The sequence below is a fragment of the Cyprinodon tularosa genome, unplaced genomic scaffold (genome assembly GCF_016077235.1).
Source record: "Cyprinodon tularosa strain WSP-4 unplaced genomic scaffold, ASM1607723v1 ctg1072, whole genome shotgun sequence".
In the NCBI taxonomy this organism is placed as follows: domain Eukaryota; kingdom Metazoa; phylum Chordata; class Actinopteri; order Cyprinodontiformes; family Cyprinodontidae; genus Cyprinodon; species Cyprinodon tularosa.
In genome coordinates, this window is record NW_024037863.1 from 63,806 (window position 1) to 186,065 (window position 122,260).

Here is a 122,260-nt window from a genome sequence, read left to right on the forward strand (position 1 = left end):
GCAGACCTCAGGAGTCAGTCAGGGTGGAACAGCGGAGAGCATCCAGGACTGACAGCTGCATGGAGAGCACACATCGGACCTATGGGGGCTTCAAAGATGTACTTTTAACACTTTATAGGTCACTGTGAAATACTTTAAAATAAATCAACATTTCCTGCTAATAGTGTTATTGGAATCCAAGACAAGACCTTATTACCTTTGAACATTAAAAAAATATGGATATATCGATGTAATAACTAGAAACGCCAACTAGCCAGAATATATTAAGAAAAATAACAAAAGTGCTTCTATAAGAATGTTATGAAAAACACTCTGAGAGTGAAAAAAACAATTTTTTTTTGGTCCAACATAAACTTAGAGGCATTAATGCTGATACTGGCACTTACATTATTTAGTTTATAAACCTAAATATCATCTTATTTTCATCTTAATTTCCAGTAGGTAATATATCATTCAAGGGCTCGTCTAATTGGTCAAATGTCAAAATAAGATGTACAGCCATGTAGGAGGATCTTCGTTGAATGGCTGGATATAGATCTTGTGCTTCTAGACCTCACTGAGGACTGACGCCTGCACGGAGAGCCCACATAAACCTTATGGGGGCTTTAAAGAAGTACCTGGGACAAGTTCTGCAGAGTGGGAGAATAGAGATAGAATGAAGCAGAATGATGAAAAAGGGGTCCCTATGTCCTCCAGCAGTCTAAGCCTATAGCAGCAGAACTATAGACACAAGTTACTTAATTTATAATATGACAACAACAAAACAGCTGGATTTTTTCTCATTCTCCAACTTCTTTGCTCTGACGGAAATGAACTATGACAGATTGTCTGAGTCGTTCTTGTTCAATGATCTAATCAATTCTCTTTATGTCTCCACAGGAATTTACTTTACAGCCTCCCAGGAAAGACGGCTCAGTTCTCCATTCTGAAGTTCTCACAGGAAGTGGCCCTGCATTGCAGCGTGGCCAGCAAGGCAGCGAGGCACTACTCTCTCAACAAGGAAGCACTTTGCCACAGTGCCAGGAACCAATCCCTGTCCCTGATCCTCAGGGCCCTGCACTCATCCGACAGGCTCATCACCTTTGGGCTAGACTTGTTTGAAAATTACCCAAGTGGCACAAAATGATTCCAATGCAGGGACACGAAGACATAAACCTTTACCAAAATCATTCTGCTGTTCAGGAAAAAATTAATGATTCTTGTTAATTTTTAAAAATCAAATCTTGCAAAAAAAAAAATTTTTTTAAAGCATGAATGTAGCAAAGCCAACTTTTCGCACACATGCTGTAAGATATGCAAATGATAGGGAAATGTGGGTCTGCTTTAATTGCACTTATCTGTCTTCCAATAGGTTTTAAGCTAAACTTAAACATTCATTTTCTCATTTTACTTTCCATGAATTTAGTCCCAATGCCCTCTACCGCTCTGCCTTTTTCTTTCTATCAAGTTCTGCCGGTTAAAACTCTGAAGCAGTAATTCATGTGCAGCTTGAATTAGATTTAGGTTTTTAACAAAAAAATGTGAGTACAAGTATCTGTTTTCAAATATGTAGTTTTGGTAAATATACCTAATACTTCATCTCTTTTTGGCGCTATTAGGATCCACTAACGCCATCATAAAGCTTTTGCTATTGTGCACCTAAAAAGGAAATAATCCAGGAATTCATTTGGTTACTGAGATGCTGTTTTTGAATGGCTGCTACTGTAGTATTCGGTAGTATGAGGGATTGCTGAAGAGTCAATGAGTCGATGCAATCAGCTGGTTCTCCTTAGAAAACTTTGAACCAGTTTGACTGGATGATCTGGTGAACTGGAAAGTGCCTTGAGGTGACGTGTTGTGAATAAGCGCTATAGAAATAAACTGAAATGAATTATTCACCCAGATCCTGGTTTAAGAAAGTTTAAAGTCTAAGCTCAGTCAGACTGGAAAAAATGTGAACATACTTTTAAAAGTTTTGCCCAGACTCTGGTCTCAGATGAAGCACCTGGCCCAATAGGAAATATACCTGATTGCAACCTTAGCTTATTTAAATCAGTCAGTTATACATTCATTACAGTTAATCTGCTGATTATTTCTCATATAGATTTAGACCAAGCCTAACATTTTTAAGCTTAAACTTCAAATCGATAGTTCTTAAGGTGAAATAACAAGTGTGCAAACACATAGCAAATTATCATTTTCATAAACTCCATTTATTTCATTGTATTAGCTGTGGTGTTGCAGTGATATGATCAATTTATTCAAAGCAAACATTTATATTTGGTTTGGAAAACTGTAGAGAACAGTTCTAGATAGTTACATATTCATCATGTACCAACAAATGATAAACATGTGTTTTTACTCTGAAATGTTAAACAACCAAGCTGTTCAGTGTGCGCACTGAGAGCAGCAAACCATCAGAGACGGGAGATAATTGCTGCCATGGGAACAATGTCAGTTGTGCTGCAAGAATTGTAATTTCTTAACAAAACTGCTGTAGTTATTAAGAAGGAGGATAAAGTATTATTATCATAAAAAGAAACACCAGTTTAAAGATCATGGACTTCTACTTCTTTTACACAGCTATAAATATTGTGTTAGCTAGATTAGATTTTTTGGTGCTAGAGTCAATAAGAGGCTAAAAGAGGTCCATGTTTAGAGTTCTAATTAATGTCCCAAAGCCTCTAAAGTCGTAGGGAAATCATATTTAAATGTAAAATCATTCTGGCTTAAACATGTATATAAATGTACTCTTTATCAGACCATATTGTCCCAGAATTTAGAAAATTTATATTTCCTGTCTTAAAATCTGTGGGGGTTTTTTTTTGCTATCTTATACTGGTCAGTTAGTTATACATCAGCCTGAACAATTAAATACGCATATACGCAACGGTTGAAATCAGAATCCTTTCCTTTCCCATTGAGTTGCGTCCCAGTGTTCACGGGGATGGACGTCTGTGTCTTCGGCAGGCGTAGAGCTAACAGAACTGGCAGCGTTGCGAGGCAAGGGCTCAAACATGTACGGCTGGAAGCCTTCTACACCAAACCAAGCTTCTGCCGCCCTGGCGTCCTCTTCCACAACATCTTCGTCCCCGCTTTCCTCCTCTAAATAAAAAATGGATGACGGAGGAGACTCATCCACGACCTCCGACACTAAACTCTCCTCCTCTTGCATGTTTCCGCTGTCCATAGCGTTCCTTGACAGCGTCGTTTCTAAGTCACCAATTTAGTGCTACTTGGTCCCAATGGAATTTCCCATTGGGAACCTGCTAGCACTAAGTTGCTAACTGGTTAGCAAGATGCTTCCCACAAACCGGCTACAATCAAACTTGCCTGCAAACCTTCTGCCATAACAATCCCGCCCTCTTGATAAACGACCAATCACATTCACTTTATTCACTCGTGTAAAGTCGTGCACCACTCGGGAGAATTCAGAAATGCAACGTTTGGAACAGCCGCTTCCCTACGACTTTAAGTGTACGGATGACAGTGGAAATTCTCAGTCATCCTGGTCATAGCAGCCATAAAAAAAGGGTTAAATCAGAAGCTGCCGAACTTTCATTAAGGAAAAAACATTGTAATTCCATCCAAGTACAGATTGCTCTAGTGGCAACTGACAAAGATTCCTAGGTTTTTAAAGGTTATCAAAAAAAACTGGGTGAAATTCCAGTTGCCTCAGATTTAAGCCTGTTTTGTGGTCATAAGATTAATATGTTGATCCTAGTCCCACTTTGAACTTCTACCAATGTTTCTCTATAATTTGTATGCTGGGTTCTTTGGTCTTTACAATGCTGTTTGTTCTCTAAATTAAACTCTTAGGCTTTAACTGCAGTTTGCTTTTGCATCAAATCTGCAAGGAATCCAGATCTATAAAATCAGTCTGTACATGACATAGGCCACGGTTTGGTTACTGAGGCTGTGCAGATCAAAGATAGCTTTCCACAAGAAGGAAGTTAGGCTGGACACCACCAAGGTCCCTGCATAAGCTGCTGAATTTCACACATCAAAACGGGAACATTGGACTCAAGACGGTTCAATTCAGTTCATTTTATTTTCAACAGCACCAATTCACAACATATGTCATCTCAATGCACATTACAGAGGCAATTCAATCAGTTCATCCAGTCAGATCAGTAAAAAAGCTTCAATCCTAAGGAAAAGCAGTTTATTGCATCAAGTGTTTGACTTTACAGGGTTTGCTCCTGAGCAACAGTATGAGCAGTATGAGCATGAGCAACAGTAGATGTTTGTTTGTATTTTGATTGGCCTTCTGCCGAGGCTCACTAGGGCTTCAAGGAGAGAGAAGCAGACATATAAGAGGACTAGAGAAGCACTGATCTATGAATGCTTTCTATGTTAGAAAAGGTCATGGTAAACCAGCTCCACAGGTGGCTACGCTAAGCCAAGAAACTGGTAACCAGATGAGCTATGAGCCAATTGTCATGTCAAAAGGATAAAGGAGAGCACATAGAGTCAGAGAAAGTAAAGCTGAGCCCATAGCTGTGTCTAGGATGGTGTCACTGCCAAACAGAACCAGAATAGATGAAGCTTCTATTATATGTAATATATATATTATAATTTAAGGGTTGAACTAACAACAACTGCAGAATAGGATATAGAAATGGAGATAAGCCAAACGAGGAAAATTGTTCTCTATGTCCTCCATCAGTCTAAGCTTATAGCTGTTAGGTTTCTGTTTCTGTTTTTCTTTTGCTCCTTGATTTCTAGTGTTTAGTTTTCTTTTCACCATGTTTCTTTATCCTAGTTATTTGATTATTATTTTGTTGTTTTCTTATTAGTTCCTGTCTTCCTGGTTCTCCATTTGTTGTCCTCTGCTGCCCTCTTGTGTCCTCTTTCTCTTGCTCTGTTTTCTGTTCAGCCCTCTCCTGTTTTCAATTTCCTCATTAGCCCTCTCTTTGTCTCTGTCCCCTTTAAAAGCCTCCCTCTTCAGTTCCTGTTTGCTGGATCCTCGTCTAACATCTGCCTGTCTTCCTCGTCTCTCCCTGGCTCCTAGAGTTTTGGTTTACCCCTGATGTTTCCTTGATTCTGGTTCGTTTTGTTTGTGATTTTTGGATTTTTTTGGTTTTTTGTTTCCTGCCTCAGCTCCTGTTAACTTTATTAAACCCTCTTAAATTCACCTCAGCCAACTTGTTTCTGCATTTGGGTCCTCGACCAACACCACACCCTGACAATAGCAGCATAACTAAAAAGATAGCTCTAGATAACCTCAGGAACTCCATCTCTAGGGTTTATCTAAAATGAAAACTTTATCAAAATGTCTCAATGAATTTCAGAATAAATGAAACCCCCCAACCTAGAATCATTTGACTAGTGAAAACAAGAAAGCAATAAATACTAAGGAATCGTACAGCTTCATATTTTTTCACAGAATACATCAAATCTGATTCATTTAAAGAGTGATGTGCTTTGGGGGTTGGGATGTTCATCAGTGTGTTCAGCCTCTATGGTCCGACTGACAATCACAAGTTACTCCAGAGGGCAAATGAATGCATTAGAATAAAAAATAAGAACTTTTTTCTCTGATAAAGAATCTGAAGATGGCGTCAGATTTGTTGTAGTTAGGTTTGATCTTTGCTAGAGCTTTGTTTCAAGCTATTTAGTAAAATAGTTTTATGCTCTAAAAAACAATGTATATTTTAAAATATTTGTAGCGGTCACACTTTCTAGGCATGGTGATAGATTAGTGTCATATTTTATAACACTTTTCTAGACACGTATTTGTTGATTATGTGTAAATATATTTCAGGAAACCACTTAGAAAAACAGGCAAAAAACCGCTCTCTAAGCACAGTTTCCATGCTTGCTTTATTCACTAGGTTTTCTAGCCGCTGTTAGTATTTCTAAAGCCATGGTGATGTATTAAAAAATGTCAACTTTTAGTCTTTGAATAGTTTGTCTTTCTAAAATAGATGTGCATCGTTTTTCCTGGGGTTTGATAGGGAGCATTTTGTACGTTAAATCGATTATTTGTACCAAGCTTTTAAATGCACAGATTTACGATACTGATATAAGAAAATAGTCTGGGATAAAATATTTGTTCGTGTGCCTTTAATGAGCACCTTGTTTTAGTTTGTTTTGTTAAAGTTTTCAAAGAAAAAAAAATGTAATACTACTAAACGGATTTTGATTATTACGCTGTTTGGCACTGTGGTTTTTACATAAACATGTACACTCGCCGGCCACTTTATTAGGTACACCTGTCCAACTGCTCGTTAACGCTCAATTTCTAAGCAGCCAATCACATGCCAGCAACTCAGTGCATTTAGGCATGTAGACATGGTCAAGACAATCTCCTGCAGTTCAAAGCGAGCATCAGTATGGGGAAGAAAGGTGATTTGAGTGACTTTGAACGTGGCATGATTGTTGATGCCAGAAGGGCTGGTCTGAGTATTTCAGAAACTGCTGATCTACTGGGATTTTCACGCACAACCATCTCTAGGGTTTACAGAGAATGGTCCGAAAAAGAAAAAACATCCAGTGAGCGGCAGTTCTGTGGGCGGAAATGCCTTGTTGATGCCAGAGGTCAGAGGAGAATGGCCAGACTGGTTGGAGCTGATAGAAGGGCAACAGTGACTCAAATAACCACCCGTTACAACAAAGGTGGGCAGAAGAGCATCTCTGAACGCACAGTACGTGGAACTTTGAGGCAGATGGGCTACAGCAGCAGAAGACCACACCGGGTGCCACTCCTTTCAGCTAAGAACAGGAAACTGAGGCTACAATTTGCACAACCTCATGGAAATTGGACAATAGAAGATTGGAAAAACGTTGCCTGGTCTGATGAGTCTCGATTTCTGCTGCGACATTCGGATGGTAGGGTCAGAATTTGGCGTCTACAACATGAAAGCATGGATCCATCCTGCCTTGTATCAACGGTTCATGCTGGTGGTGGTGGTGTCATGGTGTGGGGAATATTTTCTTGGCACTCTTTGGGCCCCTTGGTACCAATTGAGCATCGTTGCAACGCCACAGCCTACCTGAGTATTGTTGCTGACCATGTCCATCCCTTTATGACCACAATGTACCCAACTTCTGATGGCTACTTTCAGCAGGATAATGCGCCATGTCATAAAGCTGGAATCATCTCAGACTGGTTTCTTGAACATGACAATGAGTTCACTGTACTCAAATGGCCTCCACAGTCACCAGATCTCAATCCAATAGAGCATCTTTGGGATGTGGTGGAACGGGAGATTCGCATCATGGATGTGCAGCCGACAAATCTGCGGCAACTGTGTGATGCCATCATGTCAATATGGACCAAACTCCCTGAGGAATGCTTCCAGCACCTTGTTGAATCTATGCCACCAAGAATTGAGGCAGTTCTGAAGGCAAAAGGGGGTCCAACCCGTTACTAGCATGGGGTACCTAATAAAGTGACCGGTGAGTGTATTTGACCCCTGTTTGGGTGCATTTAGTTTTATCCAACCCTGGGTTTGAAAAGTGAATATTTTCTTTCTTGTAAAACTGATTTGAAAAAAATACACATTCGAGGGATTTTTAGAGTGCGACTTTTATTACAGATTGTTTTGCTTCATTATTATTGCAAAAGGGACAAACAAGCAATGGAAAGGTAAGGTTAGCAACTGCAAATTCTAATCTAAGCCAAACTTGACCTTTAAAAAGGTGAGCAAGGACTGGTTGGCTGTAATTTTGAAAACAGATAAAATGGGGGGGGGAGTATTACTATTTATTTATCAGGCCATTTCCAAGGCTGGAAGTATTGTTGCAGAAAATGTTTGCCTATCGGCCTGAAAGCACAGGCCTCAGCCTCTAATGTGTTCTAGACATGTCGTTTTTTGCTTGCTTGTCTTTTTATTATCACTTTTGTCTTTTTTAGCTTTGTGGTATTGAGTTGTTTTTCTTCGTTAGTTTGTATGAATGAAATCAAAGTGAAGGTTGTCTTAGTAAATGGCACCAAATATCTCTGATGGACCGGTCCGTGATCTGAAGCAGCTTATTAAACATCAATTATCCTGCTATTTTATGCCTTCCAAAGACTGTTTAGATCAGCTGTTAAAGAACCGCTTGGTCTCGACTTTTCTGCAGAAATTATCATAATCCTCCTTACATCAACGTTTAGAGAATGCAGGCATGTTGTTTACAGGGCAGACGCAACGCGGTCAAGCCAGGAGGCTCCTGGAGGGGGCGGGCAATCACTGTTTGATGTTTTCCCAAAACGAGGGGCCGCTGCTCAGAGAGCAGAATATTAACGATTATTCTGACGTACATGAAATGCATGAATTTGATCAGCCATCGTGACATCAGAGGTCATTTAAATCTTAGGAAAATAGACAAACTAGGCTTTTTTACGTTTAAGTGAATCATTATAGCATTTTGTACATTTTCTCAGGTCTTTTTAGTCTGATTTTAAACTGTTTAATAATGAAAATAAAAAATGCAATAAAAAAATCAATGCAAATACTGTTTGCACAGCATTTTTAAAAAATCAAGAAGATCAATGACATATATGGAAATGGTGAGTTTTGCACATTTAGGCTCATACCAGATGGAATGAGACATGGAATCAGTATAACAGGCAGACGACTTTTGACAGTCAGTCAGGAAAGAGATTGCTGAAAAAAACAACCAGCTTTTTTGAAGTCTGTTTCGTCTCTATTACTGATCTGTGTTTGATTTAGATGGATCCTTTTTCATCCAGATGCTTCACCTTATATTTAAACTGTCTTCTGGTTTTAAGGTATGACATTACTGTGTTGCTGGCATGTTGTTGTTTTTCTTCTCTAATATTTGCACTCTTGAAGTTATTTTGAAATGTCTTACAATAAAATGTAAAATGTGTTTTTACCCGAGTCTTAGTGTTCTCCATGTAGTGAGGCCAACCAGTATTTAGTCAGCCACTGATTGTGCAAGTTCCCTGACTTAGAATGTCTGGGAACTATGAGAGAGGTCTGTAATTTTCATCATAGGTACCCTTCAACTATGAGAGATGAAAAAAAAAATCCAGGACATCAAACAGTAGGATTTTTAAAGAATTTATTTCTAAATTATGGTGTAAACTAAATATTTGGTCAATAACTAAAGTTAAAATCAATAACTTTGTAACATAACCTTAGTTTGCAACGACAGGTCAAATTTTCACTGGAAGTGTTCACCAGGTTTGCACACACACTGTAGCTGGTATTTTGGCCCATTCCTCCATGAAGAGCTCCTCTAGAGCAGTGATGTTTTGGTGCCGTCGCTGGGCAACACAGACTTTCAACTACCGCCACAAAGTTTCTTGGGGGTTGAGATCTGGAGACTGGCTAGGCCAGTCCGGGACCTTGAAATGCTTCTTACAGAGCAACCCCTTCGTTGCCTGGGCGATGTGTTTGAGATCATTGTCATGCTGGAAGATCCAGCCATGTTTCATCTGCAAGGCTCTCACTGATTGAAAGAGGTTTTGGCTTAAAATCTCATGATACATGGCCCCGTTTATTCTTCCTTCAACCTTCCGTTCCAAAGCATCAGTTTAACCACGACTCCTTTAACTTCCCTTAACTTAGTCCAACCTCCAGTATTTTCTTAATTACCTAACGGAAGTTGCCATATGTTGATGTATGACCCTTATCAAGTCAACACAGTTTAATTGAGGAGCATCTTAATGGACAAAGATCTCAATCCCGGAGGCTCGTCAACACCTGACCAATCATGAGGAGAAATGCCCGTTACCTGCAGAAGATCTAGCCTGTTTATTTACAGCAATTAGGAACATAGAGCAGATATTTGGGATTTCAAGTTGCAGCAAAAGGTCCCGCAGGGTCTACAGCTGCAAGAGCAGCGCCTCATGAACTTCAGAGCATCTGAGGCGATCAATGAGCTTTAGAAGCAGCAGCTGCTGGAGTTGGTAAAATTGAACTTTAGCTGCTGGACGCGCCGCATCAACCATGTAAATAATTTCTATGCACCTGCTTTTTTAACTGCAAAAAATGTTGGAGACTATTTCTTCCCTTAAAGCCAACATGATTTTGTGTCTTATTATATTTTCTTAATCGGTGGAAAGAAATAACCTCAGTTTGTCCATTTCTGCCTTAAAATAACTTTACTGACTTGCCTCTATTCTTTGCTAATCAGGCAAAATGCCTCAGGAGCCAACGCCGTGCTTCACTATGCTGCAGGTCAAACTGTGCTGTGTTTGGAACGGCTTTTCTTCAAACTGGCTTGCATTTCTGCGTGAACAAATACATATATATATATATATATATATATATGTATATATATATATATATATATATATATATATTTGCCATCACAACCGTTCTAAATCATCCAGTTTGCACCAATGTAATTTGCAGGGAGACAAACACAACAATCTATCTTGCTGTTATCAGACTCGGTAAAAAAAGGAAAACCAGAAAAGGCTGTTGGCAGATGGATTAAACATCCGTACTATATGAGGAAGACAGAAAAGCCATGCAGTATCAAACTGAAGGATTAGCTAGAGTGCATGTGAGAGTATGCTAACACTACCTAAAGCTAGGTTGCTTTAATAGTGGTAAGACACGATAAGCACAGTATAAAATGATATACATATTAAAAGATATTAATAGTTAAAATGTGCTGTGAATGTTGTCACCGCCCCCTAAGCAATCAGGACTGACTGTCCTCCTGTGTTTTCATTGTAACCTGAAACGGTTGGAACTGCAAGCAAGCGTGTGCTAAAATAACAACTGTAAGGGTTGGAGAACGGGTTAGACAGAAAATAAGAAAAATACTGTTTAAGAGGAAGAATGCATTAAGCTGTTACCACAACAATTCAGTGGGTGTAGTGTTGAAACTATGGACCTGTTAATATTTAATGCAAACAAAACAAAGTGACCAGAGCAGAGTAGCTGACCACTTTATCACAAGCTGTAGACTGAAGATTAAACAATGTTTACTGCTGGATGAAGCTACATCCTCTGGCTGACAACGTTCCTCAGCCTCCTGGATGAATTAAACATAGATAAGAGCTCATTTTTGATCCATTGGATCTTGTCTCATTCCTTGATCTAAGAGTTTATGGTGTGGCATCCTGCAGCATACTGCCTTTTCCTACAGGAGGTTGCAAGTTTAGAAGAGCTTATTTTATAGAATGTGCATTGAGAGGCAGAGAGAAATGACTCTAGATTTAATTCATCTCCAAACAACGCAGACAAATTGCTGTTGTTGGCTAGAATCTCTGCTAAAACTGTGAATTTATAAGAAATTTAAAAGAAAATATCCTGCTTCTAAATTTGAATTGGTGGTCTCTAGGTGAAGTCAAAGGCTCTTAGAGAATGTATTTGGTTTTATAGATTTATGAGAAAGCTTTATAAAAATGGTAAATGTTGTGTCTTGAGATGAGATGCAAAATAACTGTCATGAAATGGTTTCTTTATTTAAATATATTAGTTCATATCCTTAATCCAGCGTGCCAATGACTTCTGATTTATTATTCTTATAATTGTTTTATTTATATGATTTTCTTGATTATTTAAAAAGCTGTGGAGTGCCAAGGACAGATTCCAACAAAGCAGAAGGCTCACAGAACAGGCCACGCCGAAGAGAGGTCCAGAAGCAGCGGTGTGCTAGGCGACATAAGAGGGGCCGCAGAGGAGGGCTAACGGCGAAGCTTAGAAGGAATTACTACAGAACACCGACGCCATCAATCCTGCTCTCCAACGCCCGCTCACTGGATAACAAATTGGACAATCTCCGACTCAAACTCTCTTCAAAAAAGTTTAGTTACTGCTGTACTATCATCCTGACTGAATTATGGTGCATGTTTACATCAACAACAGCTGGTGTAAAAATGCTAGATCAGTAGATAGCTTCTGCTCTCCAGACATGGAGTTTCTGACTGTTAACTGCAGGCCGTTCTATCTGCCCAGAGTTCAGTGTGGTTAGCATCACTGCTATTTATGTCTCCCTCAGCGCTAATACAAAAGAGGTCATGAAGACTCCATTCCAGATTATCCTTAATCTGCACACAGAGGGTGTTTTCATCATTGCTGGGGATTTTAACCAGGCTAACTTGAAGACTGTTCTCCCTCATTTCTACCAACATCTGGACTTTGCAACTCTGGGTCAAAACATTTTAGATTTAGCCTTTTCTAACATCAAATATGCATTTAGAGCAGCTCCCCGCCCCCACCTCAGGTAATCAGATTACTTTTCTGTCATCCTAATTCCTGCAAACAGGCCCCAGCTAATCAGGGCTGAATCAACACTAAAAGAAGTCAGAGTGTGGTCTTAGGGGGTCATAGAGAAACAAAGCTGCAGCAACCTTTAAAAACAAACATAGATGAGTACGCCATGACTGTGTCAGCCTATATCCACAAATGCATTGAAGACGTCAACATCAAAAGGAACATCACCACCCTAGCCAACCAGTGACCCTGGATGAATGAGGAGATTCAGAAATCGCTAAAAGCACCGAACTCAGCTTTCAAGTCTGGTGAGGCTCTGAGGAGCGAGAGCCAACTGAAACCGTGCCATCAGATCAGCGAAGCAAAACCACAGCAAGAAGATGCAGGAACCTATCCATGATGCCAGCAACACCAGGAGGTACAAAACCAAAATTTGTAACTGGACTAACTTCTATAAAACTGCTATTTTTGTCTACAATGAATTTACTCTGGTGACAGTGAGAGAAAAGGGAAGGTACTTTAATCTGTGACATATTTACGCCATTTATGGCACCTAACTAGAGCACCTCTCTTGGTTTAGCCCTGTAGAGAGGGCAGCTCATATTGCCTTCTGTCATCGAGGAGAACAGAAGAAAAGGAAGAGAAAATGAAAGCAAATGGCACGGACAAGAGAAGAGCTTAAACAAGCCCCACAGATATTATCAGACACACTACCTTCCCAACATCACAAACAACATTGCTAAATCCTGCAGCTGTCAAAGAATGCTTAACATCCGACCTTCCATTGCTCTCCTTCAGAAGTTCAAGAATTTTTCCACAGAGAGGACAAACTAGAGGTAAAGGTTGGGTTGTATATGAAAAGGGAATAATTGCTGATTTCCCTTTAGCAACAATGGAAAAGAAAATAAACTGAAAATAACCACAATAAAAGGACTTAAAAACATTAAGTTTGGCATTTGGGTTATAACCTCATCTTCTCCTTTCTTTGAAACTTTTCTAAGAGAAGACATTGCTGAAGTGACGATGTTCAACCCTATATGGAAACCTGGAACTAACGCCAGGACACCCTGTTTGAACCTTATGAATCCAAAATGGGGACCCGGACCATTCAATCCGGCTCTTTGCCTTCGGGGTACATGTTCCTGTGGAGACGGGAAGAAATCAGCGGTCACCACAAAAACTCACACTTTACGGCAATGACATCACGGAATGCAGCTAATTTAGAGCAACAGTCAACCTTCTTTCCTTTTACTTCTTTTATTGTTTCACAGTCCATGGAGAAGTTCAGAACTTATTGAAGATAAAGTTTTGCTGCGAGGGAACAGCGGAGGCCAGGGGCCATTCTACCGTAGGCTAGATGAAGATTAAATTTGTCTCACATGGTTATATCAGAAACAGAATATTATCAATGCAGCCTACCTGAAGCATGTCTGAAGGTGGAAAGAAAAGTTTATCATAAAGTTACCACTTTTATTATGAACCTAACAAAGAGGGCAAAGGTAACTCTGGACTACAAAGTTCCAGATTATCTGACTGCCTGAATAAGTTAAATCCTAAACCTTCATTTGGCAAAAATAAAAGTGATTTGCTTTTACAATCAAACCATAGAATGATTTTAAACAAATTATAAAATGATTGGAAAGTTAGTTTATTTCTGTAACTGTGCTCTTTCCCATGGTGACACTTGGCCTCACCATTTATCCCTCCGGTTTGTTGGACCATTGCTGCTTATTCATTACAGCCACTGGCCTTTTTTTTGGCCTTTCCCATCTCTGATAGTATCTATTCCTCAGTAGGTATTAAAAACAAGTACCAGGCTTCAGTGCTCGACATTAACTTTTAAGCCTTCATTAATATTTTAACTAAACCAAAACTACATAAACAAATCTTATGCTATCGAAATTAGCTTAAAATAACAGATATATACAGTGGATGAGGCTGTGCATGAAAAACAATGCAGTAGGGACTTTTATTAAGTATGTGTGTAACTCATTTTCTGTAAGAGAACCGCTTTTTTCTCAGCCTGCAAACATTGGCTGCAGAGCTGCATTTGACTCCCTGTCAGGCTTTTGGGAGGGAAGGGGCTCGCTTTGGTTTACATTAGCACGCATTCAAAATGGCCCTCCCAGTCAAAATCCAGCCGAACGGCGGCTCACTTCCCTCCAACTCCCAGCCACTGGAGTGACCCCCTCTTGCATATTTTTTACTCTGACTCCACCCTTTCACTGAATTACAGGGTCTGACCGGTAGATAAAGCTTCTCTTTAGATCTTAATGTCCACAAATCACGACAGAAAGAATGATTTAGTACAAATATTGACGTTTAAAAAGGAATTGTTGGGGACCAGCCAAGGAAAGTGGGACGGGAGGAAAGAAGTTAAAAAATAATACAAAACATGCAGCATGGTCCCACACAAAGCCAGACATCTGGCCACCCTAGTTTCAATAGAAATCCTTTACCTTAATAGGAGCCATTGCATTTTGAGCTAAAGTGGAGCTGCTGTTGGTCTTTTGCTGTTATCCAGTGGCGGACTTACTGCCATTGTGGCCCCCAACCTGCAGCCCTGCACTGGTGCTCCAGGCTTGCCTTGAAATGATGAAATGTAACTGTTATACTAACTTTCTAATAGCTTTTTATACAGTGTGTCGGCCATGCTTCATTTCAGCCCTGCTGTTTGCCTCCAACGAATCCCTAAATCCTGCTGCATGGATTAAAGCACATGTTACACTTATGGATTGTGAATAATTTATTTGATTTACTTGTTATAAGGTAACTTAATGGTGTATTTGTGATGGTTTCATTATGTTTCTCTAATTTATTTTGTATTTGTCACAGGAAAATGTTGGTGGTGGACTTTCATGGTGCTGTCCTTCTTCTTGGTTTGTGTTGCAACATTTCTATAGTTTGCTGTGTTTTCGGTTTGTTGTTGTTGTTTTTTATTGTAGGCTGTGATTCCTTTTTCCTACATCTGAGCCTGGAAACTGTGTATCTACAAGTGTGTATTTTGAAAAAGAAGTAAAGTAAATTCTATTGGTAAATAAACCAATTGCTACCCAGAGGAAAAAGGCCTCAGTCTCATTTGGCCTCTAAGCAGATTCAATGGGATTAATTCTATTTATAATTATATTTTTGCTTTGAAATCTCAGTCCCACGTTTCCAATTAGATTGGTCTGACCAAATAAGGTAGAAAGCTTCCTCTGTAAAGTTTAGTTCCACATGGAAAGTTAACAACTTTACAAATCTTTGAGAACTTTTTGTTCACAATCAAAGTTTAAAACTGTGTAGATAGAAAAAACATTTTGGAAGGTGAAAATGATGTCAATCTTTGTAGAGTTTAAACAGGCCACTCATCCTGGGAAGGACGCATGAGCTCTAGGTTGTTTTATTTCTATGTAGAGATGCGAGTTTTTTCACACATAACAGAGTGGAACCGCAGCCTCAGGAGGGTCAAACCCCATCTGGAAAGGAGAAGCAGCCGCCTCACTATAACATCCCTGCTTCTTTAGTTAAATTTGAGAAATGATATAAAACACAACTTCTCTCACTTTGGGTCTAAAGGGTTCAAATGAGTCAAAGTCTGCAGAAACATAAATGATCAAAGTGTTTCACTGTCATTAAATAATCCAGCATGAATAACAGGGAAAAACAGAACATTTGAACATTTTTGAAAAGCCTAAAAAATTTGCTTTTATCTACCAAGGGCAGGTTTTTCATGGAACCAGAAATTCACTGTTCTTGGAAGTAAGATGTTTCTGAAACATATTGATCGGATGTCTGATGTGAGCAAAGCCTTTAAAACGTTCCTCAGAAAAAGAAGAAATTTTTCATCTTTTTCTCGGGGGGTGACTCTTTAGACCTTTTGGTTGAGATAAATGTTAGTATACTTATCTAAGGTCACTCTTCACTACGTATCTGTACCAACTAACTGAACCCTTCACACACAAAAGGCATGACGGCGTGTCAGCTTTTACTTTCTCTGTAGCGTTGAAATCATGAAAAAGACGAAGAGGATGGGGAAAAAGGAGGGTGACGAGGTGCAAAGGGACGACAGAAACGATGAATAAAACGGTGAGAGATCACGCAGAAAAATGAGGGATAAGTTTTGTCTTTAAAGACTTCAGAGGCGTCTGGGTTCAGATAACTGCTATGCGATACATTGAGTGATTGCATCATAGCTGCACCCGGAAATGTTCATCGGATCAGTTTTTCTCTGCAACTTCCAACTATTGGAGAATCTGTCAACAACCTGTTGAGGTTAGATGTCTATTAAGAAGAAGAGCTTCCTGATCTGAAACCAGATGTTCCCCGTGTGGAAATTGTTGGGTTCAAAAATGTAGGTTTTGTAAAAGAAGAACTGAAATCCACAGTAAGGGAATTTCATACAGCTCCTGCAGGAGGAGAGACAGTCGAACCCCAGACTCAAACAAACCGTCTCCCGCTGGACCTCCTCTGCAGAGCGTTTATTAACAGAACATGACACCTGGTTACAAACAGAGTATTGTTCTGACAGGACAGTTGATCTGGTCATAAGACCGGACGCTCCACGACTGAATCACACCGCAGTTTGGTCTCCTGATTGAATCATAAGACAGGAGTGGAGCATCTCATTTCTACAATGTTTTGTAGTAGCAGTTTTATTGTCTTATATCAGAAATCAGAATCAGAATATCATGGCCCTATACTTACTTAGCAACAAAACAGTACATCTTGAAGTTCAAGTATGAGTCTTAGTAATAATAAAGTCTCTAATGCTGGCTGGCTTGCCAAACAAGGAAGCAGTTGTACTGCGTTATGTAGTCCTGTTTCTGACCTTATGCTCACTTCTTCAGAGCGTCCAGTCGTGCGCGTGCATCCACACAGTGCGTTGTGGAGCCTATAAAAGGCCGCCCTCAATGGATTGAAGGTGGGGGAAAAACTACAGATGTGAGGACATAGCGCTGAATGTATGAAGTGTTTAAGACAGCTGTATGAATTCGGTTTTGTAAATAAATATTTCCCCCCTCCGGAGACAATGCAGTGAATCGTCAGCCTTCTTTCTGTCATTAGAGAATTCTACCGATGAGCTTCCACAATTGGTGCATTTTGGCCGGATTGAATTGAATCAGGACCTCCCGGGTGAAAACAAGGAAAAACTAAGGAAAAGGAGAGGTGAGTTAAATTTACCCTCCTACTTATTAATTAGTATAGGCAGAAAGCTCTAACTGGCCACTGAATTAATTTAAGCGATTCACCTTTCTGTCACCGGATGTGCTGCAGCATAAATTGGCATCTTGAGATAAATTGAGCTGTCCAGACCTGGCTCAGATTATGGAATCATTAACAGTAATCTGCTGAAGCGAGATTGCACCATAACTTTAGAATTTGGTGGAAACTAGCGGTCACGGATTATAAGTGATGTATCATTATGAATGATGCAACTATTAATGAATAGCTAACCCTAGTGACGAATTAAGTTTCGTAGAATATGTCTCTGAGTTGCAGGTCGCCTGAGCCTGAAGGGCTGTTGTTGTTGAAAAATAGGCCTGAGTCCAGAGGGACTGTATTGAGATCTCGTATGTTGCTGTTGTTTATCTCTGGAGAAAGAAGCAACAGAGAGCAGTTTGGCTCTGTGTTGATGATGTTAGACCAAAAGTTGTTAAAAAGAGTTAAAAGTGCATGCAAATCAGTTTATATTGGCTGCTTGGGTCTTTGAAGTTAAAGAATTATGTGCACAAATAATTAATTGCCATGGCATTTAATGGTATGAATGTCTAAAGAACTCTGTGTGATTCTGTCTGACCTGTGCCGTTTGAAATGTGTGTGTTTGAAATCTTAGTGTACACTAAAAACATCTGTTTAAATTCAAACCTCCTTCCAGAATCTGTAATCAGATCTGCTTAATCACTGTAATTTAATCAGAATGAAAACAGTGTAAAGTAAGATCTAGTCCCTACAAAATGTAGAGATGTTTAATAACCTCTCCTAAGTGTCCCAGAGGACATAAGAGGTCAAAATAAAAGCAGGTGATAAAAGTCATTAAATAAGGAAACAAAACATAAAAAGTGAAAATAATTGCATAAATAAGTCTAAAAACATAAAAGACTAAACAAAAGAAAGAAAGTGATCACTTTATATCTGCAAAAGACGTCTGCTTTCACTTCAATTGTAACTGCGTCACATTTTCTAATGGCTGACCTGCATGAAAAAATAGGTGTCCAGTTGTTTGTTCTAACAGAAAAGGCTTAACTGTGCCCAATGTTTAAACATACTTGGCCGAAAAGTCGTTAGTTATTACAAAACAATTTGTTACGTAAACAGTGGATATAAGAGAAGTTTCAAAATTTGTAAGACAACATCTAAAAGTTTCAAAACAAGTTTTTCTTAGCAAATGCCCCCTCCCTTCTTTTCTTCTCTCCTTGTCCTATGAGCCTGTCTGTGTGTGCGCTGACACACACACACGCTGGAAGCTCAAAAAAATGCCACGACGTTCTGTATCTGTTAAATAGGACTATATTATTATAAACAAAACTATGTTAGAAGCCGGCATGTGTCTGTCTGTCTTTATGTTCTTTGTCTGTCTGTCTGTTCTATGTTGTTTGTTCAATGTCATCATGTCTGTCTGGGGTATAAAATATTAGTTCTATTATGTTTCAGTATAAACAGATCAATAGGAGAATTAAAAAGCAGATAATTAGATTACAGTTATGTTAAACCACAGATTAATATGGCAATAAGCATAAAATCCCATGAAGAACTGGATTCTCTCTATGCATCCACGTCCGGACATATGATAAGAAAGGTATGCAGGAAACCTGTTGCTGAAAAAGTCGAATTTCTGCACGTTCTATTTGGATGCATTTTGAGTAATTCAGTAATGAGTGGGACCAAAGTCATCAGAAAATACTACAATACAAACAATGACAAAACTTTCTAAAAAGAAAATACAAATAATGAGCACAAGAAATAGGATCTGGTCTAGACATTTTCTATTATAAAGTGTTTGGGTTTAGTTATATTTTGTTTATTTTGGTTTGCAAATGCTATCGATGTTGCTGTGATTTTTGGAGTTGAACCTTTAGAGGAGCTGAAATTTATGCAAAGTGTTGATCCTCTTTTTCAAATGTTTATAAAAAGTGAAAAACTATGGTTGATTTTATAAGAAATATATTGATTAATACATTTACATCCTATTATGTTTTGAAATTAACATGTTAAAGGTAGAAAATCAATTTGTACTAAAAGTTCTGTAAACCCCCCCTCCCACCTCCCGCCCAACAGTAAGGTCCAAAGATGGTTCTGAATTCTGTCCCGAGGCAAACGGAAACTCAAATGACACACATTTTCTACACACACACACATTATGCCTGACACACACACAGCTGCTTGGTTTCGCTGAGAGGCAGAAGGAGAAGCACAGTTTCCAGAGTGCACACAGGGGCGATCATCATAGAAATGGGGCCCAAGGATTTAGAAGCATTTTTAACTGAAAACAGTGTACAGATTGTTACACTAGAATGATATTGTGTACGGCATGTAAAGTGACTGATTCTGCAACTTATATTTGATTATGATAACCCCACATGATTAGACGAATCCTTTCTTTGCACATAGATGACAGAATTAGATTACTCCTTAGTTAAGTTGGTCTTACTGTAGCAAAGTGAATAAGTGAAACACTAATTATTAAGAATACTTAAAGGTGAATTTTCAAAAAGAGCAAGTTACATTTATGCTAAGGATTTCTTAATGTAATTAACTTTTGATGAAACTTGATAGAACAAATAAAACTCAACAATTATTAGAGGTAAGAGATAAATAAAATGAAGTCCTATGAACATCTTGAAGCAAAAGCTGGAAAGTGGTTTTGCTTTTGGAAAATTATGATTTATAAATAATTTTTTCATAAAACAATTAAAAAAGGCAAATTATTTTCCATGAATATAATTAATTCTAAAACAGTATTGTGGTTGTCTTAAACATGGGGTGTTGTGGAGGACGTGCATTGTTGTTTGCAGGGTGGTGAAATAATCTGAATAATGGTATGTAGACACAGGAGTTGGATGAGTTTGGCTGAAAGGTTAGGATACGGTGCCCTGTACCCAGGGGGGCTCGGAGTTGCACTAGAGTCGTCCAGACTTGTGACCAGCTGATTACTAAATGCCGAGGTGAGCCTGGTGAACTGAAGCCGTGCAGCCGAGACCGAATGAGGCGGAGACTGGAGGAATCACGGTCATCTAGCCGAAGCGGCTCGAGCAAAGAACACTGGCAGAACTAGAAAGTGCTGCAGCTAACATGAAAAGCTTGGAGGGAAGTGCTGGCCTAGTGGTTGGGGCATAGAGCTTGGAATCCTGCGGTTGCGAGTTCGAAACCCTTGTCCACAGACTGCCACTCTGGGTCTCTGAGCAAGACCCTTAACCCTGATTGCTCTCTGGTGCCCAACGATGGCAGCCACTGCTGAGGTCAATAAAACTTCAATTAATTATTAAGCTCGGCCAAAATAGGAGATGTTTCTGTCGCTGGTTGCTGGACGTGAAGAAGCTGCAAAAAGCCAAACACATCAGATACTCAAATTAACACAGCTTTATGGTCAGAGTAAGTGAATTATGGTTTATTTTTGTACAACAGCAGAGATCAGCAAAACATTTACATTTACATGGTGTCTAAAATAATTTCTATTCTGTCTTACAAAACAACCTATAGGTTTAACTGTACTTCTAATTCTAAAGCATCTATTGCAAACTAAATACAATCAAAATTTGTAATCAACGTCTTAGAGCAGTTGTGATTATCTTAATATAAAATTACATTCCAAACCTTGTCATGATTTTCTTTATAGCAAAACTATTTTGTAACATCATAATGCATTACGTTCTGGTTTAGATACTTTCTAAAACAAACGCTTAACAAAATATGTTCAGCATTTAATATAGAGTGATGTGAAGTTTGCTGAGCACATTATGAGACTTAGAACCAGCATGAGGAAGAATATCTCATATCACACTTAGAGACATTTTAGGACTTAGAGAAAACATGCTGATCAGTTCATGCAATTAGAATTAAGTAACACTGAGATTTAGATAAGTTAATAACATTAGAGTAAGATTTTGTCTTTTCTTTTCTTTTTTCTGTTCATCTTAGAACAACTTGTTTCCAGCTTTGGGGGACAGAACTCACACTGACATTCTGTGTAAACCTGCTGATGTTTACTTCACAAAGACTGAATTAGTATTAGGAAAACTATAAGCAGTAATTGATAAGCCTCAAAATGTTCAGAATATGTTACTAATTGCCACTATGTGAATCATTACAACGGTTACATCCTGAATCCTATGGGATGCTGTTTGAACCTTGTTTTACTTTTAGTTCGTTTTTGGAACAGTTAAGTTGAAAAACCACCAGCTATGATTTGTAAAGATTCAGCCAAGAGTGAATCTACAGATGTTATTTCAAAATATTAGAAATCAGTTTTCTTCATTATGACTATATTCTCTGTTAAGGTTGATAAATATGATGCATTAATTAATCAAAGGTTTGAATGGAAAAGATCAAAGATTTCCAGACCAGTTTTATTTTAAGTACAAAGGCTCAGCCTCCTTAATGCAGGACACAATTTGGACCAGGTTTTAATCGCACATTCTGCATTAACAACGTACTAATTATTCTGCTTTAAGTTTCTCTTCACAGACGCTGCTAAACCTGAAACCTTTTCTGAAGGAAGACTCACGGTTTGTGCCAAATGTCATAGTAAGGTAGGAAAACTATTAATGGATATTACATAGAGCTCAGCTGCTGACACTTTAGATTTGCTCCCAAATTCAGTGATTTAAAACAAACAGTCTATAGTATTAAGAACTAAATCAGAAGATAGAGACATGTGAAAATTAGGTGACTATGTTAGAATAGGTCATGATTCAAATTAATTAAATAGAAACCTTCAATATGAACCTCCTAGTGATTATCTAGGCACAAAGTACAAGTACCTGTAAACTATATGGAATATAAATATTAGAGAATGCAAAAGAAGCTGCTAAACGTAAATAAATCCGGAAAATGTAAATTAAGACTGTCTACAACATAAAAAGAAAATCAATGGAAGCCTATGCAGTATTTAATGACAATACATTTCCATAAATTAAAGATTCTATGAATCCTTAGATAATGCACTAGATGTACCTCTGAAAAACTTTAAGTAAAACTAAGAAATCAACATTCAGACTAGTTTCACAATAATAAACCAGGATGTTTATTTCAGTGAGATATTCTCTCCCCCAGCATCAGGACTAGGTGTTTACTCAGTAAGATACAGAAATAGAGAATAATGTTTGAAATGTTTTCGTACAAAATGTTACTTGGATTTTGAATAAAACTCTTACATCCTAAAGGTAAAAAGCAACATGTATTTATTTCAATATATGAGGAAGTTATCCTTTTGAGGAAACTAACAAATAATGCTTGAAACAGAACAAAGAAGCAGATCTGGTTCAAGAAATGAAGAACCATTATATTAATAGATTAAAGGTTAGTTATGGGTTTTTGATTAATTTGATGATTCTATGAAGGTAGAATGAAAAATTTTAGTCATAAAGATTTAATATAGAAACAAATCAGAATCCTAAATCAGATGACAAAAGACTTAAAACAAATTATGGGTAAAACAGACAAATACAGTTCTAGTCAAAACCAAATAAAGTATGTTAATCTTACTCGAAAATCTTTTTGTGTCGAAAAAATTTTTTCTGTCCCCCTCTCTTTGGTTGTTCCATAGGACAGGAAACAGTCACTTCGATTCATCTGATTAAACAACTTCGTGCAGTGCCGCCACACTCTTCAAAGTCCAGGAAGAAAACCTTTTTTTTTTTGAGCTTTGGGAGAAAAATACAAGAGTGATTAGGTTAAAAGTGGACACATTAATTGTTTAGAATATCCCAAGGGAAAAGTACAATCTTGAAAAGGTTACATTCCTGGTTATCTGCACTGAGCCAATGATATTAACAGAATAAACATTATAAATAAGTAAAAGTAAAAATGTATCTCTGAGAGTTTGCAAGACAAGGGTTAGTTCGTTAGAAATCAACTTTACCAAATAAGTTTAAAAAAGTTAATCTAATTTCTTTCCAGTATAACGCAATTTTCACACATGTTCTTAATACATTTTTAAAAAGTAGAAACTGAATAAAACAGGCGTTACAACTGGAAAAGCACCTTAAATTTGAATTCAGGAATATTATTAAAAATGAGAATTTTTTTTGTCCAAGTGTTAAAATGTCCAAAAAATCCTGTCTAGTGTCTTTAAAATGTTGTTTAAAACACAGAAAGTTGGAAGCAGATTGTATTTAAAAATAATGTAGGATGGCACCAAATTGCTTCCAGGGAAAAAGGATTTTGCTTTTTTTCCATTATTACTATGCTGCTAAAATCTTTAGTACTTCTTACTATCTTGTGCAGAAAACCCTGGGGGAAAAAAATTGGGAAAAGAAGGCTAAGATAATTGGAAATATTTTTAGTGTTTTAAATTTTTTTTGGGGAAAGTCACCAAATTTCCCCCCCGATGAGCCTCCCCCTTGAAAAATGGCTGAGCCTCGGTACGCTATGGGGGGCCTGAGAAGAACACCTGAGAAGCTGAGAGGGTTTTATATATTATTTCTTGTCTTTTTTTCATAAACTAAAATTCCCATGTAGTGGGGAAACCCGTTTAAGGGCCGCATTGAAATTCAAATTATTTTTTACTCATGTTTTTTTTTTTTTCCTTGGTTTATAAAAAAAAAAAAAAAATTTGGGGATTGATGCATTTCGAGGGGAAAAAGGGCCAGGAACCTGTGATGAGAAGGCCTTACAGAGGAAAAAGAAAAGGTGATAAATTTTATTGTATTTATCTCACACTTAGCTTGTTCTAGTATTTAAATTACAAGATTCCTGAAATTATTGTGGGCATTTTTTAAACTGTAACACCGATTGCACGTAGGATTGGACTGCCATTTTCTTTTAGTAAAGTTTTCTCCTGTTTTTGTTATCTTAGGAAGGGAAAAACGATTGTAATTTTTTCATTTTCTTTTTAAAAGGTAAGATGATTCAACAAAAGATGACTATTTTATTTGTTGTTTTTGGGGTGAGGTCCAAACTGAAGTCCTACAATGTGTTAATGATTTATTTTTTATTATCGAAAGGTTAATTACTGAGATTTAAATTTTAAGATTATTTTGGGGGAATTTGGAAATATTAATAAATTTCAGTTAAGGAGAATATACACCAAAAAAACAATGGGACATTACTGCAACAATCAAAAGTTCCTTATTTTAAATTTTAACATTAATTACAGAAAATGGACCCTGAAAAAAAGGATGTGTTACATCTCTAGATTTCGTTTTAAGATACTGGTCAGTTTTTTTTTTTCCCCCAGGGTCACTTGAAGTGAGATTTAAGGACACTGGGAAAGGGCTGCCCCCACTCTGGATCGCATAAGCCTGGACACATGAACGATATGCGAGGCCCGGGGGGCCCGGACAACCAAGGAGCAGACTGATGAAATCAAATATTAAGGGGGGTACATCAAAGAGTAATGAAAGGGCAAAAGGACCCGAACTCAACTACTGTCGAAAGAATGCAAAAAAAGGAGCGCCACAGATGGGGACCGAGAGGCCAATGTGATGAAAAGCATCACAGGGGGGAAAGGGATCCCCCTTTCCCAAATTTAATTAGATAAGTCAAACATACATACTACAAAAGGGAGATAATATGAAAATTTTTTTTCTAGGGTTAGTTGATATTTTTGATAAGAAACTAATTGTGGTTTTTCTGTTTACTCACTTTGAGGGGATGGATTGTAAAGACCCGGGGAGCCCAGGCTAAGACTGAAACCTTCGACATCCGCCTGCAAAATACTAAAGGCGGGGGAAACCGCGATCCGTGTTTATGCCTTTAAAAAAGCCAAGGACAGAGCCCTGAAGTGAAAGAACTATATTTTTGATTTTTTCAACAGGAAAGAAGACAACACAATTATTGATTATTCTTGTATTCTGTAAATATAAACCTCATGATTGTAACATGCCATTGCTTTGCATTATAACCTGTATTACTGTTTTATTATTTCACATTGTGAACCATCCATAGCAGGCTGTTTAGAGGAGTACTGACTGACTGACTTCTGACTGACTTTTATTATTAATTATGATACTCAGTAATGGTTAGTTAATGGTTTCATTTATAAGGTTTGTATCCCCCAACTTCCATCCATATCAGGCTGTGTCCGTAACGTTAATATTTCGTTTTTTTCACTTAAACTTCACATACCTGTAAGTGCACTTAGTCGCGTAGTATTCACATCACCATGTAATGTCAGAAAGTATTTCATCTGCAATGAACTACAGGGGGAATGTAGTAGCAGTTTTATTGTCTTATATCAGAAATCAGAATCAGAATATCATGGCCCTATACTTACTTAGCAACAAAACAGTACATCTTGAAGTTCAAGTATGAGTCTTAGTAATAATAAAGTCTCTAATGCTGGCTGGCTTGCCAAACAAGGAAGCAGTTGTACTGCGTTATGTAGTCCTGTTTCTGACCTTATGCTCACTTAGCAACACAGAGATTGCAACATGTAAACAGGGAGTCTGCAAGCTGGGAGTCACGTACGAATCTTGGCAAAAACAGGCTTCTTACTGGCTGACTCGCACGCAATCGGGTCACAGGCCAAGAACTTCCAGGAAGGTTCTTCAGAGCGTCCAGTCGTGCGCGTGCATCCACACAGTGCGTTGTGGAGCCTATAAAAGGCCGCCCTCAATGGATTGAAGGTGGGGGAAAAACTACAGATGTGAGGACATAGCGCAACAAGGTGGGTACAAACAAGTTAGGCAATAAGAACATTAGAATTCTAATTCTATAGAATGCATAGTAGAGGCAGATTTCAGAATGAAAATACAAAGTAACTTTGATGAGGAAAATAAAAAATGCGTGAGTAATGCTAATAATACAATAAAATAACATAAAGACAAGGGGATTCATATGTTAGGATTAATGTACATCAGTGGGCAGTTCCATTAGTATTTCAGTCAGGTATTTGTAAGATTCGATACATTCAAGAGATGTCAAATATAAATTAAATTCAGATAAAAAAATACTAAAGATAGGGGAGGATCTCAAGACTCTCTGTTTATGAATAAAGAATTTTGCTAAACAAAAAATTAGGTTACAACAGAGTTCTATTGTTTTGTCTTTCAATAGTATTCCAAAAACTACCATATCTCTAGAAATAGAATTAGGGAGTGCAATTTTTGATTTGATCCATCTTTCTAAACAATTCCAAAATGTTTTAGTCTGACTGCATTCATAGAAGACATGGTCTATAGTTTCTACATCACTTTCACAGAATGAGCATTTATTGTCATCAATATTAAAAACGAATTCTTAGTAGTTCTTTTGATGGGTAGATGGCATTTAAAATTTTAAAGTGAGTTTCTTTAGCTTGTGGTTGTATAGGAAGTTTAAAAGAAAAGTTCTTAGTATTTCAATTGATTTTTGTTCAAATTTGCAAAGAATTTTATTTTTATTTATTTTCCCAGGGACCAAAGTTTCATTTAGATAGTTTCTAATTGTGTGGTTATTGAATTTTTGATCAGTGGTTGATATTCTATTAATAGATATATCGGGTAGTTTGGGGGTAATTGGATGATATATTATTATATTTTGAATCTGATTAATAAATTGTTCTGGCAAGGCGTTAAGTAATCTTGTAAATTCATCTTTTGGAGGAAGGAACTGATATTTTGTACAGAATTGTTCGTAATTTAATATGTAACCATTAGTGTCCATTAAGTGTATAATAGACCAAATATTCTTCTCCATCCAATCTTTGTAGAATAATGACTTATTGCGATGTAGAATAAATCTATTATTCCATATGATAGAGGAGTGTGGCGAGTAGTTATGAACATATATCATTTTCCATTTTTTCTACAATGTTAACTGTGCTTTATTGGGGATTTGCCTTCCTGTTTAGTTGGGCTGTCCCAATTGGCTGATTATTGGTGGGTCTATTTAAGGGGCACACTCCCAATGGCTTAGGGGTCTGCTTGGAGAGACTGGTTGGAGAAAGTGCTCTTGAAGGTCTGCTTAGAGAGACTATATTTAAAGTCAGCTTGCTGTGAGGCTGTCAGTGTTTTGTATTGCCTGCAATGGCCGGTTTTGTTTTCTTTATTTGAAAGTATTTTGTTTGTTTTGTTTTTTTTTGTCTTCACCGTTGCACCAGTAAACCGCTACACGCTTTTGAACTGGAATTTTGTTGTCCGCTGGTTCTTACCACCTTTTTGCAAGTCATCTGCTTACACCTCCTCTGACGTGAGATGGGAGCTGGCGAGCCCTTTTCTCACAAATACCAAATTCAGTCTAATTGGATGGGAATCTACGTTGCATTTGACGCACCACTACAAGATGAATCGACAGATTCGGCGGTATTCATTGGCGGCAAATCATTGCAGCTTGGTGGCGGTGGCGTTAGCATAGTAGCATGGACGACGAGATGATTGAAAATGAACACAACGGAGATCTAGTCCTATTGGCAGACATCCATTTAAAATGTAGGCAACGGCATGAAAAAAGTGGTTTCTACTTTTACTTTTATACTTTAAGTAAATTTACAAGCCTGTACTTTGTTACTTTTACTTGAGTAAAGAAGTTTAATCAGTACTTCCACTTTTACCAGAGTATTTTTTAACACAAGTATCTGTACTTTTACTCAAGTACAGAAAGTGAGTACTTTTGCCATCTCTGGTCATATCATAGATGGGGACTGGGACTCGTCGTGGATCCTTATAGATTTTAAAATATTTTACTTTCTAAAAATTTGTATTGCGGATCTGATCTTGCTCTTTAATGTATTTGGTCACTCCTTAAAAGGCACCGAATGAATGGTTTTAACTTCACAATTATAAAGAAATAAAATATGAAGAGGAATCATACAGTAGATGAAAACAATTATCCAGTTTTCTTCATTAATGATTAGATATGAAGTAAAAACAAAGTAAACCAGACATTAAACAGAGTCAGTATGACACCATTAATAAATTAGTAGCATTAACAACTGGAAACCTCTGACAATCCAGCAGCACAGGTTCTGCCAGGCCATTTCAGCACCATGGACAGCACCATGGAATTAGACAAAAGTTTCCCTCAAAGTGGGTCAACTAAAGTAGATTTAAACAATTGGCTAGAAAATGACAACTAGAAGCACAAATACACTAAACAATGATGGATGCCACACAGACTAGTTATAACTGAATAATGAAGTTACATGTGCTCAACCCTGACAGAGTAAAGAACAAGTGTACCAGGTGTGTCGTTAACGCAATAATCAGACAGACACTGTGGGTCACAACAAAGACAGCAATGGAAACTCTATATTAAAGAGACTTCCTACATCAAATATCACTTTCTGTGAATATAGGTACATATATGCACAGAGAGAGAGAGAGAGAGGAGAAGACAGGTTGTCATATAACTTATCACGTCAAATTAACCTCTAATTTAATTTCAGAAACGCTCTGATCTAGACTGATTTTATTTAATTCTTCTACACTTGTATCCCTACTCATAGAGTCAGGGACAGACTTTCCCTCTTTATTTTCTGTTTGTTTTTGTTTGTGTTTTTTCCCGGCATCAGTCTGTCAGTCTGATTGTGTGTGCAGCATTACCACCCCCCCTAGGCCTTTTATCCGCCACTGGTCTACAATGATCTTAAAATACCTGCAAGGAAATGTTCAGTGATGGTGCTGCAGCGCTCTTATGTCCCCCATATGCAATGTTTATCTAGGATCAGTGACCAGCTCGTCAGTAGTTTTCAGGAGTTAAACACAAATGTGACAGATTTCTTGATAATTGCTCCTAAACACATGCAAGCAAAGATCTATCATAGGATTACCTACTTTACATTCAAGCAAAACCACGAGTCAAAAAATCTAGGCGTCACATTTGACTCTTTATTAGGTATAGATTCACACATCTGATTTATTTCTCCCAGCTGTTTCTTTTATTTAAGAAACACTTAAAGATATTAGATATTATTATCCATGCATTTTTTTCCTCCTGTTAAGGCTACAGTAATGATCTTTTTTATGCCTTCTGCATTCAGAATGCATTCTCCCAAACCACTGCAGTCTGTCATTTCTTACACCGGAGCCAAGCTGAATTTAAAAATGGTTTTAAAGTTCTTGTGCTAATTAATGGCGAGGCTCCAGGCGTAAGCTTTTCACTCAACACTCTGTCCCTTATAACCTTATTTTAAAACACAAACCCTAAATATCCTTAAATTTCCTCATGCCTAACCTCTGGTTCCTAAATTGTAGAACAACCTACTACTGCAACTTTGTTTTTTTATGTTATATAGAACTAAGAAAGAGCTGAATTAGATCTAAGCGCCTCAGCTAACCCTGGAAATCAATCAACGTGTGTTTGGTTTAGTGCTACCCTTTACATTGTTGTCCATAAGACCAGGACTTTTAGGGTCCGAGACCGAGTCAAGACCAAGACCAGCGCCAGTATGTGACAATAAAATGTTAAACATGATCAAAATCACTAAAATTGATCTAAAAGACCCGCATTCACATAAAAACACCTAGATATTTAACACACAGAACTGGACTAAACATTAACATCTTTATTTAGTACTTCTGTGTAGTAATCACAAAATTTTTCAAACAATTAATCAAAGTCGATCAAAATAGTATTTTCTCTGCCGTTCATGAACAGTACATAATTTTATGTTGTTTTTAAATGTGCTATTTCAAAACAATGTGCAAAATTCTGTAAAATGTGTAAAACTTAAAAAAGCCAATAATTTCTCTTGTTTCTCTCTCATATACAGATTAAAGCTATATCATATAACTTTTCTTAAATAAATCCATATTTGTCACCAAGTTGTGAAATATGTTATGAGATAATTTTTTTAAAAAATAGATTGATCTCCTTCACTGCATTTACCAATGAGACTGAGGTTATTGCTTGGATTTGAATCCAAGCATCCAATAAAAAGAAGGATCTTAAAGAAACTGATAATATTCTGATGATTAGCGTTATTTCCACAGTTGTGGTCTTGACCGGTCTTGAAATAAAATGCCGAGTCCTCAGCGCCCGAGACCGAGACGAGACCGAGACCAAATGCAGTCAAGTCCGAGATGAGACCATCAAAAAATGGTCTTGAGACCGAGACCGACCTCGAGTACTACAACACTGCACCTTACTGTAGGTTTTAGACTAAAAACAATAAATATCCAACTAAATAAGAACAGTACTTTTACCCATAGATGGGATTCCTTCTAACTCACAGGAAGTTTTTTCCAACAACCACTATTTGGTGTTTCTTAACTTTATTTTTTTGTTATTATAAAAGCATCATGAAAGCTTAGTGCTGGAATCATTTCCTCCATCATTGGTTGAACTGGGCTCAGGGTGAAATAGTGTTTTTATAAATAAGTTCAAACCTGAGATCTTCCCCAGACATTCATGTTGGGCTGCAAACATCCTGACATTTATCATTGCTGCTCTTCCACTGAACTTTTTCACCAGCTGGGATGCTGATCATGGTGATCCAGTCACAACCAAGGTGAATCCTGCCCCGGGCACGCGCAGCACGGAGCGCGCTCTCGCTCACGTGTCACGGGCGGGGGCGGGGTGCGGAGGAGGAGGAGGAGGAGAAGTGAAAATGATGGCGACCGATGCAGAGGAGATAAGAGCCCAAAGCAGCCTCAGCCCCCTGTCCATGCAAATCAGGCGGAAAAGGCAGGACAGACAGTGGAGGTTGCGGTGTGTTTACCTGCAGACCTGTGAGTACCAGCAGCTTCATCATAGCAGGAAAACACGCAGGTTTGCAGAAACAGATGATGACAGACGCGCTGAATGTCTTTGCTCTGGCGCGTCATCATCAAATGTCCAAAGAAACTGACCTGCAATAAACCCGGGGGGGGGGGGGATTAAATGATTATTAACAGCGACCTGGGGGGGTTACTGTTGTTTAACATTTACTGTAATCAGCTTGATGTTATTTTCCCCTTTAAGCATCAATCAGGAAGCGGTTAAACCCGGAGTCAAAGTTTAAGCCAGAAATGTGATTTCTAAAATCTCCTTATTTACAAAAAAAATATATTTTTTTACACATTTTATGTTCTCATTTTTTTTTTCAAGTTTTTTTGCTTTAAAGGAAAAGTCTGGTCAACAATGAATGATCAATACCTAAAACTAATACGTTCATATTGATTTAATGGATTTAGCGTTAATAAGTAAAAATGAAAAACAAATTTTTGTTTTTCATCGCATCACTGAGTCTGGAAGCGGCCATTTTTGCACAAATATAGTAACACCAACCTCCTGACTTCTCAGAAAGTTCACATGTTAATTGACCCTGATGAACGGGTCCACCCCTTAGGAATGGGGGTCATTTGGTTTCTTTGTTAGTCTGCAATGCCCCATACCTGTCTATGTCTCTGAAAGGGGGGTCGTTTGAGGGAATTGTTGACCTGGCTGAATAGGTGAGGTCTTCTGTTCTCCTGTAAAGGGATGGAGGTTGCGATGATAGCAGGAAGGAATCAACTCATTTGCCGAATTGTAGTTTTTTTAAAAACAGAAATCTGAGTCCACCCCCTCTCAGCAGCATATCCCGCCATCTTCCAGCAGTGACGTCACGGTGCGGTAAGCCTAGCGCCATTCTCCCCGCTTTACAAGCTAAATCAATGGGAACTACTAGACACATCTGCAATCAACAACAATTATTGAAGATTTCCAGAGGACTTCACCATTGAAATTCACCAGAGCTATAGTGAAACTGACAATGCCCACGTGCATGGCAGCTGGATGCTGGAATACATCGGGTAAAAGTGAAAAAAAGAGTTATTCCACCTTTCTGATTCCTGATCCTCCACGGACGGGTTGGTCGTTGGATCGCCAACTTGAAGAGGGAGGATTTGCCATCGAACTTCTGGCCAGAGAAAAAACCCGTAATATGTAGCCAACATTTGGAAGAAGAATGTTTTCAAGATGACTTGGATAATAGCGCGTTGTGACAAACACCAGATACAGCACTGGGACTTGATCAACAGCCGATACCGCACCGTGACAATGTCACTAACCAGTAGGTGGCAGTAGTGTTCTTTGACAAACATGGATGCCTCCAGTAAAGCACATTCACATGGAAATTACTCTGAATTAAAAACACTGATCATTTATTGAACAGGATGGAATCATTTCACATTTAAAGAACTTTCAGAAGTTTGAATTCTGAATATGAGCGACTTTTCCTTTAAATTGTAGTTTATGAATTGCAGTCTTTTTAAATTGAGTTTTACAGATGATGTTCTCTTCATTTTTGGGAGAGGGCTTTGGGGTGAAAACGCATTTCTATTGGTCTACTGGATGTTGGCATTCCTATTTGTCCAGAGTGAGTGTTATTAGTTGCTTGGTTTGATTTGCTATTGTTCCCTCAGACTGTAAACTGCTTTAGCTTCAATTTAAGGTTGTCTTTCTTTTGGTTAAGGGTTTATTTTTTAATAAAAGTTTTGACAAAAATATGACATAATGGTATAAACTTATAACTCTCTATCTGATTTCCAGACCTCACCTTTTAGTTAAATTCAATAAAAAGATAACACTAAGGATATTACATCACATGAATATTTGGGGTTTAACTGTTCTGGCTAAATTTTAAGCTTTGTAGTTAAAGTATTTTTAAACTAATTTAAGAACCTCTAAAAAATGCAGACTCATTATAATATGAAATATTAAAAATATATCAGTAATCATATATATATATCAGTAATGCTGTGAGAGAACGTCTCTACAGGACCTAAAAATTGTCCGAATTTATAAATCATGCTGTAGTGTTTGCTGTGAGCTGATGTGTGTCCCTGTCTGGGCATCAGACTGACCACCATTTTTCTGATTTCACCTTTAAATTGAGGAGAGGTGGTTAAAAACTGAGGGAAATTTGTTGGTCTTCTTCAGCTATTTTGTGCTGGTTAGCTCAGTTAATGGTAAGGGTTTCACTGTGTTTTTTTTTTTTTTCCGGGGGGGGGGGGCTCAGTGTTTTATTGTTATTTCACTGTCACAAGTACAGAGTACAGAGCAACTAAATTCACTCTCTGCATTTAACCCCTCCCCTCGGGGAGCAGTGGGAGTGGGTTTCGAACTCAGAATCTCAGGATACCAAGCTCTATAGCCTAACCACTAGTCCACCACTCCCCTCATGATTAGGTTACCTAACCATTAACTAATGGTACTGGTTAGGATTAGTGTTGAAAATGACTGAAAATCAAAGGAAGTCAACATGCGGTCCTCACTACCTATGGAAAGGCGAGAATGTGTGTGTTTGTGCTTAAGAGAAAAAGCGATTGCCCTTCTTTCTGTTGACCTGAGGGCTGCACAACAAAGCTTAAAGAAGTTCAATGCTGGGTTTGTTCCTCTATGTTGAGGAAAAAGCAAATGTTTTTGTAGTCTAAAAACTAGATCTCCATGGTAACAGAGGGATAACTTGTGACCTTTTCAGAGAAGTTCATCAGGGTAGCAATCTTTGTGTTTTGAACAGAGAGCATCTGGTTCCAAGAGTAACAAACAAACATGAGAATATTTTTCTTCTCTAAATGCAGGGTGTCAGATTTAACCTTTTTCAAGATTTTAGTGCCTAATTTTCTTTGCTTTTGTTAGAATATTTTGTGACCTCAGTAAGTGAGAGCTGTTATTCTGTTTCTTCATACTTCAAATTGCCTGCACTGAAAAAAATGGTGTACCTTTAAATAGAAAAAGCTAGTTAACTTTTTCCACATAGAAATTCTTTGCAAATTTCACTCGATGACATCTTAGTTGATTTCACTTACTTTTACTATTTTACTACCAAATGTTACATGGAAACAACTATGCACAATCAAGAAGAATCTAGAGAAGCCACTTAACTCAACAGTCATGTTTTTGGACTTTAGGAGGAAGCTGAAGTACCCAGAGAGAACCCACTCATGCACAGGGAGAACATGCAAACTCAATGCATATGATCAAACTTGGAACCTTCTTGCTGCAAGCCAACAGTTCTACAAACCGCGCCACAGTGCGGCCCATCATTCTTCATTTCCTTTTTTTATGTTTTGGTTTTTAGTTTTAGACATTTGGGGTCTTATTTATTAAACAATATGTAGGATCCATATAAAAGTATCCGTATATATACTGATTTTTAAAAACCACCATGATGCACAAAAACAATGAATTTTCCTTTACAATTCCCGCCGTTTGCATTCAGTTCTATTCAGTTTATTTCTATAGCTCCAATTCCCATCATGTCATCTCAGGTCAGTTTATAGATCCAGATCATCCAGTCAGATTGATTCAAAGTTTTCTATCTAAGGAAAACCAGCTCATTGCATCGACTCATTGACTCTTCAGCAATCCCTCACACTAAGCATGCTTGTAGCGACAGTGGAGAGGAAAAACTCCCTTTGAACAGGAAGAAACCTCCAGCAGAACCAGGCTCAGTGTGAGCGGCCATCTGCTGAGGCCCACTGGGGTTCAAGGAGACAGAAGCAGACATAGAAAAAGAAGCATAGATACAAAAGGCAACTGTCAACCAGCTCCACAGGCGGCCCCGTCCAGGAAACACACAGCCAGGCAGACGAGCTCCGAGCCAGCTCCCATGTCAGAGGATGAAGAGAGCACATCCAGTTAGTCACAGTCAGAGAAACAGGACTACACTGGAAAACAGGCCAAGCTCCAACATCTAGAAACAAAGGTGTTGATGGCAGCAGCACAGCTGATATTTCTCTCCAGGATGGAGTCACAGCCAGACAGGAACCCATTCAAAGCTCCTCCTCCTGTTCATCCCTGCACACCTCGACATTCAGCCATAAATGCTCCATGGAAGCGCTGCATGAATGCCGTTATGCATTTAAATGAGTCAGATGATTCATGTAATTTCATGGTTACCAATGGAACTGCAGCCAAGATAACGGAAAAGGGGAGTTTAACCGCGGGAGGACTAGATATGGTGGTCCGTGGGGCAGATAGTGAAATAATACTTTGGTAGGAACAGTAGTTAGGTGACAAATAAATAATAAAAAATATGAAATTCAACACAGTGATATTGATGATGTATGAATTATATTAAGGACAGCATGCAGTATAGCACCTATTGCTGGCTGCAGTGTCTTACATTTCTGGACATTTCATTGGATTATTTTGTTTCTAAAAGTGGCTTTGAGGCTTGATTACTCAATTGTTGATTATATAAAACACCAGTAGAGGGATTAGTGCTGGTAAGAGCTGTTTATCAGGAGCCCCAGAGTAGTTAAAAGGTGTAGTGAATGAAAAAAGAAATAGAAAAGTAGCTGACCAATCAAATTGTTATGATTCAGGTGTATTACATCTGCTATTATTTACAATTAGGGGGGAGTATTGGCATGTTTGTTGCTTTATGATGCCTGTCAGGATACTTGGGTCACGATACGATATTATCACAATATTGCAATACCACTATATATTGATATATTTTACCCTGCTATCAAAATGAAAAGCAAGTGCTGTATATGTTCATCATGTTGTTTGGGGTTTGAGTGCTTGTGTTCTGCTGTGACTGCCGCAGCTACAGAGATGGAGCTTCGCTGCACAGTAAAAAGGCTCCACGGTTTTAGTTTTCAGAGTGGCGGTGCAGAGGTCCTCCATTTTTCCTCATTATTTTGGGTGAAAATGAATTAAATTGAATTTTTTTGGAAAATCGATATGAGAAACTAAAAGATCGATATTATATTGGACAACTGAATATCGCAATATATTTCTAATCCTCTATGTTCCCCAGACTGAAATATTATTAATTCGACTCATGCCCCCCCACCACATATATTCCCAATCAGTTTCCATTCTGTTCACCTAAACATCTCTCTGACTGACTAACAGAGCCAGATTTTTTAAAGAACTTAACTGTTTCTATCTGAGCTTTAAAGGGGAACGCCGTTTTTCTTTTTTCCATTGGGTCCTTGATTTTCCGTTATTCCATCATGTTCTACTCACCCATCTGAGTCTAGTGTCATTTGGAGCCGTTCTGAAGATATTCCGTTAGGTTATATCCAGTAACGTCTTCCTATGGGCAACGACTTGAAGGCACAAACTAAACTGTTCATAATTTATTCTTTATGGTACGCCAGCATTCAGAACATGGAGGCCAATCACTGTCCCCCAGACATCCACGGTTAGATTTTTATATTTATATTTTTTTTTAAACAAAGCGGAGTGTGTATGACGTCATCCGCGTGGTGGACTGTAGTAGTGACAGGCAGCCCGGGCCACAGGCAGCTACGCTCTACCCCTTCTATTCATTCTAGCTCATCTGAATCGTTCATCTGGAGAGCGAGATCATCTGTGGTAGCAGCACTAGACATCTTCCAGGCATGTGAGGAAGCAGTTCGGCGGACAGGATGAATGAACGGTAGCCGGCGTGCTGAGATGATGTCATAAACACTCCGCTTTGTTTCTAAAAGATATAAATATAAATAATCTAACAGCGGATGTCTGGGGGCCAGTGATTGGCCTCCATGGGCCGGATTTATCAAGATCCAATTTTGCGTGCAGTAATTTGCGCTCGCAAACTGGAATTTTGCGCGAGGGGCTGAACCATGGTTTGCGGGTGATTTAACAAGAGTGATTGCGTAACTGGTGGCAGGTGCAAAACTGTTGGAGACGCCCTATTTAAATGATGGCTTTGCGCGTTTTGTGGTTTGCGGCAAAGTAGTTTGTAGTCTGTACAAACTAGTGCATTAAGAAATTTAAATCTTACAGTGACCCCCAACAAAAAAAATAAATAAGTAAATATATATATATATATATATATATATATATATATATATATATATATATATATATATATATATATATATATATATATATATATATATATAAATTGGCAACCTTTATTCCCTAAGGTGGTATGTGCTGCAGTAAAAAACAAACAAAAAACCTGTGACTGTGGATGAGATCCCCGCAGCATTTGGCACGTTGCTCCACAGGCGCAGGGGGAGAACCCCGACCCCGTCGGACAGCACTTTGGACAGCACTTCTGAAAAAACGAGATTGGGAGATCCCAGCTCTCGCTGCAACCGTACGCTGGAATGACCCAGATGCAAAAAAGTGCCATGTTGCAAGGAGTTTTGTGATATCTGGTATTGCGTGGGTCCTCCTTGTGGCTGGCTCCAAATCCATTCTGAGTTCCCCCAATAGCTCCAAAATGGCAATGCTGGATAAACGATATGTTTTGATGATCGTTTCCTCGTTCATTGCAAAAATATTCACACGGAGTGAAAAACTGCGTTCTCTGCGTCTCCTTGCTTTATTTCCATGTCTCCTTCTTGCGACAATAACCGCTGCCATGTGTGCGCAATTACGCATACAGACCATTTGCACCTTCTTTTGAAACGTGTTAAATATAGAGTCAGATACCGTTAGCAAAATTGCGTTCAGGTTTGATAAATCACTTTGCGAGTGCTAAATTAATATATTTACATGTTCTCCTCCCACAAGACGCACTTTTGCGTGTAAACGCCCCATATTGCATATTCATTGCAGAAAAAGTACTAAATGGATAAGAGGCGCTATTTAGCACGTTTTAAAGACCAAATCCTTTTAGCACGCTGTTGATAGATCAGTTTGTACATTTTTTTGCGTGCGCAGTGAAATAGCCCACGTTTTAATACACGCAAACCTTTGATAGATCCGGCCCCATGTTCTGAATGCTGGCGTACCGTAAAGAATAAATGATGAACAGTTTAGTTTGTGCCTTCAAGTCGTTGCCCATAGGAAGACGTTACTGGATATAACCTAACGGAATATCTTCAGAACGGCTCCAAATGACACTAAACTCATACGGGAGAGTAGAACATGATGGAATATGGAAAATCTCTTCTGGATTATTTGGACCTTTAATAAAGTGACTATGGCATGAAGCCTTATTTATTTTTCACCCAAAATAAACATGTTATTTATATCTACCTTTCTATTAACATATTTTGAATGCTATATGTACTTTGAATTGGTTGTTAATCATATTTAATTGTGTCTCTTTAGAGCACTTAGCTAAATTAAATTTTTTCAACATCGTTGTAATGCAAACTGTCTTGCTTTGTTAAACACCTGTGATGAGCAGGGAAGGGGGCAGAACTGGCAGGTTTCTACAGGCTCAGCTCATAGACCAGCTCCACCACCAGTGCTTTCTGCACAACTTAAAAATTAAACAGAGACAAAGAGCTTGAAGTTTTTTTTTTTGAAGATGGAGCATAAATACTGCAGACTGAAAAAACTAAACATAGTAGAGTACATGCAGACATCTACACCATCCACACCAAAAACACATGCACTTTCTGAACTCCAGCTGAACTTAATGAAAAACTAAACAAGTCCAACATCTCACTTCAAATAACTGTCTCTCACTTTAAGTACTGTTCATCTGCACCGTTCATTCCTAGATTATTTGTGTGACACATACGTACAAAATACTAGCTGTTACAATTCAGAAAAACCTTTAAAGTTCAAATAGAAAACCACATACTTATACTTTCTCATTCGATAGTATGTACAGAATTAAATGCATCACAAATGAAAAAATTCCAGCATTTTGTTGTTTATAGCATAAAAAATTTCACTAAGATTTTAAGGTGGCATCCAAGTATGTTTAATAAGTATTTCCTTATTCCAGTTTTTTGCAGCTAATAACGGACCTACTGTATATTAGGATTAGCTGTTATTGAAAACTTGAATTTCTGTGAATCTAATATCTATAGACCTAAATAATTTTACTGAGTATTACTGACACCGTTTCCTCTACATGTAATTGATTGTGGCGAACTTTCTCAACAAAATAAAAGCTGCCACACCTCTACAATGAATAAAAAACATTTTTAAAGAAATGTTTTGTTTTGTTTTTTTACTTTTAAACTTTTAAATATGTTCTCAACAAGAATAATACCAAAAGGAGCTGATCTCCTCAGATTTCTGCAGCTTGACTCATAGATTTGTTTAAGGCCCTTTAATTATTTAACAGTTCAGCACCTATCATTGATTCTATGAGAGGATAAGTTTACAAATTGTATATAAAGACACAGAAGGTCAGATCTGTTTTGCATACTTCAGCGTTAGTTGTAGAGGTGTCATTTGGGGGCATTGAGGTTCTTCATTGGGGCAATATCTCTGTCAGTAAATCTGTAGCCAGAGGGGTTGCAGAGCGAACTGGAAATCCAATACAATCAAACGTTGAACTATTAACAAAACAAACTGTCCATTAAGAGTTGTCAAAAAGCCTCAAAACTGCATCACAAAGCCACTTCTTATAATAACATTGGAAAAATACAATTATTTGTAATTGTAGCTTGCAGGTAGCAGAACTCATTAGGTCAACAAACAAGGAACGTTTTATGTTTCTTTCAGTTTCTCTGACCTATTATGAGTGATAATGGCTTGGGCCAGAGGGATAGTGTTATGTTGGGATGGACTGGCCTGGAAACACACCAAAAACTGCAAAAAATAAATTCATTTGGTTTACTGAGAAGGAAAAGTTATTTAAGGAAGAGTTATTATATTGATTATGCCAAAATGAAATAATGATGGTCAATTGGTGTCAGCTAAAGCATTAAGTTGTTCAAAAAGATTCTTCTCTATCAGACAGCTGTGAAAGTCTACATTTTTTTTATTACACTTGCTTAATTTGCCTTACTATTTTACATTGTTTCAGCAGGTAAAAAATAACTCGTATCTCTTTGGTCAGAGATTCTTTAATCACAGCACAATTCTGTAAAACTTGGTGAAAAAATTGTTGATGCTAAAAGTGTTTCATTGAGCTCTAATTTAGGGTTTAAACATCTCCAGATATATATCAGAACAGAATAATTAATTAATTTAAAGGGCGTCAAACAGGACAAACAAACCACCTCATGGCTGAATGTCCACTGCTGCTTTAATGCTCCAGTCCTGTAGTTTGGACATCTAGATCTTTGGTTAAACCAGCCAACCGTATTCTCTGTAGTATCAGCAGGGTTCTCTTCAACACATTTATCATTTGTCAAGTTGATGCTGTAATTAGGCTGCTGTAATTATACTGTCTGTCAAGCAGCGTAACAGCTGCAGAAAAAGAGTCTTGGAACATATTTACTTATAAGTCTCTCTGAGTAACTCCAGACTATGAGCTATTTATGTCCCTGCATGGTCGCTGTGATGTTCTCTTTCTGAAATGTAGTGTTCCTTTTACACCAGATGAAATGGGGCACACACCTGCAAAGAAGTTTTGTATTGTCAGTTGCAAAGTGTCGTAGAACATTAATAAGAGTTCTGGAGAAACTGAGATAAGCTATAATGATCTGTTTTCTCAGCAGTGGTTTTGGTCCTTTAACACTGCCTTGTAGTCTTTTTTGCTCATGTTTTTTTTTAGAAGAAGGCATAAAATCTATCCCTAACTGAAGGCCCGGCAGTTTTTTGGATGTACCTCTTGGATGAGCATATGTGTATATATATATATATATATATATATATATATATATATACTATATATATATATATATATATATATATATATATATATATATATATATATATATATATATATACTATGTGTGTATATTTATATGTATGTATATATATATATATATATATATATATATATATATATATATATATATATATATATATATATATACTATGTGTGTATATTTATATGTATGTATATATATATATATATATATATATATATATATATTAGGGATGGGATGATTTATGAAAACCGTTTGGTTCGACTGTCTCGGTTCGGTTCGCGTGTGTTGCGTTCGGTTCATGCGCTGCTCCTTTTTCTCATAGGCGAAGCGTTTACACTCCAGAGCAGAAGGTGGCGGTACTGTGACCAAAGCCAACCACCAGTAGTAAACAAGAAGAAGAAGAAGAAGCGAAGCAGCGTAGCCGGGTGTAGCAGAAAAAAATCAGTTGTTGTGGAGAATTGTGTGGGTATGGCGAGTGGGAAAGAACAGGAGCTGGAAGACGCGCCAGCAGCACTTTATAGGTCTGCTGTATGGGACCACTTTGCATTTAGAGTGACCTACGATGACGGCGGGAAGAAAGCTGTGGATAAAAGTGCAACAGTGTGCAAGCATTGTGCAACACGGTTTGTTTATGCTAACAGCAACATGACCAACATGTCATGCTAACCCCGAAATCCCTCAACTTCCGTCAGCGCTCCGCCCCGCTGCGCTCCAGACCGGCTGCTCAAAGCAAAGCCTGCAGCCTCCACTGTGGCTCCCGTCCGCTCCGCTCTGAGTTCCTTGGAGATGGTAGAGGGCATGCGCCAGATGATTACATTCAAAGCAGCAAAACATGCAGAAATGATCCAAGGTTTCCACGGATCATTTAAAATAATTACAATCCATTATTTTTGGGGGGATTTTTTCATTAATTTCATAAATTTTTATGGGATTTCGTTGTAACAATCAACATGTATCGAACCGAACCGAACCGAAAACCGTGACCACGAAACCGTGAATCGAACCGAACCGTGGATTTTGTGAACCGTTCCACCCCTAATATATATATATATATATATGTATATGTATGTATATATACACACACAAACACAGGAGGATATTGTTATTGTTACATTATGGCAGTAAATTTGCCCATACTTTTCCTTTTACTTCTTTTACAAATTGAGACAGAATTTGCAGTAAATCAGTTCACTATAAATCAACTAATTTGGATTAAATGAAGCTTAATATTTTTATGAAACATGTTTAGAAAGTTCAAATGTGGATGTAAACTGAACTGCTCTAAAGATATGCAGGGTAACACCTTCTTTATCTTTCTTTGCAGACTTCCTGACCATTGCGACAATATTAGGAACTGGAATTTTAGGTATGTTTGAACTGCTGCTAGTTTTCCTCACATGCCTGGAAGATGTCTAGTGCTGCTACCACAGATGATCTCGCTCTGGAAATGGAATTGAACGATTCAGATTAGCTGGAATGAATAGAAGGGGTAGAGCGTAGCCGACTGTGGCCCGGGCTGCCTGTCACTACTACAGTCCAGCGTGCGGTTATCTTCTGCAGGCCAGTTAGTTCTATGTCAGCCTGAACACCTAAATTCGGCCAATCATATATCAACGGTCATCTGTCAATCAAATGTTTTCGGTCATAGCATCTTGATTCATGTGTCGCAGCTAATATACGCAACGGTTGAAACCAGAATCCTTTCCTTTCCCATTGAGTTGCGTCCCAGTGTTCACGGGGATGGACGTCTGTGTCTTCGGCAGGCGTAGAGCTAACAGAACTGGCAGCGTTGCGAGGCAAGGGCTCAAACATGTACGGCTGGAAGCCTTCTACACCAAACCAAGCTTCTGCCGCCCTGGCGTCCTCTTCCAAAACATCTTCGTCCCCGCTTTCCTCCTCTAAATAAAAAATGGATGACGGAGGAGACTCATCCACGACCTCCGACACTAAACTCTCCTCCTCTTGCATGTTTCCGCTGTCCATAGCGTTCCTTGACAGCGTCGTTTCTAAGGCACCAATTTAGTGCTACTTGGTCCCAATGGAATAACCCATTGGGAACCTGCTAGCACTAAGATGCTAACTGGTTAGCATCTTAGTGCTAGCAGGTTCCCAATGGAATAACCCATTGGGAACCTGCTAGCACTAAGATGCTAACTGGTTAGCAAGATGCTTCCAACAAACCTTGCTACTTGCTTGCAAACCTTCTGCCACAACAATCCCGCCCCCTTGATAATCGACCAATCACATTCACTTTATTCACTTGTGTAAAGTCGTGCACCACTGGGAGAATTCGGAAATGCAACGTTTGGAACAGCCGCTTCCCTACGACTTTAAAGCAGTGGCGATCTTAAAGACAAATATGGGCAGGTTACAATCTGAACACATCACCAGTCTGTCACAGCGCAACACAGAGACACTCACACCTGAAGACAATTTAGAGAAGCCAATTAACCTAACAGTCGTGTTCTTGGATTGTGGGAGGAAGCCGGAGTACCCAGAGAGAACCAATGCATGTACAGGGAGAACTCCAAACTCTATGCAGAAGTACCCCGGGAATAGAACCCAGAACCTTCTTGCTGCAAGGCAGCATTGCTACAAACTGCGGCACTGTGACGTACTAAAACAGATTAATGTCTTAACTTTGTATGGTTGCTGTGGAAAAGACACAACAAGGCACAACAATAATATGAAGGCAAAGCTTCTATAGGAGCTGTTTGCATTTTCTACTACGTTTTCCTTCTGAAATATCACTTCACTGGAAAGATAATTAAAGCTCCATCCATCTCCAGGCAGGGGAAATTTAAATGTGTTTTATGAAGTGTGGCCAACACCAGAGAGATTTTTTTGTAGGGGTGGAAATTACATGGGACATTACATTTAACTGCTTTGTTTTGAGCAGAGATTTCATGTAGTTCCACAAAGGTCCGGTCCTTCCAGCTTAATACTTGCTCAGCCACTTAAATCTCATATGGAAATTAGCACTATCAATTAAGTTTTATAGAAAGCTGGAGCCAGAGCGTAGAGATGGACGTGAGAGGCACACAGACAGAAGGATCATCAGACAGTGTCTAGCACATATTTTCACCTTCAGATTCACAAACGGCTCTTCATCATTCCCATTTCCAGGTCTCCCAGTCACTATAGCGCATGCTGGGCTGGTGCCCTTCCTGGTCTCCTTTCTAGTTGGCTTCTTCATTCAGGTAAGAGACATGGTCAGAAGTGTTAACACAAGCATCGATAAAGGGATCAATTAGTCTGCCTGTCTAATTATCTACTTGAATATTATAGATATGTTATTATTGGTGCTTTGTTATCGACTTGTTTTTGTTTTACAGGCTTTGCTCATTTACCTGTTTGTGGAGCTTCTGCAGAAATGTCAAGTGTTTCAGCTGGAATCCCTAAAGGTTAGATGGAGAACAAAGCAGGAAACACACCTTTATTTTTCTACTTATGTGTTCTAACCTTTCAGTCTCACATGTTGACTGGAGGGAATCAGAGACAGTGACTGTTTCTCAATTCACTAGAACGCGAGAGTAAAGACTCGTGTTCTCGCCAAGTCTGTTCTTGAGAACAACCCAGGAAAGTCTGGGAGAACTGGAACACGCAGAATAAATCTGGGTCAATTGGAACAGAAGCGTACTGATGACATCACCACATTCAAAGCTCGTCTGGAGCTGCATTTCACCTCCTGTTATTAAAAGTCTCTAGATAATAATAAATTATGACCTTTTTCATTTAGTGGAAACTTCAAACACGGCTATGCAGAGAGAGGGCTGCTGGAGACAGGCTAATGTTAGCCCTGGCCGCTGCAGATGGGCTAATGTTAGCCCTGGCCGCTGCAGACGGGCTAATGTTAGCCCTGGCTGCCGCAGATGGGCGTACGTTAGCCCTGGCCGCCGCAGACGAGCTAACGTCAGCCCCGGCCACCAGGGCTAAAGTTAGCCCCGGCTGCTGCAGACGGGCTAAAGTTAACCCTGGCTGCTGCAGACAGGGCTAATGTTAGCCCTGGCCGTCGCAGACAGGGCTAACGTTAGCCCCGGCCGCCGCAGACAGGGCTAACGTTAGCCCCGGCCGCCGCAGACAGGGCTAACGTCAGCCCCGGCCGCCGCAGACAGGGCTAACGTCAGCCCTGGCCACTTCAGACGGGCTAACGTTAGCCCCTGCTGCTGCAGATGGGCTAATTTTAGCCCTTGCTGCTGCAGACGGGCTAACGTTAGCCCTGGCCGCCGCAGACGAGCTAACGTTAGCCCTGGCCGCCGCAGACGGGCTAACGTTAGCCCTGGCCGCTGCAGACGGGCTAACGTTAGCCCTGGCCGCCGCAGACGAGCTAACGTTAGCCCTGGCCGCCGCAGACGAGCTAACGTTAGCCCTGGCCGCTGCAGAGGGGCTAATGTTAGTCAGATATTAATAGTAGGCAACACTTGCCCATTTAAATCAAGGAACTCTACTGGGAAGCATTGATATGATGAGTTCTGACTTGTAGCATGATGTTGTACTCAGACAGGTGTTGCAGAGTGTATAGTGATGGATCAAGTGAGCGGAGAAAGGCCAATAACCATAGAAGAAGAGGAGGAAGACGAAGATGCTGAAAATGCAGAAGCAGGTAAGACTTTACATGGTTTTCCTCAAAGCTCCAGTGGAACATGGCTAATGGATGAACTGGTACAACAGACACTGGCTATGTCCTCCCTACAGGCAGATTCTACTCAAATTCCATCTTTTTGTTTGTATGAGACTAAAATCACACTTTCTGAGCCACTTTCATATTTGGTACTAAATCATCAATCAGATACACATCCCATCGTTTTCAAAGCCTTTGCAGTCTGAACTTTCATATTCGATTTAATCAGACTTTTACCAAAGGCTCCAGTTCCACATCCACACAGACGTCGCTACAGAGCATCACTGATGCTTCGCTAACGCCCAGAGTTTTTTTTTACCTGCCTTCTTTGTTAATGATGAGTTTATGATACTGTTGTCTCCCATTCCTCAAGAGTTTAACAATATGTTGTTTTATTTATTTGAATGAATCTTTATTGAAGGGCACATTCATGATTACTTCTCTAAAGTTAGTGCTGCTTGGCACCGTCTACATCATCATTCCTCTTCTGTGCCTGCGGCTCATTTTGGTTTCCTGAACCATTAAGGCTGAAGTCTGAGACCAGTCACATATGACTAGTGATGTGAAAGACCAGAGACTATTGGAAATAAACATGAAAAGCTGCAGTGTGATTGTAGCCTTTGACCGTTAGTTCACTGCAGGATTTAAATACTACTTTTTTTTTACTATTTGTTTACAGCAATCTTTTTTTTTTTCTAAATAATACTTATTCCAGGAATTAAATTGTGCTTTATATGTTCTAATGTTAAAAGCTACCTTTAAAAAATTGCATTTTTTTTTTTTTAATTACTGCTTTATTTATCCAACTTTACAAATAAGATGTGCCTTTGACATAAAGGTGGGTGACTATTTATGGTCCTATTTACAATCAGATTTAGATTTAAAAGTCAGTTATTGATCAGTGATTAAAACTTCTTACGCAACCAAAAAAACATTCAAAGATTATAGACACAAATATTCCAAGTCCAAGCAATACGCTTTATGTGCAACAATGGAAATGCTCATGGTGATGTAAGTCATTGCAAACTAAGGCGCAGTCTCAGTTTTGAATCTCTTCCAAAAGCCAGTGTAGTTTCCCTCCATGCCGTTCCAGGACCTCATTGTTTTAAGAAGTAGTTATCTGCCCCAGAATGCATCCCTGGTTGTCAAAAGAAGGGACAGATGGACCCAGTATTCAACAGTCAGTTGGAATATTCAAAACATTTATTTAAAAAAAACTGAACATAAGAGAACAGAACAGAAACGGGATCTGTGGACCTGCAGCGACTGCAGGGAAAGGGGAGGGAGAAACACAGGTAAGTGACCATGATCATCTGACAGGAGATGATAATCAGAGTGAGTCGCTTACCTGGTTTGACAGTTTAGTCCGACCTCTTCGAAAGATCCAGCCGATGGGCTGGCGCCGCCCAGAGTATCCCAGGTGCTGCAGCCTCGGAGAACATGCAGGAGGCCGATCCAGGTCAGGGGAAAACAGGCCAGAACAGACCAGGAATCCAAGAATCCACAGCTGATCCGAGGTTCCGACCCAAACAGGAACAGAGGGATCCAGACCTACTGGAATCCACATAGCGCCCAGGCAGGTTCAGAGTCCAGAGTCAGACGTGTGCAGTGAGTGTCCACACAGATACAGACAGGCAGGCTCAGTGGTTGAGAGAACAGAGACAAGACATGGTACCAGAATTTCTGCAGGAAACTTTAAACTGGTCCTCCTAGGACCCTCTCAATCTGCTGGCTGCCAGGAACCAGGACACGAACCTTGGAACAAAACTAAACGATCCCTTGCACCAAACAGAACACAAGACGCAAAACAATGATGTGGCCCCGATGGCACAGGTTGAACCGCATATAAAGTGCAGACGCAGGTGGAACATTAGAAACCGTGCAGGCCTAAACAGGTGAATGAAATTAACATTTGGTGTGAAGCTATCAGGCCAGATCATGACTCTGGTATGAGTAGTACTGTTGGATCTACCCTGTATTTAAGCATTTCTTCTAAAGTTTGGTCATTTTTTTTCTTTTTTTACAGTGCCTTAACTAAAGTTAAAAGCTGCAACATCTGACAGAACCATTGATCAAATGATGTGGTGCTAAAAATGACACTTTCTTTTCTTTTAGCAGCTAGTCCTTTCCTTTCCTCCAGCAACTCTGCAGCCTAACAGGATCTGTTCAGTCAACAGTTTTAATCAGTTTTCGTTTCCAGATATGTAGAAGCTCTGCAGTTTGATTTTGTGTGTTCAATAAGAAAACATATTAAATTTAACCTGTAACTGATGGTCCTCTGAGAAGCCCAATATGGTTTAACTAGTAAAGAAGCTTCTTGCATTATATTACTAACTTCTATAAATTTACAATCTGTTGCCATTTTTAGCTGAAAAAGCTCTGTATGTCTAAGGAACAGATTTTTCACTGGCATCTTAATATTTTTTAACAAACCCTTCTCCTAACTTTTACTTAAACATCGAAGTAGCTGCTGTTTAAATTCACTGAGTGCTGCTGTGTGTCTCTCCTGAGATGGTTCGAACGTTTTCGGCTACAAATAATCCAAAAAAAAATAAAAAAGTTGCTTACCCATGGATTATTTGTAGCCACAAACCTTTCGAACCATCTCGCTATTAGCAGCCATCTTTCCTTGTCAAGTGAACTCTCGCAGCGGGGAAATAAAAGGAAGAGGAAGAGGCAGCCTGCGAGTCTGCGCCCAGCAAATCCAGATATTACAGATACAAATCCTTTTACGCATTTGTGCATCTCACACGGCAGAAGTGTAGCAAAAATCACGTGTGTAAAGAGAGAAACCGAGAAACCGCTGGACTTGTAACCAATGATGTGTCTGCATTTCTGGGTGTTGAAGCGAAAATACTTCGGACACAGTGTCTTTGCGTGTGCTTCCAGATTGTTCTACACATTTGCAAATCTTACTACAGATTTGTAGATCTGAATACAGATTTGTGGATTTTTTACACATTTGCAAACCAGATTACACACACGCAAGTAGTTTTGCACATTTGCAGATTGTTGTACAGAAACACATATCTCCTCACACATTTACAGTTTCATTTACACATTTTCAAATCCCCCTGCACACACACTAATCGAGATACAGATGTACAACTCTCCACACACATTTGTAAATAATAAAGCAACAATTTTGGCCCCATACTCCTCCAAACCACGTAGCTACTCTGTACTTCAGGGAAATGTGACCACAAATCAGATGTCGCAAAGTGACAGATCCAATGATGTTAGACCGACGAGAGGCGGGACATCGGAGCAGAGGGAGAGAGGAAAAAACCAGTGACTCAAAATGCTCTGAACACAGTTAGCTGCACCCAACCTTTGTTTCCTTTGGCTAAAGTAGATGAGCAGAATGGGGGGAAAAGGGGAAATTATTGGTGGGGACATGTTCTTACCAGTCCTTCAGAAAGTTACGCCTATAACCAGAAGGGTCGGTGAAATCCCTAAGTCACCAGATTTAAGATTAGATTATTTACATCCTGTCTCCATGTAGCTTGGTTCCAGGTACTTAGAGATTCACTTACATACAGAAAGCCCATATTCTGATCTTCAGCTACTACAGTATACATGTTGGTTTAAATAATAATACTTATACTTCAGTGATAGTATCAAGGTGTTGTATCTTATACTATATCCATTGGTTGTGCTGTTCTTTTTTTCCATCTCTTTGCAGGTGATGAAGCAGAATTGAAATGTTTTATCATTATCTCCCTTTTAATATCCTCTTTCTTTCATCTTTTCTCCTTAAAACATTTCTTTTTAGCAAAACTTTTGGCCCCCCTTTAGATGTTTCTTTTTTCTCTTTTAAAACAGCTTTTATTATTTTATTTTATATTTTGTTTTATTTATTTTATTTCTATGTATTTATTTTTTAATGCTTTTTTTTGTAGCACTTTGAGGCATTTTGGTGAAAAGTGTAGTATAAATCAAATTAATTATTATTATTATTTTTCCTGTTTTTTCTTTCCTGTTCTACTTACATTGCAGTGTCCATATAATCTGTAATAATCCCTGCATGAATTATAAAAAGCAATTTATATGCATAAATCAAGTGGAACACTATGGTGATAGCCGTACTGCTCCACTTGGGAAAGTAAAATCTGTTGGTCTCTTTTTGGCATCAAGACAATTATTCTTATTGCCACATTGCCAGACAGGACACTGTAAAAAAAAAAAAAGAAAGCTGCAATAATGAATGAAATAAACCAAGCTCCATCTTATTCCATCTTTATGGACACAACATAATTTGTGTCAATAATGAAGCCAGGTGAACCGCTATGTAGCTGGAGTTCTTTGTTAGCCCGCAATACCAGATACCTGTCTATGTATCTGAAAAAGGCTCTATAAACGCTGCTTCACAGCTTCTACATGCATGACAAAGATATTCTGAAAGCACATACTCAAACTGCAAATTTCTATATATGTGTTGATGGAGTTTTAGGGAGCAGTTGAGTGAGGCTAGGTCTGCATCTGTCGCTCTAGCTACCAAATGGGGAAGTCAACCCGGCCAGAAAAGTTAAACATCACTTTGATGAACTTGTCTTGATATTATAGTCCGGTAACCGTCCCAAAGATTCATCAGCTTAAACAGAACTGTGAAAATGTTTGAGGCTATTCACCCGACCATGTTGCCTTCAGCAGGAAGAGAAGAGCTACACCAAGTTGTCGGGCGGCTTAGTGAGCACTATAGCTGGGACATCTTCCCTAGCTTCCCTGGTCAGCTGCTTTGTTTTAGAAACTCTTTTTGGAACCAGATAATAAAATAAAGCTCTGTTGTGGATCTAGCAAAAATGCTCGTTGTTAGACACCCAGCAGTAACTTCAGGAGTCAGTGAGGTTTGCCCTGCCCTCCTTTTATTTTTGACCATTTCCACTACTGTTGCAACCTCTGAGTGTTCATTCTCCAAGTTAAAACGTATCAAAAACCAATTGAACAGCACAGTGGGACAGAAGAGACTAGATGGACTCTGTTATCCATTGAGAATGAGAGAGCAAAGAAAACTGACACACAGAGCGTATTGGATGTGTTTGCAGGATGCAAGGCTTGCTTTATGCCCTTCAAATAGAAGTCAGGTGGGACAATTGTGTTTATGAACAAGTGAGCTGCAGTGTTAATTATAACAAACGTAAAAGTTACTCGTTTGAAATAGATCAAAGGAAATAGATAAATAGGTGTGAAAATGATTCAGGTGCTATCCATGGTGCTGAAATGCTTTGAATTTGTGTTTTTTCATCATTAGTTATCACGCAGCCTAATGCTTTATTTCTTCTCTTCTGTGTTATATTTCATGGTCTTAATTGACTACAAATTGGCAAACATGTTTTCAGTGGTGCTGAAGTTTGTAAGCTCAGCTGTATGTCTATGATGTTATAATGATGAGCTTTATTAAAGGGCCCGATCATTGGCCCCCGTCTAATCTTATAGGGTTAGGATATCAGTTTATATACATACAGTTCAAAGAGTTGTGAGAGTCATACATTACTAGTGTTCCTCTTTGGCTCTCCCGCTATGGTAGATATAAGGTTAGTCTGCAGAAACCTGATCAACAATCTCACACAGCAATCCCCAGTTTGTGTCTTTTAACTCCTTTATAAAACAGTTTAATGTTTCCAAGGATAACTGCTCTGAAAATATAATTTCAAAACACAATAAAGTTCAAATGTTTTAAACTGATTTCATAGATCTATGGCTGGAAAACTTTAATCAAAGAAAGCCTCAAATTAAAGTCAGATGGAAAAGATGCTGCTTTGCAGTTTAAACTTTTCCCTTTTTAATTTTTTGCTTCTGAAATTAACTTTAATTTTGTTTGATGGCAAAATGGTGCTTTTATGATGAAAAAAAGAAAAAAAACAAATTTTCCCTGTTGTTTTATCCATAAACAATTGTATGTATGGTGCGTAGTGTTGCTGGAAGTGTAAGGAGTCCAGATGGTGGCGGGGAGGTTATTCTGTATGAACCACTCTGTTCCTCCAGATGTCTGCGTTGCTATAAATTTACCATGCTTGTTTCTTTAATCAGCCTGAATATCATACACTCTGTCAAATCCACTTTGATCAGACAGGACAGCCGGTGATGTTCTGCCAAAGTCTCCTGCTGCAGGGTTCCAGATATGTTGATTGGATGGAGGATAGGTGACAGGTCCTCTGCTTCCCTTAAGCTCAGTCAATAGGGGTACTGAACTAAAAGGATAAACTTGTAAGTGGTACTTTATCTCTGTCCAGTATGACAGCCTTGTGCATTAACCCATTCCTGTCTCACAGATACTGGTTTACTGCATTCCGCTGCAGCAGCTGGGAACGACCGAGCTGAGAACCAGCAACCCAACCTCCATCTGCTGGGCTGCCTGTTCCTCTCCCGGCCCATGAGCCACGCATTCAACTGCATTCTTCTCTTCCAGTTGTAAGTTACCATGGCAACGATCTTTCCATGGCACAAAGTCGAATCATTTATCTAGTACATTTGCATTTACCTACAGTGAAGTAACACACTGTGTGGGAAGGCAGTGTGTGGTTAGGTCTATTGATTTCTATTGTTCTGTTTCACTGATGTTTCACAGAGCTTTGCTACGATATTCATACATCATAAGTGAAGTCACATTTTCTTTATTTATGAGACAGGCTAACATAAAGTAGTCATGTAGTGGAAGCAGAATAATACATGTTTTTTTTTCACTTTTCTCTGTTAATATAAACCTGAAGTGTGTTTTCCATTTGTTCTCTCAGCTCTGCAGAGCTAGTCAGATTTTTGATGTTGTAGTTTTTGCTCAGACTAATTGGATGGTTGAACGATTTCGCCAAAAATCGAAATTCCAATTATTTTTAACCAAAATTGTGATTTTATTTCGAGTTTCCTTTGTCCTAACTCGAAGCTTGTATATGCTTTAATCGAAAGCTTTCTAAAGCAGGGTGGAGCAGATCAGCGCTGCTTTAGAAAGCTTTCCGTACCTCACTGTAATTCTCTCTACCTTTCTGTGTGGCAACAAACCCCTTCAAGTGTTTTATCACCACTTAAATGGCCAGAGGGAGAAATTTAGTGTTTTTCTCATGTTTGTCATGGGTTTAAAGGCTTTAAAGCCAACATTCATTCCAAGTTGTACAAAGAATTTTTTTTCTGTCAGATGTTAGAATGAATAGAATTTATTGATCAGAACATTGCTTCTACAATTAATGTATACTTAGGTATAAATCTACACTAATTGTTGGTGTAATTAGTGTAGATTTGGATATGATGCCTAGTAAAGCTGATAGGCTATAAACCCTAAATCCAGAATTTTGGTCAGATTTTGTCCATTCGTATAATTCTGTTGTAGATGACATCAATAAGCCTGTATTTATTGATTTGTTGAGATATATATATATATATATATATATATATATATATATATATATATATATTATGGGATGCAGGATATAATCGGCCCCCTATCGGTATCGGCCTTAAAACTAAATATCGGACATCGGCCACCCCACCGATATTTAACCCGATATTTGATCAGCTTCTGAGTTTCTAAAGTCTAAAAAAAAAATCCTACTTCTTCTTCTTCCTTAAAAACTTCTTTTTTACAGACTTAAAAACTTCTAAAGACGAGGGAAAAAATATTGATCCATTAAAATATCCCAATATCTTCATATGCTGATATATTGCCATTTAAAAACACCATATCAATCTCTTTTACTAATGAAATATTGCTATATGTCATCGTTATGCTACGAAATCCCCCGAAAATTCACCAAATGTTGCCATATTTTTATATGTTGATATATTGACGCGGTATCAATCTATTTTACTAACAAAATCTCACAAGAATTTGCAAAATATCACGAGAGTTTGTAACAGAACGATGAAATTTCACCAGATTTTGAAAGTAAAATAGATCGATACCGCGTTTTTAAAAATCTATTTGATTTTTTTTTTTTTTTTTGATATACTCTAATAATCCCAGAGGGAAATTACTTCTCTGCCATTGTGGGCTGCCATTGTCAGGCGCCCGGGGAGCAGTGTGAGGTTAAGGGTCTTGCTCAGGGACCCAGAGTGGCAGTCTGTGGGAGTGGGGGATCGAACTCACAATCTCAGGATTGAAAGCCCTATGCCCTAACCACTAGGCTGCCACTCCACACTTGATATCAGCATATGAAAATATATTTGAGTATATTATTTTTCAAAGTGTTAGAAATGGATAACAAAACTGCTATTTTCAATGACTACTTATTTTTGTCCAGCTTTAACATCGGTATCGATATCGGTTATCGGCTACATCCCTAATATATATATATATATATATATATATATATATATATATATATATATATATATATATATATATATATATATTTTTTTTTTTTTTTTTTTTTTTTTTTTTTTTTGCATCCTTGTGTTTGTATGGATCATATTTATTTCACACTCCTAACTAACAACATTATCTCAAAGCACATCTCATGGTATCCTCAGGACCTGAAGCAGATGTATCAAGTAGGGCTGCAATTAATTTGCAAATCCTTTAATCTGTTGATCATTTTTAATCAGATAGCCAAAGGTCCCTTAAAGAAGGTTTTTTTTTTTTTTTTATTAAATCAAAGCAGGTGAAAATAAAACGTTTCCACTTGAGGAGTTCTGGATTATAGAGCAGATTGACAGACGCAAAGTTTTTGGTCTTAAAAGCAAAATGTTTCCATAATTATTTTTTCACAAATTTGTTTTAATTCCTGCTCTAAGTAGGTCGCTCTGTCAGCTAAAGGTTCAATTTAGAGTTTCTACACTCCAGTTAACCATTAATGATTAATACTGAATTGTTTGACAATTATTTCAATCATTGATTAATCAGATTAATTGTTTCATAGAAACATAGAAACGTCTATACTTGACTGGAATAATTATTTTTTAGACAACTTTAATTTCTACTCCTTGCATTTTAAAAATAGACTCGTTAGTTTAGTTTCATGTAAGCTAATTTTCATCATGGCCTGTTGGTATTTAAAAAAAAATATATTAGTTCCATCCAGACAATTAATTTCTTTGTGGCTGGACTCGGTGCTGCCCCAACTTGTTGCTCAACACATACCAAAATAAATCGTTTTTCAAGATGATGCAAAGTTAAATTTGACGCTGTTACCATCAGTTATAAAACTAAGAAAATGAAGTCTAAGGAAGTTTTCATCCAGAATTGTAGAAAAATTTTCCTTTAATAGAGTAGAGCAGTAAAACTTCTGGCATTAACATTCTTTACTTTTACTTTTATACTTTAAGTAGTTTTAAAAATGCTACTTTTACACTTTTACTGGAATAAAAAGCTGAAGTTGATCCTCTAACTTCCACAAACGTGTTTTAAACAGTAGGATTTATACTGGAGTGATAAACATGAATACTTTGGACACCATATAAGCTGTATTTAGACCAGAACTGGTATGAAGTTAACGAGCTTCATGCATCCGTCAGGAATTATTACCTTTTTCACTCTTCAATGACACTAATACATCTGTGTTCATTTAATTTAATTTCTATACATTTATAGTGTGTCAAGAATTAAAAATATTATTGAAGCTCATGAAGTACTTCTTGCATAAATATATATATATATATATGTATGTATGTGTGTGTATATATATATATATATATATATATATATATATATATATATATATATATATATATATATATATATATATATATATATATATATATATGTTTACTGTGTAGAGGAAAGGCTCAAACAGCTGAAACCACCCAATCTGTGTTTATTAGCCATTATTCATTATTCTTTAAATAAATGTGTTAATTAAAATTTTTCTAAAAGTTATACCATTTATATTTAAATTTAAGCAATGAAAACCGTGTTTGTGTTTAAAAATAAATGAGATTTTTCACTCTTACACTGTTTTCTTGCAAATATTCACCTATTTTTACTCCTTGTAGGAAAAAAACTACTTGAAGATGACACCACACTTAAAAAGCAAATGTGCATTTAGAGATAGTGGCCTGAGGGGGGGAACACGCCTCCTGGGGAGATCCAGGCAGCCTTCAGCTCTGACTTCCTGACAGCTGATAAAAAGAAACAGCAGAACAGCATCATTTTTTATTAACAGTAAAATAAAACTCCCTTTAAATAACAGCCGACATGATGACAGCAGGTTGGCTTCTGTTTGTGACGTTTGTAAAAAGTCCCAGACTGTTTTCCTGTGTTTCACCACATTCATCACTTTTTCCTCTTTCTCTGTTTGCTGCTTTAACACCCAGACTGCAGGCATTTTCTTGCTTCCCTTTGAACCTTTTTTTTTCTGTAACTTTGCTTCCTTGTCATTTAAAAAAAAAAAACGTTTTCTTTTTCATTTGTCTTATTTTGCCGCTCTGAAATCCAGCTTTCACCAGCTCTTTTCCTCAACATTACCTTAAAAAAACACCACAGGCTTTTCTTTACGCCGGTAAATTAAACAATCCAATTATACAGTAGAAATTTCTATAGGCCTTTTTTTTTCTTGAACACTTTGTGATCTACTAAAATGTTTACGGCTTCAGTGTTGGAATGAAACCTGCCAAGTCATTTAATCTCCGCTGTTGCAGAAAGGCACATCTACTGTTAACAGAGCTGGGGCAGGCTGGTGTAAAAACCGTCCTTGAGCTTAGAGCTTTATATCCAAACCTTCTCCTGCACAGGGCAGAAAAAGGGAGTTACAAGCCAAACTGAGCCAAACTGATAAAATATGATTTATTACAGCAGCTCCTGTGTAATTTTTTAAAGTGATCCCCGTGTTTTTAGATCTGTTGTTTGACCTTCATTCCAGCCAGAACTTAAAACTTATGCTATCAGTATGCTATCATAGAGATTTAATTATCGAATCCATCTGGAAGGTTTGTTTCTACAAATAAACTAAAGAACTTCTTTTTTATAACAGTTTACTGTTGTGTTATTTAAAGTTACGGCCGGTTTGTGTGCAGGAAAGTGTAAGTCCTTTTAGGAGGAGCGCCGGGCTTTTAGCAACACGGGTGAAGGTCCCGTTATCAGCGTGTGAGCGGCTCTGAAACACCAGGCCAATCGATACTTCCTTCATTGTGTTGAAGGGGGCTTAGTGAGCGATCGATGCAGAGGCTCAGCTGCACCAAGACACAAACACCGCGCAGAACATGACCTGCATCCTTTACCCCGGCCAACCCTTGCTCTGTTTGCGCTGCTCTGCATTGTGACAAGGACTCATAAACCCTGTATAGTATGTAGATTTTCAACAGAGAATAAAAGTTGATGTAGTCTTACTCGTGAGTTCCTGTGGAAAGTTTTGAAGGATTGATGGACGATATGGATCTAAAACATTAGTGGTTTAGCAGAAGAATATCCCAGCTAAAAGATCTGATTTCAATTGATACGGAGTAAAGTGAGACCAATAGTATGGGAGAATTATCCTGCCATAATGCAAGAGAACATCATTTCAATTTGAGAAAAGAATTTCATCTTCTTGCTCTCAAAACTTATAATGCTCACACTCCAAACATGCGCTCTCTCTCTCAAATATTTTCTCTTCTCTCTCAAATCTTTGTTTCTTCTCTCAGATTTAATGCTTCTTGCACAGATATTTTCTCCTCTTGTTTGCCTCCTTCTCTTTGCGCACAATCCACGCTCTGCTCGGGTCTCAGATACGCTTGCAAACCCGTAGGCTCTGCTTGTGGATTTTTTTTGCTCACTCTCAGACTGCAGTTGGATCGTCGCCTAGCAACCTTTCCAGCCAATAGAACGACAGCCTCGGAAAGGAGCGCTTTGCTAACTCTGAGTGTGCCTGTGATAAACCTTACCGACAATAAAATGGCTTTTTAATTTAAAAGCTATGCATTTTCAGACGTGACGTGATGTGAACAGAAAACTCCCGCCTCAGAGTTGCTCGTCAGAGAAAAAAAAAAAGAAAAAAAAAAGTTTGCTAGTCAGGGCAGATGCTAATTCTGCCTCCAGCAGAAATGAAGTGACTTTTCATTGGTGATTCTTGAATCGCCCTTTATTATTTCACAATTTATTGTCGGTAAGGTTTATCACAGGCACACTCAGTAGCGTTAAACAAGCGCACCCTTTCTGAGGCTGTCGTTCTATTGGCTGGAAAGGTTGCTAGGCGACGATCCGACTGCAATCTGAGAGAGCAAAAAAAATCCGCAAGCAGAGCCTACGGGTTTGCGAGCGTATCTGAGACTCGAGCAGAGAAGAGAAGGAGGCAAGCGAGAGGAGAAAATATCTGTGCAAGAAGCATTAAATCTGAGAGAAGAAACAAAGATTTGAGAGAGAAGAGAAAATATTTGAGAGAGAGCGCATGTTTGGAGTGTGAGCATTATAAGATTTGAGTGCAAGAAGATGAAATTCTTTTCTCAAATTGAAATTATGCGCTCTTGCATTATGGCAGGATAATTCTCCCATAGAAAACAAACTGACAAGATCAAAATCAGGTTAAAACTGGTCAGGATTGGGTAACGCTTTCATTTACATCAATAACCATGTAAGCAGCCATTCAAAATGGCCGTTCCCAGTCTAATGCCAGCTGAATGGCAGCCATCTTCCCTCCAACGTCCAGCCTCTGCAGTGACCCCCTCCTGCATATGCTTTCACACTGACTCCACCCTTTCACTGAATTACAGGGTTTGATCAAAAGTTGAAGCTTCTCTTTAGATCTTAATGTCCTCAAATCATGACAGAAATAATATTTTAGTACAAAGATTGAAGTTTAAAAAGAAAGGAATTGTAGGTGACCTGCCAAGGACCAACCAAGGAAAGTGGGGGAAGTTTTGATTTTCTACTTCATTTCACCGTCAGCAATAAAATGTATTTGTTATTATTAGTGTTGCACAAGTACCGATATTAGTATCGGTCGGTCAGCACTACAATGGTGGCATCGGTATCGGTGAGTACCAACCAATAGGGCACTGATACCATTCTGAGAGCCAAAAGTTTCTTCCACTATTGTCGCCCGTTCCAGGTAGGCAATAAAAAGTTCTACTGGATTCACTTTGTTTTAGTCTTTTTCCTGCTTCACAAAGGAAGGCAGCAGCTTGACATGAAGCCATGATGGAGATTATTTCACATCCAAGTAGTCTGCAGTTCTTCATACACACACACATAAATTTCAAATAGATGGTATCAGTATCGGCTAATACTGCACAGCCAGGTATCGGGGCTAAAAACTGGCATCGGTGCATCACTAGTTATATCTTGTAAAATGCAGTTTATTAATTGGCATATAACAGACAACCAAACCTAGAAGACAGAAAGCCAAACTTCTTAACTAAACTCTTATTTATATGTAACCTGAGTTAAGTTTTATAATGCTCTATTATCTGATGATTAGTTTACTTTACAGTTTACAATTTACTTGGTAAGCCGTTGGTAGGTGGTTGCCAATAGAAACCGTTATGTTCTAATCTAATGGTAATTATCCACCAAATGTCTCCATTGTTGTAATAATTACAATTAAAATTGTAATAATTGCATGCAGGTAACTACTTTGAAATTATATTACCAAGTAATATAGTGTGACTTTCTATGTTATTAACATGTTATTACATGGTTATTGATTTTACCCAGGATTGTTGCCTTTATATACAGAGACCAACTAAAACAGTCTGAGCACCTGATGGCAAAGGAACATTATGCTGTAGAAATCACAAAATGTTATTCAGCTAAGCTAGGCGGAAAGAGATTTCTAATGTATGATGAGAAATTCAGCTGCCTAATGACCCCACTATATGTAAAATGGACCCCAGTGAGGACTAACTAATAAAGGAAAAGTCCGGTCAGCAAAGAATGATCAATGGATCATTATTTAGTTTATTAATTAGCATTTAATTATCGATGAATTTAGTGTTAATCATTAAAAAAATGAAAATAATATTTTCCATCACGATCACTGAGTCTGGGAGCGGCCATTTTAGCCCAAATATAGTAACCCCTCCCTCCTGCCATCTTCCAGCAGTGACGTCATGGTGCGGTTAGCCTAGCGCCATTCTCCCCGCTTTACAAGCTAAATCAATGGGAACTACTAGACACATCTGCAATCAACAACAATTATTGAAGATTTCCAGAGGACTTCACCATTGAAATTCACCAGAGCTATAGTGAAACTGACAATGCCCACGTGCATGGCAGCTGGATGCTGGAATACATCGGGTAAAAGTGAAAAAAAGAGTTATTCCACCTTTCTGATTCCTGATCCTCCACGGACGGGTTGGTCGTTGGATCGCCAACTTGAAGAGGGAGGATTTGCCATCGAACTTCTGGCCAGAGAAAAAACCCGTAATATGTAGCCAACATTTGGAAGAAGAATGTTTTCAAGATGACTTGGATAATAGCGCGTTGTGACAAACACCAGATACAGCACTGGGACTTGATCAACAGCCGATACCGCACCGTGACAATGTCACTAACCAGTAGGTGGCAGTAGTGTTCTTTGACAAACATGGATGCCTCCAGTAAAGCACATTCACATGAAAATGACTCTGAATTAAAAACACTGATCATTTATTGAACAGGATGGAATCATTTCAGATTTAAAGAACTTTCAGAAGTTTGAATTCTTAATATGAGCGACTTTTCCTTTAAAGACTCACCTGCAGATGCTGGATGCTTCAAAGTAAACCCATGGAAGGACTTACTTCCTAATTTATATGTCTAATACTTAATTGGTCACCTTGGGTTCACATCAAGCTCTGACATTTTTTTCTTCCAGGCTTTCATCTCCAGGAAATCTGTTCTTCAAACATGAAATAACAGAATTACAGAAACATTGGAGCAACTGGAATATTCCAAATTCAGACCAAACTGATCATCATCAATCCCAGTTCGCATGCTCTATTCAGAACAGTATTGCATCAAAAAAAATAATGCACTTACTGTAAACACATGACAGGCATTAATGTTTTAAAATGTCCGTTATTTTCTCATGTTTAGATTCAGCGAACATTTATTTTTCATTACTCCAGCAAACGTAGCAGGAAAAGAAACAGTTTGAACAGTTTCAAGTCAAACATGCCTGTTCAAACTTGTTATATTAAACCAGGGATATAAAATCTAGTGCCTCCTAATTACCTTAAAGCTGCTTCAAAAAGCCACGTGGCTTAAATATAAATCTGTTATAACCGTCACGTCTCTAGGAGAATAAACAATGTGCCCTGCTGTGGTTAAAGCTCAAACAGGGACTTTATTCCACTACCTATATTGAACGAGTCGAGGTCAAAGAGAAGCTACTGTGAGACGAAGTGAGTGAAGCACAATGTCAACCTCTGGACTGAGATAAAGATTGAGAGGCCAGATAATTCCCCTCGGATCCAGCTGTGACATCCGATTAAGCTGCAAATTGGAACGACTCGCTGAAGGACATTTAAAACCCAAGCAGACCAAAAAAAAAAAACCCAACACGGACAAAGAGAGCAGCGTTATTCTTGGTTTTTCTCTTCTCACCAATTCAAACCCTTTAAATCAACAACAGAACAGATCAATCTAAATTTCGGTTTTCAGTTTTTATAACAGGATCAAAATTCTATTTTCAGCTTCAACATTTAACATTTAAATCCAGGCGTTTCATTGAACATCCACTAAAACCTCAAAGACACGGTTTGTTCTCATCAAAAGGTTTCTGGTATAAATCTGTTTTTTTTGTTGTTTTTTTTGTAGATATGTTTATTGATTTTTTTTTTTTTTTTTATATAATAACAACAACAGCAACAACAATAAAACACAAAACAAAACAAAACAAAAGCTCAGCAGCGCAGTCCAGAGATAAAAAGAAAAATAAGATGGGGGGCATACATACTTCCATCATTGTACAGTACACATCTAAACATTCGTAAATGCTCGAGACAGGATGGTAGACACGTGTCCTTCAGCATAGTCCATAAAGGGCTTCCATATACGTCCAAAAACGTCAGTCTTAGAGTGGACGAGGTGTGTTAGAAAGTCTAGAGGGATATATTCCAGAACGAGCTTCTTCCACCCAAAAATTGTAGGAGATTTATTAGAAACCCATTGTAATAAAATATTCTTTCGGGCACAGAACATTAGAACATTGTACAGCTTACTCTTATTTTGGTTTTGGATATGTTTACTTGGTAGACCAAGGAGAAGAGACACTGGATCAAGATCGATGTTAGTTTTGAAAATTTTCCTAATCTCAGCCAGAATAGATTTCCAGTATATCTGGATCTTGGGGCATGACCAAAGACAGTGTGTGAGGCTGCCTTCATCTATTTTGCATTTTGGACACAATGAAGAGGACCCCGGTTTAAATTTAGACACCCTGTTTGGGGCCAAGTGAGCTCTATGTATTAATTTAAGATGCAATGCCCAGGAACGATTACAAATAGTAATTTTTTTGGCAGAATTCCAAATACTGCTCCACATTTCATCAGTGATCTCGATATTCAGCTCTCCTCCCCAGGCCTTGGCCAGAGTTGGTATTTGGCATTATAAATCTGTTTAAATACTTGATGATTCTTCTTGAACGTTACATCAGCTGCTAATCTAACTGACTGCTTTTACGCATTGTTGACAAATTATTAGCAGGATTTGGTTTGCATTGCATTTTGTCCCTCATTTTAAATGTTAAATTTCTTATTCCATTTGCAAAGTGTCTCACTTACTTGCTTATTGTAAGAAAAATTGTCTCCCTTAGATTTCAGTTTTTTGCAGTGCACTGTTTGCTTTAAATTTAGATATTTAAAGTATTTCACTGAGATCCCTAAAAGGGTTAATAGATTTCTTTTTTTATGTGTACGTTCTCTTGTCAGAGAGCGCTTCCTCTTTCCGTCTGTTAACCAGGTGATCCCACCGTTCTTCTGTCTGTTATTCAGGGAGAAGAACTGTGGGGAAAACAGACTCTCCAATATGGGATCATCTCTGAGGATCTGATTACACTGAGCTGCCGTTTGGTTTCCCATAATGAATCATTTCCATCCTCTCACCCCCTGTAGCTCAGAGAATAGACTTTAAAATCCTTCTGTTAGTCTAGAAATCACTGAATAGATCAACTCAAAAATGCAATACAGACTTGCTGTCAGTGGATCGACAGCCAGACCATTCTGATCTACTGGATCAAATCTGCAGAACCAGAAACAAACATGGAGAAATAATCTGGAATAAACCCACAGAAAGCTGTGAAAACCTCAGTTGCTATGAATCCAGGTTAAAAACATATTTATGTTTAATTTTGTTTTCAAATTATCTTATTTTAACCATTCATTTTTAATCTGTTGTATTATTCTGGTTCATTAAATATAGAGTTGTTTAAATATTAAATAATTAAATGCTGCTAAATTATTAGACTTTTAAATTCATAAATGTAGCAAAATTGTATTCATATTTTAAAACATTTTTAATTATTTTCATTAATTAATTATGATCTATTTATATGTATTTATTTATTATCTATCTCTTTTATAATCGACTTTTGTTCGCACTTTTATTTTTTAAAGCTACTTTTCAAATTTTTTCATAATCTAATATGGGGGGGGGTTATCTGTGTGGGTCAAAGGTCAGTGATTCAGGGGAAAATAAAGACTAGTTTGCAAAGTTTTAATCATTACAAGAAGAAAACTGCATTTTAAAGAACATTTCAGCTCTTTTCCAGTCTGCTGGGAGTTTGTTGCAGATCCGTGGAGCATAGATGCTGCTGGGAGTTTGTTCCAGATCCATGGAGCATAGATTCTGCTGGGAGTTTGTTCCAGATCCATGGAGCATAGATTCTGCTGGGAGTTTGTTCCAGATCCATGGAGCATAGATTCTGCTGGGAGTTTGTTCCAGATCCGTGGAGCATAGATGCTGCTGGGAGTTTGTTCCAGATCCATGGAACATAGATGCTGCTGGGAGTTTGTTCCAGATCCATGGAACATAGATGCTGCTGGGAGTTTGTTCCAGATCCATGGAGCATAGATTCTGCTGGGAGTTTGTTCCAGATCCATGGAACATAGATTCTGCTGGGAGTTTGTTCCAGATCCATGGAACATAGATTCTGCTGGGAGTTTGTTCCAGATCCATGGAACATAGATTCTGCTGGGAGTTTGTTCCAGATCCATGGAGCATAGATTCTGCTGGGAGTTTGTTCCAGATCCATGGAACATAGATTCTGCTGGGAGTTTGTTCCAGATCCGTGGAGCATAGATGCTGCTGGGAGTTTGTTCCAGATCCATGGAACATAGATTCTGCTGGGAGTTTGTTCCAGATCCATGGAACATAGATGCTGCTGGGAGTTTGTTCCAGATCCATGGAGCATAGATTCTGCTGGGAGTTTGTTCCAGATCCATGGAACATAGATGCTGCTGGGAGTTTGTTCCAGATCCATGGAACATAGATGCTGCTGGGAGTTTGTTCCAGATCCATGGAGCATAGATTCTGCTGGGAGTTTGTTCCAGATCCATGGAGCATAGATTCTGCTGGGAGTTTGTTCCAGATCCATGGAGCATAGATTCTGCTGGGAGTTTGTTCCAGATCCATGGAGCATAGATTCTGCTGGGAGTTTGTTCCAGATCCGTGGAGCATAGATGCTGCTGGGAGTTTGTTCCAGATCCATGGAGCATAGATTCTGCTGGGAGTTTGTTCCAGATCCATGGAGCATAGATTCTGCTGGGAGTTTGTTCCAGATCCATGGAGCATAGATTCTGCTGGGAGTTTGTTCCAGATCCGTGGAGCATAGATGCTGCTGGGAGTTTGTTCCAGATCCATGGAACATAGATGCTGCTGGGAGTTTGTTCCAGATCCATGGAACTTAGATGCTGCTGGGAGTTTGTTCCAGATCCATGGAGCATAGATTCTGCTGGGAGTTTGTTCCAGATCCGTGGAGCATAGATGCTGCTGGGAGTTTGTTCCAGATCCATGGAACATAGATGCTGCTGGGAGTTTGTTCCAGATCCATGGAACATAGATTCTGCTGGGAGTTTGTTCCAGATCCATGGAACATAGATGCTGCTGGGAGTTTGTTCCAGATCCATGGAGCATAGATTCTGCTGGGAGTTTGTTCCAGATCCATGGAACATAGATGCTGCTGGGAGTTTGTTCCAGATCCATGGAACATAGATGCTGCTGGGAGTTTGTTCCAGATCCATGGAGCATAGATTCTGCTGGGAGTTTGTTCCAGATCCATGGAGCATAGATTCTGCTGGGAGTTTGTTCCAGATCCATGGAGCATAGATTCTGCTGGGAGTTTGTTCCAGATCCATGGAGCATAGATTCTGCTGGGAGTTTGTTCCAGATCCGTGGAGCATAGATGCTGCTGGGAGTTTGTTCCAGATCCATGGAACATAGATGCTGCTGGGAGTTTGTTCCAGATCCATGGAACATAGATGCTGCTGGGAGTTTGTTCCAGATCCATGGAGCATAGATTCTGCTGGGAGTTTGTTCCAGATCCGTGGAGCATAGATGCTGCTGGGAGTTTGTTCCAGATCCATGGAACATAGATGCTGCTGGGAGTTTGTTCCAGATCCATGGAACATAGATGCTGCTGGGAGTTTGTTCCAGATCCATGGAACATAGATGCTGCTGGGAGTTTGTTCCAGATCCATGGAACATAGATGCTGCTGGGAGTTTGTTCCAGATCCATGGAGCATAGATTCTGCTGGGAGTTTGTTCCAGATCCATGGAGCATAGATTCTGCTGGGAGTTTGTTCCAGATCCATGGAACATAGATGCTGCTGGGAGTTTGTTCCAGATCCATGGAGCATAGATTCTGCTGGGAGTTTGTTCCAGATCCATGGAGCATAGATGCTGCTGGGAGTTTGTTCCAGATCCGTGGAGCATAGATGCTGCTGGGAGTTTGTTCCAGATCCATGGAACATAGATGCTGCTGGGAGTTTGTTCCAGATCCATGGAACATAGATGCTGCTGGGAGTTTGTTCCAGATCCATGGAGCATAGATTCTGCTGGGAGTTTGTTCCAGATCCATGGAACATAGATGCTGCTGGGAGTTTGTTCCAGATCCATGGAGCATAGATTCTGCTGGGAGTTTGTTCCAGATCCATGGAGCATAGATTCTGCTGGGAGTTTGTTCCAGATCCATGGAACATAGATGCTGCTGGGAGTTTGTTCCAGATCCATGGAGCATAGATTCTGCTGGGAGTTTGTTCCAGATCCATGGAGCATAGATTCTGCTGGGAGTTTGTTCCAGATCCATGGAGCATAGATTCTGCTGGGAGTTTGTTCCAGATCCATGGAGCATAGATTCTGCTGGGAGTTTGTTCCAGATCCGTGGAGCATAGATGCTGCTGGGAGTTTGTTCCAGATCCATGGAACATAGATGCTGCTGGGAGTTTGTTCCAGATCCATGGAACATAGATGCTGCTGGGAGTTTGTTCCAGATCCATGGAGCATAGATTCTGCTGGGAGTTTGTTCCAGATCCGTGGAGCATAGATGCTGCTGGGAGTTTGTTCCAGATCCGTGGAGCATAGATGCTGCTGGGAGTTTGTTCCAGATCCGTGGAGCATAGATTCTGCTGGGAGTTTGTTGCAGATCCGTGGAGCATAGATGCTGCTGGGAGTTTGTTCCAGATCCATGGAGCATAGATTCTGCTGGGAGTTTGTTCCAGATCCATGGAGCATAGATTCTGCTGGGAGTTTGTTCCAGATCCATGGAGCATAGATTCTGCTGGGAGTTTGTTCCAGATCCGTGGAGCATAGATGCTGCTGGGAGTTTGTTCCAGATCCATGGAACATAGATGCTGCTGGGAGTTTGTTCCAGATCCATGGAACTTAGATGCTGCTGGGAGTTTGTTCCAGATCCATGGAGCATAGATTCTGCTGGGAGTTTGTTCCAGATCCGTGGAGCATAGATGCTGCTGGGAGTTTGTTCCAGATCCATGGAACATAGATGCTGCTGGGAGTTTGTTCCAGATCCATGGAACATAGATTCTGCTGGGGGTTTGTTCCAGGATCCAAGGAAATAGTGCTGCTGGGGGGTTTGTTCCGATCCATGGAGCATAGATTCTGCGGGGGGTTTGTTCCCGATCATGGAAAAAAAGTGTGCGGGAGTTTGTTCCCAAACCATGGGAAAAAAAAATAGATGCGCTGGGAGTTTGTTCCAGAACCATGGAGCATAGATTCTGCTGGGGGGGTTTGTTTTTCCCGATCCATGGGCAAAGATTCTGCTGGGGGGTTTGTTTTAGATCCATGGAGCATAGATTCTGCTGGGAGTTTGTCCCGACCCTGGGCATAGTTCTGCTGGGAGTTTGTTCCGATCCGTGGGAGCAAAAAGATGTGTGGGGGTTTTTTTCCAGATCCATGGAGCATAGATTTGCTGGGAAATTTGTTCCAATCCATGGAGCAGGTTTGCTGGGGGGGGTTTTTTTCCCAATCCATTGGGGGGGGAAGATTTCTGCTGGGGGGGTTTGTTTTTTAGATTTCGTGGGCATGATTTCTGCTGGGAGTTTGGGGTTTTTCCCGATTTCATGGAAAACAAAAGATGCTGCTGGGAGTTTGTTCCGATCCCTGGAAAAAAAGATGCTGCTGGGAGTTTTTTCCCAATCCATGGAGCAAAAATTCGTGGGAGTTTGTTCCCCAAACCGTGGGGCATGATGTGCTGGGGTTTTTTTCCAGATCCATGGAACATGATGCTGTGGGGGTTTTGTTCCGACCATGAAAAATAGATTTGCTGGGGGGGTTTTTTTCCAGATCCCGGAACATAGATGCTGCTGGGATTTGTTCCGATCCCTGGAGCATAGATTCTGTGGGAGTTTGTTCCGTCCTGGAACATAGTGCTGCTGGGAGTTTGTTCCAGATCCATGAACATAGAGCGGGGGTTGTTCCCCGATCCATGGGGGCATGATTCGCTGGGGGTTTGTTCCAGATCCCGGGGGCATAGATTCTGCTTGGGAGTTTGTTCCCGATCCAGGAGCATAGATTCTGCTGGGGGTTTGTTCCCGTTCCATGGGGGCATGATTCTGCTGGGGTTTTGGGTTTCCCGATCCGTGGGGCATAGTGCTGTGGGAGTTTGTTCCAGACCATGGAACATAGATGCTGTGGGAGTTTGTTCCCCGATCCGGGGAACATAGTGCTGCTGGGAGTTTGTTCCCCCATCCATGGAGCATAGATTCTGCTGGGAGTTTGTTCCCGATTTCCCTGGAGATAGATGGCTGGGGTTTTTTTCCAGATCCTGGAACATAGAGCTGCTGGGGGGTTTGTTCCCCGATCCATGGAACATAGATGCTGCTGGGAGTTTGTTCCAGATCCCTGGAACATAGTCGCTGGGAGTTTGTTCCAGAACCATGGAAAAAATAGAGCTGCGGGAGTTTTTTTCCAGATCCCCTGGGGATAGATTTGCTGGGATTTGTTCCAGATCCAGGAGCATAGTTTGCGGGGGTTTGTTTTTAATCCCTGGAACATAGATGTGCTGGGGGTTTGTTCCAGATCCATGGAGCATAGATTTTTTCTGGGGGTTTGTTCCCCAATCCATGGAGCATGATGCTGTGGGAGTTTGTTCCGATTTTGTGGGGGGGCATAGATGCTGCTGGGAGTTTGTTCCAGATCCTGGAACATAGATGCTGCTGGAGTTTGTTTAGTCCATGGAACAAGATGTGCTGGGGGGGTTTTTCCAGATCCATGGGGGATGATTTGCTGGGAGTTTGTTCCAGATCCGGAACATAGATGCTGCTGGGAGTTTGTTCCCGATCCATGGAGCATAGATTCTGTGGGGTTTTTTCCCGATCCATGGAGAAGATTCTGTGGGGGGTTTTTTTCCGATCCATGGGGAAAATAGAGCTGCTGGGGTTTTTTTTCCAGATCCATGGGGGCATAGATTTGCTGGGAGTTTGTTCCAGATCCATGGAGCATGATTCTCTGGGATTTGTTCCGATCCCTGGGGGCATAGATTCTGCTGGGGGGTTTTTCCAGATCCATAGATGATTCTGCTGGGGGTTTTTTCCAGAATCCGTGGGGGATGATGCTGCTGGGGGTTTGTTCCAGATCCATGGGAAAATAGATGCTGCTGGGAGTTTGTTCCAGATCCATGGAACATAGATGCGCTGGGGGGGTTTGTTCCAGATCCCGGGCATAGATTCGCTGGGGGTTTGTTCAGATCCCTGGGGCATAGATGCTGTGGGGGTTTGTTCCAGATCCATGGGAACATAGATGCGCTGGGAGTTTGTTTTAGACCATGGGAAAAAAGATGCTGCTGGGGGGTTTTTTTCCGATCCATGGGGACTAGTTGCTGGGAGTTTTTTTTCAGATCCATGGAAAAAAATAGATGCTGTGGGGGTTTGTTCCAGATCCCCCTGGAGCATAAAAAACTGCTGGGGTTTGTTCCAGATCCCTGGAGCATAGATTTTTTGCGGGGGTTTTTTTTCCCGATCCATGGAAAAAATAGTGCTGCTGGGGGTTTGTTCCAGATCCCCTGGAGCATAGATTCGTGGAGTTTTTTCAGATCCATGAGCATAGAGCTGCGGGGGGTTTTTTCCAGATCCGGAGCATAGATGTGCTGGGGTTTGTTCCAGATCCTGGAACATAGTGCTGGCTGGGAGTTTTTTTCCCAAACCCCTGGAACTTTAATTGCGCTGGGAGTTTTTCCAAACCTGGAGCATAGATTTTGCTGGGGGTTTGTTAGATCCCCGGGAACATAGATGCTGTGGGGAGTTTGTTCCAGATCCATTGGGGCATAGATTTGCTGGGGGTTTGTTCCAGATCCATGGGAGCATAGATTTGCTGGGGGTTTGTTTTAGATCCATGGAACATAAAAGCTGCTGGGAGTTTGTTCCAGATCCCTGGAGCATAGATTTGCTGGGGGTTTGTTCCCGATCCATGGAGCATGATTTTGCTGGGAGTTTTTTCCAGATCCATGGGGCAAGGGTTTTTGCTGGGGGTTTGTTCCAGATCCATGGAGCATAGATTCTGCTGGGGTTTGTTCCAGATCCATGGAGATAGATTCTGCTGGGGTTGTTCCAGATCCATGGGCATAATTCTGCTGGGGGTTTGTTCCCAAACCGTGGACATAGATGTGCGGGAGTTTGTTCAGATCCCTGGGAACATGATGCTGCTGGGAGTTGTTCCAGTCCCTGGAAATAGTGCTGCGGGATTTGTTCCCCGATCCATGGGCATAGATTCTCTGGGATTTGTTCCGATCCCCTGGGCATAGTGCTGCTGGGGGGGTTTTTTTCCAGTCCTGGAACATAGTGCTGCTGGGAGTTTTTTTTCCAGATCCATGGGGGATGATTTGCTGGGGGTTTGTTCCAGATCCAGGGCATAGATTGCTGGGGTTTGTTCCAGATCCATGGAAAAAAATGAACTGCGGGAGTTTTTTCCCAAAACCCGGGCAAGATTCTCGGGAGTTTTTTCCAGACCCCGGGGCATAGATTGCTGGGGTTTTTTCAGATCCATGGAAAAAAAGATCTGCTGGGAGTTTGTTCCAGATCCATGGCATAATGCTGCGGGGGTTTGTTTTCCCGATCCATGGGCATAGATTCTGCTGGGAGTTTTGTTCCAAAACCATGAGCATAGATGTGCTGGGGTTTGTTCCAGAACATGGAACATGATGTTGCTGGGGTTTGTTTTAGGTCCCGGAAAAATAGATGCTGCTGGGGGTTTGTTCCAGATCCAGGAAAAATAGATGCTGCTGGGGGTTTGTTCAGATCCAGGAACATAGATGCTGCTTTTGGGGGTTTGTTCCAATCCATGGGGGCATAGATTCTTGGGAGTTTTTCCCCGATCCTGGAGCATGATTCTGCTGGGAGTTTGTTCCGATCCATGGAACTTTGATGCTGCTGGGAGTTTGTTCCAGCCATGGAGGATAATTCTGCTGGGAGTTTGTTCCCAAACCCTGGAGCATAGATTGTGTGGGGGGTTTGTTTTCCCGATCCGGGACCCTAGTGCGTGGGAGTTTGTTCCAATCCAGGAAAATAATGCGCTGGGGTTTTTCCCAAACCCCGGAGCAAGATTTTTGCTGGGTTTTGTTCCCAAACATGGAACATAGATGTGCTGGGAGTTTTGTTCCAGACCATGGAGCATAATTCTGCTGGGGGTTTGTTCCAGATCCTTTGGGGATAGATTCGTGGGAGTTTGTTCCAGATCCTTGGGGAAATAGATGCTGTGGGAGTTTGTTTTTTTCCCGATCCATGGACATAGATTCTGCTGGGAGTTTTTTTTTAGATCCATGGAGCATAGATTTTTGTGGGGGTTTTTTCCAGATCCAGGAGCATAGATTCTGCTGGGAGTTTTTCCAGATCCATGGAGCATAGATTCTGTGGGGTTTGTTCCAGATCCTGGAGCATAGATTCTGCTGGGAAAATTGTTTCCAGACCACGGAGCATAGATTCTGCTGGGAGTTTTTTCCGATCCGTGGAAATTGATGGTGCTGGGGGTTTTGTTCCCGATCCCCTGAAATAGATGCTGCTGGGGGTTTTTTCCAGTTTCCTGGGAACATAGATTCTGTGGGGGGTTTTTTCCAGATCCAGGAGCATAGATTTTGTGGGAGTTTGTTCCAGATCCGTGGGGGATAGATGCTGGGGGAGTTTGTTCCAGATCCCCTGGAACATAGATCTGCTGGGAGTTTGTTTCCCCCGATCCATGGAGCATAATTTTTGCTGAGAGTTTGTTCAGATCCATGGAGCATAGTTCTGTGGGGAGTTTGTTTTCCAACCATGGAACAAGATGCTGGGGGATTTTTCCGATCCAGGAGGATGATTCTGCTGGGGGTTTGTTTCCCGATCCATGGAGCATAGATGCCCCGCTGGGAGTTTTGTTCCAGATCCGTGGAGCATAGATGCTGCTGGGGTTTGTCCCCATCCATGGAACATAGATGCTGCTGGGGTTTTTTTTCCAGAACCATGGAGCATAGAATCGCTGGGAGTTTTTTTCAGTTCCCCCCTGGAGCAAATGTGCGGGAGTTTGTTCCCGATCCGTGGCATGTGCTGCTGGGAGTTTTTCCAGACCTGGAACATTTGATGCTGGGGGTTTGTTCCAGACCCCCTGGAAAATTTGATGGGGTGCAGTTTGTTCCAGATCCATGGAGCATAGATTTTGCTGGAGTTTGTTTTTGATCCATGGAACATAGATGTGCTGGGGTTTGTTCCCGATCCATGGAGCTAGATTTGGCGGGGTTTGTTCCCCGATCCTGGAGATAGATTTTGCTGGGAGTTTGTTCCGTCCATGGAAAATAGATGCTGTGGGAGTTTGTTCCGTCCCTGGGGCTGATTCTGCTGGAGTTTGTTTCCCGATCCATGGAGATAGATTTCTGCGGGGTTTGTTCCAGATCCATGGGCTTGATTCGCGGGATTTGTTCCAGATCCATGGAGCATAGATTCTGGCTGGAAGTTGTTTTTCCCGATCCTGGAGATAGATTCTGGGGGGAGTTTTTTTTTTAGATCCTGGAGCATAGATTTCTGCTGGAAGTTTTGTTCCAATCCCCGGAGCATAGACTGCTGGAATTTGTTCCAGATCCGTGGAGCATAGATGCTGCTGGGAGTTTGTTTCAGATCCGTGGAGCATAGATGCTGCTGGGAGTTTGTTCCAGATCCATGGAACATAGATGCTGCTGGGAGTTTGTTCCAGATCCATGGAGCATAGATTCTGCTGGGAGTTTGTTCCAGATCCGTGGAGCATAGATGCTGCTGGGAGTTTGTTCCAGATCCGTGGAGCATAGATGCTGCTGGGAGTTTGTTCCAGATCCGTGGAGCATAGATGCTGCTGGGAGTTTGTTCCAGATCCATGGAGCATAGATTCTGCTGGGAGTTTGTTCCAGATCCGTGGAGCATAGATGCTGCTGGGAGTTTGTTCCAGATCCGTGGAGCATAGATTCTGCTGGGAGTTTGTTCCAGTTCCATGGAACATAGATGCTGCTGGGAGTTTGTTCCAGATCCGTGGAGCATAGATGCTGCTTCTCCATGTTTGGTTCTAGTTCTAGGTGGACAGAGGAGCTGGAACTAGAAGACCTGAGTGGTCTGTGAGGTAGATCCACTAACAACAGATCTATTATGGATTGAGTTGCTGATCTATTCAGTGATTTCTAGACTAACAGAAGGATGTTAAAGTCTATTCTCTGAGCTACAGGGAGCCAGAGGAAGGACTTCAGAACCGGGCTGAAGTGATCTACTTTCTATAGTTCTAGTGAGGACGCAGGCAGCAGCATCTGGATCAGCTGTCTGATCTACTTTCTATAGTTCTAGTGAGGACGCAGGCAGCAGCATCTGGATCAGCTGTCTGATCTACTTTCTATAGTTCTAGTGAGGACGCAGGCAGCAGCGTCTGGATCAGCTGTCTGATCTACTTTCTATAGTTCTAGTGAGGACGCAGGCAGCAGCATCTGGATCAGCTGTCTGATCTACTTTCTATAGTTCTAGTGAGGACGCAGGCAGCAGCGTCTGGATCAGCTGTCTGATCTACTTTCTATAGTTCTAGTGAGGACGCAGGCAGCAGCATCTGGATCAGCTGTCTGATCTACTTTCTATAGTTCTAGTGAGGACGCAGGCAGCAGCGTCTGGATCAGCTGTCTGATCTACTTTCTATAGTTCTAGTGAGGACGCAGGCAGCAGCGTCTGGATCAGCTGTCTGATCTACTTTCTATAGTTCTAGTGAGGACGCAGGCAGCAGCGTCTGGATCAGCTGTCTGATCTACTTTCTATAGTTCTAGTGAGGACGCAGGCAGCAGCGTCTGGATCAGCTGTCTGATCTACTTTCTATAGTTCTAGTGAGGACGCAGGCAGCAGCGTCTGGATCAGCTGTCTGATCTACTTTCTATAGTTCTAGTGAGGACGCAGGCAGCAGCGTCTGGATCAGCTGTCTGATCTACTTTCTATAGTTCTAGTGAGGACGCAGGCAGCAGCATCTGGATCAGCTGTCTGATCTACTTTCTATAGTTCTAGTGAGGACGCAGGCAGCAGCGTCTGGATCAGCTGTCTGATCTACTTTCTATAGTTCTAGTGAGGACGCAGGCAGCAGCGTCTGGATCAGCTGTCTGATCTACTTTCTATAGTTCTAGTGAGGACGCAGGCAGCAGCGTCTGGATCAGCTGTCTGATCTACTTTCTATAGTTCTAGTGAGGACGCAGGCAGCAGCGTCTGGATCAGCTGTCTGATCTACTTTCTATAGTTCTAGTGAGGACGCAGGCAGCAGCGTCTGGATCAGCTGCAGTCTGATGGACTTTTTAGGCAAACCTATGAAGACTCTGCTGCAGTGATCAATTCTACCATAGATAAATGCATGAAGGAGTTTTTCTAGATCCTGCTGGACATTAGTCCTTTAATCCTGGAGATGTTCTTCAGGTGATTAAAGGCTGATTTAGTTCCTGCCTTTATGAGCCTCTGAAGGTTCAGATCTGACTCCATCACTGCACCCAGATTTAGAGTCTGATTACTGGTTTCTAGCTGGATTAACTGAAACTAGGTTTGCTTTGCTTTGGTCCACAGTTTAGTTTTAATTAAGCAGAAAATTAGTCCATATCCTTGCTTTGATTTGTTCTATGGATAACTGCTGGTTATTATTATCTAATTTAGGGGGAGCATGTAAATATAAATTAGGGGGGGGGGCAAAAACTCACCCTTGGGATTTTTTGGCTTCTGATTTAAAGTTATCTACTGAAACCTTCCCTCATTTTGTTTATTTTAAAGCGGCCGTTTATACTCTGTTCTGATCAACCCATAAAAAGCATTTTCTTTTTACAGTCAATGCACCATGTAAGATCAAATAGAAAATAAGGTTACAATGAAGAAATAATCCACCAGATTTAACTTCCATTAATTTTTAGTTCCTGAAACTATGAATCATTTAAATTCCAAGTTTTACGGTCAGTTGTTTATTCTTTCCTTTTTAAAGCTTCTACTGTTGATAGTTAAAACATTTTCTTCTCCAGATTGAAACCAGCTCCTCCAGAATGTGTTGATATGTCCTTTGAAAAGGTGTGAACAGAGTGAAAAGCGAGGATGTGCTTCAGCCTCCATAATACCTTCGCTGTCTGTAGAAAGCAAAGATAGGTTTGCAATCTCAGTCACCAACTGTGAAGAGATTACAGCAGCTTTAACATGTGAGAAGGGAGCAGTTGCTGAGCTGCAAAGACCTGTCCTGAAACCAACTGTAAAAACATTTCATTTACTCTTTCTGGAGATTCGCACGTTATTGTAGAAACGGATTTCTGCTGCTTCACAGGATGCGATGCTTGAGGAGCGAGAACGAAGATCTCAGCGTCGCTCCCGAAGGCTTCCTTTGTTTTGAAAAATTTTACTAAAACATTTGGAGGATAAAGGCGAAGAATTACAAACGGAGAACGAGATGATAGAAAGTTTTAATTGATTGTGGGAAAGTTAAATGTTACCTGATCACTGATTAAACTTTCATTTTGTCTTTTTTTCTTCTTTACTTTTTTATTTTCATCGGATCTAACCATCTCTGTCTGTCTTTTATTTACAGCGTATCCATTGGGATCAGTTATGTGTTGGCTGGCAGCGAAGCCTTTGCTGCCCTCCTTCATATCAGGTGAGTTTTTAATGAAGAAAGAAATGTGAATTTTCTCAATTAAGGAACATTTTATCAAACCCAAAATCAGACAGCAATCAGAATCACCTTTAATCTCTTAATAGATTTATTTTCCAGTTCAGCATCAGTTAATCAACTTAAAGGAGTTCATCTCGCTGTGTTAAAGCAGCTGTGCAGGTTAGATGAACAGAGCGCTAAGGTTTCCTCTCCAGGCTTTCTTTAGAGTCCATCATAAATAAATAAACATTTCTCGGCTTTTCCTAAACAGATATTTGAGATGTAAAGTAATTAGATATTTAAAAAAATATGTGATTGTAAAATTAACAAAATGGCTTCCCCAACGTCTGCTTTACCTATCTACTGATCAAGTGATGATAACATTACATGAGGTTGCAGCATAAAATCCATAAATTCTTAAACATTGTTGTCTGAAGTATATTGACAATAAAAGGATAAGGAGATGAGAAAGTAAACGAATGAAAGAACTGAGCACTGTTTTAGGCTGCAGAGGTGAACTTTCTTAAAACAAAATAGAAGACAGAAAATAATGTTGACGAAAGATAAAGTGGGAAATGCACCTGAGTGAAGTTGGCCCCCCCACCTTCTTCAAATCAGACAAAATTGGTGTCAAACGTTTGTGCAGCAATAATTTTCCTTTGTGCCGCTATCGTTTTAAAGATATAAAGAAATATTTCTAGAGGTCATCAAAGGTTAACCAGTCCCCCCCCCCACTTTATTCAAATTAGCAAATCCAAAGCAGCACAAACGAAAATTATTGCTGCACAAACGGAGCACAAAAGTTTGACACTAATTTTGTCTGATTTGAAGGGGGGGGGGGGGGGGGGGGGGGGGGGGGGGGGCAACTTCACTCAGGTGGGAAATGCTGCTAAAGAGGTTTGTGAGTTTTTTTAAAGAGTGTGCAAACAAAAATATTTTTGCATCCAAAAGCTCGCAGTAAAAAGTGATGTCTTGCACAACTATAAGCGTTTATTTCATTAGAAATAGTGTTGATTTCCAGCATCTTAACCAGTCCTATCCAGACTGAGCAGCAAACCTGCTGCTAATAATGAGTTTTATATCAAACCTTTTTCATTTAGGCGATGAAACTAACAAACTCCATAAAAAAAATAAAAACCATGGCTCTTCTGCTTTGAATAGAATGAGCCGTTTCAAGGATGGTCCACATCTCATGGGACACTGTTGATTCATTATGGCAAAGTTATTCAAGGTTTATAAAGGATGTAGTTTTTAATGAATTCATTTACAACCATTTCACGGTTAACACAATTAGTTTGTTTTAATTGAATGACGGTTAACATGGAGGTCCCCGTTAGTTAATAACAGAACAGACACCTTGTCTTTACAGAAAGGCTCCTCCTGGTTGTATTTGGGTAACAGCTGTTCTGCTCTTTATTCACCAGGTACATCAATTAGCAGCGGCAGATTTAGACAGACGGAGGTCACAGTTTACTTCACTCATGGCGGGAAAAAAAAAAAGGGTCCATCTGTAACTGTGATTTTGATTTTCTCTACTATAAACAAACGGCTCTATAATAGTTTCCTTTCACATCTGGCTGATCAGCTTTCTGGTTTCTGTGGACCTTGTGGCCGATGTTAGACCAGATGTTGCATCATTTAAAAAAAGAGTCCAGCCAACATTGAGGCTTCATAAGAATCTGGGAAATCCTTAAATGTTGGATGATTTCTGAATGTTGGAATGAAAATATCTTTAATCACAATCATCCCTCCTACCTTTATCATCTCAGCCACGATAGATGCAGCTGTGCTTTAAAGTTTACACACCCTCCCATTAAAGAAAATGATAAATTCACACCATTAATTCAAATAACACAATAATTTATCATTTAGAAACAGAAAATACTGATTTTGAAAGCTACTGCTCACATTATGTAGGTTTATAAATCATTTTTTTATTAGTACAGAAAAGATGTGAGGAAATATTGGTAAATATTCAGCTCTACTGTTTTGGATAGATGTTAGTTAGATTAGAGTCCTGCAACAGGTCGGGTACCCGCGGGTCCCCGACGGGTCACCCACTGAAATGTTCTTTTGCGGGTGAAAAATACATAAATAAAAATAAACGGGTCTGGCTGATATTTTTTTAGTGCAGGTAGTTGGTGATTTTTTTTCTTATGCGTGTGTTGTTATGGACATCAGAAATGTTCTATTAATCAGGCACTGGGGTCACCCTTGTTGTAGCTTAAAGCCCTGCCGGCAGTGTGGGCTTCCCTCCAAAAAGGCCACAGTCAGTGCAAACACGTCTGCTGCAGTGTTAATGGCGCTGTTCTGCAGCGCAGCGCACTATAGCCTACTGTATTACTTGATGTGTTAACGGGTCGGGTTGCGGGTTAAATATCGTCAGGTGGGGTTCGGATTTGAATTGAAGATATCCGTGGGTGACGGGTCGGGTTCGTTAGTCATCCTAACAGCTTCGGACGGGTGCGGGTTGGTAAAACTCGACCCGTGAAGGACTCTAAGTTAGATTGACATGTTTCAGAATGATAGAAGCAGCTGCTCAATGTTTTCAAAGTGACTTAATATACAGCGGCGGTTAATGATTTATTACAGCAGCAGCCATTCAAAACGGCCCTTCCCAGTCCAACGGCAGCCGAATGGCGGCCCATTTCCCTGCAGCTCCCAGCAGAAGCCCCTCCAACTCCCAGACACTGCAGTGACCCCGTATTGCATATATTTTAGTCTGACTCCCCCTTTCACTGACTTACAGCGTCTGACCAGGAGATGGCGCTTCTCTGTAGATCTGAATGTCCACAAATCATGACAGGAAGAATATTTAGGTACAAAGATTGATGTATAAAAATAAATTGCAGAGGACCAGCCAAGGACCAGCCAAGGACCAGACAAAGAAAGTGGGGAAATTGTAAATGGCTAATTCTTCAAATTCAAGCTTATTTGAGGATGAAAACGTTTCATAATCTGTTTAGCTGCCTTACTCCTATAACTCCCAGACTCCACATCCTCCATCAACCCTCCGCCCCGCTCACGTACGTGGTGCGGAGCACGTGTGCTGTCGTATTTATCAATGAAAACTGTTCCCCACACTGCAAAAATTATCTAGAAATAAGTCAAAACGTCTTAAATTAAATGTATTTACCATTAATTTGAGTAGGTAAATAAGATTAATTGCCAATGGGATGAGGAAATTTACTCTTAAAATAAGATAATTAGATAATATACACTTGAAATAAGACAATTAATTGTTTTTTTTTTCATATTTTAAATGTAAATTGTCTTATTCCATTGGCAAAGTGTCTCACTTACCCCCTAAATTCAAGAAAAAATGCACTTATTTTAATAAATAATCCGCTACTCATTTGTACGTCACCGTCCGCGTACGTCTTCTCAGTCCGTCGCTGCTCCGGCCGGGTCAAAATCCACCGTTGTTATCGCGCCAAACAGGAAGAAGAACAGTGAGAAGATCTGGTTTGTCAAATTCAAATATTGCAACGATAGATTGGTAACTACAAATTAGAGCATAATTATTATATATTCCAAAATATAAGACTATTTAATGAAATTATTGAATGCAAACTATTGGTACGTCAACAAACCAGGAAGCAGATTTCTCATCTCCATCAAAATATTTATTTCATACCAAGAGGCTTAAAATTTACATCAAATCGATTCACAACAAATTTCCAAGAGCGCATCTCACAACTTCTTTTATGATTGAACATTATTGATCTTACATTGGAGAAATTCACTCTTTTCATTTAACCCATCCCCTCCATCCAGAGTAGAGGAGGCTGAGATGGTCTTTGCTGTTTTAATGGTGAAGCAGAAGGTAAAAAAACATAAATCCAGAAATAACAGGCCAGGAACTCAGGAAGCAAAAACTAGAGAAGCTCAGGAGAAACAGACAAGAAGAAATGAAAAGGATCCAGCACTGAGGGACTGCAGAGGAGTATATATGGGAGACAGAAAGGAATGGGACAGTAGGGGGCATCAAAGAGTAACCAGGTAAAACAGGACTCTTAACTGGAAAATAACTTAAAAATAAGACTAAAGTGGAATAAAACTAATAACTTCAAAATAAGGAATAAACGAGGGGAAAGCTAGAGGATAAAGGGAACTGGAGATAACTGAAGCCATGAAAAACCTAAACTAAAGATAAAAGGATGAATATTTCACCAAAACTAGACCTAGAATAAATTATAGCGAAAATGCTGAAGAGAAATAACAAGAAAGAGTAAAACTAAGATGATGTTAATATGTTTAAATCTTGCGTCAGAATATTATAAATAAAGCATAAACCAAAATGAAATTACACAGAACCAAAAAGTCCGAGGGGCCGATTATGACATCGTTTTAAAAAAACTGAAATAAAAGATTTTTAGCTTTTTTAAAAACCCATAACATATGAAGATGACCCTGTAGAGGAGACTCTGAGAAAAGCTGCATGGAGCCGTTTTTAAAGAAACAATAAAAAGACTTTTTTAGCGAAAAGAGACGGGGAAAATACCCCACTTTGTGTTTTTTTTATTTCTATGATGATGTGATGGAAAAAAGGGCTAATCACAGCCATGCTCTAATGGTTTTTTATTATTCTGTTTTTTAAAAAACCCTGTTTGTCGGGTTTGCCCCTTTGCTGGGGAAAAGGGGAGCTTAGGCAGCTCAGAAAGCTTTTGAATTCGACCTAAAGACACCTTTGATGCTGAAATTAGACGCTAATTTTGGGAAAAGCAAATGAACTGTGGTTTACACATATGAGCCGGCTGCTTCAGTTTTTGTTGACAGAAAGAAATCCTTTCATTTCAAAGTTTAAAGAGTACATGGATATACAGGTAAATGAATGTAACTGTATTTCTTAGGAGCAAAGAAAAAAAATCTAAGTCATAATGAAATATACAAAATACATTTTTTGTATATTTTTTCTGTAAAGTTGCAATTACAATTTGTCTTTTATTCTTCTGAAAAAAAAAAACAAAAAAAATATTAACTTCAGTAAAACAAATTTTCCCCGCTTATAAAGCAGCATGTTTTTAAATCAATCGTTATTGAGCCTTTATTTATTTCGTATTTTTTTTAAATTTTATGGCAGAGTTGGTCCTCCGAAACCCCCACCTCACCCAAAAGGGAGGGGTCTCGGGGGTTTTAAAATTTATTGAACTTTTTTTAATTGTGATTATTTTTCCCAAAATGAAAATATTGCGCACCCCTTCTGGGGACAAGGTTTTCAAGCATTAAAACAACGGAAAACCAATGCTTCCATTTTATGAAGCCCAACTAAAGTCCCAGGGTTAAGGTGTTATTAATTAAATTTTTTTTTTTGCGTTATTTTTTGGTTTGTTTTAACTGAATCTTAAAAAAGGGGAGTTTTTGTGTGTTTAGGTGGCTTCCCCTTTTTTTTTTTCCCAAGTGACTAACTTTTAAGGAGCGGTGTTACTGTATTAAAAAGTGGTTTAAATGTTAAACCTAAAAATGCAGTACCAAAAAAGTGAAGTGGGTTTAAACTCACGTTGGGATTATTTGGGCCCCGGTTCTGTTTTTTCAAAATCTCCCCCTCCCGGTATAATTATTTTATAGAAACGGGGAATTTTTTTGTTTTTTGCCCAGAAAATTCCTTTCCCCAAAAATTATTTATTCACACTCTGCGGGAGGTGGGATGCTTCTTGGGCACGCTCGGGTGCTTATTACAGCATGCTTGCGCAGGGGAGATCAGCGATTTGTTGTGGGAGTGGGAAGGCGGGTATTGGAAGTGAAAAAAACTTGGGAGGTCCTTCGGAAAAAAAACCGTTTTTTTCCCGCTTTTGGAAGGGGGAGTCAGCAGTGTACAGGTTTTTGTGCGAATCACCGCCCCCCCTGATCCCCCCTCTTTAGGGCGGAAACCCCCTGGCGCAAATCCCAGAGCTACAGAGGATGGAAGTATTCTGAGTGGTTTTACCCCTGACCACCACTTACTTGATTTAATTGGTAGTGAGTTTTAGATTTTAAAAGTCGGGTTTTCCCAGAGCCTGAAATTAAAGGATTAGGAAACAATCTTTTAACCAGCAAATACAGTTAAATTCCTGTGTTTATTTAAGATAAACCGGGGGCTTAGTTATCTCAAAAGAAGGTGGGAAATTTGTAATTTAAATCCCTTTAGCTTTAGCAACATAAATTTTTTATGCTTTTCGATTCATGTTTTTGTTTTTGAAACAACTTGTTGGTGTTAAATCAAAAATTTTGTAGGAGGGGCTTCAAATGTTATCAATGTGTTTTTTGATTGTATTTTAAAATTTTATTCAAAGCTTTACGTGTATAATACCCAGTTTTTGAATAGTTCATTTGATGGACTCCTTATTTCTTAATGCGTGTTTTTATTTTTTCACTCAACAAAATCAGCGGATTTTATATTACTCCAACATTAGAGGAAAATCGTTCGTCAGGGGAAAAATCATGGGTTTTATTTTTCCTAAAAAAATAATAAGTTCACACTGATTTAATGAAATTTTGCGTTAAATCTGTAAACAAATGAAAAAAAAAAAATTTTTTTTCGTGATCACTGAGTTGGGAGCGGCCATTTTCCTCCAAATATAGTACCCCTCCCTCCCGCCCCTTCCGCAGTGACGTCCGGTGCGGTAAGCCAGCGCCTTTCCCCCTTTCCCAACTAAAAAAATGGGACTACTAGAAATTGCAATCAACAACAATTATTGAAGATTTCCCGAGGACTTCACCATTGAAAAACACCGGCTAAGTGAAACTGACAATGCCCAGGCATGGGAGTGGATGCTGGGAAAACATCGGGGAAAAGTGAAAAAAAAAAAGTTTTTCCACCTTTCTGATTCCTGATCTCCAACGGGTTGGTCGTTGGATCGCCAACTTGAAGAGGGGGATTTGCCATCGAACTTCTGGCCAGAGAAAAAACCCGTAATATGTAGCCAAATTTTGGAGAAGAATGTTTTCAAGATGACTTGGATAATAGGCATTGGCAAACCCAGAACAATTGGGACTTATCAACAGCCATTTCCCCACCGTGCAATGTCACTAACCAGTAGGTGGCAGTAGTGTTCTTAAAAACTGGATGCCTTCCCGTAAAACACTTCACATGAAAATTATTTTAAAAATTTTTAAAAAAAGAAGATTTGGAAAAATATGAGAAATATGAAAAAAAAATTATTTGATCTTATCTATATAAGATCAGATCAATTACTTAAAGATAGATGAACGGATGGACGCTGAGACTTTATTGCTATTTCTTAGTTTTTGAAGCTATTTCTGCAGATATTGTACACTAATTCCATGTTCTTAGCACCTTTAAAATGATCTGTCTTTTTCACTTTCCTGCTCTATCCACTTAAAAACAGTTCATATAATAAGTTAACATTTCTTAAATTAAGTTTCCTTTCTCTTAATTGTAGCTGGTGAATGGATGAATACTGTTGTATGTTGGATAATCAAAGCTACAGCATGTAAAGTTAAATATTAAGACAGAGTATCAGGTCAGGCTAGAGATTTTTTTCTTCTATTTCAGGAATAAAGTTGTAACATTATGTGAATAAAGTCATCATTCAACAACCCGTTTCAGAAAGAAAGCTTGGAGCTCCGCCCAGCAGATGACGGCCGACCAGCTCCACCAATCAGCAACCAGAGTCCACTTTGACATCCTGCCCAGTTTGATGCTGCTGCTAAAAGATTTCCTGATTTGTCAAACCGATGCTAAAGTAGAACTTCACATGAAAGAAAGGGCTTCTGGTAAAAGTTGTCATAAAATACGACTTTATTCTCAAAATAGAAGAAAAGAAATCTCTTGCATGGCCCTAATACTCCGTCGTAGAGTTGAGATTTATCAAAGGTGGCGCTTTAGACTTTCAGACACTTAATGAAGCAGAGGGAGGCATACCTGCAATGTAGAACAACAAACTAAATTTGAATTCCTTGTGACTTTTTTTTTCCATGTGCTTCCATGTCTCCACAGACACATTTACGTGATCCCGGCCTTCACCTGGATTCTAACACTTGCTATTCTACTTGCTCACACAGTCGTTCAGCCGATCACTTCATTGCTCACCCTCCTGAAGGGAATTCTGCTCATTGTTACGGTAACTGGGATTCTCCTCATTCTTTTCAATCTTAGTTTGGCATTTTTCAAACTCAATGTTGTGCTGATAAAAGATGCTTCTTCCAGAGGAAGAACTGATGGGTTAAGCATGAGAATTATGATGATTACGGCGTTGCACTTTCAACCAAATGTAGACGTTGTTTCAACGTAGATTATTTCATCTTTTTAATGTTTTTGCAACCAATTTTTGCATGGTGGGAATTACTTGATGGACATTAACTCCATAAAAGGAATTTCTCTCAGTGTCGTTATTTTATTGCTGTCCACTAAAGGGTGTCTCCATTGATTCTTAAGCAGAGTTCTGTTGTTCTGGGATATATCTGCCTCTTCTGAGACACATACACTATATTGCCAAAAGTATTTGCTCACCCATCCAAATTATTGGAATCAGGTGTTCCAATCACTTCCATGGCCACAGGTGTATAAATTCAAGCACCTAGGCATGCAGACTGTTTTTACAAACATTTGTGAAAGAATGGGTCGCTCTCAGGAGCTCAGTGAATTCCAGCGTGGAACTGTGATAGGATGCCACCTGTGCAACAAATCCAGTCGTGAAATTTCCTCGCTCCTAAATATTCCACAGTCAACTGTCAGCTGTATTATAAGAAAATGGAAGTGTTTGGGAACGACAGCAACTCAGCCACGAAGTGGTAGGCCACGTAAACTGACGGAGCGGGGTCAGCGGATGCTGAAGCGCATAGTGCGAAGAGGTCGCCAACTTTCTGCAGAGTCAATCACTACAGACCTCCAAACTTCATGTGGCCTTCAGATTAGCTCAAGAACAGTGCGCAGAGAGCTTCATGGAATGGGTTTCCATGGTCGAGCAGCTGCATCCAAGCCATACATCACCAAGTGCAATGCAAAGCGTCGGATGCGGTGGTGTAAAGCACGCCGCCACTGGACTCTAGAGCAGTGGAGACGCGTTCTCTGGAGTGACGAATCGCGCTTCTCCATCTGGCAATCTGATGGACGGGTCTGGGTTTGGCGGTTGCCAGGAGAACGGTACTTGTCTGACTGCATTGTGCCAAGTGTAAAGTTTGGTGGAGGGGGGATTATGGTGTGGGGTTGTTTTTCAGGAGCTGGGCTTGGCCCCTTAGTTCCAGTGAAAGGAACTCTGAATGCTTCAGCATACCAAGACATTTTGGACAATTCCATGCTCCCAACTTTGTGGGAACAGTTTGGAGCTGGCCCCTTCCTCTTCCAACATGACTGTGCACCAGTGCACAAAGCAAGGTCCATAAAGACATGGATGACAGAGTCTGGTGTGGATGAACTTGACTGGCCTGCACAGAGTCCTGACCTCAACCCGATAGAACACCTTTGGGATGAATTAGAGCGGAGACTGAGAGCCAGGCCTTCTCGTCCAACATCAGTGTGCGACCTCACAAATGCCCTTCTGGAAGAATGGTCAAAAATTCCCATAAACACACTCCTAAACCTTGTGGACAGCCTTCCCAGAAGAGTTGAAGCTGTTCTAGCTGCAAAGGGTGGACCGACGTCATATTGAACCCTATGGATTAGGAACGGGATGTCACTTAAGCTCATATGTGAGTCAAGGCAGGTGAGCAAATACTTTTGGCAATATAGTGTATATGTATACGTGTGTCTATATATATATATATATATATATATATATATATATATATATATATATTAGGGATGGGACGATTTATGAAAACCGTCAGAACCGTTCGGTTCGACTGTCTCGGTTCGGTTTGCGTGTGTTTCGTTCGGTTCATGCGCTGCTCCTTTTTCTCATAGGGGAAGCGTTTACACTCCAGAGCAGAAGGTGGCGGCACTGAGACCAAAGCCAAACACCAGTAGTAAACAAGAAGAAGAAGAAGCGAAGCAGCGTAGCCGGGTGTAGCAGAAAATAATCAGTTGTTGTGGAGAATTGTGTGGGTATGGCGAGTGGGAAAGAACAGGAGTTGGAAGACGCGCCAGCAGCACTTTATAGGTCTGCTGTATGGGACCACTTTGCATTTAGAGTGACCTACGATGACGGCGGAAAGAAAGCGGTGGATAAAAGTGCAACAGTGTGCAAGCATTGACAACATGACCAACATGTCAGGCTAACCCCGAAATCCCTCATACTCCGTCAGCGCTCCGCCCCGCTGCGCTCCAGACCGGCTGCTCAAAGCAAAGCCTACAGCCTCCACTGTGGCTCCCGTCCGCTCCGCTCTGAGTCCCTTGGAGATGGTAGAGAGCATGCACGAGATGATTAAATTCAAAGCAGCAAAACATGTGGAAATGATCCAGGGTTTCCGCGGATCATTTAAAATAATTACAATCTATTATTTTTGGGGGATTTTTTCATTAATTTCATAAATTTTAATGGGATTTCAGTGTAACAATCAACATATACCGAATCGAACCGAACCGTGGATTTTGTGAATCGTTCCACCCTTAATATATATATATATATATATATATATATATATATATATATATATATATATATATATATATATTTCTACTATTAAATATTTTTCTCACAAATATTTTCAGAAAAATTCTGCCTGTATTTTTAAAGGTCAGAAAGTCATTTTGGGCCCCCCTCTGTATGGGCCTGTTTGTCCCTCCCCCGGCGGGCGTGTCTTTAGCCGATTTCCTTATTGAGTCACTGATGTCATTCAATAAATGGCTAGTTGTAATATCCCCCTGAGGTGTATCATAGTCTCTCTGTGACAGCCTTATATTGCTGTTGTCATGGTTACTGGGACATGTGGCATTTTGGCTTTTTAAACTACTTTATGTAGTAATTTGTAGACGGCCGCGGGGCGTTGCAAACAGTTCTGCATTTGACTTTCTGCAGATAAGGATTTCTAAAGGACAGGTGTGCAGTAACACGTCTACGTAACGTTTTATGTGAGATTTCTTCCTACCACCAACTTTTAGTGGGAAAGCTGCACACTATTTTAAATACACGCCGCCGCTGTAGTTCCTCTTTGTTAGATGCGATGCAGCTGGTGTTACAAACATTTATCTATGGGGAGAATTTACAGTTTGCTTCAAGATCAATACAATATAGTCAATTAATACAATAAGTCTGACACAACATTTACATCAATCGCACATGTCTGGTAAAGTGTTACAACAGCTTTACTTACAGCCTTTTCAATGTTGCCGTGCACAGAGAAAATAATAAATAAATAAATCAGCCCTGCTGTGTCATTAAAGCAGCACCCTGAGTTCACACTGTGCTCCACTGGCCTTCAGCACAAATCCTCCTGGATTTTGTAGAAAAGCGGTGTAACACTGCAGAGAGTTTCTCTGACTTTGTTGTTTCTGCAGTTTTTCCCCATCATCCCTGAGAGACTCGTCTACCTGTGCACTAAACTTCTCTGTGATGCAAACAGCAGCAGACAAACCCAACATAGTGAGGCACAGCTGTTAAATACGGCTTCCATAGCTTAAAACCTAACAGCGAACTTTATTTAACAATCCCAGCATACTACTCAGTCAAAATGGCATAAGGTGATAAAAAGAAGAGTTTTTGATTAAATTGGTCTGTAGCAGTTCTACCTGTAAAGTTCCCTCTATTAACAGGACACTATTGTTCTTTATGAAGTACTAAAACATTTCTAACAACTTTTTTATTGAATATATTGTGCTTATTTTTTACCAAAAATGGTCTGTTTGTTATAAAGTTCTGTTTTACTGTTTTAAAACCAACCTGGTCCAGTTTCACTTTCCTGGGATAAACTAACATAAAGTACTGCATTCACTGCAAAAACTGATCAACAAATAAGGAAGAACGACTTAAAACAGGCATATTTGCCCTTAGATGACCTCGCAATGGAGTGAATATTTCTGCTTTTAAATCAGACATTTAGACATTATGCACTTTAGACTTAGACAAATGTTATTTTTTCACAATGTATACAAAAAGGACATTTATTTCCATATAACTTACAACAATTATAGAGCTGTTTTATCTTCTTTGAAGCTTAAACCATCTTATTCCATTCCTAAATTGACTTACCTTCAGCAATCAAGAGAATAAACACTAATTTAAAGAAAAAATGACCTTTAATTTCATTTTAGTTGTTGCAGAAGGAAAATCTACATTGTGATCCTGCCACTAAAATATTGCATGCAACCAGCTCACTTTGAAGTTGTTTTCTCCACCTGTTTCTAGTTTATTCTATCTATGAACAGCTTTTCTATGAAGGGAACAGAGCGTTGTTAGATGATAATAGTGATCAGAAAGCATCCTGATGACGAATGAACACAGCAGAGGGACAAAGTGGTGAAGAAACTCAAAACTGGCTTAGGTTGCTGTATAAAAGAATATTCTAACCATTGAATTTTTACAAACGTTTTTCAAGCAGTCATTTAAAAATGGATAAATAAAAGGTAAAATGTACCAATCTACAGCCACCCCTTACAGGCCGGACAAGGTGAGCTTTAATCAGGGAAATGACCAAGTGGTTCATGGTGATTTTGGAAAGCTGCGAAAATTAACAGTCCTGACTTTTAATCATATTCTCCACTTATGGAATATTAGTAAAAACAGATACGTTTTTGTTAATAGAAGGAAATAAAGTCTTTTTTGCACAGAAATAAACTACCAAGTCTAAAAAACAATGAACTTGATGCAAAACTCTGGAGTAGAAACTAACAAGGAACATAAATCCAAAGCACCAACCTATGGAGTGAATTATGTTCCATCATTCTTGCAAGCAAATAATGCATTTTGTGCTTTGAAATTAAGAAGTTTGTCAAAGTTTCAACTCTGGAGCAAAGAGGAGGTCAAGAAAACAGCTTAAAACTAGATTGGATGATCCAGATTAAACCGCCAGCAGGACAGAAAGGAGTGATTTGAATTAAACACAGTTTGTAGTTAGAAAGAGCCGGTCAAAGACAAGGCTAAAGCTAATGACAGTTTTTACACACACTGCAACCTGATATGTGCTGCCAATTAGTCTATGAATTTGAACCGGTTTAGTTGAATGCTAATCACTATAATACTTTCTGTGCAAAGTCGTCCTAAACAAAAGTCTGTTTAATGAAAGACAGTTCGCCCCCTCTGGGAGTTCTGTCTGTATTCATGTCAACTCTCTGCCAAAAAACACAAATATGCATCAGTATCACTGGAGATTCCTTCAACAATGAATAAAATCTTTTCAGAAATGGAGGACCTTATTGTCAGGGTGCAAAACTCTTATTCATGTAGTGTTTTAGTATTCATCAGGAGACGAGAACCTAATACAAACAACGCTATATACAAACCAATGCTTGCTCGCCCCTTTACAAGGCTGCTGTTTATATTATGCAACATGAGCCTCATGGGAAATTAGAGAAAACATCTCTTCACAAACGAGTGTCCCATACTGAAGCACGTAGCTCTGTGTAAAGCAGAGAGAGGCACTTAAGGTAATTTGAATATATGCAAGAGAGCTACTAATTAAAATACTTTATATTCACTGGTGGCAACAAGTAAAAGGGGCATGAAAAAAAAGTCAAGGCCAAATGCAAAACAAAGAATGTTTTCTTTAACTGCACAATCAAAACCAGGGACATTTACGTCTATGTACCTCTTTTAATCTTTAAAGCTTATATATAACATCTAGTCAGACAATCAGTACGAGAGTCGGCCAGTATTTTAGGAAAGGGATTCATTAAACCAAAGCTGTACTGATACACCTCAGATGGAAATGCAACACAGTCATGGAAAAGTAGAAAAAAATAGGCAATTTGTCATTGGATCCCTTATTGTGATGATGAAGGTCAAACTTCTAACTTCAAAAATGCATTTTCATCATTTTTGGTGCAAAAAGGACCAACAATAATATATCAGAGGGAGCGGCAGAAACATGAGTGTTTATTCATGCTTTACATTACATCTGCTTTAAACAGACTAGAGTTTGTTCCCCCCCCCCCCCCCCCCCCCCCTCAGTCAGGACCTTTACAGCAGGTTAGAATGAATAAGCTGCAGGTCCAGAACAAACAGCTGGACTTAGACCCACTTTTTGATTAGATCTCCATCTATGAAGGTAGATTTGTTTCTTTATCATTCAATCAAAAAAAAGGTCCCTTCAATCAAAAAATATATTTTCAATTAAAAAAATCTTCACTTCAATGAAAAAAAAACTTTTCAATCAAAGAAAAAAGGTATTTGAATGCAAAAATATATTTGAGACTCAAAAAAAACATTTGAACACTGCTTTTCTTTGATTGAAAATGTTTTATTTGATAGAACTGCAGTCTTTTTTTAATTGAAGTAACGTCGTTTTTTGATTGGACCACATAATGGGTAGGACATCTGACTCTTTATTATTCAATCAAAAAAGAAGTTCCTTCAAACAAACAACAAAATAAAAAAAGTAACTTCAATGAAAAGATTAACGTTTTGAATCATAGAAAATAGTTTTTGAATGCACATAAAATATTTGAGACACAAAAAATTGCATTTGAACACTTTTTTTTGTTGTTGCAAATGTTCTCTTTGTTTGAAGGGATCTATTTTGTGTTTGGGCCACACATGGGTAGGACATTTGTCAAATGGTGTCAAACAGTGGACAATGTTGCACAGTAAAAAAAACAAAAAAAAAAATAGATCTTTTTTTTTCTTAAAATAAGTGCATTGTGCTTAAATTGAGGAGATAGAAGAGACATTTTGCCAATGGAACAAGACAATTTACATTTAAAGTAAGAAAACAATTGCATTGTCTTATTTCAAGTAGGGCTGGGCGATATAGAAAAAAAGCTTATCGATAAAAAAAAAATGCATATTGATCGATATCGATAATTATTGAAAAGATTTGAAACCATATTTTATGTGCAGCTCTGCCTGGACTTTTTATAATATTGCTAAATGATTTAATTTTAGTAAAGAACACAAACACAGACTTCGAATTAAATCTTTATTTAACCAACTTTTTTAACCATAACAGAATTGTTTTAAAGAAAAATAACTTAAGAGACCTGAGTTATGTTATTAAATACTGACAAAGAATAAACTTAAGTGACCAGAAAAGTGACCAAAATGAATATAACAAATAAATAAATGCCCCCCCACCGCCGCCCCCGTTTCCTGCTTTAACCTGAGTTATTACTTTGAAGTTTCTGGCCCCTCAGCATTTTTATCTCAATTGTTAGAACTACGTGGGAAACTGCCCAGAACTGAAAATATATATATATTTCCCGAAGATTCCTCGGAGGAGAGCCGCGTCGGGGCCTCCACAGCTCGTACTCCTGCGGCTGTGAGCGGCTGAGATGATAAAAAAAAGTTGGTTTCGTTATCAGACTGGTTTTCACTGGTTCCCGACACATTTTCCAGATGACTGTGGTTTGTTTTTGGTCCGACTTGCCATGACCGAAATACTGCCAGACTGCCGAACTACAAAAACCCTTCTTTGAAACAGTTTCCTCCGCCTCTCCTTGCTGCACAGCTTCATGTGCTCTGTGTTGTGGTTTGAGAGGGCGGGGCTTGGTGACGGCGTGCCTGAGTCCGCGATTGTGATTGGTTGGGAGGAAGCAGTGACTAGCATAAACCTACATGCTAGGCTACAATGAGAAGGAAGGAAAACTGCGTTTCTTTTTTATCGAACTTTTATCGACCCTCTTTTTTTCTATTGCGCCACACGTCTATCGATCGATATATATCGTTATTGAATTATCGCCCAGCCCTAATTTCAAGTGCATTTAATCTAAATATCTTATTTTAAGAGTAAAAATGCTGATTCCATTGGTAAATCATCTCATTTACGTACTGAAATTAAGGATAAATATACTTAATTTAAGACATTCTTACTTATTTCTAGATTGTTTTTCCAGTGTGGAACTATAGTTTAATATAATGCAAGTATGTGAATAATTTAGTCTTCGATTCATAAATATACTTACCGGTAATTTAAATGGTTAGTAACTCAGATATGTAGCGGATAATGTTTGGTCTATTCCGAAGAGTGAGGTCAAAGTTCAGTTCACACAGATGGAAATGAACTAGCTCACCTTCATAGTTCACTTTTTCACAAATTAACCACATGCCTCATGTTCATTTGCTAAATGAAGCTAGAATCCTCCACAATAGAAGCTCATATTTCCCCCTTTAAATGTGTGATCATGATATATAGAAAGAAATGTAAAATCCTGGATGCAGTCCAGGTTTACTGGACCTGCAGTAAAGCTTTTTTTTAGCCAAATTACACAGAAATTCAGAAACATTCAGGTTCTGCTGAAAAGATCCGGATCAAAATGATTTCTTCCGTTCCTCATTCATTAGCGGATATTTCCCCAGATAGCTCGAATGCTTTAACTCCATGTGTGGCTTTAAAGGTGGATCTGTGCTGTGCGGCGTCGGCGGTGATGCAGTCGCTGTTTGGGACTGTCGTGGTGAGGAGGGAGCTGAGTCAGGGGGCAAAGCTCTCCATTTACTGATCGAGCTACATTCCCACCCTCAGCTATGGACAAGATCGCGAATAGAAGTGTCAAAAATGAGTTTCCTTTGTAGGATGGCTGGGCGCACCCTTCCAGATCGGGAGGAGCTCGGAGTAGAGTCACTGTTCCTCCGCGTCGAAAGGAGCCAGCTGAGGAGGCTCCGGCATCTATTCTGGATGCTTCCTGGTCGCCTCTATCAGGAAGTGGGAGGAGTCCCAATGGGACATGGGACACACTGGAGGGACGATGTCTCTGAGCTGGCCTGGTGTCGCCTCAGGGAGCAGCTGGAGGAGGCATGTGGATCAGGAAGTCTGAGCATCTCTGCTTAGATTGCTGGATGGATGGATGGATGGATGGATGGATGGATGGATGGATGGATGGATGGATGGATGGATGGATGGATGGATGGATGGATGGATGGATGGATGGATGGATGGATGGATGGATGGATACAGGAAAAAACAGAAATAAGATCTAAGGAAAACCAGCTGATTGCATCGACTCATTGACTCTTCAGCAATCCCTCACACTAAGCATGCTTGTAGCGACAGTGGAGAGGAAAAACTCCCTTTGAACAGGAAGAAACCTCCAGCAGAACCAGGCTCAGTGTGAGCGGCCATCTGCTGAGGCCCACTGGGGTTCAAGGAGACAGAAGCAGACATAGAAAAAGAAGCATAGATACAAAAGGCAACTGTCAACCAGCTCCACAGGCGGCCCCGTCCAGGAAACACACAGCCAGGCAGACGAGCTCCGAGCCAGCTCCCATGTCAGAGGATGAAGAGAGCACATCCAGTTAGTCACAGTCAGAGAAACAGGACTACACTGGAAAACAGGCCAAGCTCCAACATCTAGAAACAAAGGTGTTGATGGCAGCAGCACAGCTGATATTTCTCTCCAGGATGGAGTCACAGCCAAACAGGAACAGACCATATTTACTGTCATAACCCTAAAATACATTATTTACCTCCAGCAACCCTGTTTTAGGGCCACATATTTAGAAACTGGTTGCATCAAAACATCAGATGTCAAGAAAATGTGGAATAGAAGGAAGAACAGCAGATGAGTGCCAGACAGTGCTATGGTCAATGAGGGATAATAGTGATTAAATACATTATTTTATATATCATCAAATCTCTGTGAATAATTTATGTTATGAAACAAAACAAAAAAACAAGTTGGAAATAATTTAGAAATTATGACAACATAGAGCTATATTCAGTTTGTTGCATAATTCTTTCTGAATAGAATTGCCTTTTTTCTGCATGGTTGTGAGGGTTCTCACCACCTACTACAGCCTCCTCACATAGACTAAAACCAGGATTATTAGATTAACTGATGTCTCTAAATGACCCTCAGGTGTGTGCATGTTTGTCTGCATCCCTTGCCCTGTGATGGACTAGCAAAGTGTCCGCTGGTTACCCCACATTTCACCCAAATTCTACTGGGTAAAGTGCCAACATTCATGACCATGATGGAAAAGCAGTAGAAGATGGATGGAAGAGTAGAAAATATATAAGTTCTTTGTATGAAGGGTAGTAGGCCCTGATTCAATTTAAAGGTGTCCTTGTCCCTAGCTAGAAGAACTTACTATAACAGGGTCCAAGTTTACGCAATATTTCTTGCTGTGGAGCAGTGGCGTCTTCTCTGGTCCTCAATGGATGACATATTGCAACTTTTAGCTTTTAGCTGAGTCCCTGCTCCAGTGCAATTTAATCCAAAGACTGACTTACATCCTCAGCATATAGTCAAGTTCTCAAGTCAAACTAATATCCTGATCATTTCATTCAGGCATGTTCAGTGGAGAAACATCTAGTTTCAGGGTTTCAGTTAATAAGCAGCAAGTAAGGTGCAAAGCAGCTGCAACACCAAGAGAAATGAGCTGCAAAAAATGTTGAGCTCGTGAGGTTTTATTGGATTCCCGTTCAGCCAGTCCAGTTCAGCGCTAGCAGCAATGGCAGCAAAACATTTCTACAGGTTACTAATATATTACTCTCAACTTTTCAGTACTGCATCACAGGTAGAGTACTTTCCCATAGGATAGATCAATGAATTTGCGTTAACAGGAGTGAAATATTGCCTCTCGCCTTCACTTTATCAGCCTTTTAATATTGTCCTTGGTGCCTCTTCATTATATGTTGTTCATCCAGGTCTTGAAAAATGCTTTCAGTTTGAGGTCATGCTGGGAGAATGGATGGAAATGGGGCTGAACACTTGTCCTTTCATGCAGAAGTTGTCAGACATATTGAGCTCCGCTGTGTATTCGGTGGTTTGGGCTTTTCCAGGTCAGCGCACAGCAGCGTTTTGAAGCGTCAGCAGCTCACTGGGAGCTCTGGAGGGAAGTTTTTGGCCAGAGTCCATTTAACACCATTGCATCTCACAAGATGTCCGCCTGAAAGAGCAATCCAGCTAGCTGAAGCATCTGCTGCTGCTGTTACACAGATGGTACACAACATGTCGGTAGACATCATAGCCTACCAATCTTCTTTACCGTGGAAGAATAATAGCAAGGGTCTTGTTCTATGTTTATGTATGTCATATCCCCACTAGTGTAAACAAGACTTTATCTGCTGAACTTTACCCCAGGAGAATACATCCTCACCTGCTACCTTCCAAAGGAATTCAGAAGAAGAAAAGCAAATTATGGCAAAAACTGGCTAATACTGTTCTTTTTTCTACATTTTGCAGCAGTTTATCTCCAAATGTATCAAAGTCCAATAAAGTCAGATTGCTTAAAGTAGGCAGGAAAAAAAGGTTTAAGAGGTTGCGAACCTGGAAACACTGTGAGACAAAAACTGGTTCTCCCAGTTTTAAGACACCAAGAAACAAGACCAACAACGTGGTTTACACTGTTCAGTGTAGTGAAGAGGTCACAGACCTGTACATTGGACAGACCAAGCAACCGCTACACAGGAGGACCAATTCCTCAGGACAGGACTCTGTTCACCTACACCTGAAGGCTAAAGGACACTTGTTTGAGGACAATGTCCAGATTCTGGCCAAGGAAGACAGATGGTTTGACAGAGGGGTTAAGGAAGCCATCTTTATTAACCTGGAAAAACCATCTATCAACAGAGGAGGGGGTCTAAGGCATAACCTTTCACCTACTTTTAGTAATAATACCCATAAGATTCATCTCTGACCTGCCCTTACCTGACTCACACTTCAATGAGTCATGTGACTGAAACCACGGAAGTTAACGACCCATCAGAACTCCAGGTGACCTCCATGCCAATCCAGGAGTGATCAAAGTCACCTTCCCCCCCCCCATATACTGTTGTTAGACCTACAGTATATTAACCTCTCATGTTAAGTGGGGGTAATAACTCCTGCATAAAATTCGTAAAATGTTTACCAATATAAACATGTTAGACATCATTGGAAAGCTTAGATTCTCCACAATTCAACCACCAAGATCATTTTATGGACACAGTGAGCAACAAAGCACAATTAAAACAGATATAGCAGCATGTCAGAATGTAAACAAATAAAGCAGCCACAGCTACATCCCTTTGAAGGCGTCCAGAAGCAGTTTTATAAATCCAATCTTCAGTTGTTTATACTCCATTCGTCCATAAGGATCCACAGATTAGAAGTAATCCAGCATATTTGTAGTAAAAAGATTCCATGATGAGAAAATCACCCATAACGTCCGGTTGTTGACATCAGAAGGGTTAGCAGCTCATAGCTTATTCTCAGCATCTTGCTAATATGTAATTCTAATACTTATTTCATCGGTTGTTAGCCCGCGATGTTTGGGATTGGTTCTTTATATCGTCTTCTTATCTACAAGACGCAAATGTCTGCATATTTTTATGACGCGATTTGAGCCAGATATAGTCTCCGAAATCTCACCTCCAGTTCACTTCCTGTCAGCCAGCGATATGATTGACGTTTTAATCTCTGTTGTTATTGACTAAGACCACGTGGGGTGTTGGGCTTTGCAGCCAGCTTTGCAGCCAATGAAATAAGGTTTCTAATGAGCTCAAATGTGTGTAGTTTATTTAAAGGGGTACCGCATGTTAGAGAGCTTGTTAGAGAGAAACACAGACACCAAAAAAGACCCATCATTTCCAAGAACAAAAAAAACTACTTTGTCATGTTTGGACTGATGTAGCTTGGTCTCTGTTCTACTTACAAAATTTTAATTATTGTATTATATTAAGAAACTAGAGGGTGTTACCTTTGAAATAATGTATTGCACATGTAATTTGGGCTTACAGTTCCTAAGTAATTACAGTTCCTATGCAAAATAGGCGAGGATTACCCAAAATGAGGTGGATGTTAAGAACTTTCCTTTTTGATAAAGCTTCTAGTTAGAGTGGCTCAGGTTATCCTGATCTATCTCTATAGTTCTGCTGCTATAGGCTTAGACTGCTGGAGGACATAGGGACCCCTTTTTCATCATTCTGCTTCATTCTATCTCTATTCTCCCACTCTGCAGAATCTGTTAGTTCAATCTCTAACGTTCTGCTCTCTCTGCTTTTTCTCATAGTAGCTTCATCTGGTCTGTTCCTGTTTGGCTGTGACTCCATCCTGGAGAGAAATATCAGCTGTGCTGCTGCCATCAACACCTTTGTTTCTAGATGCTGGAGCTTGGCCTGTTTTCCAGTGTAGTCCTGTTTCTCTGACTGTGACTAACTGGATGTGCTCTCTTCATCCTCTGACATGGGAGCTGGCTCGGAGCTCGACAGTTTGCTTAAAAAGTTTTCAATTGACTTCACTTCTCATGGAGGATGTTGCGGCAGTGGACACCCCCGGACATCTTGTCAATGACTTTGGAGCAATCCCTCATACAGAGCAGAATATGGCATATGGAGAGGAAAACTCGCCTTTAACAGGGAGAAGCCAACAATAGATCCAGGCTCTGAGTGGCCTTTTGCTACTGAGGGTTTGAAAGGACAGAATGTGCACATGTAAGAATCAATAAAACACCGATCCAGGCGTACTTTCTACGCGACAGAAAGTGAAAGGTCAGCAACCTCTGTCGCTCCTGAAGTGGCTTAGTTTAGGAGTGAAAAAAGCTCAGCAGATAAACTGCCTATGTTCACACAGGAGGTATTGATGGTCAACTTTCTTTCTTCTGCCTGTATGCATGGATTTGCTAGCTGCAACTATCTTCACTTCCTTTTGTGGCAGCAATTTCTGCTACAGTGAGAAAATCACTGTCTTACTTTTGTTGAAGGTGATATGACTATGATTGCTTTTGTAACAATTACGATTTTATTGCAAATGCAATCCCTTATCCACCGCCTACGTTGATTTATCAAAACCATTCTAAAGATGCACTTTGCTCTCTCATCTATGAAGAATATACTAAATGCATATTTCTGATAGATGACAGAGGGGAGCTTTTCTTTCTTATTTTCCTTTAGTTTATCTGATAATATAACCCAGGATTAAAAAGGGCTTTGAAAGAGGGGGTCAGAGTTTCTGGGATCAGTTAAATATCTCTAATTAGGTGCAACTTTTGCCACTTTCTCTTTGTAATGTTTTGCAGACAGTTTTTCTGCACAAAGCTTTTTCATTTGGCTTCCTTTTGATTTGATAGATAATGACAGTGTGGGATGTGTGTATTATCTGGACTCGCAGTCTTCAGGTTCGCTATAATTGACTTAACAAATGAATTCTCCAATCTTAACTTTTTCTAATATAAAGTGTTTTTCACTCAGGGGGGGGTCATGTTCTTCTGAAGACCTGGAACAGTTAGCATTTAACCACCGTAGCTGATGATATCTCTTCCATTCAGACATCTTTTAATTGTTTTATGTTGAGGAAAAAACTGCTTTTGATGCCAAAATGTATTATTTATCTGTAAAGAAGTATTGAATCCCAAATAGGTTTACATCCAGTGAGACATCAAGGTCAACAAGAACGGTTTTCAGTTTGAAGGAACCTTAAAGATGAAGAGTTATTCGTTTCAGTCGTGGCGGTGGCTTCTCCACTGAGAGCTGTGCTCAGAAGTCGCACACTCGACAAAACGTCGACAAGTTACTGCCTGAAAATTTGATTTTTTTTTATTGCAAATCTATGTAAAAAACAAACAGTAAATCAAATGGACCTACATACAAAACACTGGAGAAAAAACACGAAACACACATCTGAGGCGACCAGACCTCTTTTTCATTTTCTGGAAATGTTTTGACACCTTTTCAGGAGTCTTTGTCAGTTCTGTCAGCTCGCACCAGAGCAGGTGGTTTTCCAAACTGGGCATTTGTTAAGTTGGATCAAAAAATAGCAGGAAGAAAAACACCATATCTAGCATTGAGGATAATAGAGGGACATAAAACATTGTTATTCCATGTGTGTCATGATTCGCTAAGTAACTCTTGAGCTGAGTGGTGTTGTTTATGTGCAGTGATCATCGCTCAGATTCCTGCAGTGAAGAAACGAAACAACAACTCCACAAAGGTCCCGACAGCATAGGAGAGGCAGTAGCTCTGGGAGAGATTCTGCTTTCCCCTTACATCAAGAACAAAAGACACATTTTTTGGGATTTTATACAGAAGGCAGATGATTTGAAAGAGGGGTGAAGGAAGCCATCTTTGTTCAAATAGAAGAGGAGAATGAGGAGAAGCGTGGTTTCAGCTTCCAAGCATCTACTGGAACTCATTCTGATGAGGTTACAAAAGCAGTGTCTTCATCATCATCATCAAATTGCAGAACACAAAACTCATTCATGACAAAAAGACTCAGGAGACCCAGAAAAACAACCGGTTGATAATTGATTTTCATCTGATTTGGAATCTGATTAAGAGGATGGGCGTCCAGGTGCTTAAACTACTGATGACTCCTCATGCAAACTGAGAGACTCCTCAAAAGGAGTCTTTCAGTCTTTTAACCGTGCTCTACGGTTGGCATCATGACTGAGAATTTACAAAAGCAGATACTAACATTTTCAAGGCAATCGGGTTCCAAGAGCTTTTAAGTAAGGAGGCATTTTATATTTTAGAGTGCACCGCCTCAGTGAGACCTGGATGACGAAAGAACAAAACAGAGGTTATTGGAACAAACCTGTTAGAAGCTGAAAAACACTGGGCTGATTTTCTACCTTCCATCAGCAAACACTTCACACTAAACCAGAGGTCCGGTGGAATAGTTTAAAACTTTCTTAGATTGGGCAGCTTCCATCCATCCCGCTAATTCCATTAGGGCCACTGCCTATCTGTAGTCTATGGGCAAGAGGCGGGAATCACCCTGGACAGGTCACCAGTCTGTCACAGAACAAAACGAAACCACACACACTCACACCTAAGGACAATTTTAGAGATGCCAATCAACCTCACGTTTTTGGACTGCAGGAGGAAGTCAGAGTACCTGGAGAGAACCCTGAGAGTTTAAAGATAACTTCAGCCTGTTATGTGTTATTAGCTCTCCTTCTATAGGCCTCTCTCTGCTTCTCATGGCCTGTGTTGCAGGCGGGTTTGTTGGTTTTAGAATGTTAAACTTCTTAAACTTACATTTTTTTTAACTGTATTTTTGATCAACTGACTTTTGCATTTATTTCCAACAGTTATCCAAATTCTTGACATTTCAACAAATAATCTCACAATCTTAGCTTCTTATTCAACACCATATAATTCTTAAGCCACCAGATTTTTTTTCTTTAACCAAATATAATTTCCTGTTTGCTGTTTCTGCTCATTTATAAGAACTCAGCAGGTTTTATATGCTAAACGTCGCATCAGTCCTCCATGTTTAGGGCAGGCATTAAGCTATTCCTGTTTCTGACTAATTCCTGACATTTCAGCCATGTTTCTTTTGGTTATTTCAGCTTGCTTCTGCTACTTTGAAGGAAAAAATAAAAAAATGTCTATTATTTCATAAAATTTCAGATATTTCTGCTTGAATTAATCTTTGTTGCTGCCATTTTGCAGCTTATAGTTGTAGTTCCAGCGTTTTTTTATTTCCGTTCCACTGTCACAAATACAGAGCAACGGAATTCCCTCTCTGCATTTAACCCCTCCCCTTGGGGAGCAGTGGGCTGCCATTGTGCGTTGCCTGGGGAGCAGTGTGGGGGTTAATGGTCTTTGTTCAGGGACCCAGGGGCTGGAACTAGGGACCTCAGGATTTCAAGCGCAATGCCCTAACCATTAGGCGGCCACTCCCGTACAGCATTCACACTGCATGTTTATAGAAAATGCACCTGTTCCAGTTTATTATTGACTTATTAAATAAAAAAAACCTACTGCAATAAAACATTTAAATTGGGTCCATGTGAACTGCTGCCAGTCCCACTAATCCCTGACAGTTTTTGATTTTCATTGTTGCATATTTGCATCTCTTGTGCTAAAAACTGTCAGAAATGGGAAAAACAAGTGGAGGAGGAAGGAGCAGGCGATGAGTGGATGGGACCATGACCCTACCTACAATATAAATAGCACATCCAACACCAACTATGATAATCTCAAATTCTTTTAAATTCAAAGAATTTAAAAGATATTCCAAAAAAAGAAAATTTAAAAACAAACCACTGGACTTTGTTTCCAAGTTTGAAGACGTTTCTCTTCCATCCAGGAAGCTTTTTAAATTCAAAATGTCAGAAATAGAGTTGAGCTCCAGGTTTTATAGAGAAGCCCAACAAAGTCTTGTTTTGGTTTAGAAAACATGCAAATAGAAACTTTTGTTCAGTTGCCATGCCCCATACCTGTCTAAGTGTCTGAAAGGTCGGTCATTAAAGGGAATTATTGGCCTGGCTAAATAGACGAGGTCCTCCGCGCTCCTGTACAGGGGCTGCGATGATAGCAGGAACTAACTCTGGGAATAACTCAGTTGCTGCATTGTAGGTTTCTAAAAGCTGAAACCTGAGTCCACCGCCTCTATTGGGGGGGCTTCCTGGATTGGAAGCGAAACATCTTCAAACTTGGAAACAAAGTCCAGTGGATTGTTTTTCATTTTCTTTTTTTTTTTTTTTTGAATGATTATGACCTGGATGGCTGAGAATCTTCACCGGCGAATTTAAAAGCTACTTCAAATTTCAGCTGCATGAATAAATCATTGTTAAATGCCAGCATCAGAGTGCAGAAAGGCAGTAACCGAGAGCAGTGGCTTTATATTTGCAAATGTGCATGTGCCAAAAATGTCATCTCAATAAAAATGGAGGGATTCATGGAGCCCTCACCAAACAAAGTCTTCTGAACAAAAAACAAATGGTCCAGAAGTGTCTGTTCTCTATCCCTCATTTATTTCTACAAATACATCAAACATTTATTACAACTTCTAAGTCCCTTACTCATCACTGCATTCTTTATGATCTAGTTGGTTGGACATCACTAACTATTCGTAGAAAACAGCACTAGTATATCTTTATCTATAAAGCAATACTTGGTTAACTCCCACTGTGCCTCTGTAACCTCCTCTCTGTGAGTTCTGGTAGTTATCAGTTGCGCTCCTCTCAGTGGTTACTTTTTAATGTACCCCGAGCTTCAACTGAGTTGGAAAAAGCTGCATTCTCCTCCTCTGCACCTTGGGGATGGAATAACCTCCAGAAAGAGCTCAAATTAGAAACTCTAGTGTCCATTAATGAATTTAAAGCAACCATGAAGAATGTAGTGATGGACATATGTGCTTGTTTTTCCTGAGATGCTCAATGTGTTTTAACATACTGCTCTGATTTTATTATGAAAAATGTAATATGTTGTAAATATGTATGAACTTCCTTGGGTTTGGCTGCTACCTTGGCCAGGTCTCTCTTGAAAAAGAGATTCTGAATCTCAATGGGACTTCCTGGTTAAATAAAGGTAAAAAAAAAAATAAATAATAGAATTGTATATAGTACTGTTTACTTTTGAAAATGTGACATCAAATACTTCTCCACTTTTTAAAACATTTCCTCTGCTTATGTTGAATACTGTCCTGTGTTCTTTGACCATACTGCACCTACGGCCCTGTCAGGCATCTACAGCTCTTCTATTAGCACAGCTAGTCTGCACAGACCCACACAATCAGCAAGCGCACCTATAACTCAGCCTCCCTGGGAAACACTAGACAACATGTCAGTTCCTCTGATTATCTAATTATTATACTTTGTAAAAAAAAATATTGTAGTTTGTAAAAATAAAATTATACTTTAGTGGAAATGTAAAGATGAAAAGGAGAATTGCAAAAAAGTTAAAAGTAAAAAAACAATCCACTGGATTTTTTCTCCGAGGGAATGACTACTTCCTGCATTACTGAGAATCTTCAGCAGCATTAAAAGGAGAAAAATTATAGAAACAGGTCAAAACAATTAGATACTGATTTGGACTACAGTAAAAAGTAAAAAACAAAAACAAAATCTGTCTTCTAATATTTGTTTAAGAATGAAAAAACAGTAATTTTGTAACGATCTTGGTTTCTTTAAGTTTACAGTTTCAAGTTTAGCCAGGTTTTTCATTGTTTTCTAGCCTTTTTGGTGCGTCTGGATTCATTTAAGTTGCTTAGGTTTTTCTGTCTGTCCTCTGCTGCCCCCTTGTGTTCTTTTCCCTTTGCTTCCTCGTCAGCTCTAATCACACCTGCTCCCTATCAGCTCGTTAGCCCTACCTTTGTTCAGTCAGCCATAAATACACTCCCTCTGCAGTCCCTCTTTGCTGGTTCCTCGTCTTACCTTTCCTCACCCGGGCTCCTTCATGGTTTTCCCCTGATGTCTCCATGGTTCTGTTTTGTGTTTGATTTTTTATGTCGGATTTTTGGATTCCTGTTTTTGTTTAACATTTTTAAGTTGGGTTTTTGGATACCTGTTTTTGTTGCCTGATCTCTCATTAAACCCTCCAAGAACTCACCTCTGCCTAGGGATGGGAATCGAAAACCGGTTCCGTATTTTCTGATTCCATGGCATCGTTTGGCAGCTCACTAAACGATTCTTTTTTCGATTCCCGCAGCACCAGAGCCTAGAGTGCCGGCTCTGGGGAGCACGACTTACGTCACGTTTTTTACGTAAGTTACGCAAGTTACGCAAGTTGGAAGAACTATTCGAGGAGGAAGACAATGAGCTGCGGTCACTTTGTGAATCAAAGCCCCGTCTTTCCTTAGCCCAGAGGGTAGATCAGGAAATCCAGCTCTGTAAAAGCTTGCCCTCCATCCCCTGCAGGGATAGCGCCACACTGTGGTGGTGGAACAAGCAAGATACGCTGCCCTTGCTATCTGGACTGGCTGAAAACTACCTCTGTGTGCAGGCTTCCTCCACCCCATCTGAGAGGGTGTTCTCCATGGCTGGAGATACCATAAGCGCTGAAAGATCCCGTATCCTTCCAGAAAAAGCAGATATGCTCATCTTTCTGCAAAAGAGGTGTTAATTTTCCCTACTACTGTTTTATAATTAGTATTTTTTAAAATATGTTATTATCCCATAATTTGTTATTAGACATTGTTGGTTATTAAGTTTGTTCTTGTATATTTATTTTTCATTTAAACACAGATGTTACTCCAGTTTCACATTTCCTGTGGACATCTTGATCTTGTTGAGTTTGTAAGATTGCGCAATAGTTAAGTAAACAAAGTTGATGCTGATAATCAAACTGTTTGTTCTCCTTTTTCCCCCAAATTGGAATCGAAAAAAGAATCGATAAAGAATCGAATCGTTTCATAGAATCGAAAAGGGAATCGGAATCGTGAAAATCTTTTCAATTCCCAACCCTACCTCTGCCTCTCAGCTTCTGCTTTTGGGTCCAAACAAAACCCTTAAAACCAAATCCTGACAGAAGGAACCAGCCAACAATGGACCCAGCAGAACACGAGCCAGACGCTCACAGGAGAATTTCCATTATTGTTAGGAATGCTCTGGACTCCATAGCCGCTCTCAGTCTGCCTTGGAAGAGGGTGAGTGCGGCTGACCAGTTGAAGCCAGTACTCCTCTCTAACTCCTCACTTCTATCACCCCCAGTTTTATCTGAGCTATTCGAAGAGTTGGAGTTCAATTAATTGAACACTAAAGTCTTCTACATGTTAGAATGATGTTATAATGATACATAAATCCCATTCAGACGCAGTGTTTGTGGTCACAACCTGAAATAATGCGTGTTTTTGAGTTGGACGGTTGTTGGTGCTCAGCTTGTTTTCCAAAAACATGCATGTTATGATTTAATCAAATCATATTTCTTTTGCCCGTGCGGGGGTGACCGTTTGCAGGTTGCCCTTTGAGGATATCGGCCGTCAGCTTTTTTTCCAACTCTACCGCCTGAAAACAGTTTTCTTTGCAAGTATACCAAGATAGAAACATTAATATTTCAACCACAATGAGAAAAAAAATCCCATTTGCTGGGCCGTAAATGGCTGCTTCTTGATGGTGTTTTATTCCAGAGCACTCGGCCTTGCCTGGCCAGCTCTCACTCATATTGATGCACAGAGGAAGGAATGGCTCTCAGTGCCCTGTTACACAGCTGAGCCTCTAAATCTTAGCACCTCCTCCTGTTTGGGACTTAGCTCCAGGTCACTGTTCCTCCATTCTGTGTGTGTGTGTGTGCTGGAAATACATTTCCATCTACAAGGTGCAAAAACATAACGACTCTTTCCCAAAATATCTCGCATGAGGAGGTACATCCTGAAGAGGTGTCAGGATGATTTTATCAGTTTCCTGTTATAAAATAGGCGTCAATAATGACTGCGAAATTGAACCACCACCTATGTGACACGGACTCTGTTGAGGTTGGATGTTTGTGTGTTTGTTGTTTGAAGGCTGTTTGCCATCAATGTCGTCTGAAATGACTCCGTCCCTTTTCTTCATTGTTCTTCAAGGACAGCAGATCCTTCAGGGAGACATAGAATGACTTCATGTTACTGAATGATCTGATGTTGCAGTTTCTGGCTTCCCTTTATGTTTTATCCTTTGTGATTATTGTTAATGTTAATTAATGCCTTGATCTCAAGGGTCCCCTAAAATGAGAATTTCAGCACTTTGGGGAGAAAAATTCCTTCTAACCTGTATTAGACAATGTAAAATATATATATTTGGCATATCAGAATAACAGAAAAAGACTCCTGTTAATGACGGAGACCACATTTTCTACCCCATTAGCATTTTTTTCATTTAAAAAAAGTGGTTCAATATTATTTAATTTAATATTAAATAATATTGAACCACTTCTTCATTTTGTTCAGTTCTATTCGGATCAACTGTTTTATGTGATCTATATTGTCTCCCACTTATGAAAAGGTAGAATTATCAGCAATAAGATAATAATACTGTTCTTTCTAATACTTATCAACTAAATAAAAAAAAGAAATCATTTTTTAAGCTAATTGTGTTTGTAGCTAAATACTAGGGATGCACGATATTGGGATTTTGGCCGATATCCGATATGCCGATATTTTAAAACTCATGTAGCCGATAACCGATATCGATACCGATGTTAAAGCTGGACAAAAATAAGTAGTCATTGAAAATAGCAGTTTTGTTATCCATTTCTGACACTTTGAAAAATAATATACTCAAATATATTTTCATATGCTGATATCAAATAGATTTTTAAAAACGCGGTATCGATCTATTTTACTTTCAAAATCTGGTGAAATTTCATCGTTCTGTTACAAACTCTCGTGATATTTTGCAAATTCTTGTGAGATTTTGTTAGTAAAATAGATCGATACCGCGTCAATATATCAACATATAAAAATATGGCAACATTTGGTGAATTTTCGGGGGATTTCGTAGCATAACGATGACATATAGCAATATTTCATTAGTAAAAGAGATTGATATGGTGTTTTTAAATGGCAATATATCAGCATATGAAGATATTGGGATATTTTAATGGATCAATATTTTTTCACTCGTCTTTAGAAGTTTTTAAGTCTGTAAAAAAGAAGTTTTTAAGTAAGAAGAAGTAGTAGTATTTTTTATTTTTTTTTTAGACTTTAGAAACTCAGAAGCTGATCAAATATCGGGTTAAATATCGGTGGGGTGGCCGATGTCCGATATTCAGTTTTAAGGCCGATACCGATAGGGGGCCGATTATATCGTGCATCCCTACTAAATTCACACACTGGAAAACATTTAAATCTAGATAAGTAAATTTTTCTTAGTGCATTTGTTCTTGAATTTATAAAGTAGAAGACATGTTTCCAATTGAACAAGACAATTTACACTTAAAATAAAAAAACACAATCGCATTGTCCTATTTTAAGTGCATATTATCTAAATATCTTATTTTAAGAGTAAAAATACTCATTCCATTGGCAAACTATCTCATTTACCGACTGAAATTAAGGGTAAATACACTTAATTTAAGAAATGTTTACTCATTTCTAGAGTATTTTTCCAGTGCACCATCTATGGTGAGATAAGTGAAGAAAAAAAGCACATAAGAACAAAAGCTAAGACTTTAAACTGCAGATATGATGCTAAAGTTTGCTAATATTGCAGATTTAGAAGGATTTTCATTCGATATAATTTCTTTAAACAGAAGAAGAATAGAACTTAGAATAAAAACCTTTTTGTTGGACATTTTGTACAGCAGTTGGTAAAGTTCTGCATTATACATTCCTAGCTGACTTGGTTTGCAACTGTTTACCTATAAAGAAAGTTCCCATAATAAAGTGCCTCATTAAGTGAAAATATATATTTTTGTCACTTTCTGCTGTTTTAATCCGCTCACTCAGTGCAGTTTTAGACGTCTAAAGTATGACCTGGACTGTTTGTCTCATTCTAGTACCAGAACTATTCCAATAAACCTTCATTTCATTTAATACATTAATGTAAATTAAAGCAGATTTACTCAAAGAGGTGTAGGGAACAAGAAGTCATGATATTTTTAAACAAGAAAGATTTGTTCAAATGAAGCTGTGGAGAAAAACTTCTGTTCAGTCAGACCCTGATATTTGGTTGGATGTTGACCTTAAATGTAGACGCTGCACTGAAACATCCGGCGGCTGCAGCAGAAACCGTCGGATGTCCCTCCTGACTCTCCCGCCTGCGGCGCAAGACTTCATAACACTTAAATCAATCTCTTTGTTACTAATCCCCACAGCGTCCGTTCATCTGCGACTACATCAATGAATAAACAGAACTAATGAGGTATATAAGCTGCAGGAAGACAATATTAGAGCACATATGAAAAGAAAAAGTTCAGTCCTTCGGGAAAACTTCATAAAAAAAACAGATGTGATTATTTTAAAGGAAAAGTTTATTAATGTATTAATTCAAAGCTGGGAGCAAAACTAGTTCAGGATCAATGTCTGCTGATCACAATAAACAACACAGGAAAAACATCGATTAAATGAATTGAAGGCAGAGCAGGTTTTTCACGAGGCTCATCCTAGTAAAACTGGTAATATTTATGGATCACTTCTGTTAAATTAATGATCTGGTTCTTATGTTAAATAATTAAATGTGTTTAGTTTAGCAGTTATTTTTTTTATCTTTGGATTAGAAAGAAACACAGATAAAAACTACTTTATAATTGAATTGAATTCTGTATTATGAGTCCTCTCATTAGCGCTGAACGTATATTTGTTGTGAATAATTACTTTGCTGACTAACTTTTTGTTGTCCAGTTTATGGTTAATAACCTAACCTTAAAAACATCAGACTACTCTGGCAAACGACTTTCTACATCAGTGGTTCTCAAATCCAGGCCTCAAGAGCTTCTGTCCTGCAACTTTTTGATGCACTCCATTTTTAACACACCTGAAGTGGCTCATTACCTCTGCTTAGCTGAATGAGAGGATTGATCGTTTAGATTCAGGTTTGGTAGAGAAGAGATGCATCTAGAAGTTACAGGATGGTTCCTCTAGATCAGGGCTCACTAATTAAAAATCAGCGGGATCCAAATAAAGAAAATTATCAACCAGTAAAAGTCTGGAGACATTTTTAATTATAATCTGTTACTTTAAACAGAATTTAACATTGAAATAAAATGAGGTGTTTATGCATCAATGTTATACATTAAATTTTTACATTTAAAAATAGAAAATCCATTTTAAAATCTTAAGTGTTTTTTGAAGTAGAGATCAACAATCGTTCAGTTTGGTTTATAGATAATTTCCTGATTCCCATATTTTCTCAAACCCCTGAACTGATGGTTTGTTATTTTCTTCTTTTTCTGTCTTAATGTTGGCAGTGGGCTTTAGGCTGCCCTGCAAGGCTATAAAACCTGGTCACTTTTAACCGGACGGAGACTAAGGCCATTTCAAGCACATATCAAGAGCTCATTTTGAGCCAGGATCCAGATTTATTGTTGAATTCTGTCATGGTGGGGAGAAGAGCCTGCTTCACAGCAGCACGTTGTTGAGCCAAACTTCCTCAAAATGTGCAGGGTCATCTTTGAGCACGACCATTTCACTTTTTTTCACAACCAGTTCACGCAGATCTCCAGCAGTCCACACTTTCTCTGCTCTCTTTTCTCATGGTCCTTCTCCTTCTTTCCACGCACGGCTTGGCCACAGGTTTGCCTGCAGTGTCTAAAAGTAGCAGCAGCAGCAACCCAACTGACAGCTCATTGGCCTCATTTGGGATCACGTGCAGTCCTGGAGCCGGACGCTCACCCAGGGCTTTACTCGTATCTAACAAGGAGAAGAGGCGCAGTCAAATTATACACTGCCATCAGACAACATGTGTGCTAATTTAAAATGTTTTAAATGCAAGATGCGGGTCTGAGGTCTAGGGTCTGCTATAGAAGGACTTTGGAGCACCTCACTGTCGTCTCAACTTGATGGCATTCCCTGCTGCCACCCTACTCTGGTTAGCCTTTAACATCCACCTTATTTTGGGGTAATCCTCCACCCCTATTCTGCATACCCAAATTGAAAAGAAAATAACTACACGGAACTTAAGCCAAAATTACATTTCCAATAATACATTAGTTGCAATAAGCTCAACGCCCTCTTAGTTTCTGAATATATAAAAATTGGATGAAACACAGACCAACCTGTCATCAGTTCCAAAATGACTCAAAGTTGTTTTTTTTATTCTCGGAAATGATGGTTCCTTTTTGAACAGCAGTAATAAAGACATTCGTATGAAAAAGCATGTTTCATTGTATTATATGTGTTCTACATCATATCATCCACAAATGCAGAAAATATCAGACCTCTAGCTCTGCAGTTCCAGGCTTGTGGGTTTTGAACTTTACTGGTTGTCATCTTAAGTGGCGCTCTTAACGGACTCACCGCGGTGTCGTTGTTTCTCTCCTAAAACACAGTTAGTCAAAGTCCGTTCCAGAAAGGGCCGTGTGTTGAGTCGGGTTTCTTTCCACCCAAGCAGTAGCACACACCAGACTCCAGTCATCTCATATCAAGGCGAGTTCCTAGTCCTTAACACTGATGACTTGATGGATGACTGTAGTCTGGTGTTGCTACTGCGTTGGGTGGAGAGGAAAACCATCAAGCCACTCGGCCCTTCTGGAACGACTTTGACACACCCCTGCCTAATACATCCCATAATGCAGCATCCCCTTTAACGCGCAGTGGTCTCCAACCCTGGTCCTCAAGTCTACTGTCGAGCGCAGATTTTAGAAGACATCCTGCTTCAACAACACAGCTGAATCAAATGAATGACTTGAAAAGGTACTCGAATCATTTGATTCAGCTGTGTGTTACAAGGCAGGGATGCATGTAAAATCTGAGGACAGTAGATCCTTGAGGACCAGGGTTTGGAGACCACCTGGCTTTACAAATAAATTAACACACATTTGGCACGCTTGTTTGAATACCTTATTTCATTGCTGCAAAGCTACAAGGGGAATTCCTACTTTTAGACTATTGACTCTTACTAATAATAATTATACCATAAAATACATGGATGTGACAATATTTTTTATTTAATACATGACTAAAAATATCACTAAACAGTTAAATAATCCATAATACGTTTTAATTAACTGAATAGTTAATGTAATATTTTCAAATAAATCCAATCTATAATTATCCATATGTCCATCCATCCACTTTCCATCACGCTTTATCCCTGCTGGGGTCGCAGGGCTGCTGGCGTCCATCTCCAGCTACGGGGTGAGGAGCGGGGGGTCCATCCTGGACAGGTCGGTCAGTCCATCACAGGGCAACACAAACAACCATTCACTCTCACAGAGAATTTAGAGAAGCCAATTTGACCTAGCAACCATGTTTTTGGACTGTGGGAGGAATTCATAGTACCTGGAGAGTGAACCCACGCAATGCTCAGGGAGAACATGCGACTCCATGCAGAAAGACCCCCGCGGGAGGAATCAATCCCGAAACCGTTCTTGCTGTGCACAGGCAGCAGTGCTACCATCGCTGGCCCCAACCTGTGCATTTATCCTAGCCCAGAGGTTATTTTTGTCTAAGTGGATCCAAAGTCTTTTATAGTCTCTTCAATTTTATGTACAACTTTCTACACAATATCTACTAACAAAAATTCAGTTGCAAACAAATACAGATTTTGAGAAGTTTTAAATGTAATAAATGGAGTCATCCCTGTTTGCTATTTAAACTCTGAGAGAAAAATGCACAGCATTAGCAGCCGTTCTTGAAGCCACAGAGGTTCCTTTATCAAAGAGAATATAGTCATCAAACAGCATCATGAAAACACAAATAAACACAGCAGACAGGTCAGAGGGGAGTGTTTGGAGAATCAGTATACGCAGGAGCCTGAGCTCATAAAATTATTATTTAAGCTTTCAATATTAGCTAGTCAACGTGTCTGTCAATCCATCATCTGAAAATGGAAAATTGGGCAAACTCCAAACTGATCAAACACGTCTACCCTCATAAACAGGGCAGAGGGATTTTGAGAGAGCATCGATCCGTGGAGCAGTCCAAGAGGATAATAGTTAAATTTGTAGGACTTGCAAGAGATTCAACAGGTAAGGTGGCGAGAATCTATTGACAGCACAACATCCACTGCAGGCTAATAAATCTCAAGAGGAGTACCATGAGTGTTATTCTAATTGAAACATAAATCAATATTCAGTACGATGGTGAAAACCAATGTCCATGCAGTATCCTGGACAGAGCTACATCAGAACTAGACTGTCTGATAAATCTCTTTGACAGGTTGTCAGGGTCGACTGATCTGGAGCCAAATGTATCTGAAAACTGGATGAACTACACATTAGCAAGTTGGAACGTTTAATGACAAAAACCGTCCGAACCGTTCGTTTTCGACTGGTCTTCGGTTCGTTCGCCCCTGTGTTGCGTTCGGTTTCATGCGCTGATTCTCCTTTTTCTCATACTGTGGGAAGCGTTCACACTCCAGAGCATAAGGTGGATCGGTACTGCAGACCAAAGCCAACACCACCATTAGTAAACAAGAACGAAGAACGAAGCAGCAGCGAAGCCGGGTGGTAGCCAGAAAAAAATCAGTAGTTGTGGATGAATTTGTGTGGTATGGCGAGGTGGGAAAAGAACAGGCTTTGAGAAGACGCGCCCGCAGCACTTTATAGGTCTGCTTGTATGAGGACCCAACTTATTGCATTAACAGAGTGGGGATATACCTACGATGACGGCGGAAAGAAAGCTGGTGAAAAAATTGAAATCTACGTGCAAGCTATTGTGTAACATGTTTTATGTTTTATGCTAACAGCGAACTGACAAACATGTCATGCTAACTAATCAACATATACCTGAACCGAAAACCGTGACCTCTCGGAAACCGAGAAAACCGAACCGAACCGTGGATTTTTTGAGAACCGTTCCACCCCTAAACTACAAAGCTTAGTGAGACACACCCCAGAACAAGCTTAGGTCAGACACTGCAACACACACAAGCTACTGTAGCAGCGATTCAAAAAGGCCGTACCCCAGATCAAACCGCCAAGTCGAAATGACAGCCCACCTTCCTGTGACCCCATCTTCTCCTGGGTGGTGCATTTTTGTGTATATTTACTCTGCTCCACCCTTTCACTGAATTACAGGTCTGAACCAGGAGATGGCGCTTCCTCCTTAGATCTTATCTGTCCACAAATCATTAGACGGAAAGTGCGCGTACTATTAGTTACAAAGATTGATGCTTAAAAAGGAATCTAGGGATCAGATCCATCGATATTGATGCTCAAACGCCACCCCTCTTGAAAGGAGCTAAGGTGACCAGATTTCTGGCATGGTGCCATCAAAGATTACCCAAATTCACTTCATTGATTTGATGGAGGAGGCAAGCTGTACTGTTACATTTCCCTTACAGACACACCCGCTGAACCTGCCTACTTTCTAGTTACCTAGCCATCACGATCTTCTTCGTCCATCTCTGGAGAACAGGACTGGAAGATCTATTTATGCAACACATTGTTCTGATCTAATTAACTCTCGTATTGTGCTCCATCCTTTCCGCTGGGAATAGCAAAAACTACATCATTCTAAAAGCAAAAATAAAATCACATCTTCTGCCCCTGACCCCAATGGGAAACACCTGGCGTCCTGGTATGTAAAACTCTTAATTCTCACTCTTCTTTCCGCCTATCTCTCCTCCTCTCTAGCTCTCCACTCTGTTTATCCGTCCAACTACGATGTGCTGCATCCAGCAGCTCCTTAAGGCCTGACATCTGGACTGATTGCTCCACACCACAAAACAATACCTGCAGCTAAATAAAATAACAGTGGCTAGCCCAAATGAAGTTTATCTGCACCTTTACTAGAAGCTCTATTAGGTTGTTTGTGAAACGGGCCTGATGTAAGCTTTAGTCATAGCATCCACGCACACTACCATTGTTTCACAACATACACTCACTTTTAAATGAATCTCATGCCCGACACAAGCTGAACACAATTGTTGGTCCAGGTCAAGATTTTCTTGGAGAATCGACTGCAATTTCATCTAGGCTTTCCTGAAATAACATGAGTCTGTGACATTTATTCAGGCTTAATAATTGGTTACGGATTCCAGACCCTCACCTCTAATAAAGTTGTCATTCTGGAACCTTAATGCCAGCGCATCACCGTGACAAGCGGGGCAGCGTGCCAGGGGCACCTGGATCATGGGCGGGTCGGATCACCAGGAAGGAGGTTCAGAGGCGAGTGGTGCGCTTCATATAGGAAGCCGGATGGGAAAAAAATGTTGGTCCAAAAATAACTGAAATTAATCCCAAACGAGGAAACCGGATACCTCGAATGGCAAAGGCTCTTTGTTTTTTGTTCCTTGCGCTCATAAATCCATTGAATTACTTTTCCATCTTTCTCAATACTTTCATTACTTTCCATTTCTTCATTACCGTTTTCTACCTAATCTCTCCCTAAGTTGCCAACTGTCTTTTCTGTAGATTCCCATCAGTTCTCTTTGTTTTATTGAGCTCTGCTGCCAGATTATTACTCCTAAAATCTTTTTGAAAATCACAATTTCCAGTCAATAGTGTTATCGGAATCCAGGACAAAACCTTATTACGTTTAGCATTAAAAAAAATATGGATATTTTGATGGCAAGAATGAATGTCAATGTAATAAGAAGAAACCCAACTTTGCGCTCCCGTATAAGTAAGAAAACATAAACAAAAAGTCCTTCTAGAAGAAACAAAGGTGAAAGAAACCATATTTTTTTTTTTTTTCTCCAGGTAGCAAAGATGGCCTTAGAGGCATTAATTCTGATACTCGCATGTTTTTAGTTTATAAATAAAATAATAATTGTTAACTAGGCTTATTTAACTTTTTTAACTTTACTCTTTTATAACTTTTCAAATTTAGCTTGTTTACCTTTTTTTTCTTGACTCATTAACTTTTTTTAACTTCTAATTTCCGGTAGGTAATCTATCATTCAATGGCATTTTTTTCCCCCCCCATCTAATGGCGGTCAAATGCCAAAGATCAGATGTGCAGCCATGGCGGATATAGATCTGTGCTTCTAGACCACACTGAGGGACGGGGGAAGCCACCAATATGCAAGAGATATAGAATGACTAACTTTGCCCTGAAAGGGTTCTCAAACGTGCGCTACAATCAAGTTTGATTTAAACCTTTTTTAATTTACATGCTCCCAGAAACTCAGTCTGGTTGCATATCTGAACGCTTTTCTTAAGATTTCTCGTCATACTCCTCATGTGGAGAAGTAGCCTGAACCGTAAGTCCTAACTCATTCTAGAGTCAGAAGAGTCTGATGCTGCTCCATAGAGCTGCGTGATTACTGGGGCGTGTATTCCAACGAACCAGGAAAAAATAATGCCTCTCTGCACTCAATTGGATAGATCCTACCAACCAATAAAGAGCAACGGGAGTGCGTGACGTATGTTTAAGCACGCATATTTTTGTCACTCTAAAATCAAAGCACGGTTTTGCAGTGCACGACCTAGAATAAAGAAGATGAGCCTTGATCGCGTTTTCTCTATATTCCTTCTTATACATTCTCAATTTGCTGTCTGATATCTTCTAGAACGACCTAACTTCTCAGCAGAATCTACTACTCTCACCTCACAACTACTCCTCAGGCGGGCCAGCCATTGAGTTTGTTGTCACTCTTCAAGAGCTCTTTTGTAGTCCAAAGTGGTTGATTATATTACACTGTTGATCACTGTCCATCAATCGTACACAAAGACCCCGCTCTCTGTAAGACAATTTGATTGGCCCGCCAGATATTGTGCTTCAGCAATAACCTCCAATCGCAGCTACATATCTGATCAATGCCAGAATGAACTATCCTTCCCCACCTCAAACATGTGGGGCGGGACTAAGTTCGGAACGGCACACCAGCTATGTGTGCCGGGGTAAAACAAGACTCGTAGCCAATTAGCAATGTCACAAATGTAACATTAAAGGAAACCGAACAAATGTGAAAAAATGTAACAAGAAAAAGTGAACAGCACAGAGAATTACATAGTATGATAGTTGGTGTTCAATGATAGCAGGAGTTAAAAGAAGCTGCCGAGACGTTTCAGATGTAGCCATGCTGAGATCGATGTATGCGTGATGGCGCCACCATCTAGTCTAATTGTCTGCTCATGAGCTGCACCTCTGCTCTGAAATTTTTATAAGAGGCTCTCAGAATTCAAAGGAGACAGATAAATTCTGTGGCTCTTTTTCATGTAAGAGGCCCTAGTAACATTTTGTAGAGGGAAAAAAGTATACAAACTATTTGCTCCAGATAAATAAACGGTGAATTCAATAGGATTTCACTCTCGGTCGGTACTAATGCATTTTTTATTTTTACCTATCTTTGTGCAAACAGAAAGAGAACAGTTTCATCATACGGTAGCCGTTATTTGGCGGCTCGGAATAATCTAGACCCTGTCTGATCTTGCAGCGTGATCGACATCCTCGTTCTTTTTTAGTTACTGGACCATAATGAAAATAGTCAGAACTCAAAAAAACAAATACAGATACTTTGGTTAGAACCAGTAACATGTTATGAATAAACCTAAAAACACCTTTATGCAGGGAATTGTGTGTCCTTGCAGGTGAAAGGCTGAGTGAAATTTTATAGTGAGTAATAGGTAAATTATTATATAAAATAAGAAAACCCCAAATTTTCCCGCCAAGTAAACTTTTTTATTTTTTTAAATAATGTTGATTGTGTTTTTTTTTTATAATGTTCATTATGGGATTTCTGTTTAAAAGACAAAAATTTAAAATTTTTGTGACTCAGAAATTTGTCAGCAGAGAAGGAACATGTCTTTTTTAGTTGCTCTATGAAAAAGTACTTTTTTGAACTACTCGGGCTTCATTATATATATTTATATATAGTTTCATATTTAATTAGTAAACCTAGGTTGATCCAAGCCTTCTAGTGAATAAAAAAGTCGTTTTCCTCGTTTGGGTCTTTTTTTTTATGACAGGTTTTGCCTTTTTCGCTTCTTAAAAAGTTTTTGTTTCCTCTAATGCTCTCTATTTTTGTGGTGAAGAAATCTGCCATCCCGGTTTCCCCATGGAACCCCGGTGGCTTAATTTTGATAAAGAAGAAAAACGTGCCCAGAAATTTCCTTCCTTGCATGCTTCCTGTACGGGTTTTTTGCGTGCTGTTTTGGGTGTTTTGCATTTGTACCTTTATTTGCTGCTTTATAAAGCTCTCCACATCTCTCTCTCTGCCATAACCATGGTTTTCATGATCCTGGTTGTTTTATTTAGGTTATCTAAGAAATTTCTGAAGCCCAGAGAGAAAAGCTGGATTAGCATCATGTAAAATATGGTGATATTTATTTACTTCATCAGGTAATTAGTTGCACAGGATTAAAATTAAATTATATAGAGTATTTATATAGCACCAACATGTTATCTCAAGAAACTTTACAGAGACGATTCAACCAGATCTTCCAGTTGGGCTTATCTGGTTAAACTGGATTAAAGGTTCAAATTTTTTGGATTAAAGAAAAAAAACAGTGATTTTGAACAGTAGTGCTCCTTTTGGATGAGACAGTAGATATTCACTTTTATTATGTTGTTTACGAACCCCTCAACAGGCATGCATGCGCGAAGGGGAGAGGATAACTTATTTTTACCAGGCTCAGTGTAGGACCATCTGCTGAGGCCGACTGGAGATTAAAGAATAAGGCAGAAAATCCCTGACTGTCACAGTTTTCACATGAGACTCATCTTCTACAGGGGTCTCATTTTCCACAAATGACGAGGTGGTTGTGCCTAAAAGGTTCATTGAACGAAAGTTCTGACTGTTAAATTTTTTGGGGGCGAACGTGAACTAAACGTACTGCATTATGCCTGTGAACGTTATTGTGACTCGTTCATTCTGGTGTCTGTGAATGCCGCTCTTCAGTCAGCTCGTTCAATGGTTTGCCAGATTTCTTAGACCCCCTCCGGCGAAACCCCGGCTAAACACACCGAAAAACAGGCCTTAATATGTAGCGGGAAAAACCCAATCGGGAAACACCATCCCGCGTCGTAGCTACAGCCGCGTGGTATCAAAACAAAATGCGCGTGGAACCCACAGCAGCTGGAGGCAAACGTGGAGGCGAAAAAAGCAGCAGTATGATCATTAAAAACAGTTTTATGCCGGGTGGTCGGTGGGGAGAGGAAAAAAATCTTACATTTCTCGCAAAACTTTGCCCCCCGGGTTTCAGTAAAAAAAACCCGCATTTAAACCTCCCTGGTAAAATTTTTCCAGGTTTCCCTTTTTTAGTATGTACTGAAATGGGTTTCAAATGGAAAAATTATCAAAATTAAAAAAAAACTTTGCCCCTTTAAAAGACTACTTTCCTGTTTTTCTTTTAATAATTCCTCTAAAAAAGACCAATTTCAAGCAGACATTTTCCTGTGTTTCTGAAAATATATGTGGGGTGAAAGCTGCAGCTGTACTGTGTGAAGTAAAATGGACGAAAAAAGCGTTAAAGCAACAAGGGGGAAAATACTGTCCCCTCAATGCAAATGAAAACCCTGGTTGGATAAGGATTCAAAACTGGATAGAGATAAAATTGACGCACAGTTTCGAGTTAAAAAGATAAAAAAAATTTTGCTTCTGGGGTTTTAACAGTAGGCTATGGTGTAAGAGAATATAGGGGAAAAACAGAACATAAAATATTTCTTTTTTTGGAACTGTGAACTTAGTTTGAAAATTTTGAATTATGAACTGTGAACTGAACTATTTCTTTTTAAAAATGTGTGAATAAATTTTGAATAGTTCAGTAGAAAGAGAACTTTCCCAAACTGTCGAGATTTTTTTTCATGTTGTCTTGTTTAGTCATTTTTTAATCACAGCTGGAATTTGTGATTGCATATTTGTTCACTAATTTTAAAAAATTTTATGAGAATAGATGGGGCTCTGTGTAATCCCTTTTTCACTTATAAAAAAACCTTACAGAAAAACCCATTTGTCACATTTTAAGACATAATATGTGAATCAAATCAGCTTCAGGGGGAATTCTTGACATGTGGAACCAAATTTTACAGGTGTTTTTGTAAACCCTTGTTTTTTTAAACCCTGAATGAAATGTGGATTCGCAGTAATCACATGCGTGACACGTTACTGGTTCAATGTCATTTTCAAATGCCGTTTTAATGTGTTTTATTTTAAATGCAGTTAAAGGAAGAAATAAGATTTGTTGATTTTTTTTGTTTTGAAGATTGTGAGGGGGAGCCTTCCCTGCGTTTCTATAAATGTTCTAAAATAAACTTTTTCAGTATTGGTTCAAAAAAAAGAAAAAACACCTTTAAAAGAAAAACAGGAAAGTTTGCTGTATTATTTTGTAGGTTTATTGCTAGCTATTCCTCTGAGCTAGGGCTCGGGGGCATGTTTGGGTTTTTTGCTCAGCTTGCATTATTCTGTGTGTCTCAGGTGGGGGTACATTTGCGGGGGCTCTGAGGTCGGCTGCAGAGCAGCAGTGACTTCGTCAGATGGGGAAACCTTTCCCTAATGGGCCCGTGGTTGGGAGGTCAGTTTTTGTTCAGGATCACCCCCTTTTTTTTCTTCCGCTTTTTTCTGCCTCTCCCCCCATCCCCCTTTTTTCCTCCCCTCTCTCTTTTTTTTTTGGGTTTTCAAAATAAAAAGGGTGAGGGGAAAAACCAACCCGCAGTGAAAAACCCCTTGAAGATTCTGGAATGCGACTAAAGACAACTGGAGGAATTTTGGCAGATTTTTGCAGATCCTTTCAGTGCCAGCAAAAAACAGGTGTTTGGCTTCGGGGAATGAGGGTGATGTTTTGGTGACAAGAGGGTAGCAAGGCAAGAAAATCCCAAAAAAAGAACAAAAGATGGAAATCTGCAGGAAATAAAAAGGACTAAAAAAGAAAAATATATTTTTCAATCATATATCCTTTAATTGTTTCAAAATAAGAACATGGCAGCCGGGTAATAACGGCGCTCATTTAAAAAGGGGGTTTCCTCATGTGACCCCCAGAACACTGCAGACATGAATCATGTGGGTTGGGGGGGAGTGTTGGCCCTAGGGTTTCTGAGTTCAATCCCCCTCCCCCAGACTTCCACTCTGCATAGCTGGAAAGACCCTTCCCCACACTGCTCCCTGGGTGCCGCACAAGGCAGCCTCCCCAAGGGGAGGGGAGCAGTGGGGCGATGCGGAGTGAAATTCTTGCTCTGCACTTGTGACTGGGGTAGCTGGAAAAAAAAAACAAAAAAACACGATCACTGACAGTGGAACAGGGAGGTCATCTGTCCAAGGCCAGCCTCGACGGTAATTGTGATATTGAGCCCCGTGGACTGGTCCCAATTTCAGATTCGAGGGGCCCGGCCCCCCTTTAAACCCCCACGCTTCCTCTCCGGCTGAATTCCCACCTGTGACAGTAATAAATAAAGCAGCTGGAAACAGTAAACCCCAAAGTTAATCCCTAAATGATGCATGCAGTTGTAGCCCTTCCTTCTTTCTCATCCTGATGACAGTTGGTTTTTGCTGTATTTTTTTATTTTCCAAAGTTAAAACCCTTTAAATAAACAAAAATTTTAATAAAAATAAAAGCTTTCTTTAAAACCAAACTACGATGTCCTCTTTTTTTGGCAAAAATTTTGTTTGAAAATTTTGCCAAAAAAATGTTGCGGTCCTGATGGGTTTTTTCATCTAAAGGTGACGTTTCCCCTCTTAAGCTTGTTGAGATTGGTTTTTCCAGTTTTGGGAGTTTGGACGGCCCTTGTAGTAAAAAATTATTTTTTTAGATGAATGGTCTGAGGATCAGTAGACTTTGGTTCAGTTTTTGGGGAGATTTTGTACATCCAGGGGTTTATGAACATTTTTGGGAGGAGACGTGAGTCGGTGACATCTGGCAACCCCTGCTGATGTGGTGGGTGGACGTTAGCTGCAGCAGTCATGTGGCGCCGTGTTAAAAGCAAAGGCGTAAAACCGCTTTAGCTTGGTGATGGTTTTCTTTTGATGCTTGGAGTGATGGTTTAAACATTTTTTTTGGGAAATTTTAAAAAAATAGTTAAGACAAAATCATACGCTTTGATTTTAAGTGAAATAAAGTATTATTTTTTTCTTTTTCTAAAAATGTGCCCCTGCGGTTGGGGGAGGGCACCCCCACCCCAATATCCCCCCTAAATGGCACGAGTTGATAAACGGAACCTTAATTTTCCTTTTCCCCCTTGAAACAAGTGGTGGCTTATCACATTTCGATGAAAGGGTTTTGTTAAAGGGGGCCCGCCTCCCCCCCGCAGGAACACCTACCTTTGTTTTCCTGTCACCTGCAGTCAGCCTGTCCTCTGAGCATCCTCTCATCAGCGTCTGTTAGTGCCCTTAGTGCACTTAAAACTCAGATTTTAAAAGACATCCAAAGACATCGCAAATTTATTTTATCTTCCGCTAATCAAAATCATTCTCTCTATAAGAAATGAAGTCACATTGGTTTGGATTTATACGCTGATCTGCAGCACAGGGACCCAAAAAATGTGGGCGGCATCGTTTAACCAAACATTTCATTTAAATTTTTATGAGATTTCTCATCCATACATTGACTGATCAATAAAATCTATAATATATATCTATATGACATATAGGACAAGGCTGTCAGCTGGTCATGAAGGAAAAGAAGCATTTAAAAAATAAAAATTCACGTTTTCCAACAATTCCAGAACAGTTTGGTGACGATCTGTGATTATTATTAAGCTTTTACGCTTTTACGATGCAGTGTGAATATAATATGTTTAGGTAAATGCTATTCTGCTAAAAGTTATCTAAAAAAAAGTCATATTTTCTAGGAGTGTATTTGCAATTACTTTCAGCTGGTTGGTAAAATGATCTGCCCGTAAAATAAGATTGTTTAGGTTAGAATGAAAAAAAAAATTGTATTACTCATTTCTGGTGCCGTGTAAAAAAATTTCTTTTTTTTAGGGGATTTAATCTCAATAAATTTGGCAGATAAATTTTAATTTCCTATTAAAATTTATGGGAAAATAAGGTTTTTTTTAAAAAATTCCTTTTCTTTTTTGACAAATTTAGATTTTTTCGGGTAAAGTTTTTTTTTCTTGTTTTTTGAGTAAACAGTTTTAAAATAGGTATCCACAAACCTAAATTTAATTGTATTATTGGAAAGTTTTTATTTTAGTAAGTCCATTCACAAATAAAGTTAAAAATTAATTAGGCACAGAAAGGGTTTTTACGTTTTATTTTGTTATGATGATTTTCTGCCCCCAGCTAAAAATTTTTGGATCACAGCGTGACTTCAGATCATAAAAGGGAAAAAGTTTAACACAGAAGGCTTTTTAAACAAGTTTGGGAAAAATCTGCTTCAAGGCTGTGGGTTCAAAAGGTGTAAGAATGGTTTTTATTCATAGCTGTAGGGCCTCTTCACTGTGTATTCACTTGGGAGTAAAAAACACTAAAATGAATAATTCCCCTTTTCAAATTTTAATGTTGATCTCTTTTAAAGGAAAAGTATTCAGAATTAAAAATTTTGAAAGTTCTTTAAATCTGAAAATTATTCCCTCCGGTTAATAAATGATCAGTGTTTTTAATTAGAGTCATTTTCAGTGAATGTGCTTTACTGGAGGCATCCTTTTTTTCAAAGAACATACTGCCCCTACGGTTTGTGACATTGTCACGGTGCGGTATCGGGTGTTGATCAAGTCCCAGGCTGTATTGGTGTTTGTCACAACGGTTTATCCCAAATATCTTGAAAACATTTTCTTTCCCAAAAGTTTGGGTCATAAAGGGTTTTTTCTTGGCCCGAAGTTCGATGGGAAATCCTCCGTCTTCAAATTGGCGATCCCCAAGACCAACCCGTCCGTGGAGGTCGGAAAACGAAAGGTGGGAAAAACTCTTTTTTTCACTTTTACCCGATGTATTCCAGCTCCCGCTGCCCTGCACGTGGGATTGTCCAGTTTCACTATAGTCTGGTGAATTTCAAGGTGAAGGGCCTTGGAAATCTTCAATAATTGTTGTTTATTGCAGATGTGTCTAGTAGTTCCCATTGATTTGCTTGGAAAGCGGGGAGAATGGCGCTAGGCTTACCGCACCCTGCGTCACTGTGGAAAGGGGGAGGGGGAGGGGTCCTATATTTGGGTAAAAAAAGGCCCCCTCCCCGCTCAGTGATCATGATGAAATTTTTTCTTCTCAAAGGTCGTAGTCAGCCCCAAACAAAGGCTGTCGTCTTATTGTTATCTTTAACAACTAGGGGGTATTTACTGTTTGACGAGTTCCTCTGATAAAGGGATCTCTATTACATTTAGGGGGGCTTTACCCCCAAACTTTACAAAACCTTATCAAGAAAAAACCCAAGCTAACTGTTAAACAGAGTCTGCACAGCAAAGGTGTCCATTTAAAAATGCTTACCAGTGTCTGTATGAAAATGTTGGCAGGTTTAGAAATGCCAGCGTTAGAAGAGATCTTATTCTACAGGGAATACACCCCAGAAGCTGCTATTTGGTGACAAATGTTAACCTTTCATAGTGTGCTTATTTTAGATCTTAAATGACGAGCAAGTCACCATTTTTTTCTTTGTTTTGAAATAAAAACAGCCAGATCTCCACTGCCTGCTCTCACACACGCAGGCGGCGTCACATGGCCTCTGCTCCTTATTGTTATATTTAACAAACACTGATGACAGAAAGCTGGTAGAAAAAACAGGTTTTCAATGAAGCACCTAAATCTTTCTCTATGATGGTTGTTAAAGAAAAATTGAAAGAGGCCATATTCAATATTGTTAGGTCAAAGCTTATTTTCCACCAAAATAACACAAATAGATCAGACTGTATAGATGACAGGAATTAACCTCTTGCTTCGTTTTTGTCTCAACAGGGGGGATTGTGAATGTGATGCCTCTTCTTTTTTCTCACATCTCACACAACAAAACACAGGTACTAGTTCCCTAGACTTTAACCCCTTTTGTTGTTCTGTTGTGTCTTCTGATATTCTTAAACTGAATTTCTAAAACCAGATGGTGAAACTCAAAGACTTTCAGTTTTCCAGTCCTGGTAAAGATTGACTTTCCTGCTGTAACACTTCAGACATTTTAGGACATTTAATTGGTCAGTTCAGAAGAGCAGCTGATTAGGTTCCACCTTTAGCCTCAGGGTCTTGTTTTAATGAGATATAATGTAGTTTTTGTCATATTCTTACCTGGAACCAGAGTTTATTAAGGTAGAGTGCATAAAAAGATGTAATAACTCCAGGAAAGATTTTATGTCATTGGGGGGTGTTATACATTTGGAACTATTTTAAAAAAGAAAATTCAGCTATTTGCAGCACATCAGGATCCATCCTTCTTCTCCCAATAGTCCTGTCAGGGTTGCGGTGAGGCCGCTTCTATCTCTCCAGCATCTATGGGCGAGAGGTGAGGTCAGGCTTTTAGCTAGCTATTCGTACGCCCTTTACTAGAAGAAACATTTTAATAACCCTATTTTTGCCTGGAAACTTCTCTCAAATTATCTAAATTTCTCAAGCAGCAGCTGCTGAAGTTGAAAAATGTTTTT

General features: G+C 39.5%; 2 protein-coding genes across 2 annotated transcripts in view; both read left to right on the plus strand.

The window, feature by feature from the left end:
• LOC119786654 (inactive N-acetylated-alpha-linked acidic dipeptidase-like protein 2) overlaps nt 1–1,421 on the plus strand; it is a 16,573-nt gene extending 15,152 nt beyond the window's left edge. Inside the window, exon 2 of the mRNA XM_038290151.1 lies at nt 880–1,421. Coding sequence (XP_038146079.1) covers nt 880–1,126 — 247 coding nt within the window. The 3' untranslated portion in view covers nt 1,127–1,421. The remainder of the gene's footprint in view (nt 1–879) is intronic.
• Nucleotides 1,422–30,759: 29,338 nt separating this feature from the next.
• Nucleotides 30,760–121,613, plus strand: LOC119786668. The gene is made up of 9 exons (XM_038290152.1): nt 30,760–30,898; nt 41,934–41,975; nt 43,736–43,809; nt 43,945–44,013; nt 45,110–45,212; nt 51,503–51,641; nt 74,566–74,631; nt 82,568–82,691; nt 121,587–121,613. The coding sequence occupies exons 1-9, from the start codon at nt 30,778–30,780 to the stop codon at nt 121,596–121,598; spliced, it is 750 nt and encodes a 249-aa protein (XP_038146080.1). The 5' UTR covers nt 30,760–30,777; the 3' UTR covers nt 121,599–121,613.
• Nucleotides 121,614–122,260: the final 647 nt, after the last annotated feature.

Excerpts from the sequence above, each read along its gene's own strand:
- LOC119786668 (XM_038290152.1), top strand. The coding sequence starts at position 30,778 with ATGATGGCGACCGATGCAGAGGAGATAAGAGCCCAAAGCAGCCTCAGC. Across the intron at positions 45,213-51,502 it reads TGCTGAAAATGCAGAAGCAG|ATACTGGTTTACTGCATTCC; the intron begins GTAAGACTTTAC and ends CCTGTCTCACAG. Across the intron at positions 51,642-74,565 it reads TGCATTCTTCTCTTCCAGTT|CGTATCCATTGGGATCAGTT; the intron begins GTAAGTTACCAT and ends TTTTATTTACAG.